We start from the raw sequence: 144179 nt of genomic DNA, 5'->3' as shown, positions 1-144179 counted from the left end.
TTCTGGTGTATTCTGTAAGCTTTATATTGTTGTGTGGTCATTATATCCTCAGGATGCTTATTCACTCTATTTTCTGAATGTTCCTCTTTACAATTGCCAGGTTAAGATAAACACTGTGTTTTGTGGTTTATATACACACAACCATAAATCAGCATATTTAGTAACTCACTTAGCCCACTTTGATCTTTCCCAATTAATACAGGGTGAAATTAAATCTGCCATTAAAATAATTTCTTGGTCTCGCACTTTATTTCTTAACATCACAAATATCTTCTTTTTTATGCATCTTAAAATCTTTCCTCATCTACTAGGATTAGTTTCGATCTTTTTTCCACATTAGAGATTTCTATCTTGAGCAATTAATTTTAATATTAAAAGCACTTGTTCCTCCTCACCTTTTTCTACAGCATAAAACCCATCGCTTTTCCACAGCTCTCATCAGTTCTGAGGAAGAATTATATTGAATTCAAACACTAATTCTGCTTCTCTCTCCACAGAAGCTGCTAGACCATCTAGGTTTCTGCAGCATTTTGGTTTTTATTTCAGATATCCACCATCCAGAGGTCTTTTGTAATTTACTTTCTCTCTCATTTATCTGTTTAAATTTATTAAATAATTAATTTCATTTACCTGTTAGTCGTCTCTGGTGTTATGGCTGCCTCATTTTTCCTTTCTGAATGCTCTAGGGCTTTGAATATTAAATTAACTCCTGATCTCTTGATTTAGCCAAGTCATTTCACCTACAAAATTAAAGATTTGGGTTTCAGTGTGCTCTGCAGGAATGACAATACTGCCTTTCTGTGATATATCCTGAGGCAATCTCAATATACTAGTCAACATTAATGATTCCAAAAGCGACATTATAAGAGTGCTTTCATGAAAACCATTAGGGAGCCAGAGAGGGGTACCATGTAAATCCTCATGCTGCACGAGTGCTCTTCCAAGTCTAAAATGTTATTACATGTGTTTTAACATGCATTATGGCTGACCTGGATGTTCCTGATGTTTCGATTGAGCATCTAAAGTGCAAGAATGTTTCATTCTCAGAACTAATAATTCCCACCACAAAGAGAATGAAAATGTACAGACTAAAGATTACAACTTACAAAACATATCCTAGTATATAGTTCTACTTACCCAGAGTACCTTCTGCTATGTAAGTAGAGAATGGCTGATTGGGAACAGATGATTTATATTGAACACAGAGAACTGTTTAACATCAATGCCAAATGCCAAAGGCAAACAGAGTAAAACTAACTCAATTTGCATCCCACATTATATAACCTTGGTCAGTTACTTTACTTGACATTTTACTTTGCTGAATTGACAATTCTAACCGTTGACTTTAAATTCGGTGACAAACTTTTTTGCCTCCCTCAATGTGTGATTTTCTGTAGTGCTACAACCTCCTGAACTATGTTCTGTCTCGTGTTTGACTCCATTCCCTTCACGTAAAAAATGAGGTCTGCAGATGCTGGAGATCACAGCTGCAAATGTGTTGCTGGTCAAAGCACAGCAGGTTAGGCAGCATCTCAGGAATAGAGAATTCGACGTTTCGAGCATAAGCCCTTCATCAGGAATAAGCTTATTCCTGATGAAGGGCTTATGCTCGAAACGTCGAATTCTCTATTCCTGAGATGTCCATTCCCTTCACCTCAGTACCAGTAACCATGCCTGTCTCCTGTACCTTTTAGCTTGGCATGCATTTGCTTTCTGATTTTGCGTCTATGAAATGTCTTGTGAGTTTGTCTCCTTTAAAAGTATTACATATGTAACATACGAAAACAAATTGTGTCACTGCAGCAGGCCCTTGCAACTGCCTTCCTCCACCGCAGTCGCAGCAAAGGTGAATTTTGATATGAAATGAAGAGAATTGAAGAAACAAAACGAAAACAAAGAAGAATGTGGCTGGCCATTTGAGCAGGAGCATACGGGTTTAGGAATATTTTTGGAATATTGCGTGCAATCCTGGTCTCCTTCCTATCAGAAGGATGTTGTGAAACTTGAGAGGGTTCAGTAAAGATTTACAAGGATGTTGCCATGGTTGGAGGATTTGAGCTTTAGGGAGAAGTTGAATAGGCTGGGGCTGTTTTTCGTGGAATGTCGGAGACTGAGGGTTGACCTTATAGAGGTTTTTAAAATCATGAGAAGCATGGATAGGACACATAGAAAAAGTCTTTTCCCTGGGCTGGGGGAGTCCAGAACTAGAGAGCATAGCTTTAGGGTGAGAGGGGAAAGGTATAAAAGAGACCTAAGGGGCAACGTTTTCATGCAGAGGGTGGTACGTGTATGGAATTAAGCTGCCATAGAAAGTAGTGGATGCAAGTACAATTGCAACATTTAAAAGGCAGCTGGGTGGGTATATAAATAGGAAGGGTTTGGAGGGATATAGGCCGGGTGCTGGCAGGTGGAACTAGGTTGGGTTGGGATATCTGGTCGGCATGGACAAGTTGGACGAAAGGGTCTGTTTCCGTACTCTACTACATTGTGACTCTATAACCTCTTTGTACTTAGACGGCATACCAGCTTTATCCAGCCTGTCATGATTGTTAAGGTCGTTCTTTAGAGCCATCTTGATGACAATGAGCATGATTCTGCTTATAATGCCTAATTAGCACAGCAGTGTGTCCTTGTTTTAATATCCTATATATCTTCCAGTGATGCCCAATATCCATTAGGTTTTTAAAATTGTTTTCAAAAACCTGATTAAATACCAAAGTTCATGTATTCCCTTAATTAATCCAAAATTGTCTACATCTGTGTCAATGGTGGACTGTTTGCCTCAGAGTCAGAATATGTTGGGCTCACTCTCAAGACTGGAGCACAACATCTAAACTGTGTTAAGATGAACTGTGGAGGAGGGATTGGCTCCCCCTTTTATTAACTTCCACCTCAGTCAATTGCAACAAATAGTTTTAATTTCTTGTTTAACATGCAGTTATCACATTTTAAATAAAATGTAATTATCTAGATCATAATGAAACAGACTAATTACAAGGTTTTCTTGAGTGAAACAAATAAGAATTTTACCTACTCACCTTGAAACATCATAAAAACTTGACATCAAATGCACACGCACACACAAATACAAGTATTATGCTTAAAAAGGATAGTATTTAGCATAGATGGAAAGGCAATTGCAGTTTCAAGTTTGTAGAACAACTGGATTGTGAGAATGACTTGAATCCTGAGTGTTTAGCTGTTGTCTTGATTCTTCATCAATGGCTAAGTTCACCGATATCCCTTTTATTTTCAGTAAATGATTATTTTTCAATTTGCTTTTTCACTAGGCAGTGACTTCCAGAGAGACACGGGGAGACTTCCAGCGTACTGTGGTTATCTGTTCATTTCTTCTCTCTCTACTTCGTTACACAAAACCTATTGTCTCATTCAGACGCATTTCCCTTTGTAAATTCAGGTGTCTGGTATCAGTTGTTTTCCCCAAGCTGGATGATCTGCAGGTAACGTATCAGGCTAAAATGAAAGTACAATACAAAAATTGGGATGGCGTCATATGCATTCTGCATTCACTCTCCTTATGGGTTCAAAACCTGCGTTGGGACTCACTGTTGGAGTTGTTCACAAGATTGGCCACATTCCCAAGTCTTAACCTATCACTATTTAATTCTATAATCCATGGAACAGATTCAGGCATTTTGACAGGTTTTAATTTCATTGGGTGTCTAGACTTGCATCCTTCACACACTCTCATTTAACAATGTGACCGACTGAGTCTTAAGACTCAATTCTGTCCTTTGGATCCACCAGTGGACAATTCTGTGTTTAATTTACTCTAATTTATATGCTCCTGATAGCTTTTACCAGTTGTATTTAGTGTGGATGAGTTCCTTTGACTATTCTCTTTATTTTTGGGAATGTTTTCCCCCCAACCTTCTTTTTTCCTGAAATATTTCTGCCATCAAATAGTCATTCAATTACTAATCCACTCCCCTGCAGCTCTTCCACTAAGTGAGGCTTTGCATTCAATTACCCCTGCCTGTTTGAGAACTCCATTACCTTCTTAGAATCTATGAAGACACCTCTTAACCAGATTGCAGACTCTAGCCTCTCATTTCTTGTCAAGCTCCCTGACTTTTTCTTGTTTTCTGTTATGGAGGTAAAAACAATGACTGCAGATGCTTAAAACCAGATTCTGGATCAGTGGTGCTGGAAGAGCACAGCAGTTCAGGCAGCATCCAACGAGCAGCGAAATCGACGTTTCAGGCAAAAGCCCTTCATCAGGAATAAAGGCAGTGAGCTGGAAGCATGGAGAGATAAGCTAGAGGAGGGTGGGGTGGGGAGAGAGTAGCACAGAGTACAATGGGTGAATGGGGGAGGGGATGAAGGTGACAGGTCAGGGAGGAGAGGGTGGAGTGGGTAGGTGGAAAAGGAGCTAGGCGGGTCGGACAAGTCCGGACAAGTCATGGGGACAGTGCTGAGCTGGAAGTTTGCAACTAGGATGAGGTGGGGGAAGGGGAAATGAGGAAGCTGTTGAAGTCTACATTGATGCCCTGGGGTTGAAGTGTTCCGAGGTGGAAGATGAGGCGTTCTTCCTCCAGGCGTCTGGTGGTGAGGGAGCGGCAGTGAAGGAGGCCCAGGTCCTCCATGTCCTTGGCAGAGTGGGAGGGGGAGTTGAAATGTTGGGCCACAGGGCGGTGTGGTTGATTGGTGTGGGTGTCTCAGAGATGTTCCCTTAATCGCTCTGCTAGGAGGCGCCCAATCTCCCCAATGTAGAGGAGACCGCATCGGGAGCAACGGATACAATAAATGATATTAGTGGATGTGCAGGTAAAACTTTGATGGATGTGGAAAGCTCCTTTAGGGCCTTGGATACAGATGAGGGAGGAGGTGTGGGCACAGGTTTTACAGTTCCTGCGGTGGCAGGGGAAAGTGCCAGGATGGAAGGGTGGGTCGTAGGGGGGGCGTGGACCTGACCAGGTATGGTCATTGGCACAACTTCAACTCTTTTGACTTCTTCAAGCTCTGACTTAATCCTTTCTAACACTTTTGACTGAATTTCAGCTATGTTTAAATTGAATGACCCATCCTGGCTACCCAAACCTTATGGGTTTTACACAGCGTTTCCTGAACTGTCTCAGTTTCTGGTCTCTTTGTGCTTCCTGATATAATTAGAATTATCCTCCTTTAGTCATTCCCTCCCAGGTTTTGTTGCCTTTGAACCTTTCAGTTCCCAGCTTTCTACTGCTTGGTGATGGCTTTCTCCAGCTTCCCAAAGCAATCCAAAGTGACTGATTAAGGGGTATGTTTTTCAATCAGTCAAGTTATTCTCCAATAAAATATCTATCCCTGGCCTTAACAAGTTTAAGCAAATCCCCACTGTTATCAGATTCATAGATAAACTTCGACAACCTCCACACTTCTCCCTGTGAACACTTTTATCAGCAAATTGGAATTTAATTTGCTTCCAGGTGGAACATTTTCCTCATTAGCAAGGTCTATATGCATCCAATGTCTTGGAGTATATGGCCTTTTCTTTCTGGCTGCTTGGAGAAGTGGACACTATTCATTTTTAAACAGATCCCTAACAGCTCTCCTCATTCATGGTCATAATTGAACACTGATCACTTTTAATGCTAGACACTTGCAACTTGGGTTTCTCGGCAAAGTCAGAACTAACAATTTTATTCTCTATCTCCAAGCTTCACAATATAGATACTTGGGCTGCCTCCCACCTGTCTCCCATCTCATTCCACCCTGTTAATGCTTAAGGTCAATTCTGATTTCTTTGCCTGGCTTCCCTTTTCTCTCTTGCTTGTCCTGGAGCATTTGCCTTACCTTTACCCCTCCCTGATCTTGACAGTTTCCACAACCTACTTTCCTAAGAGAACAGTGCATTAACTCAGTAGTCAGCCAGAACTGGCTTACTGGGCCCTGCTCTCCAATATTCCTCGATAGAAGTCTGAAATGGAAAGGATATAGAGTTTTTGATCTACTCAAAGTATCTCTTAGAGATTTTATTAGGTGGCCTGAACTTTAAGTGTCTATATTTATTGGGTGCAAGTGAGCAGCTTAAAGCCTTTATATTCTAGTTATGTAGGATAGGTAGGCTGTTTCTTGTGGGTACAAAATATTTGCCTGTGTGCCTCTGGCATGACTGATATGCAATAAATAGTCTCTTTTGTTGCCTCTTAGTAAGTATCATGCTCTAGGCAAGATGCAGGGAGCAACTGATCATTGTGAGCTTTTCCAGTCAGCTGCTCTGCAACAGAAATGCTCAACAGTAGATTAAGTTAAAAATCACACAACACCAGGTTATGGTTCAACATGTTTATGTGAAAATACTAGCTTTCAGAGTGCTGCTCCTAAGCTACCTGAAGGAGCAGCGCACTGAAAGCTAGTACTTACAAATAAACCTGTGTTGGACTATAAGCTGGTGTCATGTGATTGTTAACTTGGTCCACCCCAGTCCAACACCAGCACCTCCATATCACAACAGTCGACTGGCTACTTTAAATACAGTGCTAACTTTTCAAAACAGATTGTCCAGCTTTTATTCATCAAATTTAGGAATTAAAACAATAAACTTAAATAATTCAGCCATTATAAAAAAGCTTGGTTTTGCTCCCTTAGCAGAGCTGTTTGAACTGCAACTTCCTCACTCTTTCTTGGAATTCCTTTTCTTTCCTTCACCCCCTCTCTTTCCGGAGTGGACCATTCAGCACAGCCATTTTGGCGCAAGCAATTTGGCGCAGCCCCATTTAGGCGCAGAACTATTTTGACGCAGCTCATATTCAAAATTATGGGCAAACCCTCGTAAATACTCAACATCATTTCTCTCACTAAATCTTGTTACGAGTGTTTGTATTCTAGCGTCTGCTTCCCTGAATTTCTTTAATTTCAATGGAATTGGACGGAATCTGCTACGAGATGCTCAGAGTAAACGTCCCTTCCTCTCTGAACTTTTTGTAAACCGTCAATAAATTTCCAAATAACGGGATGTTCCACTCCAAGTTCGCACTGTAATCTCCTGTGGGCAGCTTCTGCATGATTGTTTGTTCTGTCCTCATTGTTTAAAGTTCTTTCATATAAATTCCACATTCCAACTGGGAAAAGCCTACCATTTCCTCTGCGTAATCTTCTACCTACATAGTTATCTTCGAACCAGTCCAGCAGCGGTTGCAGTTCATCTAGGAGCGCATCAGCCAAATGTTCAATAGCTTCATCAATGTTTTCAATCGGAATAAATGCAAGACCATTTATCATTTTAGCTCTCAAAGAAAACTCCGAGTCAATGTTATACTTACTCAAGTATCTTTTTAACATTTTTACTAAAGAGAATTAACATTATTTTTATTGCTTTCATTAATGCTTTTAACTAAGCCTGAAAAGGAATAAGTATGAGCTGCGCCAAAATAGTTCTGCACCTGAATGGGTCTGTGGCAAGCAGTCCGTGCCAAATCGCTCGTGCCAAAATGGCTGCGCCGAATGGTCTTACACTCTCTCTTTCTCATGGCGGCCTCCCAGTCGTTCCTATCCTCTATCACGGAGGTCTTAGATGACAGAACACGAGAGAGGCTGGACCAGCTGCTATCTCTGGACGAGCTGACCAAGGCCCTCGAGTCCTTCGAAAAGAATAAAACTCCCGGAAGCGATGACTTACCGGTCGAGCTCTATTCCGCTCTGTGGGATATGATTGGCCAGGACCTGCTGGAGGTGGATGTCAGTATGTTTCGGGCAGGTACCATGAGTGAATCCATGAGGAAAGGGATCATCACCCTCATCTACAAGCGGAAGGGGGAAGAGGGAAGAACTCAAAAATTGGAGACCAATCTCACTGTTGAATGCAGATTATAAAATTCTGTCAAAGGTAATCGCCAACCGGGTCAGGTCTGCTCTGGGGTCGGTGATTCACCCTGACCAAACCTGTGCTGTGCCAGGCAGGAAGATCGCTGAGAGTCTCGCACTCCTCAGGGATACAATCGCCTAAGTGCAGGACAGAGGGTTGGATGCCTGCCTGATCAGCTTGGACCAGGAGAAAGCCTTTGACAGGATATCACACGGGTATATGAGAGATGTTCTCTCCAAAATGGGCTTTGGGGAGGGAATCTGCAATTGGATCAGACTGCTCTACACCAACATTGTCAGTGCAGTCTCAATCAATGGGTGGGAATCAGATAGGGCTGCCCTCTCTCTCCTGCCTTGTTTGTGTGCTGCATGGAGCCATTTGCCGAGTCCATCAGGAAGGATGCGAGCCTGAGAGGGGTGACTATTCCTGGCAGCGGGGGCCTGCAGGTGAAGGCCTCCCTGTACATTGATGATGTCGCCGTCTTCTGCTCGGATCCGCTGTCCGTGTGCAGACTCATGTACATATTGACCAGTTCGAATGGGCCTCGGGGGCCAAGGTAAACCGAGGCAAGAGTGAGGCCATGCTCTTCGGGAACTGGGCTGACCAATCCTCGATCCCCTTCACTGTCAGAACCGACCACCTAAGGTGCTGGGTATTTGGTTCGGGGGGGGTGCTGGGGTGTGCGCCAAGTCTTGGGAGGAGTGTATTAGCAAAGTGAGGCAGAAACTGGGCAGATGGAAGCTACGGTCGCTCTCCATCGCGGGAAAAAACCTAGTCATCAGGTGTGAGGCACTGTCATTGCTATTTTATATGGCACAGGTCTGGCCTATTTCCAGATCCTGTGCCGCTGCAGTCACCCGAGCCATCTTCCAGTTTATATGGAGATCAAAGATGGACCGGGTCCGAAGGGACTCGCTGTACAAAGATCTGGGCAACGGGGAAAAAATACACCCAATGCCACCCTCACCCTGATGGCCACCTTTGTGTGTGGCTGCATCAAGCTATGCGTGGATCCCTGGTACGCAAACACCAAGTGTCACTATGTACTGAGGTTCTACCAGTCCCCGGTGTTGCGAAGGATGGGCCTGGCCTCGCTGCCACAGAACGCTCCGAATAGTTGGACCGTTCTGTATCACCTGTCCTTCGTGGAGAAGTTTATGAAGAAAAACACCTTTGATCACAAGTCCATTAGGAAGTGGTCAGCGCATAGTGTCCTCGAGACCCTTGGGGAAAAGTAGAGGGCGGATTCTTTCGAGCAGTTCCCTGACAGACTGTCAAAGCCATTTGGCAGAATGCCTCATTGCCAGAACTTTCCAACAAGCACCAAGACATGGCTTGTCTGGTGGTGAGAAGGGCTCTGCCTGTGAGATCCTTTATGCACGCCCGCACTCTCAGCCACACCGCACGCTGCCCTCGAAGCGGCTGCGGGGGGGGAACGAGACTGTCACACACCTCCTTTTGGAATGTGCCTATGCAGAGGAAGTCTGGAGAGGAATGCAGTGGTGTTTGTCGAGGTTCATCCCGAGCAGCGCCGTGACGCGGGACTCCTTGCTCTATGACCTGTTTCCGGACGCACACCGAGACGAAAATCAATTGCGCCTGGAGGATCACCAACTCTGCGAAGGACTCTCTCAGGGTGGTCTGAAACCTGTTGATCTTCCAGCTGAAGGAGTTGACCCCAGCTGAGTGTTGCAGACTGGCACATTCCAAGGTCCAGGACTATGTGTTGAGGGACGCGCTGAAGCTTGGGGCAGCTGCCGCCAAGGCGCGGTGGAGAAAGACCACGGTGTAACATCTGCCTGCCTAAAGAAGAACAGGGGGCCCATGCAGTCATTTGAGCTCTGCTGATGCCTCAGCTAAATATATGGGCTTATGATTGAAAAATGTACAGAAAAATGTACAAAATGATAAATTCTGATCTCTGTACGTAAATGTTTACATATGTATGGCATGACCAACTGTACAGACCATCAAATTATATTATGAATAAAGTATATTTTTGAAATAAAAAAACCCTCTCTTTCTCATGGCATTCTTTTCATCTGTTGGATTTCTATTTATCTATTTCATTATTCTGTTTCTGTCTTTGACATGCCACACATTTTACAATTTCTGTTTTCCTGGCTTTTGGGTGGAACTTCATGTCTACGTATCCCTTTTAATTTTTCTAAGGACAAGGCTTTTAATTTTTCATATGTTATTTCATCTTGCTCTAATAACAAATGTGGACATTTTAGCAATTTTTAATTTTAGACTTAAGAAATCGTTTTGCAGTTTTTTTTAAAAGCTTTTGAAACAATTTGTATCTCCACTCCAAATCTTTTATTAGTTCTTGGGTTCTAATGGTGCAATTTGTCTTCATATTTGTTGCTAACAGGTGAGGAAAGAAAAACACCTCCCATCTTTTAAATTCCCTCTCACAGCAAATACCTTCATTTAAAGCATATAGCTATCGCACTTCAAATAAAAAACAATTAACTAGATCAAAGGAAGATACATTTTCTTGAGTTAAAGAGGAATTTTATTACCTTCAAATCCCAAAAAATAAAAACACAATACACACACACAAGCATAAAAAACAATATATGTTCAAGAAACAGGAAGGTAAATGCAATCACCTTAAAGTTATTAGGGTCCTTGAAATTGAGAATCATGAGTTCCAACTGTTTAGCTGTTGTGTTGTTTACTCAGCTTTGCCAAAGTTTGCAGATTTCCTTGAGTTTTTGGTGAATGTTGCTTTTCCACCAGGCATTGACTTTGAGAAAGATGGCAAGAAAAAGACTTCCTGCTTCTTACTCTCAGTCCATTTTCCATCTGCTACTCCAAAGCTGTTGATTGAAATACAGTTCATTATGGAGTCAAATGTCTGGCATAATTATTTTGCCAAACTGGATGATCTGTAGGCCACTTTCATTCCAACATGTAACTTCCAGAAAGGTGTAAATCAACTGAGTGTACAGATCTAAGTTTGTGTCTTTCATGATGTGGTTAATTTTGGATCAGCATGTATTTTGACAGTTTCATGAGTTTTGATCAATATGGTCAGGTGATCACAGCAGCCATATTAACTCCGTATTTGTCATCTAAAAATTCACTTTATTCCAATGAAGGTCCCAGGTATTAAAATCAGATGATTAAAGTTAAATATCAACAGACCATGTTTACCATTATCATAACTGTAATTTCACAACGCCACTGAGGGAGCACTGCAGTACTGAAGGTGCATATCAGGTTAGTTACTAAATCAAGATTACATTATATCATTTTTAAGAAGAACAGGGATGTACTCCTGGTGCTGTGAATCTCTCAATTGCTTCACATTATTCTGAACATATGGTTAATAAATATTTTGACTGAATAATTATTCATGCAACATAGCTATACCAAAGCTATATGTCTCAATCTAGACATTTTACAGTAACCGTACTGGATCAGCATCTTGACCAACATCAAGGCAAGTTCTGTTAAACACAAAAAGTGCATTTACCTTCTTCATCCATTTAATTACATCATGGCCAATTTGAATTTTAAACCCATATTAACAATGAAAATGAATTAAAGGAATAATATTGACTTTAAAAGTTAAGATCCCAAATCTTCATACAAACTAAATAGGAAAAATATGTTGGGCAGTACATAGAGGAATAAAACAGGGGAGAAGGCATCTTTTGGATGAAACTTTAAACCATGGCACCTATCTAACCATATAAATGGATTTTGTAAAATATGGCATAGAACAGCAGGGGTTATCCTTGTTAGCCTGGGACCAGTTAATGTAGACATAAATACATCAGTAAAAAGTTTATACAGCTATTATTACATTGCTGTTTGTTGGATCTTCCTCTATGCAAATTGGCTGGCATGTTTACTTCACAGAGTTATAGAGATGTACAACATGGGAACAGACCCTTCAGTCCAACTTGTCCACGACGAGCAGATATCCCAACCCAATCTTGTCCCACGTGCCAACACCTGGCCCATATTCCCTCCAAACCCCTCCTATTCATATACACACTCAGATGCCTTTTAAATGTTGCAATTGTACTCACCTCCACCACTTCCTCTGGATGCTCATTCCATGTACTACCCTCTGCGTGAAAAAGTTGCCCCTTTTAATCTTTCCCCTCTCACTCTAAACCTGTTCCCTCTGGCTCTGGACTCCCCCACCCCACCCCAGGCAAGGGTTTACATGCAACAGTAAGCATGCTCCCCAAGTATCTCAGTAGCTGTAAAGGCCTCACGGTCCATTTTGAGGCGGTGAAAAGAGTAATGTTAGCATCAGTTATTTGTTTTTTCTTGGGAATAACACACAAGGTGGTCAAACATCCCATGATTTCTTGGACCGGTTGTATAAATTGGCTTTTTGCCCAGAGGTCCACTTCAGGCCTGGATGGGAAGTGTTTTATCCCAGACACCAGGTAGCTTTTTTCCTTTGTGCAAAATGTGGCATAGTGGGCAAATTTATAGGGCAGTCATGTAGGAGTCTGGGAGGAGCACAGATCTGGTATCATCAAAATTGGAGCAAATCACACAACTGCATAACTTCTTCCACATACATCTCCCATGGACACATGACGAGGCATATTAAAACCCTGCTGCCTCTCTCACTGGACACCCTGCAGTTTGTGTATTGTCCCAACTGCTCAACTGATGATGACATTTCCATCACCCTCCATCGGGCTCTTACCCATCTGGAGAAGGACACCTATGTCAGATTACTGTTCTTAATCTTTAGTTCTGCATTTAACACTATCATTCCTCAGCACCCGATTGCAAAGCTGAGACTATTAGGCCTAAATACCTTCCTTTGTATCTGGATCCTGGACTTCCTGACTGGGAGAGCTCAGTCAGTCCAAATTGGGAACAGCATCTCCAATAACATCACACTGAGCACAGGGGGCCCTCAGGGCTGTGCGCTCAGTCCACTACCGTTCACGCTACTGACACACGGCTGTGCAGCGATGCACAAGTCAAATCACATCATCAAATTCGCTGATGACACAACAATAGTAAGGTCTCATCAGCAGGAACTATGAGTCAACATACAGACAGGAATTTCAGCAACTAATGGGCTTGTGCCAACAAGCTGTCTGTGAACATGGACAAAACAAAAGAGATGGCTGTTGACTTCAGGAGGGCAAAGAGCAACCACTCTCAGCTGGAGATCGACAGCTCCCCATAGAGATCGTGAAGAACACCAAATTTCTCGGCACCCACGTGGAGGAGAATCACACTTCGTCTGTCAACACCAGCTCCACAGCCAGGAAAGCCCAGCAGTGTCTCTACTCCTCCCACCTCTCCACATTCTACAGAGGGTTCATTGAGAGTATTCTGAGATGCTGCATCACTGCTCGGTTTGGTAATTACACCGCCTCAGATTGTAAGACTCTACAACAGATAGTGAGGACAAGTGAAAAGATCATTGGGTTCTCTCTCCCTTTCATTCCAGACTTTTATGCTACATGCAGATTCCAAAAGGCTAAGAGCATTGTGGAAAACCCCACACACCCCTCACTTAAACTCTTCTGCCTCCTACCATCTGGCAGAAGATACCGTAGCATTTGGTCTCTCTCGGCCAGACTGTGCAACAGTTTCTTCCAGGTAAAAGAGAGTGCTGCAGATGCTAGAGATTAGAGTCAAGTATGGTGCTGGATAAGCACAGGAGGTCACGCAACAGAGGTTCAGGGGAAAAAAAAAGAAAAAAATAAAATCGACATTTCGGCCAAAAGCCCTTCATCAGGAAATTCCTTCTCCCAAGCCATCTGTACGATCAGACTTTTTTCCACTTGAAATTCTTTGCACAACTTAGAATTGATACTAGAATAGTGTCTGTTCATTATCATCTTTTTTACATTGTAATTTGCATGTTTTGCACTTCTTAGGCACTTTATGTCATCCATGGTACGATCATGTACTTTCTGCTGTCCATGTAGCATCCTTGGTCCTGGAGGAACGCTGTTTCATTTAAAAAATTGTATTTCTTGTATATGATAGAAGTGACAAATAAAATCTACTGTATACTCTATTTCTCAAACCCACCATCCCTGACTGATGTGAACATCTCACCAGCACCAGTCATGTTATAGCATCCATCTCCAAGTACCATGTCCACTACATCCCACGCTCAACCTTCTGCCAGCAAACTCCCACAGCTAAGCATCCCTTCAGTTTCTCTCAACCACATTTATAGAGTCGCATAGCACAGAAACAGACCCTTCAGTCCAAGCAGTCCATGCTAGCCACATTGCAAATGTAAACAACAGTTGGTCAACCTGCTAAAACAAGGTGGCAATTCTAAAGGGCCAGCACTACCCCCCTCTAATGGGCTGAATGGCCTCATTCTGTGCTGCACCACTCTGGGTGGAACGTTTACTCAAACCACAGAAGAATGGTCAATGTTGTGGGTAAGGGGAAGGCTTTTGATCCCTTTGCCCCCCCCACCATAAACTCTCCCGCGCAGCCTCCACCTTCTAGAAAGTTCTGCGAGTTGAACCAATGACGTCATCGAAGCGGCACCGCCATGTGGCGGCTTCTCGAACATTCTTCGGCGTTTCCCGTTTAAAACGGCCTTTTCTACCGGAGGCGGGATGAAGAGGGGGAAGGAGGATCGAAATAATAAATATTCACCTGCACTTAATAAAAAAAAATACACACCGTGAGAGAATCATGCAAGAAAATACCCAAGGAAACGCTCCGTAACGGTTTTTTTTCTAAACAGGACCGGAACAAACCGGTTCCAACCGGTTGGGGGCTCGATCTTTTAGGTGGCAAAAGACGCGCCTGATTTGATGTGTTTTTAATACTCCCTTATCATCAAAACTTCCTTTGTTCTTGAATCAAAGTTATGGGATTGAGGAATGATTATTAAAGACCCAGCGCTTTTCAACCGTTTCTACGTCTGACTTTTTTTGAACAACTGGCAGGCGATAGGGCTGGGGAAAGGGACCGGAAGTGGTTCCTTTTGATTTCTCCACAGTCCCCCCCCTTCCCTTCCCCTCCCCTCTTTGCAGGCACGTAGTCGTCCTGGTTGGGGTCCTGACGGGGTGGACGGGGTCCTGGTGCCGCCATATTGCAGTCAGATCCCTTGTTGTTCTGTGGATGTGAATGAGTCGCGGGAGAGACGGACGGTGGGAGAGGGAGAGAGAGGCATACACATTGCAATCGCTTCAGCTCCGTCACCTGAAGCACTTTCCCCTCCCCATCCCCCAACCCTCCCCTCCCCAAACCATCAGTCGCGCTGAAGGTAAGTAGTGCTTCGTTACTTTTTTTTTAAAAAAGCAACCTTTCCTTCACCACCACCACCCCCCCATTCCAATAATGGGGTGTGGTTCCTAACATGTTAATAAGTAGCATTTCCATTCTCTTTCCCCTTCCCTTCCTTTTTTCCATAACACCCTCCTGCATGCTGTTATGTAGTAGCCACAAACTGGGCAAGTCTGTGTGTATACACTCACTTTTCCTCCTTATTCTAGCTGTTGTAAATCTGATCGTTTTCTCAATACTTGGGTGTGCATCTCCCTGTTGCTGTTGAATTTGTTTAAGCTCCATATCGAAGTTCAGTTAGGATATTTCCGTCCTGGATAATTTTGAAAGGAACTTATTCTTTTTAACCATTCAGTGGGAACTTGTATTGGGGAGGTGGAGAGGAGAAGGGATTTTCATCTTAATTGTCTTTGTGCAAGTTCAATAAATGTTCGTTTTCATGTGTACTGCTTTCTGTAGGCTGTGTGACCACAATTGTGAAGCTTTTGGGGAATGTTTGGAGTTAAATATGAATTTAAAGTAGATATTGGTGAAGGTTTGATTTGTGTAATCAAATGATTCTTTAATGAAAAAAATTGTAAGCTTGTCAGAGGGAAGTAGAGGATAATCTTGTATTGATGTATCTTGTTGCTACTTTTTTGGAAGTTAGGCAAACTTTAATTTTTTTGAGCACAACTGATTGCGTCTCAATCTTTCTTCCCTGTGATGTCTTACTCTGTTTCAAATATAATACTGAATTTGCCCAGTTGTCTGCAAGAGCAAAGAGTCCTGTTATCATTCAGAGTAGGAAGTGTGCATGTGGGAGATGGTGTCTGGCAAAGTAGTGTTCTGCAAATGTTTATTGGCTTACTATTATAGGAAACATTTGCACTTGAATAGGATGTTTTTGTAGAAGTCTGATATCAAGTACTTGTTAAAGTTAACTTTTTAAATAATTTGTGTAGTTTATATTTAAGGAGAGAATTTCAGCACAGATATTGATTGTTATTTAAGTTAATCTTTGTGACTTTGTGCAGATTTTACAGTAGCAGTCCATTTGAACCAACTGCTCCAGCTATATTTATACTCCACGAACATTGTGTGTACTTCATCCTAATAAGTTCAATTTATTCATTTTCTCTTGTATTCTTCATTATCTTACCCACGAATCATCCATGTTAGCTGCTTGTATAATATTTTCAGCTTTCTGTGGCAAAATGTTTTAGACTTTCAGCAAGAAACAGAGACTCCAGTTTTATTGTTTGGGTGTGGGGGAAGAGGGAGGAAGAGCTTTTTTTAAATTGAACTTATGTTTTGTAATCACCCTGTTCAGAGATGGTATTAAACACCAATGGAGCTGATGGAACTTGAACCTAATAATAGGGACACTACCACTGTACCACATGAGGACCCTCATGAAGAGCTTGTTATTAGGTTGTATAGCTATGTTATCATGTCTGAGAAATGAACATGTACCTTTAATTGCTAAGGAAACTGAAACTAAATGAGATGATAAACAGGCTGTGAAATCCCATTTCAACTAGAGGTCAGAACCAGCAGGGTTCAAACAGTTCTTTCTTTTTCAATAGAAAGAATAGACTTAGATTCTAAAGTGAAATCACGTAGGATTCTGCTGAGAAAACTGAAATCTATAAAACCATAGAAAATCTTTGGCTATGCAGAAGATCTGGGTTTTTATAATAATTGATTGTACTGTACTCTGGTGTTATTGAGTGGCCAGATGAAGATGCCTCTGGGAGTGTTAGGATGTCAGGTCTGTAATGGCCAAATTGAAAGATGTATGCAGTTGTGATGGTAATTGAATCTGAATTTCTGATGGAGTGTGGTTATCGGAATAATTGAGGGTCATATCCTGCATGAAAGAGGGCAGTTGAACTCTAGTGTCGGAAGTTGAGAGACTGGCTGTGCTTAGTGCCACATGCTGGGAGTGCTGCCTTGGTAAGCTTTGAAATATGTTGCCAGTTATTTATAATGTAGTTTATGCTTTCTACTGAACAGAACTTGCATGTTGGTTCCTCTTTGTGTTGACTTTTAGTTTGAATGTTAAAGTAAAAGACTTAAAGTGAAATCTTGTCCATCAATTTCTTCTTGGTGCCATTTGGGAAGTTCACTTGCATCGCAAATGTAACCATGATTTTTCACGGCAAAGACTGAACCTGTTCTTGTGTGCATATGTTTAGATAGCAGTCTGTGGAGGATAGTGATTACTTCTTCTCTTCCTCATCCAGGCTTTAATAAGTTCAGGAATTTTGAGTCAACTATTCTCGTAAAGTTGGTAAATTATGGAAGGCCAGACTTTGTTATACTTTCCTACCAGCTCCTGTGGATTCCACCTTTTCCAAAACAGCCTGTCAGATAATGGAGGGAAGGTCATCTGGGTCTGACCCATTCTATATCTGTTTGTGCATATCCACTGGGTGTGGGTACTCTGGCATAGGTAGGCAGTTGTGCATTCCTGATAGATCTGGAGAGGTTTGTGGTGGACTGTTGGAGTTCCTGTGATCCTCAATGGTGTTACACAGGAAGTACCAGAATTATGGGTCAATAGTGAAGATAGTTTCTTGAAACAGATTGGTGTATTCCCCAGCGTGTGGTATCCTTGGACTCCTATGGTTGTAGAAGAAAGTGAGGACTGCAGATGCTGGAGATCAGAGCTGAAAATGTTTTGCTGGAACAGTGCAGCAGGTCAGGCAGTATCCTGACTTCTTCAAGGAAGGCATTCTTGCAAGAGGATTTGCAGTAGGTTAAAATCTTCTAGGAGAAAGTGAGGACTGCCTTGAACAAGCTCTCTTCCTCCCTCCTACAAGAGAGTAGTCCCCCTCTCACTGCACACCCCAGGTCATATGAACTCAAATTTCTCCAGTTTCCTCATTTCCCCTCCCCCCACTTGTCTTAGTCCCAACCCTCGAACTCAGCACCACCTTCCTAACCTGCAATCTTCTTCCTGACCTCTCCGTCCCCACCCCTACTCTGGCCTATCACCCTCGCCTTAACCTCCTTTCACCTGTTGCATCTCCAACGCCCTTCCCCCAAGTCCCTCCTCCTACCTTTTATTGTTGCCTGCTTGCCACACTTTCCTCATTCCTGAAGAAGAGCTCATGCCCGAAATGTCGATTCTCCTGCTCCTTGGACGCTGCCTGACCTGCGCTTTTTCAGCAATTCACTTTCAGCTCCTATGGTTGTAGCTTTGGAATTTAAAGAAACTGGGTATTGCAGTGTATCCTGTAGATAGGGTACACTGCTGTCATGATACGTTGGATGGAATTCCATTCAAATGGTCTACTTTTGTGGATTAGATTGCTTACAGTGTGGAAACAGGCCCTTCGGCCCAACAAGTCCACATCGACCCGCGACCCGCAACCCACACATACCCATTCCCCGACATTTACCCCTTCACCTAACACCGTGGGCAATTTAGCAGGGCCAATTCACCTATCCTGCACATTTTGGGATTGTGGGAGGAAACCCATGCAGACATGGGGAGAATGTAAACTCCACAGACAGTTGCCTGAGGTGGGAATTGAACCTGAGTCTCTGGCGTTGTGAGGCAGCAGGGCTAACCAGTGTGCTGTCCACGAATGATGTCCAGCTTGTGTTGGAGCTGCAATCATTCAAACAAGTGGGGCCTTTTTCCTAGCATCTGACCTGCTTTTGCAGCCATTGTATTTGTATGGCTGGCCCAAATTGCTGCTCGAGGATTCCAGGGATGGTGCAAGTGCAAATAGTTTGGGAGTACAGAACTTGAGTATTGCTGTAAAACACTTTGTCAAAGCTTTTTGTTTTGCAATCAGCAGGACAGTGTGGAAGAAATTTCATAGTCATATGGTATAGAAAGAGGTCTTTTGGCCTACCATGCCTATGCTGACCAACAGGAAAACCCTTTGACTTATGTGGATAGCTTGCAAGGGTAAGATGAAAAGCTTTGACAAAGCTGTATTCTTTTTAGCAATATTTATAATGCTAATGTTAAATTTTGGGAGTGGGCATTGTTGGAGATTGTCACCTGGCATGTGTAGCCAAATGATTTGTTGGTACTCGTCAGCCTAAGCCTGAGTATTGCCCAAAGTCATGCCACAAGTGGGCTTCATCTGAGGATTTGATAATGGAACGGGACATTGTGCAGTCATTTATGAGCATCCCCTGACCTGACCTTTATGATGAAGAGATAACTGAGGCAACTGAAGGTAGTTGGACCTCTGACATTGACCTCACTGCTTCCTCCAGTCATGTTTTGGACTGAGCAACCTTTTCCACTGTGATCTTCCTCTGAGTGAAGAGATTTTCCCCGGACTCTAGTGGACTCTGTCTTACTCCAGTTTCTTTAGGTTCCATTTACTCTAAGGCTGCCTCGATGTAGTCACTGTTGCTTCGCTTCTGGAATTCAGCTGCTTTTGTGCTTGGACAAAAAATTCAGTTAGATCTAGAGATCGCTAATGTTTAGCAGATTATTGGTGTGGGTGTACAATTTAACACTGTACCTCCTTTAACTTCTTGGCTGATACTGATTGGAGTCAAGATTAGAGTGGTGCTGGAAAAGCACAGCAGGTCAGACAGCATCCGAGGAGCAGGAAAATTGGCGTTTCGAGCAAAGGCCCTTCATCAGGAATTCCTGAAGGGCCTTTGCCTGAAACTTCGATTTTCCTGCTCCTCGGATGCTGCCTGACCTGCTGTGCTTTTCCAGCACCACTAATCTTGACTCTAATCTCCAGCATCTGCAGTACCCAATTCTGTCTGATACTGATTGGGGTTGGGTTTGCCCATGTTTTTGTGATCAAGGGATATCTGAACAGTTTTACTTTTTTCTGTTGGTTATCTATTGTAATTGTCCTGAAGCAGCTTTGATAGAGGCACAGCTATATTTGTAACAGGGGAATGCTTTGCCCAGTGATGTCCCAATTCCTTTTCCATTGTTTTTGTCTAATTCCAAGCAGCCAACTTGAACCCACTGCTTTCTGGCCCGTGTAACTCCTGCTCAGAAAAAGTGAAATTCTGCTTTTAAAGCTTTTCATTTTGAGGGGAAAAATATCCTTCATTATTAAATGCATTTGTGTATCCTCCTTCAGGAAGGAGCATGTAATTCCAAACTTTGAACAGGACTGAGATGCTGTGAAATGATCAGGCAGGTCTGTTGTTTGTAACATTTCTTGCATTGACCTACATGTGGTATCCTCAATGGAGTCTGTTTGGCTTATAATTGAGGGGGATGGTGTTCTCTTGTTACTGTGATCCAGAATTTGCCCATATGCTTAGGAATCTTGTGACTTTAATCTCTTTTTTTTTATGATCAACTTGTTCAGAGATATTATACAATTCGGAAACACGTAGGACTTGAACCTGGGCCTCCGATCCAGACATGCAGGCATTATCTTGATCCTGTAGCGTCTTTCACAGTTTGAATTGAATCTTATCATGTGCAAGCACTTTTGAGAGTCTAGTGTCAGGCTATCCAACTGAAAGTACCAGAACATCTGTTTTCATTTACGTGCATGTGCTGCAGATTGTGATCATAGTGATTCTTTCCTCTTCTGATTGGAGCCTGGGAACTTGACAGATCAACTGATGCCAAAAGTGTGGACCCCAATTATGGGCACCATTGCTGGAAATATTGCTTTGAAGTTGTTGGAAAACAAAACTAATAATAGGAATACACAAGGTCTAGATTGTCAGTGATTAAAGACTAGCTACCCCAGAAGAGTCCTACCATTGCTGAAAGCATTCTTGTGGACTGAGGTTGAGATTATTTCTGACTCTGCCTGTGCAGAACTTGTTTAATCCGAGTGCAGAAACCTGAGTTGAAAGCATCCTTAAGATGTCAGGTTGCAAAAGCTTGTCAAGTTAACCAATTCCCAAAAGTTTTTCAGATAGTGCAAGGTGATTGTACTGTAAAAAGCTAAATTAAGACTTCATAATTGAGGAAGGAAAAATGTAAGATGACTAACAATTAAGTCAACCTTTTCACTTTAAAGTGTGTACCAGGAGGATCCATGGTTCAGTTTTGGTCTTGGCTAGCTGGTTTCAGTTAGGGGTGCCATTGTAATCCAGTAGGGAGTGGAAAATGATTTAATCTTCGATCCCTGATGAAAGTGCATGTGGATCTTAAATGAGGCCAGATTAGGCCGTGTCCCATACTGAAATTACGTATCTAATGCTGCTTTTCTAGGCCTGTATGCAGAATGGCTGCAGGGCTGTTGTGGCACTGTGGTACTGTCCCAGTTTCTGCATGAGAAGGCCTGGGTTTTCAAGTCCCAACTGCTTCAGAGGTGTGTCATGACATATCTGAGAAAAAAGGAGAAAGTGAGGACTGCAGATGCTGGAGATCAGAGCTGAAAAATGTTTTGCTGGAAAAATGCAGCAGGTCAGGCAGCATCCAAGGAGTAGGAGAATCGACGTTTCGGGCATAAGCCCTTCTTCAGGATATCTGAGAATATTGATTACAAACCTACAGAATGCCTGTAAACTGCATTGGATGGGTGTCTCTTTTTCTATCTTCTAATTTGGCATTTACATATTGCCTTAATTTGAAAGGGAGGGGCATGTATTATAAAGTGGTGAGAATGTGTATAGGGAATGAGCAGGTAGGGAAAGACTTAAGTTCTGAGTTTTGTGAAACAAGAGGTTCAATTGAGTATGACGCAGATCAGATAAGAACCTCAATCACCTCACCCCCAGGACTCTGACCCCAGTAGTGCACAGAGGACTCTAATCTCCCTTGTCCCCACGCCCCCCCCCCCAATGCAGCACAGAGGACTCTAACCTCTGTCTGCAAAACTGTCTCTTGACTGAACTAATTACTGTTGAGGAATCCGTAGAATAGAGAGCGATCAAGCGAGGGAACAGTCTCTGGCATAGGGGAATACAGAGAGGGACCAAGGTTTAAAATCTCACCTTGTGGACCCATCCATCTTGACACCACTGTTCTGGACATCCGCTGACACCGTTCGATCTTAACTATCCGTTTGGATCCTGCCGACTATGCCAATATTGTCCTGTGTCGCGAAATGCTCCTTCTGTATTCCGGGCCCTGGATGGGGAGAAACCGATTGCCCATATGCACGGGCATAAGTTCATGGTCTTCTGGAGTCATAGTCATAAGAGACGTACAGCACGGAAACAGACCCTTCGGTTTTCTCGCTGAACTTTGGATGCTGCCTGAACTGCTGTGCTCTTCCAGCCCCACTAATCCAGAAGCTGGTTTCCAGCATCTGCAGTCATTGTTTTTACCTTCGGTTCAACCTGTCCATGCCAACTAGATTTCCCAATCCAATCTAGTCCCACCTGCCAGCACCTGGCCCATATCCCTTCAAACCCTTCCTATTCATATACCCATCCAGATGCCTTTTAAATGTTGCAACTGTACTAGCCGTCTCCACTTCCTCTGGAAGCTTATTCCATACACATACCACCCACTGCATGAAAAAGTTGCCCCTTGGGTCTCTTTTAGTTCTGGACTCCTCCATCCCAGGGAAAAGACTTTGTCTATTTATCCTATGCATGCCCTTCATAATTTTGTAAACCACTCTAAGGTCACCCCTAAGCCTTTGATGCTCCAAGGAAAACGGCCCTAGCCTATTCAGGCTCCCTGTACCTCAAGTTCTCCAACCCTGGCAACATCCTTGTAAATCTTTTCTAAACCCTTTCAAGTTTTACAGCATCTTTCTGATAGGAAGGAGGCCAGAATTGCACGCAATATTCCAACTTTGGCCTAATCAATGTCCTGTACAGCCGCAACATGACCTCCCAACTTCTGTGCTCCATACTCTGACCGATTTAAAGGAAAGATACCAAATATCGCCTTCACTATCCTATCTATCTGTGACTCCACTTTCAAGGAGCTATGTACTTGCACTCCAAGCTCTTTGTTCATCAACACTCCCTAGGACCTTACCACTAAGTGTATAAGTCCTGCTAAGATATGCTTTCCCAAAATGCAGCACCTTGCATTTAGCTGACTTGAACTCCATCTGCCACTTCTCATCTCATTGGCCCATCTGATCAAGATCCTGTTGTAATCTGAGGTAACCTTCACTGTCCATAACACTTCCAAACTTGGTGTCATCTGCAAACGTACTAACTGTACCGCTTATGCTCACATCCAAATCATTTATGTAAATGACGAAAAGTAGTGGACCCAGCACCAATCCTTGTGGCATTCCACTGGTCACAGGCCTCTAGTCTGAAAAGCAACCCTCCCACCACCACCATCTGTCTTCTACCTTTGAGCCAGGTCTGTATCCAAATGGCTAGTTCTCCCTGTATTCCGTGAGATCTAACCTTGCTCAACAGTCTCCCATGGGGAACCTTGTTGAACGCCTTACTGAATTCCATATGGATCGCATCTACCACTCTGCCCTCATCAATCCTCTTTAAATCTTTTTGAAGTAGTAATAATCAAGTTTGTGAGACATGATTTCCCATGCACAAAGCCATGTTGACTATCCCTAATCAGTCCTTGCCTTTCCAAATACATGTACATCCTGTCCCTCAGGATTCCCTCCAACAACTTGACTACTGCCGACATCAGGCTCACTGGTCTATAGTTCCCTGGCTTGTCCTTACCACCCTTCTTGAACAGTGGCATCATATTAGTCAACCTCTAGTCTTCTGGCACCTCACCTGTGGCTATCGATGATATAAATATCTGAGGCCCAGCAATCACTTCTTTAGCTTCCCACAGAGTTCTATGTTACACCTGATCAGGTCCTGGGGATTTATCTATTTAACAGTTTCAAGACATCTAGCACTTCCTCCTCTGTAATATGGACATTTTGTAAGGTGTCACTATCTATTTTGCTACTTTCTATATCTTCCATATCCTTCTCCACAGTAAGTACTGATGCAGAAATACTCGTCTAGTAGCTTCCCCGCCGCTGAAATTTTCTGTGGCTCCACACAAAAGTCGCCTTGTTGAACTTTGAAGGGCCCTATTCTCTCCCTCGTTACACATTTGTTCTTAATGTATTTGTAAAAACCCTTTGGATTCTCCCTACTTCTATTTGCCAAAGCTGTCTCATGTCTCCTCTTTGCCCTTCTGGTTTCCCTCTTTAGGTATACTCCTACTGCCTTCTCTGGAACAGCAGTTTCCCAATTAACTATATAGTTACTTTACAAGGAGGAGCATCCAGGTAACTGTCTTTTCAAACTCATTTTAGTACTGTACAAGCACGAAAGTGTTTTGATGTTATGATAATGGCCTTTTGCAAACAGCTCCTCCTGCTGAGCCACCAATGTCTGGCATTCTGGGCCCTAACCCTTTGTCTCCATATCCATTCTCTCTCCCTTTGAAGTCCTCTTTTACACTTATTCGTCGATCTAGAGTTTTTGATGTCCTATATATGGGTGTCCATTTAATTAATTACATGTATGGTATTTTCCTGGTAAAGACACTCTAATTCTATTTTGTAACTGTGTGTCAGTTGTTTCTAGACTGAGCCAGTGTGGTGTTGGAAGAATTATTCGCCGTAGCGTTGAGGTTGGGAGTCTAATTTCAGAAATTTTTCTAGTCACATTAAGATACCGTTAGAATTTTGCATCAATTCCTAATGGTAATTATAAGATTTTAAATGTTTCCCTTGTTCTTATCAGTTTGAATTGAAAACAGGCTTATTTAATTCCTTGTGGTGAAGATGTGTTCTAAGCAAATCTTTAACTAATGCCCTTTTATGCCACAATATTTGTGATTTCTGATTTCCAGCAGTGGCATTATGTAGCCAGTTTTTTGGTTTTGTCCAATACAAAATGCTTTCTCCCAACAAATACTATAAACAATACTGTTTTAGTGGACACAGTGTAAACACTTCACACACCCACAGTTATCCTTCAGTGACATTGTGTTAGCTTTGGTAAGGTTAAAATAATCTGCTGCTGTTTGTACCTTACCTGGAAAAGGGTATTGAAAATTAGCAGGCTCTTTTTAGGAGTGATATTGGGAAAGACTTATGTATAGGTTATGGAAGTTTGATTGGCATTTGTAGATGAAAATTCAATGTTGTATGAATTGTAATTTAATTTTGGCTGATCCAAGTTGTTATCCAAAGCTACTGTATTAAGGAGTATGAGGCAAAGGTGCATTGTGAAGATAATTTATAGGTCAGTTGTGATCTCCCTGACAAATGTGAGGTCATAATTATAGCCTACAGATATTCTTGTTCATTGTATAAACCATCTGTGATAGCTACAAAGCTCTGATCTGGATTCTTAATTTTTAAAACTGTCCTGAAAGCTCAAACATATTGATAGTCGACCACCATTTTAATTTATTAGATTAGAGCATGTTTCTCTGGTATTTATCAGGATTAAATATTGAAAATGTTGGGTGTAAATTGGAAATTAAAAACATATGAAAATGGTTGGAATGGCATTAACTATAAATGGATTACTGATCAGCTATGAACTAAATGAATGAAAAAGAAACAGGTTTGAGCTGAATGTTCTTTTCTGACAGGTTGCACCCAGTTTAGGGGCTTGGAAAACCACATTCGGACAAATTATTAATTAACATATTGGTGTCAACTGAGAGGCATAAATGAGTCTTTTATACCTCAGACAGTGAAGCACTTTCCTCAGCTGGACTGTTGTCTGAAATCTCTGGGAGAAATAAATTGGCTTAAATTTTCTATTTCAGTTTAAGAAAACAACTCGAATTAAACTGTTGAACTGAATTTATTCCTGGTTTCTTGCTATTGAGGTAATTTTGTAACCTGTAGAACTATAAGAAACAATGCATTTCATGAATGCGAATTAACATTTGTCTCCTGTTTGATCTACTGAGTAGCTTTCTTTTACAAAGGGCATGCAGTGCTTCAATTTGTACACACAAATTGTTTTGCTTGTAAATCTCCAAAATGCAATAAAAATGGTGCCATGTATGATCAATGCATTTTTTTGGTTTATCTAAATCTGATTTTTTTTTCCCTTCATGAAAATGTTGGCTCATGGGATAATACATCATTGGTAAGATGTACTATTTGCACAGCTGGATTCAAGCCAGCCATTCTTTAACATATCGTACAATTTCCAGAAGAGGTCACTAAACAACAGCCAGGAAGTAAAATATTTGATACTTGCCCTTCTCTCCCTTCCTTCCTCTATTTGACTTGGGAGCATGGAAATTGTGGTTTGTTTAGCTCAGTCACTAATTTGCAGTCAAAGACTTGAATTGCAGACCTTCTGTTTGGGGCATTAACCCATCAAATTAGCACAATGTGTTTTAAAATCTGTACTAAGATTATTTGAAAGTAATTGGAAGTAAAATGACAAATTATTTATAGTTTAAGCCAAAAACTAATGGGACAATACATTTTTGCTTTTTGAATGTTAGATTTACCAGTGTCCTGCTTTTAGTTGTGTTTTGCTGAGATACCTGAGAAAATAGTTCTTGCATATCTGAACCTTGTTTAAAGTTTATTCGGACAGTTGAAAAAGTGTGCAATCTTAAATAATAGATGTCATGTGAAAGGAAGGCATATTGTCAATGTTCTGCAAATTTAGTGCTACGTGGTTAATTATTTGTATTTTATTGATTTAGCAATTATCAATTAATTTTTAAGCAAAGGACTCCTTTGTAGTTTAACCCATAGATAAGAATTGCAATGATCTCTACCATAAACAATTCCTATGGCAAAAAAAATGGTGCTCCTGTAGCCCTCTGTGTAAGGATATTTCTCTAACCACACTCCTCATTATTTTGAATGTGGCTTTACCTTGATTTAAATAACTCTGCCAAAGCCAGAGCCACAGTTTTGAAAGATACTCTTACATTAAGAGCAAGTTGCATTTAGGATTGCGCAACCAATGTCAGGCATTCACATTCCCGTTTCCATCTTTCATTTGATCTGTATGCTCAGGATTGAGGCATTGTGGTGACAAGAAAACATTGAAAGTGCCCACATCAAACTGAAAGGTACAAATCTTTTCTGTTTAATTGGTTTATATTTGTGAATATTTGGACTGTTCTAATGTTGATCTAGTAACTTTATCCAAAATATTATCTTGCCTTTACAGATGCTGATTGACTTGGTGCATATTTCCACAAATCATAGTTTTGCTTCCATCTGTACTTTCAGTAAACATGTTTTTCAAGCAAGCTACCAAAGCCCACTTATCCACGTATAGCATAAACAATCCTGTATTCTTCTCGATCTATTTCTGAAACCTCTTGGCTTTATCACAGATTCAAATAAGCTATTAAGTTTCTGTTAATTACATTATGGCTGGTGTGCATGTTACTTCTGTTTCCCAATATTTGAATACCCCTAATGTTACCCAACAATTCAATCTGCAGTACCTTAATTTCCAATATTAAATATTCAAATAACGAGGAGCCTGTTTTAGATCCTTCAAGAAAACTAGTGGAACATGTGTGCAAGTTTTGCTAGTTATAAGCCACTTCATGTTGATGGTTAATATTGTAGTTTTAATTTGCTAACTCAGTAACCAAATTATAGGAAATATGTTTTGACGCTGCTGAAGTGCATTACATCCTGACTCACTTTCTTACCCTTTTGCTGTGGGGTAAGGAGGAATGTGGGGGTGGTCAGAATAGGGTTTGCTCCCTCAGTTTGCTATGTAGCTGGCTTATCCACTTTCTGCTGCAATGGAACCATGATTATTCTCCTGTAGAATTGTAGAGTTTATGTGGTCAAATGCCTTTCGGTTTATGATGTCTACTAAATCACCAACTAGCTCCCTTCTATAGGGAGAGGCTGAACAGGCTGGGACTGTTTTCCCTGGAGCGTCGGAGGCTAAGGGGATGAACTTTAGAGATTTACAAAATTGAGGGGGATGGATAGAATAAATAGTCTTTTCCCTGGGGTCGGGGAGTTCAGAACTAGAGGGCATAGGTTTAGGGTGAGAGGGGAAAGATATGAGAGACCTAAGGGGCAACTTTTTCATGCCGAGAGTGGTACGGGTATGGAATGAGCTGCCAGAGGAAGTGGTGGATGCTGTACAATTGCAACATTTAAAAGGCATCTGGATGGGTATTTGAATATGAAGGGTTTGGAGGGATGTAGGTCGGTGCTGGCAGGTGGGACCAGATTGGGTTGGGATATCTGGTCGGCATGGGCGAGTTGGACCAAAGGGTCGGTTTCCATGCTGTATATCTCTGACTCTATAGCAGAACTTTATAGTTTTGTAGTTTTTGGAGATATATTTCAAGGATAGACAAAAAGAAAAGTAATACTCAGTTAATTTAAATATTTTCCAGTGGTTTTTGCAAAAAGTCCCTTCAGATTAACCCCTTTATTTGGATACACTTAAACTTAATGTAACAAAACTTGGCCATTTCCACTGCTCTGAGGTGTTTCATTATTTGTACGTTGAGTTCTACCTATTGTTTAACTAATGTATGTTATCTAACCAGTTTCTCTAGAGTTGCTAACATTGTGTGACTATGGATCTTGATCTGCATGGTGCTGTTCAGATTTAAACATGAATGATTGCTTGTCGCTAATCGTCCATCAAATCACTGTGGATGCTGTCGAAACAGTTTTGAAAGTTGGATGTCGTCCCTCAATTTGTCCATAGGGTGAAAGTGGGCAAAAAAGGGATTTTGAGTGCCCAAAGAAAGCAAAATAAAACTTAGCTAGCAATTGGGTGGGGAATGTAGTAAGTCATGCAGTCATAGATGTGCAACATGGAAACAGACCTGTTGTTCCAAATGCTTACCAGATACCCTAAATTAATCTGGTCCCATTTGTCAACACTTAGCCCATATCTCCCTCAACCATTCCCAATCATATATCTGTCCAGATGCCTTTTAAATGGTGTAATTGTACCAACTGTCTCCACTTTTGTTCCATACATGCACCACCCCTTGCGTGAAAAAGGTTGCCCCTTGGGTCCCTTTTATATCTTCCACCCTAAACCTATGCTCTCTAATTCTGGGCTTCCCCCAACCCAGGGAAAAGACCTATTCTATTTAGTCTATCCATGCCCCTCATGATTTTATGAACCTTTTATAAGGTCATCCCTCAGCCCCTCTCTCCATAGGGGAGACAGCCCCAGCCTATTCAGCCTCTTCTATATCTCAAACCCTCCAACCCTGGCAACATCCTTAAATCTTTTCTGGAACCCTTTTGAGTTTCACAACATCATTCCTGTAGAAGGGAGACCAGAATTGTGCATATATTCCAAAAGTAGCCTAACTGCTATCTTGTATAGTTGCCACATGACATTCCAATGCCTATATGCAATGCTCTAACCAATAAAGGCAAGCATACCAAATGCCAGCTTCACTATCCTAACTACCTGTGACTCCACTTTCAAGGAGTAAAATTTTCTGGAACAGTATTCATGTATAGTTCATGTGGCTGGAGGAAAGGAATGGGGCAGTGTATGAGAAATTTGCAAGTGTGTAAATTTTTGGTGCAAAGAACATCAGTTGCTTGAAATTTGTAGTTAATGATAAACCCTAAAAGTACTCAAATCTGGCAGCATCTAATGTGACATGGATTCGATGTTTCAGGTTGATGATCTTTCGTCAAAATGGTCAGCAAATTGAAATAAATTCTGCTGTTTTCTCCCTCCCATACTTCTCCATTGATGCCATTGGACCTATTGAGTTTTTCCAGCATTATTGGTTTTTAGTTATGGAAATTGTAGAATTTGTTTTTCTGGGGCTCAGGGATCAGAGGGATTCTACAGGATGGAAAGATAGGAGTCCAGAATATTCAGGAGCTCTGATTCTCAATAGTTTCTGGTGGAGGCCGTCAGGAAGAGGACACCAGAGAACTTGAGAGCCTGGTTGATTAACTTTAATGGTTTCAACAATGCCTTGTTGAAAAGCATGGATTTGGGTTGGTGGAAAGTTGGTAAATTTAGATCAAAATTGGATAAAGCATGGTCAGCTTGAGGTGGAAGACAACATCTTGCACCTCTCAGGTTTAACACTTATACAGACTTGCAGCGTGGAGATTAGGGAATTCAATGGTTTCCTGAACTTTGTATTTTAAAGTAACTTATGTTAATCTTCAAAAGAGATGCTGTCCGTGATCTTGGTATAGGTAACATGGACAGCTGTTCAACCCGACTACAGTAAGCTCATTCATCATTATTTGAGAAGTTTCTATAGTATGTAGAAAGTATTGGACAGATGTAAGAAGATGTATTTGGCCTGTTGCTCTTAATTACTACTTTCTGTTCAAGATGATCAATCCTAATTTCTAATAAGATGGCATAATCATTAAACAATTTCTTAAGCACTAGCACTCTGTTGCTAGTAATGACAATTCTAGGGAATAAGGGAAGTTTGCCTTCAATTTCAAAGTGGCCTGAGAATATTTCAGGTTCCAAGATGTGATTTATCCAAACGTCAATTTAAAAAATATAGAATGGCTTCTCACTTTGTGTTGTCACTTACACTACCTTGCATTGACAGTTTGAGCTTACATGAATGTGCAGATTGTGTTGTGAGCTCTGTTTTTAGTGAAGTGTGAATTGTTCTGTTGAACCTTACTGTTCTAGGGAAGTTGCATTGAGTGGGCATTTATATTAGAGCAGCCATATAGATATGAATTGCTTGTTGTGCTTGGCATAGTGGGGACAGGATTAGAACATGTTTTTTTTAATATATTCAGTGTAGGGTAGAGTCATAAATATATAGCATGGAAACAGGCCCCTTAATCCAACATGTCGATGCTAACCAGATATCCTAAATTAATCTAGTCCCATTTGGCCCATCTTCCCTTCAACCCTTCCTATTCATATCCCCATCCAGATGTCTTTTTACTTGTAATTGTACCAGCCTCCTCTGCTTTCTTTAGCAGCTCATACCATACTTGCACCACACTCTGCGTGAAAAAGGTTGCCCCTTAGGTCCCTTTTAAGTCTTTCCCCTCTCATTGTAAAGCTATGTCGTCTAATCTTGGACGCCCCTACTCTGGGGCAAAGACTTGTCTATTTAACGTATCCATGTACCTCATGATTTTATAAACCTCTAAGGTCACCCAACTGCCTCCATTTCTCCAGGGAAAATAGCCCCAATCTATTCAGCTTCTCCCTATATCTCAAACCCTCCAAACCTGGGAGCATCCTTGTAAATCTTTTCTGAACCTGTGCAAGTTTCACAACAACCTTCCTATAACCAGGAGACTAGAATTGAGCACAATATGCCAAAAGTGGCCTAACCAATGTCCTGTACAGCCGTAATATGACCTTCCAACTTGTATGCTCAATGCACTATCAATAAAAGCAAGTATCCCAAATGCCTTCACTATTCTTTCCTTAAGTGTCCAGAGGCCAGTTAAGTCAGTCACATGTAAGAGTAGCGAATTTCCTTCCCTGAAGAATATTGGTGAGTCATGTGTTTTAATGAAAATCAACAGTTATGTAATCAATAATAGACTAGTTTTTTCTAGATTTATTTGGTGAAATTTGAATTTAACATCTGCCCTGGTGGGATTTAAACCCATGTCCCACAAGCATTAGCCTGGGGTTTTTGATCATCAGTCCAATGACGTTACTGGCCTCCTGTTATTGATAGTCGGTGCTACTTTCCTGTTCTCCTTGAGTGATAGAGCTGTACAGTGTGGAAACCAACCCTTTGGTCCAAACTGTCCATGCTGACCCGATTGTCCTCTACATCTAGTCCCATTTGTCAGCATTTGGCCCTTATCCCCTAAACCCTTCCTTATTCATATACCCATCCTGATGCCTTTTAAATGTTGTAATTGTACTGGCTACCTCCACTTTCTCTGGCATTTCATACACACACCATTCTGTGGAAATGTTGCCTCTTGGGTCCATTTTAAATCTTTCCCTGCGCGCCCTAAACCTATGCTGTCTAGTTCTGGACTTATCCACCCCAGGGAAAAAGACCTTGTCTATTCATCTTCATGCACCCCCATGATTTTATAGGTCTCTAAGATCACACCTCAGCCTCTGAAAAGAGCCCCAGTCTATTCAGCCTCCCTATAGCTTAATTCTCCAACCCTGGCACCATCCTTGTAAATCTTTTCTGAACCCTTTCAAGTTTTGCAACATCCTTCTGATAGGAAGGAGACTAGAATTGCATGCAATATTTTCAAAAGTGGCCTAACTAATGTCTTGTGCAGCTGCAATATGAACTCCAACGCTTATACTCAATGCACTGACCAATAAAGGCATGCATGCCAAGCACTGCCTTCATTGTTCTGTCTACCTGTGACTCCACTTTCAAGGAACTATGAATCTGCATTCCAAGATCTTTGTTCAGCGACACTCCCCAGAACCTTACCATTAAGTGTAGAGGTCCTGTCCTGATTTGTCTTTCCAAAATGCAGCACTTCACATTTATCTAAATTAAACTCAATCTGCCACTCCTGGGCCCATCTGATCAGGATCCCATTGTTCTGAAATAACCTTTGATGTCTACTACACCTCCAATTTTGGTGTCATCTGCAAACTTACTATACCTCCTATGTTCACATTCAAATTATTTATACAAATGACAAAATTGTGGCACACTGCTGGTCACAGGCCTCCAACCGGAAATGCAACCTTTCACACCACCCTGTGTCTTCTGCCTTTGAGCCAGCTCTGAATCCCAATGGCTAGTTCTCCCTGTATTCCATGAGCTCCAACCTTACTAACCTGTTTATTATGAGGAACCTTGTTTGAAAGCCTCATTGAAATCCATGTAAATCACGTCCACAGCTTTGCCCTCATCAAACCTCTGTTACATCATCAACAAAAACTCCATTCTAGTTTGGGACTTGATTTTTCCAGGCACAAAGCCATGTTGACTGTCTCTAATCATCCTTGCCATTCTAAATATGTGTAAATCCTGTCCCTCGGGTTCCCTCCAACAACCTGCCCACCACTGATGTCATGCTTCCCTGGTTTTTCCTTACCACCTTAAATATTTGCACCATGTTAGCCAACCTCCAGTCTTCCGGCACTTCACCTGTGGCTATTGATAGAAGTATCTCAGCAAGGGGCCAAGAAATCATTTTCTTAGCTTCCCACAGTTTTAGGGTGCAACCGATTATCATCTACTGTGACATCATTGTTGTGTTAAATCTCATGCTCAATGATTGAGCTTTCACAGTTCTCTGGGGGAGAAACTTCTGCAAAATTCAACACACTCCTTGCATGAAAAAATAATTTCCACTGCTACCTTTTTATGACCTACCTGTTACCTGAAGATTATTGCCCTGGTTTGGACTGACCAGCCAAGGAAGCACTTGCCTAAATCCTCCTTTTACATCCTGCAATAATTTGTTTTAAGGTCACTACTATGAGAAATGCAAGCCCAGTCTCGCCAATCTCCATGAAATAGTCCTGCCACTCAAAGGATTAATTTGGTGAACCTCCATTGCACTCTTATGGAAAATGTTCTCCCTGTTTTGATAAGGGAACTAAAACAATAAATAGTATTCCAAGAGAAGTCTCACTGAGGCTCTATACAATCTTACTGTAGTCAAATTTCCTTGTGATCAAGGCCAGTATACCATTTATCTTCTAATTGCTGTTCCATCAGTATGATTATTTTGAGTCATGACTATGGACACTACAATTCTTCTGTGAATCAATTTTCAATCTATTCTAATAAATTCAATGCACTCTGACTTTATTCGCTAACCTGTTCAGGACCTTACTAAAAGCCGCCTTGAAATTCAAATGCAGTATGTCTACTGGTTCTCCTTTGTACACTAAGCATTATCATCAAAAAGCTTGTCAAATGTAATTTCCCTTGTAAATCCATGTTGACAATCCAATTTTACCACTTTCTAACTGTTCAGCTACTGTGTCCCTTTTAATAGATTCTAACATTATCCTTACGAGTGTCATATGAATAATTCTGTAGTTCTCCATTCTCTCTCGCTTTCCTACATTCCACTACCCAAAATCCTTGGTGCTGCCTGAACTGCTGTGCTCTTTCAGCATCACTAATCCAGATATCTGGTTTCCAGTCATTGTTTTTACCTCGTTGATTTTAACCCTACTGTGAATCCTCTTGAAAGGATGCCTGCCTTGAAGAAGTTTTCCTCCTCCTCTCTACAAGAATCTCGGGGAGTCCCTCTCCCACTGCAACTCCCAGGTCATTTTTATGCTACTATCTCCCCACCCCACCCTCCTCTAGCTTATCTCTCCACACTTCAGGCTCACTGCCTTTATTCCTGATGAAGGGCTTTTGCCCGATACGTCGATTTCGCTGCACTTTTGGATGCTGCCTGAACCGCTATGCTCTTCCAGCACCACTAATCCAGATATCTGGTTTCCAGCATCCTCAGTCATTGTTTTTATCCCAAATCCTTGCCAGATCCATTGAACTCTGTATGATAACCATCAGTAGATCCCCTATCTCTCTAGCTACTTTTAATGTTCAGGGATGAAGCTTACCTGGCTTATATCAACTTTCAATTCAGTTATTACTTCCTTACTAAATTTTTTTTAGTTCCTTAGTTTCACAAATCAATTAGTTGGAGAGAGAGAGAGAGAGACATCCTGCATCATTCCTTAAGAAGTTTGAAGTAACTGTTAAGTTTCTCAACAGTTGCTGGTTCTGCACTATAAATTCTCCAGTCCTACTTGTGATGGCCCCATGTTGTACTATCTAATGGTTTCCTTCTCAATCCCCAAAAAAGTTCTTAAAAGTCTACCTTTGTTCCTTGCTAATTAGCATTTATATTCTCTTGGTCAGTTTTCTATTCCTCCTTTTGGGCTCTAAATTGCTCCCTAAATCTCCATTCATTGTGGTATCCTGCCATTCTTGATCTAATGCAATCCTTAAAACATTCCAATAATCACACTTGTTTTATCTTTCCCATTGGGCGTTTGTGCTTTAAGTGTATACACGTCTGTTATAGACTGTATAGTATTTCTTTTTCTTTATTGCCTATCTAGTTTTGAATCTTTGGTTGTATCTGCCAAATCCATTATAGTCAACATGCCCCTTTATTTCTTAATTTAATTGCCACGATTCTAGTTTTATAATGCACTGACTTATTTAAACTTAATGCAAGAATCTATTATTGTTACTGTTTCCCAAAGGCTCCTTCATAGTAAGGTTATTGCTTAGTCCTTTATAATTATGCAACACCAAATCCAAAATAGTTTGGTTCCTAGTTGGCTCCCCAAAAATCCATTTATTTATTCCAAATTCACCCTTATAGCATATGTGCTGATGTGTTTAACCTGGTGTATGTAAATTGAATTGCCCATTATTATTGTCTCCCAAGTAGTATGCATCCTTAGTTTTCTGATATGTACCATATCCGTTATTGCCACTACAGTTTGTTTTATAAACAACTGCTGTCATTGTTTGCTGCTACTCACTGTTTCTTAGCTGCCCTCAAACTGTCTTGATCTAAGATCATCTGGTTACCAATTTGCTGAACTAGTTCTTAAGATTTTATATTTTTCATAAACTGATTAGCCATAATCTAATTGAATGATAACCAGCTGATGAACTAACCAGTTTTAAAACCTTTTATTTGAAGGTTGTATTCTGACCTCACACTTAGCCGGACAAAGCAGATTGTTGGTCTGGTTTATCTGTGTATGCCATTGTTCTGCCTTGTATTTCAACAAGGCATTTCTTTTTTGTAAGTAAATATTTCAGAACATTAATTCAAATCAGACAGACAATTTCATGTGCATAAACACTACCATAAGATTGCAAAATAAAATTTAGTCAGTGAAGGACCTAAACATTTTGCAGAGCTAGGCTGAGGCAGTGAATGAATTGCAGTTGAGACACTACGATTTGAATACGATTTGAATAATTAGAAAATGAGAAAGTAAGTTTTCATTAAGATAGTCCTAGAGTTTGTTAATCGTTCATGTAGAACAAAATTCACATCTAAATGCATGCTTAATCCAAATAGATATAAATAAAGTTCCAGTTTTGATGGTCATTTCTTAGTGAATGCCTTACCTTTGAGCTATAACATGTAGCTAGCTGCATTTTCCTATCCCTAAATTGAATAGGACGAGTTTAAATTTCTAACAGTTTCCATCCAATTTACATAGCTTCCTCTTTTTCGTCTCTGCATTAGTACCTGTTCTGATACTTAGAAATCTAATTTATGAAGTCTGAAAGATGTCTTGGATTTGTGAACTCCTTTTGCTCTGCAGATTGACATTTGTCCTGAGTGTTTAAAAATGTTTTGCTGGAAAAGCGCATCAGGTCAGGCAGCATCAAAGGAGGAGAATCGACATTTCGGGCATAAGCCCTTCAGGAATGAGGAGGGTGTGCCAAGCAGGCTAAGATAAATGGGAGGGAGGAGGGACTTGAGGGAGGGGCATTGGGAATGCGATAGGTGGAAGGAGGTTAAGGTGAGGGTGATAGTCTAGAGTGGGGGTGGAGACGGAGAGGTCAGGAAGAAGATTGCAGGTCAAGAAGGCGGTGCCGAGTCTGAGCATTGGGACTGAAAAGGTGGGGGGAAGGGAAATGAGGAAGCTGGAGAAATCGGCATTCACACCATGTGGTTGGAGGGGTCCTAGGCGGAAGATGAGTCGCTCTTCCTCCAGGCGTCGTGTTGCCATGGCCTGGCGATGGAGGTGGCCAAGGACCTGCATGTCCTTGGCAGAGTGGGAGGGGGAGTTAGTGTTCAGCCATGGGCGGTTGGGTTGGTTGGTGCGGGTGTCCCAGAGGTGTTCTCTGAAACGTTCCGCAAGTAGGCGGCCTGTCTCCCTAATGTATAGGAGGCCACAGCGGGTGCAGTAAATGATGTGTGTGGAGGTGCAGGTGAATTTCTGATGGATACTGAAGGATCCCTTGGGGGGGAGGTGAGGGTGCAAGTTTTTTTGCGGTTGCAGGGGAAGGTGCCGGGAGTGGAGGTTAGGTTGGTGGGGGGTGTGTGGATTTGACAAGGGAATTGCGGAGGGAGTGGTCTTTCCGGAACGCTGATAGGGGTGGGGAGGGAAACATATCCTTGGTGGTGGGGTCTGTTTGGAGGTGGCGGAAATGACGAAGGATGATCCGATGTTTCTGGAGGTTAGTGGGGTTCTGTCCTGGTGGCGATTGGAGGAGCGGGAAGTGGAGGAAATGCGGTGGAAAGCATCGTCAACCACGTCTGAGGATAAATTGCAGTCTTTCCCCTTCCTAGACATCTCCATCTCTATCTCGGGCGACCGACTCAACACGGACATATACTATAAACCGACTGACTCCCACAGCTACCTAGATTACATCTCTTCCCACCCTGCCCCCTGTAAAAACGCTATCCCATATTCCCAATTCCTTCGCCTTCGCCGCATCTGCTTCCAGATGGCCTCCTTCTTCAAAGATCGCAATTTCCTGTAAAGGTGGAAGATGAGGTGTTCTTCCTCCAGTTGTTGGGTGACTTGGATTTGGCAGTGGTGGCGGCCCAGGACTTGCATGCCCTTGGCGGAGTTGGGGGGGCGGGGGAGGAGGAGGAGGAGGAGAGAGAGGAGTTGAAGTGGTTGGCCACAGGGCGATGGAGTGCTTTGGTGTGTCCCAGATATGTTCCCTGAAACATTCCCTGAGTTGGCCTGTCTCTCCGTTGTTGAAGGGACCACAGCAAGAGCAACAGACACAATAGATGAGATGCTTTGGATGTGCAAGAAAATCTGTCAGATGTGGAAGGATCCTTTGGTGCCTTCCACCTCCAACAGTGATTTCCCTGCCCAACTCTCACCTCATCTGCTGTGTCCGTTGGGGATGTTACGCTTTTTTTTCCCCCTGAGGTTCTTTACGCCTTAAAGCAACTGCAAATGCCAACTTCTGTGAACAACAACCAAATTTATTGAACGTAGTAAGTGCAAGCTTTCTGGACGAATCTTTAACACGTCGCAAGGCATACGGGGTTGTGGCAAAAGCTCTCTGAACAAAGGAAACAGTCCGTCCTATATACTAAGCCTTTACATCATGGTTAGCGATGCCCACAAGACAACCCCCAGTCGCATGCCATTCAAGACACAATGCAGTGACTACTCCTTCATCCTCAGAAACAATGATTTTGGAGGTGCTGGTGTTGGACTGGTGTATACAAAGTTAAAAATCATGCAACATCAGGTTTTAATTCAGGTTTATCTGGAAGCACCAGCTTACAGAGCAATCTAATGCAACTCCTCCCTTAATCAAATCTGTTGCAAATCGTTTTTTTGTAACTATATAAGGAGTAGTCACATTCCAACTGTAATGTTCTTATTGATTTCTGAATTGGGGACGAAAATGTAAATAGGAGATGGCAATGTAAATGGCTTTTGAAAAACTAGGAAATGGCCATGCAAAATGGCTTTGAATGCCAAGAGATGGTAATGTGATTTCCTTATAATCTACCTGCAAATTAGGCATCCCACCCTAGCCTTGGGACATCCAATTTCCTCAAGGTCAGCAGAGCAAATTAGCTCATTAATATCAGAGAAAGAATGGCAACTTGCAGTATGTTTTGGAACAGTTCTGGGGCACTCACCATACTTTTATGCCTGAAATGTTGACTCTCCCTGCTCCTCAGATGCTGCCTGACCTGTGCTTTTCCAGTGCCACATTTTTTTTAACTTTGGATAATGAGGCAGGAGATACATGGGTAAGTGTTACATCCTATGCAATTGCATGGGAAAGTATTGAGATGGTGTTGGGTCTGGAAGAGGAGTGGACCGAGGTGTCTGGATGGAGCGTTCTCTGAATGCTGCCGAAAAAAGGGTGGGGGATATGTCTGAATGTGGTGGAAGTGATTGAAATAGTGACCTGCGATCCTTTGGATGTGGAGGTTGTTGGGGTATTGAATGATGACTGGGCAACCCTATTGTGGGAGAGAAGAGGAGGAAGGCAAAAGGCATGTTATGGAATGGATACAGCCAATGGCCTTGTTAACACCAGATGCGGAAAATCCTGTATTCAGTGAAGGTAAACCTTTGACCCCACTGGAAGGTGGCATCATCAGAACAGGTTTGATGGAAAAACTGAGTAGAATGGAGTATTTCCAGGCAACAGGGTGTATAGTCCAGTTAACGCAGTTCGTGGGTTTGTAATGGATGTTAGTGGAAAACCAATCTCTAGAAGTAGAAACCGATGTCAAGCCAAGGAGGAGTCTGGACCAGGTGAAAGTGAGAGCAGTGTGAAAGTTGATTCTCTTCCTCTTCTCTCCACCACCACCACCATCCCCCCCACCAAATTCTGCATGAGAAAAAGTAGACCCAATGATGTCATTGTGCCAGAGAGAGAATGGAGGGTAGGAGTAGATTTGGGGCAAGGAATGTTCAGCACACCTCACAAAGACTGATGTAGCTGTGCCACACCTTTGTGAAGGGAGTTAACGGATCAGTGAATATGAGCCCAGTTGGGCAAATGAAAGTGGTGGTGGATGGGGGCAGTTCAGGCAGCCTTTCCAGGAAAAAGCAAAGAGCTCGAAGGCTGTGGTAATGGGGGATGGGTGTACAAAGGGATTGTACATCTATGATGAACAAAAGGTGGTTGCCTGTGAACTGCAAATTTTGAATCTTGGTGTAAAGAGTCAGAAGAATCATGAAAGTAAGTGTAATGGAACTATACAAAGAGAGGGGAAAAATCAAGTCCAGGTAGGAGAAAATAAATTCCATGGGACAGAAACAATTGATCTGCCTGGCCAGGATCATTATTTTACAGTTTGGTTTCTTCCAATTTTTGAAATCCCCAGAGGCTCCTTGTTTTCTTCACACTATGGAAGATGTCATGCCTTTCTCAGAATGATGAGTTGGTATTGACTGCTGTCGTGACACTAAGCCACTGGTCATTTCTGTACAGGATTGACTGAACTGGTGCGCCCTCCATGTGGAGCTCTGCTTGACTACTTCTCATCATTGACTTAAAATAGTGTTTTTTTAAGCATGTTATTCACCATTACCTTTTCAACACTTGTGTCTTCATGCTAGGATTTGTTTTAGTTGAAATAATGTAAGTTACTTTGTTTATGCATTATAACTCATGTCTTTTAGTCATGCAATTTAGATTTTGATACTTTTCTATGCTTTTTAACTTCATTCCTTAGTTGGTCCAATCACTTATCAATGCTATTAGCAGTGGGGACTTAGAACCACTATCTTCCTGAACAGTGGTGTGATGCATGTTTGAGTAAACAATGCCGAATTGTTTTTGGTTTTCTGGAACACTTCAGGGCAGTAGCTACATTTCATGTGGACTGTACTTTGAGCAATGAGTGTATAAGAAATAGGAGCAGAACATTGCGGGGAGAATTTCCAAATCCAAGGAATATCATTTCTACAATTCTTTGAAGACATTTCTCATCTCAGTTAAGTGTCTCAAACTTGATTGAGTTTTTTGGAGAAGTAACGGGATTGATGAGGGCAGAGTGGTAGATGTGATCTATATGGACAAGGTTCCCCATGGGAGACTGATTAGCAAGGTTAGTTCTCATAGAATACAGGGAGAACTAGCCATTTGGATACAGAACTGGCTCAAAGGTAGAAGACAGCGGGTGGTGGTGGAGAGTTGTTTTTCAGACTGGAGGCCTGTGACCAGTGGAGTGCCACAAGGATCGGTGCTGGGCCCTCTACTTTTTGTCATAAATGACTTGGATGAAAGCTTAAGAGGTACAGTTAGTAAGTTTGCAGATGACACCAAAATTGGAGGTGTAAAGGATGGCAAAGAAGGTTACCTCAGATTACAGTGGCTCATCTGATCAAGATACCAATGGGCTGAGAAGTGGCAGATGGAATTTAATACAGATAAATGTGAGGTGCTGCATTTTGGGAAAGCAAATCTTAACAGGACTTATACACTTAATGGTCAGGTCCTAGGGAGTGTTGCTGAACAAAGAGACCTTGGGCTGCAGGTTCTTAGCTCCTTGAAGGTGGAGATAGGATAGTGAAGATGGTGTTTGGTATACTTTCCTTTATTGGTCAGAGTAATGAGTAACGGAGTTGGGAGGTCATGTTGCGGCTGTACAGGACACTGGCTAGGCCGCTGTTGGAATATTGTGTGCAGTTTTGGTCTCCTTCCTATCGGAAAGATGTTGTGAAACTTGAGAGGGTTCAGAAAGGATTTACAAGGATGTTGCCAGGGTTGGAGGATTTGAGCTACAGGGAGAGGCTGAACAGGCTGGGGCAGTTTTCCTTGGAGCGTCGGAGGCTGAGGAGTGACCCTATAGAGGTTTACAAAATTGAGGGGCATGGATAGGATAAATAGTCTTTTCCCTGGGGTCGGGGAGTCCAGAACTAGAGGGCATAGGTTTAGGGTGAGAGGGGAAAACTAGAAAAGAGACCTACGGGGCAACTTTTTCACAGAGGGTGGCATGTGTATGGAATGAGCTGCCAGAGGAAGTGGTGGAGGCTGGTACAATTACAACATTTAAGAGGCATTTGGATGGGTATATGAATAGGAAAGGTTTGGAGGGATATGGGCTGGGTCCTGGCAGGTGGGACTACATTAGGTTGGGATATCTGGTCGGCGTGGACTGATTGGACCAAAGGGTCCATTTCCACGCTGTATATCTCTGACTCTGACTCTAATCAGTCTTGATCCTGAGACCTTGCCACTGTTTGTATATTAATGAACATCGAACAGAACAGACGCAGGCACTTCAGCCAGCTTTGCCTGATCATAATGCCATACTAAGTTAATCCCTTCTGCCTGCATATGGTCGATTTTTCTCTCTATTCCCTACTAGTCACGTTTCTGTAAATGCCTCTTAAACTTTCCTATTATATGTTACTACCACCTACTCTTGCAGCATGTTCCAGCTAGCTACCATCCTGGGTTGTTTTAATTTTAAAAACTTGCCTAGCACATCTCCTTAAATGGATGCCCTGTACTATCTGATATTTCTACACTGGGGAGAAAGACTGACCATCCACCCTATCTGTGGCTATCAGACCACCCCTCGCTCCAGTTTTCTCTTGTGAAAACATTCCAAGTTTGTCCAACTCCGTGTTATGACTAATCCACTCCAATTCAGGCAAGCTTTGAACTTTTTTGCACTTTTTATTTACTTATTTTGCAGGGGACAGTTGAAGTAAAAGTATGTCTGGAATTGCATTGAGTCGACTTGCACAAGAAAGAAAAGCCTGGAGAAAGGATCATCCTTTTGTAAGTATTTTTTTCTTAGTGGGAATGTTAGCTATTACTTCCATAATGTTTGCATTAGGAATCCTGTTTGATCTATTGGGATTTTTTAGGAGAATTGAATTTTGATACCAAACTTGACATCTGATTTTGTCCAAACTTTGTTTTCCTTGAAGGGTTAGTGTTGACTGCATAGCACAGGCTGTGGTGGAAAGTGCAAATCTGATAATAGGACAGAAGGAAGCTCCGACTACTTGGCCAATGTAGTAAATTTTGCTCCTTGCCTGTGTCCCTGCAGTATTTTCTCAAGTATTTTCTCAAATATTTATCCACTTCTTTTCTGAAAGCAAGGATTGTAGAGTGTACACAGGCCATTGTTTCATTAAGACTTAAGTGTTGATGATTTGCAGCACAATTGAATTAATAATCTAAAGTTTTGGTCCTGACAAATGTAAGTGTTTTATCATGTCAGAGAGGTAGGTAGTGTGACTGCTTCCTTCTCTGCTACGTTGATTTTATTTTAATTGGTATGACTTTGTTTGCTGTGGTTAATTTTCTTCACGAAATTGCTATGCTACTAGTACAATATCAAAGTAATATTTCCCTTCAGTTCTCAGCTTGAGGAATGGAGTATAGTGATGCCGTGAAGGGATTTAAAGCAAAAGGTTTAACTTTGAAGTGTTGTTGGGCTGGGTGCCAATATACATCAGCTAACACAGAAGCGATGACTGTACGGGCTTTAGTGTGACCTGGCGTATATGTAGTAGATGTTTAGATGAGCTGAAGTCGATGGAGAATGAGGGACCAGTCAGGAGAGCATTGAATAATTTGATTACGGAATGTAGATGCAGGATCACGTTTTAAGGAACCTGATGGGATGTTTAAAAGAATAGGTTGAATGTGCCAGTGTTTGTCTCCTTACAAAATGTTTGAAACAAATCTTGGTATGTCTCCAAATAAAAACATTCATCTGAGTTGGCCAGGTTAGGATCTGAAATTTGGCCTTCCTACCCATCCACGAATTGTCATAATAAAGTGAGTTCTAAACTTTGTTCAAATGCATCCGAAATTAGAATCATAGAATCCCTACAGTGCAGTAAGAAGCATTTAGCCCATTGAGTTGCACTCACCCATGAAAGGGCATGCCACCTTCGAGTAGAATACTGCAATTCTTTATAGGCAGAGAAATGAAGAAAAATATTTGGCTCTGTGGACCCTTGTCAACAAGCTTTCAGGTATCGGTTTGGACCCCAATAATAACCAAAATGTAATTCGAAACAGAAATGCCTGCCTGACTGGGTGCTGTGTGTTCTACCCTACCCAAATAAAACTTGGCCTTGTAAGAAGTAGGAATATGAAATCCTAAAATCTTGCTTTGGAGTAGTGTTCTATCAAAGTCTTACAGTTGTCAACATGCTCACTTAGGTAAAGGTAAATCATACTTTGTTTAAGTCTGTCTGTTCTATTCTTGTTTTCTGTTTTGCTGACAGGGCTTTGTTGCAGTACCAACAAAGAATCCAGATGGTACTCTAAACTTAATGAACTGGGAATGTGCTATTCCGGGTAAAAAGGCAGTAAGTATAATATCAGCACAGCAACAGATTACGGTTGCTTTGTATTTCTCTTGTGAGGAGGAAAAAGTTCAAAAATTGTTTAAATTGGTGTCATACCTCATTTAAATTTTTAAATGAGATTAAATGTTACTAAGGTAGTACCAGCGTCCCAAGCACATGCCCTGGGGCACGGGCTCTAACCCAACCATGGTAGCTGGTGGAATTTAAATTCCATGAATAAATCTAGGTATCATTGCATGATATCCAAGGGCATTTGCGTGCGTCCCTGTTTACTACCCTAGTGACATTTAATTTCATTTGCAAATTTTAAATGAACTATGACACCAATATTATAAACTGATTTAAAGGAAAACCCAACTAGTTCGTTCATGGCCTTCAGGGGATGAAAGTTGCTATATTTGCCCAGAATCTCTTGACCTACAGCAATAGTGTTGACTTTTAAGTGCCCCTGAAATGGCTGAGCCAGCCACTCGATGAAGAGCAATAACAGGCAGCAGGTGCTGGTCTTGCCAGCAAATGTCCATGTCCCATGAAAGCATAAAGAAAATGTTTCTAAACTTTTGGTGCACCTTTTAGTCTTGTGGAGTTGCTTGTTGTTAGTGTTTTGTTTAAAACTCTTTGGTACGTGACCAAGGAGGTACCCTACTTGCATTGAGGTGTTCTTTCTGGTTGTTCAGATCGGTCCAACGAGTCTCATTGTGTACTTCAGGAAGAGCAGTTTCTTTGTTGTAATCAAGCTTTCTCCAAGTTGACCTGTTCATTCTCAACTGCTGAAAATGTGTTGCTGGAAAAGTGCAGCAGGTCAGGCAGCATCCAAAGAGCAGGAGAATCGAAGAAGGGCTCATGCCTGAAACATCGATTCTCCTGCTCTTTGGATGCTGCCTGACCTGCTGTGCTTTTCCAGCAACACATTTTCAGCTCTGATCTCCAGCATCTGCAGTCCTCACTTTCTCCTGTTCATTCTCAAGTACTGTTCTTTGAGACCTTATGCAGACCTGTTTCCCTGTAATATTTAACATCAAAGTAATTTGCCTTTTTTAAAATATAAAACACTTTGAGACCTTTCTAAAACTATATGGTAAGACGCTACACTTATCTCAAGCCTAGTAGTAATCAAATTGAGTCATTGTTTATCACTTGGTGTGCAATTAGCCAAGCTAACCTAACTTCAATCATTGCACTCAGTAGAACTTAAACTTTTCCTTCTTGAAATATGCTAAATGTCACTATTTTGATTAGGGATTACATTTGTTGAAAAATGTGATGTTGCAGCATTATCAAGACAGGTATTTGGTACCAGGTCTTTGAAAGACAGATGGTCCCCCACACCCTTGTTTTTTTTTTTCACCTAGCTCTCAAACTTTGCTTCCAGTATTTGTCCACATTTTTTTAAGTGTACAATTGAATCAGGTTCCATAATCTTTTAGGCATTTAATTCCAGGTCATGACTTGGTTGTGTATTGTTTCAACAGCTCTCATCTGCCATCTAGTTCTTTTGCCAGTTACCATAATTCTGTGACGTTCAATCCAAATTGTTTGTGTTCAGTTAAGATTTTGCATGTAGCTGATGTTCACTGCAGCTTAACAGGTTAACCCAATAGTTTGTATTTTGCAAATGCAATGTATAAGATTGAGTGAAATGTTAAATTTTTGATTTTGCTATTTTGGTACTTCCCTTCCTAAATTTAATTATTGGTTCTATACTCAAAATGCTGCTTTCTTCCCTCCAACATGGCATGCTGCTGTTTTATAACAGTGAGGAGTGAGCACGTAGAGATTTCCTCCCAAACTTCAGTTCGCAGTGGAAACTGAGGGCCAAATTCATACTGTGCCAAGCACCTCCTTTGCCAGTGATTATTTAAATTTAAGAGTCTGAAAAAAAAGCTGTTTAGTTGGAATCCAGGGATAGTGTTTCTATGGTAATGGTTGTTCAGTTATCTCCAGGCATTTTTTAGTTTCAACTTCTGGCAATATAAAATGACGCTGGATATTTTTCTAGCATTGCATTTATTCATAAGTCACTTTAATAGCAACAACATGATTTCATACAGATAAAAACAAAGTACTGCAGATATTGGAGATCTGAAGTAAAATCAATCGCTGAAGAAATGTAGGTCTGGCAGCATCTGCGGAGGGAGAGACAGTTAACAATTCAATAAGATACTAACTGAGTATCTTGCATCAGTGTTTACTGTGGCAAAGGACATGGAAAGTATAGAATGTAGGGAAAGAGATGGTGACATCTTGAAACATGTATGTATTACAGAGGTGGTGGTGCTGGATGTCTTAAAACGTGTTAAGGTGAAATAATCCCCAGGGCATGTTGAGGTGTATCCCCAAACTCTGTTGGAAGCTTGGAAAATAATTGCTGTGCTACTTGCTGAGGTATTTGTATCGTTAGACGCAGGAGGTTTTGGAAGGCTAAGTTGGTTAATGTGGTGCCACTATTTTAAGAAAGGTGGTAAGAAAAAGTTAAGGAATCAAAGACCTGTGAGCCTAATATTGATGGTGGGCAAGGTGTTTGAGAGATCCTGAAGGACAGCATTTATATGTATTTGGAAAGATAAGGACTGATTAGGGATTGTCAGCATGGCTTTGTGTGTGCGAAATGTATCTCCACCTTGAGTTTTTTTTGTAAAGAAATGAAGCGGATTGATGAGGGCAGAGGAATGGACATGATCTATGAGCTTCAGTAAGGTGTTCAACAAACTCGTAGACTTGTTAGCAAGGTTAGATCTCATGGAATACAGAGAAATAGCCATTTGGATACAGGTGACTCGAATGTAGAAGACAAGGTGATGGTGGAAGGTTGCCTTTCAGACTAGAGCCCTGTGACCAGTGGTGTGCCACATGGAGTGGTGCTGGGTTCACTGCTTTTCGTCATTTTATATGAATGATTTAGATGTGAACAAGAAATGTAGTTAGTAAGTTTTCAGGTGGCAGCAAAATTGGAGGTGTAATGGGCAGTACAATGGGTTCTTGATCAGATGACCCACTGGGCTGAGGAATGGCAGATGGAGTTTAAATGTGAAGTGCTGCATTTTGTGAAGACAAGTCCGGGCAGGACTTATGTACTTAATAGGAATGTTCTGGGGAGTGTTGCTGAATGAAGAGACCTTGGAGTGCAGGTTCATAGTTCCTTGAAAGTGGAGTTGCAGGTAGAAAGGATAGTGAGGGCAGCGCCTGGTATGCTTTCCTTTATTGGTCAGAGTATTGAGTATAGGAGTTGGGAGGTCATGTTGTGGTTATGCAGGACATTGGTTAGGCTACTCCTGGAATATTGTATGCAAATTTTATCTCCCTCCTATGGGAAGAGTGTTGTGAAATTTGAAAGGGTTCAGAAAAGATTTAAAAGGATGTTGACAGGTTTGGAGACTTAGCTGTCGAGGCTAAATAAGTTGGCACTGTTTTCCATAGAGCATCGGAGGCTGAGGAGTGACCTTAGAGGTTTATAAAATCATGAGGGGTGTTAGTAGGTAAGTAGACAAGGTCTTTTCCTTGGAGTGGGTGAGTCCAGAACTAGAGGATATAGTTTTAGGGTGAGTGGAAAGATATGAGACCGGAGAGGTCTCTTAGGTCATTCAATAAGATTTCTGAGGAATTAGAGTTGATGAATACTGGCCCAACATGCTCAATCTTTTCTTATAACCTGTTAATCTTGGAGATAAGTTGAGTGAGCTGTCTTTGAACTGCAATTAAGTGGCTTCTCAAACAAGACCAATGTTGCACAAGACATTCCCCATGTGGTCTCACCAATGTCCCATACAACTATAACAAAACTTTCTTTTGCATTCCATTTACCTTACAATAAAAATGAACATCCCACTGCCTTCCTAATGTGCTGCAATAAAATGAAAACTGGATGCTAGAGATCTGAAACAAAAAGAAATTATAGAGAAACACATCTGGCAGCATCTATGGAGAGAAGAACCGTTTACATTGAATCATACTTGTACAGCATGTAAACAGACCCTTCCATCCAACCAGTCCATGCTTACCATAATCCCAAGATAAACTAGTCCTGCCTGCCGGGTGTTTTGCCTATACCCTTCCAAACATTTCTTATTCGTGTACTTAACCAAGTGTCTTTTTAAGTGTTGTAACTGTATCTGCATCCACCAATTTCTCTGGAAGTTCAATCCATACACGAGCCACTCTTGTCCAAAAAATTGTCCTTCATGCTTTTTAAACCTTCTCTTGCCTATTTTTTTGAAAAAAAATGCCCTCAGTCTTGAAATCCTCCACCCTAAGGAAAAGGCACCTGCCATTCACCTATTTATACCCCTCATTACCTTATAAACCTCAATAAGGTCACCCTTCAACTTCATCTGCTCCAGAAGGAGCAACAGTCCCAGCTTCCTCCTCTTCAGAGAAGGTAACAGTACTCAACATTAACTGTTTTTCTATCTTCACAGATGCAGCAAACCACCTGAGTTTCTAAGCAATTTTTGTTTGCAACTATCTGCTGTATCTACATAGCAACTGATTTATAATCTGTGTTGCCCGAAACCCTTTGTACTGCAGTTCTATAACTCCCCAGGAATAATTTGTATAGCTTACCAAAATGGGCATGTTCACATTTTTCCGCATTTCACTGCATCTTCCAGATTTTTGTGCGTTTATTAGCCTTTTGCACCTCTTTGCAAACTCCCTAGTCCTTTCCTTGAAGATCCAATGAATAAAAGCTCACCAGTGATAGTTTTATTAAATAACCCTGACCTTCATGACAAGTTATTGATCGGACTCTATTATTATTTTATTATTATACTGTTTTGTGCCTTTTTTAACATCAATCCCAGTCTCTCAATTTGGTTGTCTTTTAATTGCTTTGAAGTAGTTTAGTAAACCCTCAACTGCATTAAGAAAGGAAGTGTCAACATTGGGGAGGTATCAAGATCACCTCCACTTTGATGAGATGTAGATAATGTATTGGCATGGTTTTCTGTGTACTTAACAATTTCAGTTATGGTATTCTGGCAGTAATTTAGGTTGTGTCTGATATAATGTTTTGAGTTCCTAATTTGTGTTGCTCTGGGCTGTCAGCTCCTCCTCCCCCACCCCAAAAAAAACCCACATACTTTTGGAAAATACTTTTTATAATGTATTTATTTTCTTGTAATGAAGGGCTCAAGTAGCATTTTAGAATAAAAACTCCGTGCAACTGGATTTTTCAAACTTTCTTCTGTTAATATTGAAAGTTACTTCTGATTGAGCTTTGTTTCTGTACACTTTTTTTTCTTGACTCTGTTATATAACAATTCTGAATTGGTATTTGACTCCAGTCATTAGAATAGTCTTGATTAGTAACCTGGGTAGATGTATTCCATTAACTTCAAGGCATTTTTCTTTTCTAGACGCCGTGGGAAGGTGGGCAGTATAAGCTTCGAATGCTGTTTAAGGATGACTACCCTTCATCGCCACCAAAGTGTAAGCATGTGCAGGCATTTCTGCCTTCGACCCGGAAGGAAATTGAATAACTGACCACTGTATCTGTGTTTCAGCATCAAACACTCTGGACTACATGAGAGAAGCTTGGTGGCACTTAAACTTAATAGTCACTCTGGGTTTTGACTTTTTTACATTATCCAATTGAAAAATCATCTGGGGTTTTTGGTTTTTTTTTCTTGGGAGTTCCTCAGTTTTGACATTTCAGAACAGGCTAAAATTTGCTTGGGGACAAATCTAACTCTGGATATCAATTAACTTCATAGTATTGTTTGTGTATAATGTGCAGAATAATTTGCCTACTTGTTAAAATGACAGTAAGGATTGAGCTAGCATTGGTTGAAATTGAATCCTGTTCTTGGAAGATGAAGTACTGCCATCTATGATCAAGTACAGCAGCTGTCAAGATTATAAATCATTTTCTGGAAAAATATTCCTTGGTCGTCTCTGCTGTCCTTTTAGACTTAACATTGTAGTTCAGCGATTCCATAAATCTTAGACTACTCTTGGTAGGAAGCATTCACTGGTTGCAATTAAGTTGTATTTTGTGGGAAAACCCTTCATGTAAAGGCAGTTTATCTTATATATGAGTAAATGTGGATATTTCTGGCTGAAATAAGCAATACATGAGGCATTTTTGTTGAGTTGGTATTTATTAAAGAAACGCATTTGCAGCTCAATCTGTCTGGATTGTATAAGTAACTGTTTGTTTTAAGTAGTGGAAGCTGTAACCATATTCTAGTTTGACAGTTGACCTGGCCTTCTGCACAAATGCTTATTACTAGCATGTTACTATATTGAATGGATGTATGCATTCACTTATGACCTAACTCTTTCGTGCAAAGTAAATTTGTTATATGCTGAAGTTTCTTTGCTTCAGGTGCTACCTGCTCATATGTTTGTTTTAAACCCTAAATCTTTTAAAAAAAAAGTATTAATGCTTCAGATGCAATTGATCAAGCCTCCTTCAGTAAGGTTATTGCCTTCTCTGAAGAGGAAATGAAATGGGAAAAGGGTGGCTGAAGAAACTTGGTGTTAAACAAACGAAAGCTGAAAACCTTGTAACAGTTGTGTATTTTCTGTTTTGAGCAACCAGAACAGGAGGAGCATGATGCAAATACAGATTTGCTCATTCTGACTGTCCCTGGGCGATCTTGTGCATATACTTTAATTCTACCTGCATGATTCAAGATGAAGTTTTTTAACTAATCAACAGGTAAATTTGAGCCTCCAATATTCCACCCGAATGTGTATCCCTCTGGTACTGTGTGTCTATCCATTCTAGAGGAAGATAAGGATTGGAGACCTGCTATTACTATTAAGCAGGTTTGAAATAATTTTCACTTTTTTCCAAAAAATATTTTGCAGAGTCTGCTCCACAGTACTTGTTTCATTTTCACCACTGACTTGTCTTTTTTTTAAAAATAGATATTACTAGGAATTCAAGAACTTCTAAACGAACCAAACATTCAAGACCCAGCACAAGCAGAAGCATACACAATCTACTGGTACGTAGGGTTTGTTAACAGAAATGCTTGGCTTTAGTAAGTCCTGTGCTGCAACTATACTTCCCATATAGTGACCAGTTGGCTTAATTCTACTAGCGGAAAAGTTCATTGAATCATTGACACTTCTTTTTTTTTTCACGAATATTGATTTCATTAAGCAATCCATTTCAAAGTTAATAACAATTGTCTAGTATTTCTGGAGATAACAGTCCTGTTATCCTGTCCTATTAGGATTGGATGGTGCAGTGTTAAGTCTGATGGGAAATTAAGCCAAAGCTTAATTTCCTGGTTCTAACATTGGGATTATCGACTGAATGAACATGAAACCATACTGCCTGCTCTTTACTGGTGCTTCACCTTACTCAGCGATTTACTTATTTCAGCTTATGAAATAATATTTGGCTAAATATTCATTACTAATGTTTAGACCTTTGCAAGTATGTGTCTTGGATGGAAGCTTTATAGCTACTAATGAAATGCTGGTAAATGTAATTGCAAGCTGAATTTGAATCATTATGTTCAGATGAGAAAGATTTCGAGGCTTACATCATGGCATGTGGTTTCTGCCTGAAAATGCAAATTGCAGAATGTTTCTTAAATTCTCATGCCAAAACAATATTTCGATTTAATGCAGTTCAGAGGGGAATGAAAAAGGTAAATGGACTCTGTATAAGAATCTGACAGCTGACCTAAAAATCTTCTCTAGGTATATATTACTTGATCTCCTAATCATCTAGGCTTGGGTGTGCTGGCTATATTCCAAGTGGGTAGGTCAGTAGGGTTAAATGAGATGCATCTAAGGATACTAGGGGAAATAAGGAAAATTGTGGATGTATGAGCCATAATCTTCAAATCATTCTCCCATATAGGAATGGGGTAAGAGGACAGGTGGATTATGAGTTTATGGATAATCTCCAAATCTTTGACTAGTAAATCAATTTTAGATGTGAGAGGTATCCAGAATGATATTTTGGGATCTAATATCTGTCAAAGTGATAGTTAAATAATGGGTATCAGCATGGATTTATTAATGGCAGATCGTGTTTAACTTTTTTTGTTGAGGTACTGGAGTTGGAGGGTGGTGTTTGATTAAAGTACCACATCACAGACTTGTCAGCAAAGCACATGGATGTAAAAGGAAGATGGCAGCATGAATACAAAATAGCTCAGTTTCAGAAATTGGTAATAGTAAACAATTTTTTTGGACTAGAGGAAGATTACATTCTAATTTCCTAGGAATTGTAATAAAAGCCCTGCTTTTCACAGTCTACATTAATGACCTAGACATGACTGTTCAGGAGCAGCTTCAAATTTGCAGGTGGTAATCTTTACCAGTACTGTCAAATATGGAGAAGACAATGATAAACGTCAAGAGGACAGAAGCTGATCGAATGGGTGAGCATGTAGCTGACTTAATGCAGCGAGTGTGTAGAACAACAAAACAAAATGTAATACTAAAGAAACTGCTGGAAAGAAGTATCTGGGAACTTATGGATGTAAATCTATCTTGGTGGTGTGAAGCAAGTTGAGAAGCTTGTGAACAAAAAAAAACTTTAAAAAACTACTTTTGTTCAAACTTTTTATCTTGCAGTCACTAGGACAAATGCAAGAATGTCAAAATGTAAATAATCGCAACAGTTCATATTAAAGGAACGATGGGTGCTGATTGAGTTCATTCAAGGCAAAACATTGCCATTGAGAAAGCAACAAGGTTCCCCAAGTTTCCTGATAATTGAACAGGTACAAGGCTTGATCATATTCTGTTGATTAGTTTATCTATTAGTGCACTCAATTGTTTAGTAGAAATCACTTTTCCTGCAGGAGGTGTGTCTGAACAGATAACTATACATTTTGTGTATTACCCATACTGTTAAATGGGCAAGAAGCTGCTACTTTCAGACCCATCAAGTCCCAGGTCTGTCTTGTGACCCGAGAATACAGTATACCAAATTTGAACAGTTTAGAAAACTGTTTTGTACTGTTGCTGCACATGAGGTGTTTTCCACTTTATGATGCTGCTGTCAATCTCGGTGTGTTGCTTTTCACGTGCTTTAATCATGTTTTGATCAGTGCAAGTGCAGTATTAGGTAAGTAAACTTTGTATTCCTGTGAATGGATGATTTCAATCAAGTAGTGATTGGCTATTTGTAATAGGTGTAGTACAAATCCTACTCAACCAACTGTGCTTGTAAAAATTAATGCTGACTGTTACATGGGGCAGCACTTCTTGAACCATCCTGAGCTAATAGTTACATTAATATGATTAGCTAAACTATAAAGATGACTCATTACTAGAAGGCTCACTAGAAGCAAGACCCATTCTTATGAACTATTCTCAAACGGAACAGATTCAAGCCTTGAACATTTGTTTGAAGATTTGGGACCCTATAGTTCACAGTTGCTTTGTCAATGGCAATGACTTGGGCAATTACACAACATCCCTTTGTCTTTTGAGTATAAAGTGTAGGCAGCAGATCATGTGAATTGTTTTAAAACTTGCTTCTGCTGTCACTCCTTTTCATTAAATGAATGAGTAGAACGTAGAACATGGAAAACTACAGCACAGAGCAGGCCCTTTGGCCCGCGAGGTTGTGCTGAGGTTTAATCCTAATATAAAATAACTTAACCTACGCACCCCTCAACTCGTTGTTCTCCATGTGCTTGTCCAGCAGTCGCTTGAATATCCCTAATAACTCTGCTTCTACAACCACAGCTGGCAATGTATTCTCAACTCTTTGTGTAAACAACTTACCTCTGACGTCTCCTCTATGCCTTTCCCTTAATATCTTAAAACTATGACCCCTTGTATCTGTCAGTCCTGCCCTGGGGAAAGGTCTCTGGCTATTGACTCTATCTATTCCTCTCATTATCTTGTATACCTCGATCAGGTCTCCTTTCTTCCTTTTTCTCTCCAGAGAGAAAAGGCTGAGCTTTTTCAACCTTCCTTCATAAGGCAAGCCCTCCAGTCCAGGCAGTATCCCGGTAAACCTTCTTTGCACCCTCTCCAAAGCCTTTGTATCTTTCCTATAGTAGGGTGACCAGAACTGGACACAATATTCCAAGTGTGGTCTCACCAGTACAGATGATAAGGGTGCATGTATGTTTTAAGTTCCAAGCTGAAATTGGATATATACTGCAATGAGGATTCCCCTCTAATATTAGACCTTGAATGAATAAATTAAGTTCAGCTTGAACAGTTTCTGCATGCACTTCCCAACAATTGAGGCATGGACCACCTGGAAACACCGTTTATGAGTTGGGAAATAATGGAGGAGCCATTTAATGGGATATAATGGATAGATTTTTAATCTCCAATTAGGTAACAAACTATTTAAGATAAATGTTTTGGGAGAGTCAAGATGGCAGCAGTCTGTACAGGCTGCTGCGTTGGACTCTGTGCCATACCTCAGGCAAAGTGGGTTCCTCCAACCCCCCACCATCACCACCACCAAAGTTAGCCATCCTTGAGGGCAGTTTGTAATGTAAAGTAGGTAGAATACCTAGAGCTCTTTTAAATTAAGGTTTGACAGATCTGGGGCTGAAATGAAGGCAGCCCAGGGAAGGGGAGCACAGCAGGCAGGGCACTTCCCTACTAAGTCGGGCACTCCCGCAGGCGTTACCCTAGTGTAATATAAATTTTGTTAATCTTTGTTTTTCTCCCTTTTGGGATGTCTGGCCTTTACAGGCTTGGTATTGCTTTGGTGTTAAATCTGATATGCTTTATATTATGTCAGTTTTGGTGGTTATTCTAGTCTGTTTTGCTGGGTGTGGGGTGGTTGCTCCTTTTGATGTAAAGATGTGGAGTGGGAGGGGGAGGGGTGGGCATCCACTGTTAATTTGTAGTAGGCCTAGTAAGTATGGGTATAATAACTTGCTCCCATGGACAGGAGCCTTGATGGAGGTGCGGTGAGTAGAGTAATATAATACAATGTGGATTGTAATTAATTTAATGTTTATTTAATTTTAGTTTATGCTAATTTGGTTTAAGTAAATAAGACGACTATCTTGAAGAATAATTGACAGTTTATTGTCCATGTTACTGTAGTGCAATGTTTCTACTTGTACTTTTGTAACTTTTTCACTTAATATATACATAAAAAACTTATGAAAAATACTCTAATCTTGTCTCCCAAATCTGTAACAACAAATTTTTCATGTTTTTTCCATTCACAGCCAGAACAGAGTAGAGTATGAAAAACGAGTGCGAGCACAGGCCAAGAAATTCGCTCCAACATAAAACCAAGCAACTAAAGGATGTGGATTTCTGACTGTCGGCTGAGAAAGAAGGCACGCTTTTCACATTTAGCAAGTTCCTGTTACAAGCAATTGGCAGTCTTTGGGGGAAAAAAATTACATCGTTACTCGGACAGTTCTAGTTCACAAAAAATGGCAAATCATCTCGGCACGAAACTTGCTGTGTTTCCGTGGCGGCTGTAGTAAATTTTTTATTTTTAAAAAAAAAGCCCTAGTGTTCAATGGTTCAATTGACCTTTCTTCAATGTAGCCAGAATTTGGGGCCCCTGTTTAGTGCTGGCTGACATGTAAAATGTGGTTGGATTTTTCTTTCTCCCCAGTTTATGTCCATGAATGGTTTTTCAGGCCTATCTTTAATCATCCTGGCATAGTTGGCAACTCTTTGGACCATTCTTCGGGAGGAAGATTTTACATGAAGAAAGTGAGAACAGTTACAGATCCATTTGCATACCATGATCTGCATTTTGCTCTAATGCCAAGGCTTTCTTAAATCCACTTTGGCCCTTCAAGAGACTTGGAAGACCTGTAATAAATGATGTATTTTAAAAAAAAAACCATTAATAAAATGTTCTTTCTATCCACCTATTCTGCCCCACCCCTAGTACTTGCGAGCAATGTGTGATGTTCCCTATCTGAGGTTGCTGTCATAGTTGAAAGAACTTGCAGCTCTCTGAGCAGTTTGAGACACAGAAGCTGAGTGGATATTCTCAGCCTGCAGTGTGGCGCAATAGCTTTTAACTTTTTAAATCGGTAACTTCATTTCAAATGCAGTGGCATGGCGCGTGTGACTTGTCTGATTGCAGCTGTCTGCACGTGTATTCTCTTGTCTCCTGCTCTCACTTTGTTTTGCTCTGGACTTCCTCCCTTCGTTGCTGTTGTTTTGGGTGAAGTGACACTCGCCTTACTTTCTCTCTGGAATGTTAAGTAAACCATTAAAAATGTTTTCAAAGTTTAGGAATCTTTTTTAAAAAGTGGTATGAAGGTATCTTGTGACATCTTCGGCAGGGTTTCTAGGTTTGCAAAAGTAATCAAATTAACGTGAAGTTGGTTTGCATAAAAAGTGAAATGCATGTTTAAGGTTGGACCGCAGATACTTGTTCATCACTTGCAAGTAAAGATTGCTCATGAATGTTTTCCAGTATGTCACAATTGATATTTTTGATAAAGCAATTGCTCAAAAATACTAAAGTTTGTGCTGCTATGAATAGTACAGCCTTTTCTTAAAAACTCTAATTGGGTGCTGTTGTTCACTTGACTCCTTGAACTAGTTTCAGGGTGAGCTAGGTCAAATCCTTTCAATCAGTTCTGAAGCTCAGTTGAGATCTTACTTCGATTAAGGTATGCACTGTTGACATGTTGCCTTGAGGCCAGTTGTTCGTACGAAGTGGAGAAAAGTTGCTTCTGATTGTGGGAAGAACGAGTAGAACACACCAGAAAGTACATTATTTTGTGGTCCTCTAGTTTTAGCAGATTGTAAAAACTGAACCTGTTGCTGGATTAGCTTTCAGTTAATCTTTTGTTAAACTGTTTTGGTTTTCTAAGTAGTTAGAATCTGTACTACTTGTCTTTTCAGGCTTGAGTCTAAAACCTGCTGGACAGTTTGATTTATAATTATGCAAATCCCTCTAATTTACTAGATTCAATCAGAGCAGACAGTAGTACAGTAATAAACTCGCAATTTTTATTACTGAAACTTTAGAAATCCAATTGATTTGCTTTTTGGGATGTGCAACTTTAAGTTGTCAGTGTAGTCACATTTTAGAATTGCAACCCTAATTACATTGGCATGTAATGGATTTGGAGGATGACATGGCACTTGTTCTTGTTTTGGCATTATGACTCCTGTCAGTGTACATGAAGGATGCTTTGAACTGGTTAAAAACCTGAACGTCAGTGCTATAGACCACTTGGCAGGTTTAATGCAACTGTTTATCTCTGAAAGATTCTTCCACAATACCAAGAATCCACATCCTTGCTGATTAACTTGTGTTTATACTTGAAATTAGTATTTTCTAACTTGTATGTTTTGGTGGTGATGCCATGCATTTAAACTGTGGGAGACCTGAACCAAAAAGAGTGGATTCCAATGCACTTGAAATGAGTCCTGGTTTTCACCTAGCTTTGTGCTTCTGATTTCTGAATTTGTGTAATAAGCAACAAGACTCTCCTGTAGCATTTAGGTCACAAAACTGCTGGGATCAGTCTCCATGATCCATAATAGATTAGCTTTGCTTTGTGTAAATTATGAGCTTCTTGAACTGCTTTACTGAATCACATTTTCTCGGTCAAATTTATTTGAAAAATCGTTCTGTGTTGCTGGCAAGGCTAGTATTTTTTTTCTTGCCTATTTGTGTTTGAGCCCTGAATCCCTGAAAAATAATCCTTGGTTTTGGAAAGATTTGCCTACTGTGCAAGGCAGCATTTGCCTTTTTTATTCGCTGAAGTCTTAGCAATCACACTACCAGTTCTACATCTAGCACTTCGTGCTGACTGTCATTTGGTTTGTTACTGCTAATAATAGATACTCCTTAGCTAATCAATACTTTGGCATTTAGTTGAAAAAAAGAGAATGTAGAGATGAGCCTTATTGATCCCTGTCTCTTCCCTGTTCTCATCCCTCTTTCTTTTGTCTTTCAGTTATCACTCCCTCTCCCTCCTCCCCTCTCCGCAATCACAATTTCACATTGCTGTATTTACCTCCTGATCTATATTCAATCCAAATGGTCTTGGCTGCTATTGTGCAGTCATGTGCCTCATGTATCCTTACTAAAATTGTTGAGGCTGTCTCTGCACAGCATGGGTGAATTGGCTTCATCTGGTTGAGATAAACCTATTATTATACTCCTCTCCCTCCCTCGCTTCTCTCTGACCCCATCTCTCAACTCTTTTTTTTTTCCCTCTCTCTCGCTCTCTCTGCCTAGGAAGATTTTTGGTTATGTTGGAACAAGGCTCCAAAGTATGCATTCATGTCATGGATTTGTTGATACTTTTATTTTGCTATACTTTTAATACCCTCTGTGTGGTAAAAGTAGAATGTACTGAACCATAGAATGTAATTTAAATCCCATTTTTAAGCTATAATGGTTGCTTTTATGCTTCTAAATCATATTCCATAACTCCTTGCACATCCTTTATGTACATTCCATTGAAGGCATTGGTTGCTGATATTGGTCATGTGAAAGAAGTGGGACTACACAAGTGGTGCTAAAATTCAATCTGTCTTGTCATATCTTGTTTAAAATTTTTAATTATTGCCATTCACATTTATTAAATAGAAGAATTGGACCACAATAGCAGCAGCGTGGCTGAATCCTATGGTGTCCTTGAGATTTGGTAGGAAGCAGGAGAAACATCATGTTCTCATGCATGAAGCAAGACTTGCCCATGCCTAAATTTTGTTAGTCATCAGTGTTATATCCTTCATGTAAATGTCTACGTTGTAAGTGTACAGTGTTAAACATCTAATGTATGTAAACTGTAATTTTAAGATTCTGCTGTCTCCATAGATTTCAACTAGCAACAACCCTTTATGCAGTCCAGTTTGAACAGTGGTTGTCTCAGGAAACTGTGGAATCATGAGTTCAGGATGTGCTTTCCAAGTTTATTCCTGCCCAGATAATTCTTTGGGGCAGTGCATTCTCACTCTTCAATGTACATGTGACTCTGTAGTAACAGTTGAATATACTGATTCCAGGGAAGAATTTTTTTTTAAAAGTTAATGGTAGCTTTTTTCCAATTGGGAAGTGACTTATCTCTGTCATATTGTAGCAGAAAATTATGGCCAATTCTTATTAGAAGTTTTGAGCAATGAGAGCTAATAACCAATTTTCTCCACCTCCAGCCGCCTCCTCCCCCTCCCCCAATGATGTGAAGTATAACGAATCCAATTTCCTTAATTGTGTATCAATTCCAATTGACCCAAAACAGGGAACTTGCTAAAGGAATAATAAAGAAAACACCCTTGGAACACTGGGTACATCCATTTCTTTGTTTATATTTTTTGATGGATAAAATGACAAAATTTAAAAAAAGTAAGCCAGTGTTCCAGGGTGCCACTGTAAACTTGTACAATACTTTTATATCTTTTTTTCATAGTCCATTGGGTTTTGAAAATGGAATTGGCATGTCTTTAGAAAACATGCTAATTTTAATGTCTGCCCTGACCCATCAACCTGTCCCTTTTTCCCCACCCTTCTTTTTCCTTCCCCTGCAAAAGAGACAAAAAAACAAAAAAAAATTGATGGTTGTAATGGTTGCTATTGCATGGCCTTGTGCAGTTGGGACTATGTAGTGTTTTTGTGTCTTGAGTGTGTCACCTTGCTCACCATGTTGTTAAAGTTGGATGACATTAACTGTGGTTATTGTGTGATTGAATCACTCTGGACCCCAATGGTTACAATCTTGATGCTGCTTGAGTCTCCATGATCTTGGGTCAAGCCAGCTTTTGACTAAAACAGAAAAAGTGCCCTTGCATTCACAAGCCTCCATACTTCTGTGTTATTTTTCTATCTCTCAGATTGAAAGTTGTGCTCTTGTAGAACTGTGGTGTTTGAATTCTCTCTCTTTTCAAAGTAGTCAGTGTTGCACCAAGCATAAACCTTTTGGTAAAATTATTTATTTTTTTAGAAACAGTTAAATATAAAAGGTGTTCTCAACATGTACAACATGTTTTTTGGCTAGTCTGAAATTTGCTTCTAGATTTTGATCAGAATGTGGGCAAGGTAAGCTTTCTCTTTGCAGTTTGTTGCTTATTCAGAACTGCATGGCTTGTTTATCCCTAACATATCTATCATCCCCAAACATGTGATTTTTTTTTAACACTGAGAATAGTTTACTAAGCAGTTTTAATTTACCAGAGTACTACATTCTCTCAGTTGCAAGAGTTGCTAATACTTTTGTCATTAACTTCTGTTTTCCAACTGGACACAGAACTGATGGAGCATGCTTGGCAGTGTCCTTGAACATTTGATGTTCTGAAGTTTGACTGAAGCTTTGCTTGCCCTTTTTTTTAAAATAACCATGCTTAATGAAGTGCAGTTGGAAGATTTTGTCAGGGCTCAATTTTAACTGGTGGTTGACCAGCTGGCCTATTGTATTTGCTCACTTGGCCTGCCAGTTTTATGGGCTTAAATGATTACAACTTCTGCTTTCGTGTATAATAGTATTTTGGAATATGAAGAAATGGTGGAAGTTTATTGCATCAGTACATAAGCCTCTTGTGTACTCTTGTTCTATAGCTTCCATCAAATGTGGGAGACAAACCCACTTTTCACTGGTCCAAGGTTAGGTTGTGTTTTTTTCCAGGCCATTGTTCATTTTGAAGCCCCTTGGTGTGAACTGTATGTCATTCTGTAACCTTAATACAATATGGTGGAATGTGAGACATTATTGACATGGAATCTGCTGCCTTCCCAAGCACAAGTTTCCAAAGGCCATGTTTGCTCTCCTTATCTCTTGCCTGCCCGAAAAGTGAAATTGTAATATTGAAAAAGCAGCTCGGACAGCAAGAAAAATGCGCTTGTTTAAAATAAATTTATAATGAATGAAAAGTTTAAACGTGAAGAAATCATTCCATTGTTGAGGCTCAATCTGCCTCTGAGCACCATGTACTATTGCAGCTCATGCACCATTTCAATCACTGATACCTCTGTTTGTATGCTGTTTGTTAATGTATTTGTGTTTAGAAAAAGAAATTAAAAAGCAAAAAGTAAGTAGTGGTTTCCTTGTCTTTTATAAAAAGTGCTCCTAAATCAACACCTGCATATTCAGCACCATTCTATAGCACTTTGTAGAAAAAGACTGTGCTGACTGAAGTGATATCTTTATTAAACAATTTATGGTTTGGACCACATGAAACAGAAATGATGGCGTTGGCACTGACATGATTTGACTATAATAAAACTTGAGCAACATAGCCCTCACCCTGTAACTATTAAAATACATTTTGCCTTAATGTTCGGTGTTGTTTTCCTTGGAATAATCCTTTTGTCAACTAATAGTCTTGGCTACTGCGGATTAAAGGTGAGCGATTCTCTTTTCCAATGATAGGAATGTTAAATGAATGTTATGGACGTTAACTGACTTTCTTTGTAATTAAGGAGAATTAACTCAGTTGAAATCTTCAGGATTGAGAGAAGTTGGTAAAATTAACCCTGCCACTACTTCATTGGTCATTAACAGTAAATGCATTTTTAGTATGCTGCTCATTTTGTGCTTCATCTCTATGCTTTGGACCCAGGGTGAATTATGAGGACAGATTACCACTCCAGTTTATGCATTCCTTTGAATTTGAAAGATTAAGAAGTTGTGCATTTGAAATGTTTAAAATGATGGAAGAATTTAATCAGTTGAAAAAGTTGCTTGTTTCAAGTGGGGAATCTAGAAAACTATAGAGGCGTTATTTTAAAGTTGGAGCTGGGCGATTCAAGAATGAACTCTTCACTACTTCAAGGTAGTGGAATTCAGTACTTCTTTGCCTACAAAGGCTATGTATATTTTGGGAGTAGGGGGGTGTCCAGAACTAGAGGGCATAGAGTCGAGGAAAGATTTAAAAGGGACCTAAAGGGCAACTTTTTCAGAGGGTGGTGCAAGTATGGAATGAGCTGCTGAAGTAAGTGGTGGAGGCTTGTACAATTACAGCATTTATAAAGGTATCTGGATGGGTATCCGAATAGGAAGGGTTTAGAAGAATATGGGCCATGTGCTCGCAAATGGAATTAGATTAGTTTAGGATATCTGGTCGGCATGGATGAGTTGGACCAAAGGGTCTTTCCTGTGTTGTACATCCAAGTGTACCTTTGGGAAAAGTAATACGAATCTGTCACCTGAAATGCAAGCACAACTTGCATATTTTAACCAAAAGAAGCAACTGTGATCATGTTGGTTAGTGATACCGTTCTTGGATGTTGTCTGAGGCTACATTATAGTCCTATAAAGCCTATTTGGTGACTTGCGTAATATAAAACTTGGCATTCCCAGCTATAATATTTCTGAAGTGAAGGTTTCTGTCTCAGGCATTGTTCACTTAGTAAAGTTAGAGGTTAAGATCAAGGACGTAGAACTCTTCCATACGTGTGCAATATTTTTGGAATGAAAAAATTCCATCCAACAAACTCTGTCAGCTTCCAGCTCTCGGCTGCCTTTTACAAACTTCTTCCTACTTGTGTGTCAACTCTGTCCTCTGCTCCCATGCCTTTTTAAAACGTAACTTCCTGCTCATGTTTAAACACCTTTGTTGCCTTGCTCCTTTAATCTTCTCCACTCCTTTTAAACACCTGAGCTCTTCCTATTGTTACTGTGCATCCCCCAATTTGTTTTGCCGTTCTGGTGGTTGGACTTTAAATGATAGGTAAAAGGTGTGAGATATCCTCATTATTTTTCTTTAATATCTCCCTTTTTAATACCCATGCTGAAATACTCCCCAGTCTTTGCTTTTGTTTGACCTTTTTCTCTACCTCTGAAGTGCATTGATACTTTAAAGACCCTATGTAAATGCTCAGTTGCATGTTAGAGGGATATCATTTTAAAATGCTTTCCATTTGAACAGGTTATTTTGAGTTGAAGTTTGGGGGGATAATGAATAGCTGATCCATGGATCAAATGGATCCATCAGCTGTTTGGTACAGAAGCCCACTACAATAGTTAAACTAATGGAGTGTATGTTTGGCAATGATTTTGGTTTCCAGTTAACTTCACCTGCACGTAGTATGGGGTACCTGTTGGATGTTGGTTCTGAGTTGGATTCAGCAATGACCCCAAGGCTGGTGTGGGTAAAAGCCACTAATGAAATTCCATATTGTTCTAAAGAAATGTTGCCCATTTAAGGGAGTCTCTGCCTTCAGGAGAGGGAAACTTGAATCAAGTGTGGGGAGATGAGTTTTTGTTTTGAGGTACAAAATGACTGACATGCCTGTGTCATGTATATAAGAAGTCCGTGTGACTTAGGAACATAAGGCCATTCTTTTCCACTGTTTCCCTCTGGGCAGCCTTTCTTAATGATACAAAATTTCGTTAGTGACCTTTACCCATACTAGCCTTGAAGACATTGCAGAATCAGCTCATTTGGAATCAACATCCAATTACCACATGTAGGTGGAAACAAATCATAGCCCTCTGGAGTAGTTCAAGTTTGACAGTCAAATAGCTTATGTTAGGCATTCATTGCTGATTTTGATTTGTTTCCATGGTGATTCTGTAACTGTAAACGTAGGTTGTATTTGAGGGAAACTCAAAGGCTCTACAGCTTTTTTCATTGGATTCCGGGTTCCTTTAGCATAGTAGTAAAGTGCTTCCTGGCCTGGCTTCAATTTTAAGGAAATGATCTGTTCTGGATGTGCCCTACTAGAGAAATTGCTTTTGATATATCTTGGTGATGCCTTTTTGTTAACATTAAAAGTTACACTGTACGCAAAAGCATTCAGGCCTAGTCTCTGTAAGCTGTCTGAAGTGAGCCCTAATAACATTCTGATCTATCTCCAAGCTCCGTCCTTTTTTTTTGTTGAGATGGCTTTGCTGTTGATGCCCTCTGCTATGATTTGCCCCATTTTGCAGATTGTTGAACTTAATAGATCCTAAATTGAGTTTCAATATTAATTCATTGCTGCAGTTCAGTCATTTGTGTTGTAGCCTCTGGCTGATACGTTCTTGGTTGCAATTTGGTAAAATGGTGTTTATTTTTCTGAAATGGTTAAGCTGAAAGCCACCGCACAATTAAGTGGAAGTGTACCTGAAATTTACTCTAGTTTTTTTTGAAATTGAGACAACCCACTGCAACCCTGTATTACTAATATGATGGCCCCCTAATACATCCAAAAGAGAATTGTGAGAAATTGCTTTACCCAGAAATGAGATTTAAGAAAAGAATCTCAAACTTCCAAAATACATGCACCCGAGAAATCGGGGGAATGCAGGGCAGGTGTTGTCTGTCTGAGCCTTACTTTTGTGATCTTTGGGTTGTGTAATAAGAAGGGTTGAGTCTGACTAAAATGGTAATAAGTCAGTATATTGTATATCAAATAACGTATGGTCCTTTTTCTTGTAGCTTTGTGGCAAAATAAGGCCAGAGGAAGGCATTTCTTTAACTGTGATGTTTTCTTTACCTCAACAGACTCAGTTTCCTAGCACAATGAGACTAAGAGTCTTATGGTGGTAATGAGAGGAAAAAAATAGTGTGCCATAGTCTTTACCTTTGTCAAAATGAGCAAATCCTAGGTCCCAATCAAACAGCAGCATGACTGAATTGGTACTAAAGGTGTTAACATCTGACTTTGATAATGCCACTTTAAGGTATAGAATCAATTATTCAGCGTGGAAGCAGACGCTTAGTCCAACTCATCCTTGCCGACCAGATATCCTAAATTAATCTAGTCCCATTTGTCAGCACACGACCCATATTCCTCTCAACCCTTCCTATTCATATACCCATCCAGATGTCTTTTTTAAATGTTGTAATTGTACCCTCCTCCACCACTTCCCCAAGCAGCTCATTCCATATATGCACCACCCCCTTCAGGTCCTTTTTAAAATTGTTCCCCCCCCCCTCACCGTCAACCTATGCCCTCTAGTTTGGGACTCCCCAATCCTTTTCTATTGATTCTATTGAGGTTTTGGTTAAGAAAAAGGAGTCAGTAGAGTATAAAGGCAGTAGGTGTATACTTAAGAGGGAATTCAGGAAGGCATAAAGGGGACACGAGAAAACTTTTGGCAAATAGGGTTAAGGAGAATCCAAAGGATTTTTATAAATTAAGGACTAAAGGATTTTGGATGTCGGTTTGCTCGCTGAGCTGCAAGGTTCATTTCCAGACACTTCATTACCCTACTAGGTAATACCTTCAGTGGGTCTCAGGCGAGCAGGAATTTTCAGCATTGCTTTCTATTTATATGTTTGGGTTTCTTTGGGTTGGTGGTGGTGTTTCCTGTGGTGAAGTCACTTCCTGCCCCTTTTCTCAGGGGGTGGTAGATGGGGTCTAACTCGGTGTTTGTTGATAGGGTTCCTGTTGGAATGCCATGCTTGCGCGTGTCTTTGTTTGGCTTGTCCTAGGATGGATGTGTTGTCCCAGTCAAAGTGATGCCCTTCCTTTTTTCTGTATGTAAGGATACTAGTAAGAGAGGGTCATGTCTTTTTTTAGATTCCCGACCGTGTGGAAACAGGCCCTTTGGTCCAACAAGTCCATACCGACCTTCCGAAGAGCAACCCACCCAGACCCATTCCCCTAATTCACCCCTGACTAATGCATCTAACACTATGGGCAATTTAGCATGGCCAATTCACCTAACCTGTACATCTTTGGACTGTGGGAAGAAATCTGAGCACCTGGAGGAAACCCATGCAGACACAGGGAGAATGTGTGAAGGCGGGAAATGAACCCAGGTCCCTGGTGCTGTGAGGCAGCAATGCTAAACACTGAGCCACTGTGCTGCCCCTAAAAATAGTCTGCCGCTCCGTTGCGTGGGCAGAGGGGTGATGTGAGCAGCCACTGCTGGCGGAAAAAGTCTACTGCACCTGGTATTCCCAGACCTGAGTCTGCTTTGCCTCCGAGATCAGATGAGATCTGGTGTTTTCAGGCTAGTATGGCTAGTTGGTGTTCATGTATCCTGGTGGCTAGTTTGCTGCCTATTTGTCCAGTGTAGTGTTTGTTACTGTCTTTGCAGTGTTTTGCTCGTTGTCTGTATAGGGTCTTTCAAGTTCATTAGCTGCTGTTTTAGTGTGTTGGTGGGTTTGTGGGCTACCATGATGCCAAGGGATCTGAGTAGTCTGGCAGTCATTTCTGAAATGTCTTTGATGCAGGAGAGAGTGGCTAAGGTTTCTGGACTTGTTTTGTCTGCTTGTTTGGGTTTGTTGCTGCAAAACTGGTGGACTGTCGAACATCAATACCATGCAAGGACACCACTTCTTCGACTGGGACAACACATCCATCCTAGGACCAGCCCAACAAAGGCATGCACAAGAATTCTTAGAATTCTGGTTAGAATGCCATGCTATCAACAAACACATTGAGTTAGACCTCATCTACCACCCATGAGAAAAGGAACAAGAAGTGACCACCACAGGAAATGACATCAACCCAAAGAAACCCAAACATATAAATAGAAAGCAGGCATTTTCAGCATTGCTTCGCCTGAGGCCCACTGAAGATATTGCCGAGTAGGGTAATGAAACATCTGGAAATGAACCTTGCAACTCAGCTAACAAACCTACATCCAATACTTCAACCTGAGCTCTCAAATCTTAAAACTCAGGGCAAAAGGATAACTAGGGAGAGAATAGAGTCCCTCAAAGATCAGCAAGGCAGCCTGTGTGGAGCTGCAGGTGGAGGTGATACTAAATGAGTATTTTGCATCACTATTTACTGTGGAGAAGGACATGGAAGATGTAGAATGTGGGGAAGTAGCTGGTGACATCTTAAATGTCCATATTACAGTGGTGGTCTTAAACGCATAAAGGTGGGTAAATTCCCAGGACCTGATCATGTGTATCCTCAAACACTCAAGCTTGGGAAGTGATTGCTGGGTCCCTTCTTGAGTTAATTGTATCATCGATAGTCACAGCTGCTGGAAGACTGGACGTTGATCAATGTGGTACACTGTTTAAGAAAGGTAGTAAGGAAAAGCCAGGGAACTGTAGACCGGCGAACCTGATGTCAGTGGTGGACAAGTTGTAGGAAGGAATCGTGGGGTACAAGATGACATTGATTTGGAAAAGCAAGGACTGACTAGAGATAGTCAGCCTGGCTTTGTGTGTGGGAAGTCATGTCTCATGAACTTGAGTTTTGTTGAAGTAACAAAAGATTGAGGCCAGAGCAGTGGCTGTGATCTATATGGACTTCAGTAAGGCGTTTGACAAGGTTCCCGATAGGAAACTGTTTAGCAAGTTTAGACCTCATGGAATATAGGGAGAACTAGCCGTTTGGATACAGAACCTCCTCAAAGGTAGGCTGGGTGGTAGAGGGTTGCTTTTCAGACTGGAGGCCTGTGATCAGTGGAGTGCCGCGAGTATTGGTGCTGGGTTTAATTTGCAGATGACACCAAAATTAGAGGTATAGTGGACAGCAAAGAAGGTACCTCAGTTCAACGGGATCTTTATCAAATGGGCCAATGGGCTGTGCAGTGACAGATTGAGTTTAATTTACATAACATGAGGTGCTGCATTTTGGAAAAGCAAATCTTAGCAGGACTTATACACTCACTGGTAAGGTCCTAGGGAGTGTTGCTGAACAAAGACACCTTGGAGTGTAGGTTCATAGTTCGTTGAAAGTAGCGTCACAGATAAATAGGATAGTGAAGAAAGCATTTGGTGTGCTTTCTGGTGGCTCAGTGGTTAGCACTGCTGGCTCACAACATCAGGGTGCCAGGTTTGATTCCAGCCTTTGTTGACTGTGTGGAGTTTGTACGTTCTCCCCGTGTCTGCGTGGGTTTCCCCACTCGGTCCAAAGATGTGCAGGTCAGGTGAATTGGCCATGCTAAATTGCCCATAGTATTGGGTGCGTTAGTCAGAGGGAAATGGGTCTGAGTGGACTTGTTGGGACAAAGGGCCTGTTTCCACACTGTAGGGAATCTAATCTTATTAGTCAGAATATTGAGTATATGAGTTTGGGAGGACATTGTTTAGGACACTTTAAAATATTGCGTGCAATTCTGGTTTCCTTCCTTTGGAAGATGGGTTCAGAGAGTATTGACAAGGATGTTGCCAGGGTTAGAGGATTTGAGCTATAGGGAGATGCTGAATAGGCTGGGGCTGTTTTCCCTAGAGCGTCGGAGGATGAGGAGTGATCTTAAGAGATTTATAAAGTGATAAATGGCATGGATAAGATAAGTAGATGAGATCTTTCCCCTTAGTCCAGAACTAGAGAGTGTAGGTTTAGGGTGAGGGGAAAAATGTGAAAGGGACCTAAGGGGCAACTTTTTCACGTAGAGGGTTTGGTGTATATGGAATGAGCTGCCAGAAGTTGTGAAGTTTGGTACAATTGCTGTGTTTAAAAGACATCTGGGTGGGTATTTGAATAGGAAGGATTTAGATGTATATGGACCAAGTGCTGGCAACGGGATGAGGTTAGGATATCTAGTTGGTGTGGCCAAATTGGACCGAAGGGTCTATTTTCATGATGCTGTATCCCTCTGATTCTAGTTATACTATCAATGCCCCAATGATTTTATAAACCTCCTAAGGTCACCCCCTCAGCTGCCTCCAGGGAAAATAAGGACTGAGTGTGATGATGGAAGAGCACAGTAAGTCAGGCAGCATCTAAGGAGCTGGAGAATAGATGTTTTGGGCATCAGGCCTTCAGCACGAATCAATGCCTGAAACGTCGATTCTCCTGCTCCTCAGATGCTGCCTGACCTGCTATGCATTTCCAGCACTCTGCTCTTGATTCTGATCTCCAGTATCTGCAATCCTCACTTTCTCCAGGGAATATAGCCCCAGCCTATTCAGCCTCTTCCTATAGCTCAAGCCCTCCAACCCCAGCAATATCCAAGTGAATCATTTCTGAACCCTTTCAAGGTTAACAAGATCTTTCCTATAGCAGGGAGGCCAGAATTGTATGCAGTATTCTAAAAGTGATCTCTCCAATGTCCTGTACAGCTGCAACCTGACATCCCAACAGCTATACACAATGTAGTGACATTGATTCTAGAACACTTACCTTTAATCATGGGATCTGTGTGCCACTTGTTAGGCCAACACTTATTGCCTATCCCTGGTTACCCTTTAAAGTAATGGTAAGCTCCACCTTGAACTACTCCTGAGGATTTAGTCTAGTATCCTCAATGCTGCTAAGGAAGGGAGTTCAATGAATTGGACCCAGTGACACTGAAGGAGCGGTGATGTTTCCAAGTCAGGATAGCAAATGGCTACATAGGAACTTTCAGGTCTTGGTAGTCCCATGTATTTCTCATCTTTTGTCCTTCAGGTTAGTACTGGTCATGAGTTTGAGAGCACTGTCTAAGGAGTCTTGAAGTTCCGTAGTGCATCTTTTCACGTACTGCTGTTGTTGAGTTGATAATGGAGGAAGTGAATGTTTATGGATGTGGTACCAAACAAGTGGCTGCCTTGTCCTGGGTTGTGCCCAGCTGCTTGATTGGTGTTGGAGCTACAGTCATCCAGGTAAGTGGGAAGTATTATGTCTCACTTCTAACTTGTTGATCTGGACAGGCTTTGAAGAGTCAGGAGGTGAGGTACTTGCAGGATTTCTAGCATGTGACCTGCAGTTGTAACTAGATGTCAATATGGCTGGTCTAATTCAGTTTCTGGTCAGTGTTTTTTAAAATATTTCAAAAATATACTTTATTCAGAAATCTTTGCATATATATTGTCACGAAAGTAGTTCAGGTCTTTGCATTTGGAAAACAAAAACATCGGCGTTTATCTTTTCTTACAGTTCCAGCAAACCCAAAGGTGGTTCCAACAATGTGAGATACTATTTACATATTTTTCACCTGCACTTCTACACATCATTTACTATATATACTCTCACACTCGCACTCACACACTCCCTGATGCAGTCCCCTCTCCATTGGGGACACAGGATGCCTACTCGCAGTGCGCTTCAGAGAATGTCTCTGGGACACCCGCGTCAACGAACCCTACCGTTCCAATGTCCCCTCCCACTCTGCTGAGGCCCAGGACCTGCACCACCTCTATTGCCACTTCCTTACCACCCAAAACCTGGAGGAAGAACACCTCGTATTCCACTTCGGGACACTCCAACCCAAATGCATCAATGTGGATTTCACCAGTTTCCCCATTCCTCTCCCCCTACCTTACCCTAGTTCCAACCTTCCAGCTCAGCACTATCTGTCCATCTTCCTTCCCATCTATCACTTTTACCCCTACCTCCATCCACCTATTGCATTCAACTACCTTCCTCCCAGTCTCTTTCCCCTCCCCCCATTTATCTCTCCACCCCAAAGGCTCCAAGCCTCATTCCTGATGAAGGGCTTTTGCATGAAACGCCAATTTTCCTGCTCCTTGGATGCTGTCTGACCTGTGATTTTCCAGTGCCACACTCTTGACTCGAATCTGCAGTATTTAATGAGTTTCTGGTCAATGGTGACCTTTAATGTTGATTAGTGAGGAATTCAGTGATGGTAATACCATTGGAATATGAAGGGGCAGACGTTAGATTCACCCTTTTTGAGATGGTTACTGCCCCGCCTTTTTGGGGTACAACTATTACCTGCAATGTGTTAACCCAAACCTGATAATACCCAGTTCTCCTGTTTGGATGTGGACTAATTCAGGATTGGCATAGTCTTAGGGTACTGAAACAGAACGTTTAGTCCAACTCGTCCAGGCTGACCAAGTTTCCCAAACTAAATTTGTCCCATTAGCTTGTGTTTGGCCCTATCGCTCAACCTTTCCTATTTGTGTACCTGTTCAAATGTTGTTTAAATGTTGAAACTGTACCTGCATCAACCACTTCCCCGACAGTTCATTCCACGTATAAGCCATTCTCGGGCGGTGGGGGGAGAATAGAGAGGAATTGCCCCACGGTTTTATGTTTAAACTCTTTCCTCTCACCCTGATTATGCTGTATAGGTTTTGCCTGCAGTGAGAGTTCAAAACTTTTTGTTTATTCGCCTTGTGTGTGCCCTGCCTGATTTTATAAACCTCCTAAGGTTACCATTTAACCTCCTACATTGAAGGGGAAACAGTCCTAGACTATCCAGCCTCCCCCTATAGCTCATCTCCTCCCGTCTTGGTAGTATCCCTGTAAATCTTGTCTGCATCAGCATCGTTTCCCCCCCACCCCCAATTTAATAATCTTCCTACAGTAGTACTGTACATTGTGGTGTTAACGGAGGGCTTTGGATCTGATAATTACGCAGGACTTGGTTCAGTAAAGCAAAACTAGTTACATGATGTGAAGGAGTAGGTTGTGTTATTGACAACGATATAGCAAAGTGTCATTGATAGCTTTATAAATAGATGCATCAAATTGGAAAAAAAATTGCTAAGCTTCTCTGAAACAAATTGGACCCCGCTAACTACGGTTCCCAGTTCTGGGTATCTAAAGGATGGGAGAAGGTTTAAAACATTGGGAGGGGGGCAGAATCGGGGCGGGCTGGAAATGTCTAAAGAACTGGGCCCGTGATTTTTTTCCATGCCTGTTTAGCAGCACACTAATTTAATAATTGCTACTATGCTCAGGTCTGAAAGGTATTTTTTTTCGCAGGCGATCCGAAATGTGGAAGTTTTTATTAATTCATTACACCTCTGCAGTCCCCGGGGGTTCCTCAGCAGCCCGCCTTGTGGAAGAATGCAGAATCATTGATGACAACTTCCACTTTTTCTCGATATTCTGCGTATATATGCAGTATCCCGAAGTCGCTGTCCGTCTGATTGTTACGCCTAACACCATATCACCACAAAAAAGAACGCTGTCAATCTATCCCATTGGCAATTTGCTAAAGTATAAAAATTCGGCCCCTCTGTGTGCCATAAATCCTTAATTATATTTGAGATTCCCTGCTCTTTGATACGAAAAGTTCTCCAAAGAGAGTCTAGTCATAGAGCACGGAAACAGACCCTTTGGTGGAACGAGTCCATACCGACCACATATCCTAAATCCAGTCCGATTTACTAGCACTTGGCCCATATCCCTTTTACACCCTTTCCCTTCACATACCAGATGTCTTTTCAATGTGATTGTACCTAAAACACACACAATTGCTGGAGAAGCTCAGCAGCGTCTGTAGCAAGACAAATCGAGTTCGGGTTTCGAGTCTGGTATGCAGTGGAAAAGTGAACTGTTCCGCACGCCACCGATGCTGCAGTTTTTTTTCATTTTCTGTGTTTGTTTCAGATTTCCAGACCTGCACTATGCTACACTCATTCTAGTTGGAAGATTTAGTGATCTATCTTTTGCCCGCAGCAGTTCAAGATTACTTGTTTAAGACTTGGCGTTAAAATGCTAGAGGGAGATTTGAAAAACGGAAAGTGCCGGAGAATCTCAGGAGGGATTGACAAATCTGTTCCCGGTATTAACAATAACTCTAGTTCCAACAGTCTTCCTGAGAAGGGAGTCCTGTTTCCATTCTGGAAACACCCCAGTCCAACACCGGCATCTCCAAATCATTTCCATTCTGTTAGTTGCTACACTTCAATCGAATATTCACTATTGTTGCCTTGGCAACCTCCGATACATTCGAGCTGCACGTGATGAGTACGACGCTTGTTGGTTGGTGGAGCTCTTGGACAGACAGTCCTGATTGGTAACTTGAAGACCTTTGTAACTGCAGCCGCATTGGACCAGCCGCAGCCATCACTGGGAGCTACGATGGATCCTGAGTGTCCTCAGTTTCAAGGTTGGTAACTACTACGACCTGAAAACCTAAAATCGCGAAATGTTTTGCAAAGTTGTTAATGATACAAAAATTAAACAATTGATGCTTTTTATTTTTTTCCCAGTTTCGGAAACGGCTGCAATTACAGGTAATACCCTTTCCCATTATCTCCGATTCTACTTGGATGGATTTAAACTCTCGGTTTCACAGTAGAACTGGCTCCAGCAATGTCAGAAATCCGAAGGGGCTAAGTTTTTAACTTTTTTAAAAAAAAACAGCTTGCAACATGTCACCAAGCTATTGCAAAATATTTTTGTAATCAGAAGTATGGGAAGGAGTGAGGCACATTGTAGTTTGAGATCAGGGAAGCTTAGAGACGGCGCACTGAAAGTAGGGACGGCACAGTAGCACAGTGGTTAGTACTGTTGCCTCTCAACGCCACAGGACTTGGGTTCAGTTCCTGTCTCGGGCGACTGTGTGGCGTTTGCACATTCTCCCCGTGTCTGTGTGGGTTTCTTCCATGCAATCCAAAGACCTGCAGCTCAGGTGAATTGCCCACAGTTAGGTGCATTAATCAGGGATAAATATAGGGAATGGGTCTGGGTGGGTTACCCTTCAGTGGGTTGGTGTGGACTTGTTGGGCCGAAGGGCATGTTTCCACACTATAGGGAATCTAATCTAAAAGACAAATTTTAATCCAGAATCAAAATTTCTGGAACAGGCAGAGGACAGCTCCATAACTGGAGAGAGGCAACAGACTCGTTATGTTTCATCATAATCCAATTCCTAAGGGAGGTGTTTGGGGAATGAACTATGTTGTTAATACTGTAGCTGAAAAATGTGTTGCTGGAAAAGCGCAGCAGGTCAGGCAGCATCCAAGGAACAGGAGATTCGACGTTTCGGGCATAAGCCGCCCTTCTTCCTGAAGAAGAGCTTATGCCCGAAACGTCGAATCTCCTGTTCCTTGGATGCTGAGTGACCTGCTGCGCTTTTCCAGCTACACATTTTTCAGCTCTGATCTCCAGCATCTGCAGACGTCACTTTCTCCTTGTTAATACTGTATAAAGGAAAGAAGCAAATGACCACCAATGGGAGTGGGAGCTTAAGCCACACTGCAATACAAGCACTTCATCAACTGAGATTTCCCAGACAAACCTAGCACTGGCTTATTTTGGTGATCTCTCTCGTTCTGCTTAAAAATGGTCAACAAAGATCATGAAGATAAATAAGCCTGGCCTTAACCTGCAGCCATCTCTACCAGGAACAAGGGAAAAACAAATAATGTTACCAGTTATGATCTTACTGAATAGTAGAATGCACATTCCTACTGCTAGTTCTTTTATAGGATCATGGAATTCCTACAATATGGAAGCAGGCCATTCAACCCATCAAGTCCACACCAACCCTCCATTAAGCATCCTACAGGAATGCACCCTGTCCTTTGTAATCCTGCATTTCCCATGGTTAACACATCTAAACTGTACACAATGGACAATTTAGCATGGCCAAACTACCTAACCAGCACATCGTTAGACTGGGAGGAAACCAGTTTACCAGAAGAAACCCACACTGACACAGAATGTGAAACCTCCACAGTCATCCGAGGCTGGAATCAAACCTGGGTCCCTGCTAACCACTGAGCCATCATACTGCCCTCAGAGTTTTTCCAATTCCAGTGGTGTCCCTCTGAATTATTTCTATTACATAAGGTGGGGAAGCTCATTACAGTTTTGGAGAAGTAAAAATGAAATCTGGCTATTAAGTATGCTTTGTGAGAACTTAGATTAGATTCCCAGAGTGTGGAAACAGACCGTTCGGCCCAACCAGTCCACACCGACCCTCTGAAGAGTAACCCACCCAGACCCATTTCCCTCTGACTAATGCACCTAACACTATGGGCAATTTAGCAAGACCAATTCACCTAACCTGCACATCTTTGGACTGTGGGAGGAAACCGGGGCACCCAGAGGAAACCCACGCAGACACGGGGAGAATGTGCAAACTCTACACAGATGGTCACCCGAGGCTGGAATCGAATCTGGGTCACTGATGCTGTGAGGTAGCAGTGTTAACCACAGCCACTGTGCTTACCTAACTGTGTGTGAATTGAAATGCATGTCTTATGCAGATGAGGCCTTCATTTTAAGAGTTACGCATAATGGGAGGCCTTTATTAAAGCTGGAAAGTGCACAAAGACATCTTTCCAAGCATAGCTTTTAAAGTTCCTTTGCAAAATAAAATTAACTTTTTTCTAGATCAGCTGACAAAATCCGAAACTCTAAATGCTGGAGGCCAGAGGTACCCTGGTCGATCCCTCTTTGGTACAACGTTGGATAGCAAAGGTTTCTACAAAGGTAAAACAACTATATGGACTAGAATGATTCATGTTTGGATTTGTACAGTGGCTGCACTCTTAACCATGTTGTAAATTTAAGGCAAGTGGGATTCTATCATTTGTTTACTATTTTTTATTTCAAAAATATCTTTTATTCGTAAATATTTTGATGATCTGTACAATTGGTCATGTCATACATACATAAACGTTCCGTTTCTTTGCATACAGAGATCAAGTAATCATTCGTATAGAGTGCCTGTACATTTACTATCCATATATTTAGCTGAGGCGTCAGCGGAGCCCCCTTAGTGCGTGGGCCCCCTGTTCTTTGGCAGGCGGACGTTACACCGTGGTCTTTTCCCACGGCTCCTTGGCGGCAGCTGCCCCAAGCTTCAGCGCGTCCCTCTGCACGTAGTCCTGGACCTTGGAATGTGCCAGTCCACAGCACTCAATCGGGGTCAGCTCCTTCAGCTGTAAGATCAACAGGTTTTGGACAGACCAAAGAGCGTCTTTCACCGAGTTGATGATCCTCCAGGCACAGTTGATGTTCGTCTCGGTGTGCATCTCGGGGAACAGACCGTAGACCATGGAGTCCTGCGTCACGGTGCTGCTCGGGACGAACCTCGACAAACATCACTGCATTCCTCGCCAGACTTCCTCTGCATAGGCACATTCCAGAAGGAGGTGTGTGACAGTCTCGTCCCCCGCGCAGCCGCTTCGAGGGCAGCGTGTGGTGCGGCAGAGAGTCCGGGTGTGCACAAAGGATCTCACAGGCAGAGCCCTTCTCACCACCAGCCAAGCCATGTCTTGGTGCTTGTTGGAAAGTTCTGGCGATGAGGCATTCTGCCAAATGGCTTTGACAGTCAACTCAGGGAATCGCTCAACACGATCCGCCCTCTCCTCTTCCTGAAGGGTCTTGAGGACACTATGTGCTGACCACTTCCTGATGGACTTGTGGTCAAAGGTGTTTTTCTTCATAAATTTCTCCACGGAGGACAGGTGATACGGAATGGTCCAACTGCTTGGAGCGTTCCGCGGCAGCGAGGCCAGGCCCATCCTTCGCAACACCGGGGACAGGTAGAACCTCAGTACGTAGTGACACTTGGTGTTTGCGTACCGGGGATCCACGCACAGCTTGATGCAGCCACACACAAAGGTGGCCATCAGGGTGAGGGTGGCATTGGGTGTGTTTGTTTCCCCCGTTGCCCAGATCTTTATACATTTGAGTCATTTCAGAGCCTGACCACCTTTGATCTCCATATAAAATGGAAGATGGCCTGGGTGACTGTGACTGCACAGGTCCGGGGAATAGGCCAGACCTGTGCCACATATAACAGTGCCTCAAACCTGATGACCAGGTTTTTTCCCTCAATGGAGAGCGACTGTAGCTTCCATCTGCCCAGTTTCTGCCTCACTTTCTTGATATGCTCCCGCCCAGACTTGGCGCAAGCCCCAGCCCCCCCCGAACCAAATACCCAGCACCTTCAGGTGGTCAGTCCTGACAGTGAACGGGATGAAGGATTGGTCAGCCCAGTTCCCGAAGAGCATGACCTTGCTCTTGCCTCGGTTGACCTTGGCCCCCAAGGCCCGTTCGAACTGGTCACACATGCACATGATTCTGCGCACAGACAGCAGATCCGAGCAGAAAGCAGTGACATCATCCGTGTACAGCAAGGCCTTAACCTGCAGGCTCCCGCTGCCAGGAATAGTCACCCCTCTCAGGCTCGCATCCTTTCTGATGGACTCGGCAAATGGCTCTATGCAGCACACAAACAAGGCAGGAGAGAGAGAGGGCAGCCCTGCCTGACTCCGGATCGGACTGGGAAGCTATCTGATTCCCACCCATTGATTGAGACTGCACTGACGATGTTGGTGTAGAGCAGTCTGATCCAATTACAGATTCCCTCCCCAAAGCCCACTTTTGGAGAGAACATCTCTCATATACCCGTGTGATATCCTGTCAAAGGCTTTCTCCTGGTCCAGGCTGATGAGGCAGGTGTCCAACACCCTGTCCTGCATGTAGGTGATTGTATCCCTGAGGAGTGCTATTGTGCTGGATAATGGAGTATTTAGATGGCTTCACTCACCACACATTTTTGCTAACACTTACGCCTACCCCTCCTTTCTCTCATTCCTCACACATATGGTGACTACAAGGAAAAAGGTCAGAGGATGACAATTCTGCAAAAGTAACTTGCTTCCTGATTTATCCAAAATTTTCCCAACATATGAGGCACAAGTCAGGAATGTGATGGATTACTGTGTACGTGGCGGGATGAGTGTGGCCATGACCACATTCGAGTTTGACATCGGGGCAAAGCAGCATGCTTGATTGGCACCCCATCCACTAAGTTTGTTCACTCCTTTTTGCCGCCACCGCTGCTCTGTGGAGTAATATGCCATGTACAAGATAAACTGCAGCAATTGTCAAATCTCCTTTAACAGGGCACTACCGCCACCACCACCTCCCCACCCCCAAAATAAAGCCTGTGATCACTACTACTGCTAAGAAGGATAAGCTTAGCAGACACCTAAGAATGCCACCATTTGCAAGTTCCCTTCCAAGTCTCTCCTTCCTGAATTGGAACTATACTATAGTGCTTTCATTGTCACTGCATCAAAATCTGGAACTCTATACAGAACAGGACTATGTAGATTGCTGTGGTTCAAGAAGATGACTCACTTCTGCTTTCTCAGGAACAACAAGGATGGGGCAATAAGTTCTGGTCTAATCAATAACACCTTCTTCCTATGGTATTTGTCTGTAGAAGTTTGGTTTAATGTTCATTAAAAGCTCTGTGGAGCTTTTCATGTCCCAGTCAAGTTGAGTTGAAGCATAAGCAGGACTATACAAAATTTTAGCACTGTGTTGGGTTGAGATCTCTCGCACAAAAGTTATTCTGTGGAACAATTTTGAAGAGTACATGAGGTCTTCCTAATGTCGTCTTAACCAATAAAGCAAGATCAATCAAGGTGTTTACGGTTCACACGGTACGTTATTGCACAAAATATGGAGTTTCGGAATTGAAGGTGATTTAGCGAATTGGATCAGAAATTGGCTAACTGAAAGTCGACAGTGGTGGCTGATGGGAAATGTTCACCCTGGAGCTCAGTTACCAATGGTGTCCTGCAAGGATCTGTTATGGGGCCACTGCTGTTTGTCTTTTTTTTGTAAATGGTCTGGATGTGGATGTAGAAGGATGGGTTAGTAAATTTGCAGGTGACACTAAGGTAGGCAGAGTTCTGGATAGTGCTGAAGGATGCTGTGGGTTACAGAGGAACATAGATAAGATGCAGAGCTGAGGATCTGCAACCTGAATGCAGATGCTCTTAATAACTTGGGTGGTAATAAAATGGCTTCTCAATGCAAATAACATGACAAAATTGCTTCTAGTTTGCAAATTGACAATTCTGCTAAAGCTGGATAAAATGACTTTTACGTTATTAACTGCTAATTCTGCTGTAGCTGCATAATTGACTAACCACCGTCTGCTTCAATAACGATTAGCAGACAATGCTGTCTTTACAGCATAGAAATAACTAAACAAGACAAAACATTATTGGCCATCCTAACTGATCTTCAGATGCTGGTGCATTGGCTCAGTTAGTGAAATAAGGGTGGTCTAAGTGTTGGAAAACAAAGTTGGTTCCCAGGAAATATCATTGGACTAAATTAACGGTCAAACAAGTGGTATCGTATATTGATTGGTAATTGTTTGAATGTACTGTGCGATCATGGCCTGCACCCTCCTTTAAGAAAGGTATAAAGATGCTTTTGGTTTTAAACCATGTGCACAGCTCTTGTGAGGAACACAAAGGTGTATAAACTGTTTCTGGGCGCTCTGTGTCCAGCCGTATGAAAAATAGTGAAGTCTTAAAAGCCAAACCAATTGTGAGTGTTTGTTGACCAGTTGTGAAACCGAGACACCCCATTGGGGGTCCAGATCTTCAGCGCTGGGCAGAGAAGTGGCAAATGGAGTTTAATGTGGGAAAGTGAGGTAGTTCACTTTGGGAGAAATAACAGGAATGCAGAGTACTTGGCTAATGGCTAAATACTTGGCAGTGTAGATGAACAAAGAGATTTGTGTCCAGGTGAATAAATCCCTGAAAGTTGCCACCCAAATTGATAGGGTTGTTAAGAAATCGTATGGTGTGTTGGCGTTTATTTGTAGGGGATTGCTTTTCTGAGCCACAAAGTCATGCTTCAGCTGTACAAGACACTGGTAAGGCTGTACCTGGAGTAGTGCGTTCTGTTCTGGTCACTGCATCAGAAAGGATGTGGAAGCTTTGGAAAGGGTTCAGAGGAGATTTACTAGGATGTTGCTTGGAATGGAAGGAAGCTCTTATGAGGAAAGGCTGAGGGAACTGAGGCTGTTTTCATTGGAGAGAAGAAAAGTTGAGAGGTGACTTAATCGAGACCTAAAAGATAATCAGAGGGTTAGATAGGGTGAAGAGTGAGAGGCGTTTTCCTCTGGTGAAGGCTAACACGCAGGGGCATAACTTTAAATTGAGGGGTTGATAGATTTAAGGCAGATATCAGGGGTAGTTTCTTTATTCAGAGTAGTAGGGGTGTGGAATGGCTTACTTGCAATGGTAGTGGACTCGCTGAAGTTAAGGGCATTTAAATGGACATTAGGCAACCATATGCATAGTAATGAACGACATAGGTTAGATGGCGCCAGATTAATTCTACATGTCGATGCAACATTGAGGACAGAAGGGCCTGTACTGCGCTGTAACGTTGTGTCCTATGTTCCAAATACATTAGGTGAAGTGAGGACTGCAGATGCTGGAGATCAGAGTCGAGAGTGTGGTGCTGGAAAAATAGAGCAGGTCAGGCAGCATCTGAGGAGCAGAAGAATCCACATTTCGGTCATAAGCCCTTCATCAGGAATGTTTCAACAAATGCACAAGTGGATGTTGAGTGCAAAGTAGCCTTGTACCTGTGGTACCTCCCCAATAGTTAGCCTAGTAATTTTTAATGTCAAACATATGTGTCTTGCATCAGTTAGTTACGGCAAACCTCAACTTAGTATCTCCTGTTGAATAACATGAGATTGAGATTCCCTTTCCAATCTAACATCCAAGTGGTTAAGTGCAAATGGAAAAACTGTAAATACTGGTCATACTCTAGGGCAAGAGTTTCACGATAGGCAAAAGCGAATTGGGCAGTCAATAATTCAGACGAAATTCAAACTCTCCTTCCACCACTGAAATGAAATTATGTAGCCCAGCATACCTTCCAGTTCTTACGTTGCCAGTCTTTTGGTCTTGTCATGTTGTAAAATTATTGTAAATGGGGGAGGCAATGGGCTAGTGGTATTATTGCTGGATTGTTAATCCAGAGACCCAGCTAATGTTCTGGAACCCAGGTTTGAATTTGCCATGGCGGATGGTAGAATTTGAATTCAAGTTTTTTTTTAAAAAATCTGGAAAAGTCTGATCATGACCATGAATCCATTGCCAATTGTCAGTAAAACCCATCTGGTTCGGTCATGTCCTTTTTAGGGAAGGAAACTGTTATCCTTATCTCGTGTGGTCTCCATGTAACTCCAGGCCCTCAGCAACGTGGTTGACTCTTAACTGCTCTATGGGCAATTAGGGATGGGCATTAAGTGCTGCCTTGCCCGCAATACCCACAATAAAGGACAAAAATGTTATGGAGCAGATCAAACCCCTCAATATTCACTAGGTAGTCTAGACCCAAACTTATTATTCTTAAAGGTAAATTTAAAGTGTTGTATTTCAGATGCAGTTCAATTGGTCAAACTACTGGATTTAAAGCAAAACACACTTTATTCATCTACAATAGTTAAAATACAACAAAAATAATTGGAACAACTCCATTCTATTGGAAAACCTATCAGAATAGTCGTCTGTTCTGATATATTGCAATATTTCTGTTCCTGTGCAATAAGAAAATTGGTTTAAATTGTGCTGCTATTACACAATGGGACCAGAGTCGCATTATAGCTAATACATGTAAGGAAAGTTCGCTTTCTACAAATGGTTTAAATGCTTCAATCACATTATGGCCAACTTGCATTGAAGAAAAACATGTTATAGCAGAACAGACTGCACAATAACTGTTGCAATATAGTAATATCCTATAATCACACCCTTTGAAAAAGACAACTTCAGAAAACAGATTGCCTGCTACAGGAGTTGCATGCGAGACAGACCCCCCAGCTTCTTGGCTGTACATGGCTTGGAAAGGGTGGACACTAGGAAATTGTTTCTGTTAGGTGAGGAGACTAGGACCCGTGGACACAGCCTTAGAATTAGAGGGGGAAAATTCAGAACAGAAATGCGGAGACGTTTCTTCAGCGAGAGAGTGGTGGGCCTGTGGAATTCATTGCCGCAGAGTGAAGTGGAGCCTGGGATGCTAAATGTCGTCAAGGCAGAGATTGATAACTTCTTGATGTCACAAGGAATTAAGGGCTACGGGGAGAATGCGGGTAAGTGGAGTTTAAATGCCCATCAGCCATAATTGAATGGCGGAGTGGACTCGATGGACTGAATGGCCTTACTTCCCCTCCTATGTCTTATGGTAACCAAGATAGGGGCAAAAAAGACTTTCCACTTCAAGACCCCAACAGCAATTGCTGAAAGCCAAAAGTAAAATCCTTGTTCTGTGGGAGTTCAGCTGCACCATTCAGGCTGCTTCTATTATTCCAACTTTTAAAAAGAAGAGCCAAGGTGTCTCAAGCTGCTCACTTTAGTGATGCTGGTAGAGCTCAGCACCTCTGCCGTTCTTAAAAAAAACACAACCAGGTTAAATTAACTTAAAACTGCATCACCGTGAATCATCAGAAATCTTGTCTGTGAGCCATAAGTTGTGGGTTCAAATTGGGCTTCGTGGATGATTACAAAGATCAAAGACCAACACTTAAGTGTAATCCTGAAGGAATGTTGTACTGCTGGAGGTGCTATGGGCGGCACGGTGGCACAGTGGTTAGCACTGCTGCCTCACAGCGCCTGGAGACCTGGGTTCAATTCCCGACTCAGGCGACTGACTGTGTGGAGTTTGCACGTTCTCCCCGTGTCTGCGTGGGTTTCCTCCGGGTGCTCCGGTTTCCTCCCACAGTCCAAAGATGTGCGGGTTAGGTGAATTGGCCATTCTAAATTGCCCATAGTGGTAAGGGGTAAATGTAGGGGTATGGGTGGGTTGCGCTTCGGCGGGTCGGTGTGGACTTGTTGGGCCGAAGGGCCTGTTTCCACACTGTAAGTAATCTAATCTAATCTATCTTTCTGAAGAGATGTTGAACCTCAGCCCATTTTGAACAGATGTAAAAGATCCTGTGATGTGAATTTTGAAAAAGCAGGATTATTCTCTGACCTGGCCCATGTTTCTCTTGATCAAAAAGCAGATTATCTGTTCACTGTTTCTGGGTGCGGATCAGCTGCCATGTTTCTACATTGCAGCAGTGAATAAACTTCAAAAGCTGAAGTGCTTTGAGATGCAAAATTGCAGTTTAAAGATACTGTGTAAATGCAAATCTTTTCCTTCTCTCTTAATTACAGGGTTATCAGAAGAAGAACAAAAAGTTGCCACTGTGCCAAGCGATGCAAAACCAGATAATCTGTTGGAACAGCACAAGTGCAAGCCTGAATCTGTAAATATTACTAAATCTGGGAATTGCCTTGATTTATTGAGAACGACGAGCCCAAAATCCAGAAATACCAATGGCACCAAACGGGATGTTAGGGACGACAGCTCTGAACCAAAGAGATCTCTTAAAACATCTCTTGATGGAAGAATCACTGGGCGGCAAATTGACAGAGAAAGATCTGTGCCTTGCACACCTAGTGCGATGACCGATGGCACACAGTCACCATTGTGTGAGGCTCTGCAGCAGCCCCCCAGTCAAGAAGTCGAATGTATAATTCCCCAAAATATTAAGCACAAGTTTAGAACCCATGTTGTGGATGAGCTGCTAACGGATGATGAGGTGAGTGTGGAAAGAGTACTTGTGTAGTTGGTTTTTGCACCTAACTTGGTGAACGATGGGGATGGTAACTTCGCAGTAATGTTACTGGATATTTCAGTCATGGCTCAATGGGTAGCACCCTCAGCTCAGCACCATTAGGTGGACTCTCTTAAGCTGCACTCCAAAGATGCGAGTGTATAATCAAGTAGACCACCCTTTTGCAGTACGGAGGGAGTGCTACAGTTTTGGAAAGGCCATCTTTCAGGTTCATTTTAAATTTGAGGTCCTATCTAACATTGATGACACAGTCTTCTAAGATCCTGTTACATTTCTCAAAGAAGAGTAAGGGGGCTATGCCAGATACTCTGGAGCGATTTTATCTCCGCTTCAAAAGATTATCTCTTAATGATATAGTCTATGGAATCTTGCTGTGCATTAATTTATTGCTGTTGCCTAAATTGTTAAGTGAATACTCTTTTTCTCCTCCTTTAACTTCTGCCTATTTTTCCCACTCTGCCTTTTTAAATTTTTACAATAAGTACCCCTGCTACAATATGAGGTTAACTGTCATAATTCTGATATTTATGATTAGATTAGATTCCCCACAATGTGGAAACAGGCCCTTCGGCCCAACAAGTCCACACCGATCCTCCGAAGAGTAACCCACCCAGACCGATTTTCCCTCTGTCCATAGTGTTAGGTGCATTAGTCAATGTAGCATGGCCAATTTGCCTAACCTGACATCTTTGGACTGTGGGAGGAAACTGGAGCACCTGGAGGAAACCCACGCAGAAGCTGGGAGATTGTGTGCAAACTCCACACAGACAGTTGCCAGAGGCGGGAATCGAACCTGGGACCCTGGTGCTGTGAGGCAGCAGTGCTAACCAGTTTTTCAGGGGTTGAAACTGTAATAATGACAAGGGATGAAAAGATACATAAGCTTTTGAATTTTATAGTACAAGACCCAGGCCAGTAACCATGAGCTGTGACTGTATGATTGGGTCTTCAGTAAATTGCATTGCTGCAGGTCTACACTGAGGTTAGCTGGTATTGCTGGGTCAAGATTAGAGTGGTGCTGGAAAAGCCCAGCAGATCAGGCAGCATCAGAGGAGCAAGAAAATCTACGTTTCAGGCAAAAAGAATTTCGTCAGGAATGAATGTCTTTTTGCCTGAAATGTCGATTTTCCTGCTCCTCGGATGCTGCCTGACCTCATGTGCTTTTCCAGCACTGCTCCAATCTTGACTCTAATCTGCAGTACCCACTTCTGCCTGGTATTGCTGGGTGCCTGTCTATTACAGGAGAATGTAGATTAACGGTGTTGCCATCCATGAGGAAATCATCTCCAACATTGTGGGTTAATGTGAATATTGGTCATTTTTGCATGAAATGATTAAGGTGGCTGGTAACCTGTGTTGCAATTCCGCACCTGTGAAGGTCTATCCTGCTGGCAAGAGGAAATTGGAGCGAGAAAGAGAGCTTATGTGATTTATCTGTTCATTCAGCCATCCTGTTTCTTGTTTCTGTGAAGGTTAGGGAGTTCTTGAGGGAAAAAGAGGTGCCAGCAAAGAGGTCGGATTCGGAGGTTCCCTCAGTACAACCACAGGAGCAACCTACTGATGAAATAAGTTGGTATGAAAAGATAGGCTATCCTCTCCGATGCAACATCTTTCCAGGTACTGCCAATTCATTCCACACGTCTACATAAAGTATTCACTTTATTATCACTGGAACATTCATTCTTTTAGAGATCCTGTACTTTCATAAAGTATTTCATTAGATTGTGGAGCACTTTAGGGAATGGTGAGGCCACAAAAGGTGTTATTCTAATACATGTCCGTTCTTTTGTAATTTTAAACTCAAGTTACATGTTGTCAGCTGATGCTATAAATAATTTTTTTCAAGTGTTGGATGGGTACATGAGGACAAAGAGCTTACAGGGTTATGGGTATATTAAATTGGTGTGGCTGGATTAAATGCAACTGCTTGCCTTTTTTGTGGAGATCCAGAATAGGCATTGCTAGCAGAGAATGGCCCCCTTCTGCGCTCTATGAAAACAAGAACGTTTTATAGGTGCGATTCCCACTTTGTTTATTTTAGATTTTGACCAGACTAAGAATAGGGCTATCCTACATGAGTTGCTGTGGCATTGATTAGAATGGATATTGGGTAATGGGAATTTTTTCAGCCCTTTGGCGCTGTAATATTCATCTAACCCAACTATGTCTGTCCTTGATGCAAATGCCTGCCTGACTCTGTCAGAAGACAGATCTGTCACTCTGGTCAGTTTAAAAACCATCACCACCATTTGCAAACTCCACTCTGATATAGCTAACTTGTGATTGCGAATCCTTGATGTTTGTTGCAATTATTCAGATCATGAATGCAGATGCTTTCATTTTTCCCGTGACTTGACTTCTAGAATAAGGCGACAGTACAAGTTTGGTAACTATGTAGAGCTTTTATTCAAAACAAATTGATCAAGGATCATTTCCTATATTTCTGTCTTAAAACATGATTTTTCTGAGGAAGAGGGGTGGGGGGAGAGAAGAGAGAGCGAGAGAGAAATGGTGATTAGTATAACAGAGCAAAAATACCTGGTTCTGAAAGCAAGTGCCTGAGTATAATCTGAATAGCAGGGAGATGATGATGGAGTAGTAATGGAGACCGTTACGCTGAGATATGGATTCCAATCCTGCAATGGTAATTGGATGTTGTTTTTCAATTATATAGGGAATGTTGAGACCATATAACAAATAATGTGTAACGATTTGGTTTCAAGGGTGTAAATATGGTTAGGAGGGTAACCAGATTGATGTTTTTAAAATGAGAGGGTTGTTTAATGAGAATTTGTTGGACAGGCTGATCTTGTTTCCACTGGTGTTTAGTGAGGGCTGACTTTATTGTAGTGTAGAAGATCCTGTGAATGGTCTTAATAAGGTGAATATAGAAAGGACTTTTCCTCTTGTGGGTCAGTCCAGAACTTGAAGAACTGAAAACAATGAGAATTCTTTCTGGAAGGTTGTGCAACTTGGGAGCTTGCCTCCGCTTCCTTCCAAGGTGGAAAGGACACAAAATGTTTTTGGGACAGAAATGGATAGATTCTTGTCGGGCCGGAGGATGGAGGGTTATCGGAGATAGATGAGAGTGTGTAGCTCAAAACACATACGTAAACCATCTTTTTGGAGGAACAGACTTGAGGGGCCAAAGGTTTGCTTTAGTTTTGTACGTTTGCACGTCCAACCCATTCTGAGCTCAAGCTTGGGATTACAGTCGATTAATGTGAACATTCCCTGGGTCACTTCTCCATATCGGGATTTCCTCTTCTGTGTCAAGTCTGTCAGTTTGAGTGGAAGATGAATTTCTGATGACTGAAGTTTTTCCAAGTTGGGTGGAATGTACGAATGGTGCTGAGTGAAATTCTTCTTTTGTATGTGGCAGACTTATTGTTATTTTGTGATGCCAGGTTTCTCGGGTAAATGGCAGAGCGAGGTACAATCTACCTACACGAAGGAGGTACATCACCGTTTCAAACGCAGCCCAGACCACTGGCATGGTAGAACGACTGATCATTTGGGTACAGTATAATTTACTTGTCCATGTGCCATTCTGCTGCAGACATTAGTTCTTTTGTTCCAGCATCAAGTCACACCAAAGCCTGATCGAGTAAAGCTGATGGGGTGTGAGTTAGACTGTTGTTCTACCTCTTTCTCTGCCTCTGTCATCCTGAAGGCAATTAACCCACAGATGCGCTTGGTCAAGACGATCAGTCCCATACCACCCAACCATAGACCCTCCCCATCAACCTCTTTTGCCTGTGACTGATGCTCAAATGCCCAGCCTTCCCACAGAATGGGAGTCCTTTTTATGCATGTATCCAGGCCCTATTTAAGCAGGAGGAGTGGCACAGTGATTAGCACTGCTGCCTCACAGCACTAGAGACCCTGTTCAATTCCAGCCTTCATGCAAACTCCACATGGACAGTTGCCCATCTCCCTGTGTCTGTGTGGGTTTCCTTTGGATCCTCCAGTTTCCTCCCACAGTCCAAAGCTGTGCCGGTTAGGTGGATTAGCCATGGGAAATGTGAGTCGAGAGTGTGGTGCTGGAAAAGCACAGCCCGTCAGACGGCAGCTGAGGAGCAGGAAAACCAACCATCTCTCAGCCCTGACACAAGCCTTATTCCTGATGAAGGGCTTATGCCTGAAACTTACATTTTAAGTTTAATCAAAAGACTTATCTCCAATAACACACAATCAAGAAAGAATCTACTATATTCACTACTGCAGCCTTTTTCTTGGAGAGACTTAAAACAACAATTAACTTATCTGATTCTGTGCTGTGAACTTCGCCCAACAGTTCCTCCAAGATTAGTTGTGAATTTCACTGTTTAATTTTCCCAGATGCACTCCGAATTCATGTATCACTGAACATCGGAGTGCATCTGTGAAAATTAGCAAACAGTAAATTTCACAACTAATCTTGGAGGAACTGTTGGGCGAAGTTCACAGCACAGAATCAGATAAATTAATTGTTGTTTTAAGTCTGTCCAAGAGAAAGGCTGCAGTAGTGAGTATAGTGGATTCTTTTTTGATTATATGTTTTTGGAGTTAAGTCTCTTGATTAAACTTAAAATATAAACCATAGCTATTAATTTAACCTGGTGCAGTGTTTTGTAGAGGAATAAGACGGTGTTATGTTCTGGGTCTGTGAAGGAGCAAAAATGGCCTTTGCAGTGATATGTACTTCTTGTCAGATGTGGGAGTTTAAAGAGAGTTTAAGGGTTACTGCAGATTACATCTGTAATAAATGCTGTTGGATGCGAATCTTATCAGATCGAGTGGATCGGTTGGAGAGACAGATAGAAGCGATGAGGAATTTGAAACAGCAACAGTATGTGATGGATGGCAGTTATAGGAAGGGGGGAAAGTCTCAGATACAGTCACATAGATGGGTTAACTCCAGGAAGGGTGAGAGAGGTTGGCAGCTAGTGCAGGAGTCTTTTGTGGATATACCCATTTCAAACAGGCATGCTGGTTTGGAAAATGTAGGGGGTAATGGATTCTCAGGGGAACGTAGCACAAGCAGCCAAGTTTCTGGTATTGAGACTGGCTCTAATGCAACGAGGGATATGTCGGCTTCCAAGAGATCAATTGTGTTAGGAGATTCTGTAGTCAGAGGTACAGACAGACGTTTCTGTGGCCAGCAGAGAAAAAGCAGAATGGTGTGTTTCCCTGATGCCAGGATCAAGGATGTCTCAGAGAGGGTGCAGAATGTTCTCACAGGGGAGAGGGGCCAGCAGGAGGAGATTGTTCACATTGGAACCAACGACATTGGAAGGGGGATCCAGGGAGATAGTGAGGAAAGAGATCAGTCTGAGATGGGTACAGCTGAGAACAGAAGTGAGTCAAACAGTCAGGGCAGGTAGGGACAAGGTAGGACTAATAAATTAAACTGCATTTATTTCAATGCAAGGGGCCTAACGGGGAAGGCAGATGAACTCAGGGCATGGTTAGGAACATGGGACTGGGATATCATAGGAATTACAGAAACATGGCTTAGGGATGGGCAGGACTGGCAGCTTAATGTTCCAGGCTACAAATGCTACAGGAAGGATAGAAAGGGAGGCAAGAGAGGAGGTGGAGTTTTTGATGAGGGATAGCATTACAGCTGTGCTGAGGGAGGATATTTCTGGAAATACATCCAGGAAAGTTATTTGGGTGGAACTGCGAAATAAGAAAGGGATGATCACCTTATTGGGATTGTATTATAGATCCCCCAATAGTCAGAGGAAAATTGAGAAACGAACTTGTAAGGAGACCTCAGCTGTCTGTAAGAATAATAGGGTGGTTATGGTAGGGGATTTTAATGTTCCAAACGTAGACTGGGACTGCCATAGCGTTAAAGGTTTAGATGGAGAGGAATTTCTTAAGTAAGTTGTACAAGACAACTTTCTGATTCAGTATGTGGATGTACCTACTAGAGAAGGTGCAAAACCTGACCTACTCTTGGGAAATAAGGCAGGGCAGGTGACTGAGGTGTCATTGGGGGAGCACTTTGGCGCCAGCGACCATAATTCTATTTATTTTAAAATAGTGATGGAAAAGGATAGACCAGATCTAAAAGTTGAAGTTCTAAATTGGAGAAAGGCCAATTTTGAAGAAGTAACAAAGAAGGTTGATGTGGGCAAAGCAGTAGATGTGATCTATATGGACTTCAGTAAGTCATTCGACAAGGTTTCCCATGGGAGACTGATTAGCAAAGTTAGATCTCATGGAATACAGGAAGAACTAGCCATTTGGATACAGAACTGGCTCAAAGGTAGAAGACAGAAGGTGGTGGTGGAGGGTTGTTTCTCAGATTGGAGGCCTGTGACCAGTGGAGTGCCACAAGGATCGCTGCTGGGCCCTCTACTTTCTGTCATTTACATAAATGATTTGGAGCATAAGAGGTACAGTTAGTAAGTTTTCAAATGACACCAAAATTGGAGGCATAGTGGACAGTGAAGAGGGTTACCTCAGATTACAAAAGGATCTGGAGCAGATGGGCCAATGGGCTGAGAAGTGGCAGATGGAGTTTAATTCAGATAAATGCGAGGTGCTGCATTTTGGGAAAGCAAATCTTAGCAGGACTTATACACTTAATGGTAAGGTCCTAGGAAATGTTGCTGAACAAAGAGACCTTGGAGTGCATGTTCATCGCTCCTTGAAAGTGGAGACGCAGGTAGATAGGATAGTGAAGAAGGCATTTGGTATGCTTTCCTTTATTGGTCAGAGTATTGAGTACAGGAATTGGGAGGTCATGTTGCGGCTTTTCAGGACATTGGTTAGGCCACTGTTGGAATATTGCGTGCAATTCTGGTCTCCTTCCTGTCGGAAAGATGTTATGAAGCTTGAAAGGGTTCAGAAAAGATTTACAAGGATATTGCCAGAGTTGGACAATCTGAGCTACAGGGAGAGGCTGAACAGGCTGGGGCTGTCTTCCCTGGAGCGTCAGAGGCTGAGGGGTGACCTTGTAGAGGTTTACAAAATTGAGGGGCATGGATAGGATAAATAGACAAAGTATTTTCCTTAGGGTCGGGGAGTCCAGAACTAGAGGGCATAGGTTTAGGGTGAGAGGGGAAAGATATACAAGAGACCTAAGGGGCAACTTTTTCACGCAGAGGGTGGTATGTATATGGAATGAGCTGCCAGAGGATGTGGTGGAGGCTGGTACAATTGCAACATTTTAAGAGTCATTTGGATGTGGACATGAATAGGAAGGGTTTGGAGGGATATGGGCCGGGTGCTGGCAGGTGGGACTAGATTGGGTTGGGATATCTGGTTGGCATGGACGGGTTGGACCGAAGGGTCTGTTCCCATGCTGTATGACTCTATGACACTATATCGACTCTCCTGCTCCTCGGATGCTGCCTGTCCGGCTGTGCTTTTCCAGCACCACCATTCTCTAATCTGATCGCCAGCATCTGCAGTCCTCACTTTCTCCTTAGGAAATGTGAGGTTTCTTAAATAGGGTTGTGGTCTGGTGGGATGCTCTTTGGAGGGGCTGTGCAGATTTGTTGGGCTGATTGGCCTCCTTTCCACCATGTTGGAATTCTATGATTCTTTGATTCTGCCATGTGCTGTCGCCAGGCCCTATTGACCATTTAAGCTCAGCTGATCAATTTTGATGGTTGACTGGAAATATGTTGAGCGAAGCCTTCGACAGTTTTCCTCCCATAAATAGTTCGTGTAGCCCCCAGGCTTGATCCAGATCTTGGCTGCTAGGAAATAGAACGATAGAATTTTGAATACTGGGAAACTCCTTATTCTTCAATGAATCATGCTGGGCAAAACAGTGATACCTTTTCCATTCTAGTTCAGAGAAGAGGGTTTTGGAAGGGTGTGAACAAGGACAAGATCTTGGGTGCTTTACATTCAAAGCTTGGCGATAAGTCGGAGATCATTGGTAGCCAATTCTTCCCTCTGTCCTGCTCTCCCCCACTCTGCCCCTGAACACTGCACATGCACGCCTTAAAACTGATCATGAAGGAAAATGATTTGTCTTGCAAATTTGCATTGTGACTCTAGCAAGGCTGTCTCATTTTTATAGGTCACTGGGTTGAGATGAATATTATCCATCAGAAATTGAAGAAAGCATTAGGGGAGCTGGAGAAACATTCGGAGAATTGAAACTACCAAGGACCGAAAACAAAGAAAACGCAACCACACCTTATTTGTTTTTGTGCAATTGAAAATAATTTGGTTTTAGTCTTAATTTGCCCTAATTGAAAATAATTGTGAAAGTTCACTCCAGCAGACATTGGTCTTTGAGTGGAGAAGAGCTGTTAGAGTAACCCTGAATCCAATGACTCCATTCCTATATCCATTGGACCACCAGGATATACATTGCTTGTTCCTTGGAGCCTATGAAGTCCCTATTATCCTTTCCATCTACTTTAGAAAGGCAGAAATCTGACTTGATCCATCCCAAGATCTTTTGGCTCCAGAATTTAAATGAGCCATCAACGTAAAATAAGATATGGCAACCTGATCTTAAATAAAAGGCTATTTTACCAATTTACTTTCGTCTTATTTAGTGAGTTCTACCCGGTATGAGTGACATAAAACATGAGCAAAATGAGCAGAATTGTCCTTTGAGCCTGATCTGCCTTTTTATTAAGATTGACCGTCTGTCTGAGTTGTCTACTCAATTTTGCCAACCAATCAGTAGCTTTTTTTCTCCATGAGATATTAATTGTTGCTCCCTTTGTGATTTGCTGCTCTTCTGTCTTGATGACTAAGAAGGCGGTGAGGTCGTGACACTGTCGATGGCTAGTAATCCAGAACTCTTGACTAATGTTCTGAGGGAGTGGGTTAAAATCACACTATAGCAGATGATGAAATTTGAATTGAATAAAAATCTGGAATAGAACCTAGCCTGAAGGCAACCACAGATAATTGTTGTGAAAACCCTTAATGTCCTTCAGAAAATTTGCCAACCTTTTCTGGTCTGTCCTCTTCTGTGGACATCAGACTCTCAATGTGATTGACTCTTTAACTGTCCTCCTGAGCCATTCGGAATGGGCAGTAAATACTAACCTTGCTAGTGATGCCTAATGAACTAATGGAAAATTCAAGGTGAATAGCTTTAGTGTATCTCTTTTTAACAATACTGAAAATGGAATTCCTCATCAATAATTAACAGCTATCTGGAGATGGCCACCCCTTTTCTATCCAGAGGAAACATGCTCTTGTATTCACCCCCATCAAGGTCATAAAGAATTTTGTTTCAATGAAATTATTTCATTTCTAAATCCAAGGGAATGTAAATGCAGCCTACTCTATCGTCTCATAGGACAATCCTTTCACCCCAGGAATCAGTCTTATTTTGAGTTACTGTAGTTTTATCTTTGGGTGGGGGGGGCCTTTCTTGCCAACCAGTAGCACACGTGCTGTTGAGTGAAAAGGAAATTACTCCTCTTGCATTAGGCCACGTGGTAGCGTACTGGTTATGTCACTGGACTGGCAATCCAGAATCCCAGGCCAATATTCTGAGTTCACATCCCAGCATGGCAAATGGTGAAATTTGAAGTCAGTGAAGTCTGGAATAAAGAGCTGACCATGTAGCAGTTGTTGATTTGCTATAAATTGGTTCTCGATAATCTGTGATATGACTAGACCAAACACCCTCAAAATATATTATGATGGTCTAGACCCTACAGTTTTCTCATGGCAACTGTGCTCCAGTTGCAGTTTGGTCAAACTGACAGGATTGAAGCAGAACACGATTCATACACTGTATTTTAAGATACACCAGGTGAAAGAAGAAATTGGAATAACAACTCTATCTAAACTTAACAGAATAATAGATACAGTAGCTATTACTAATTAACTGTTCCAATGTAGTAACATTCCATAAACACACCCTTGGCAAAAGGCAAGTTTAGAAAAATAGATTGTCTGACAAGCAATTCTCCAGTCTAGGAAGAAAAGCATAAAGATAAAACTCAGAACAGGGGGAGATGTACTGCAACTTCCACCCAGCATCAACTGCTGAAAGCTTTAAAAACAAACCTAAAAGTTCTGGACCTTTGGAAGCCTGACCCACCTGTTCAACCTGCTTCTATTGTTCCAATTTTTTTAAAAAAACATTCCAATGTCCTTCAAGTTGTTCATTTTATTGAATCCAAATAGACAGCTCACCTCTGTCTTAAAACCTCTCTTCCAAAAAAAAAATGCCAGAACAAAGTGCACCTCTTAAAGCCACAGTGTCATCACACCTGGTTGGTTCAAGTTCTTTGGGGAAGGAAATCTGTTAGTTACCTGGTCTGGCCTACATGTGACCCTGGACCCACAGCAATATGATTCCCTCTTCTTGCCCCAGTTAAGAATGGGCAATACACACTGGCTTGCCAGCAACGCCTACACAACAAATTCACTCATTAATGAACTTTTAACAAAAAACTGATTGAAGATTTGTAGCTCGGGTATCCGTTGTTGTGGTTCTGCTCGCCGAGCTGGAAGTTTTGGCTGCAAACGTTTCGTTCCCTGGCTAGGGAATATCAGTGTTGTTGGAGCCTCGTGTGAAGCGCTGCTTTGATGTTTCTTCCGGTATTTATAGTGGTTTATTTATACCACTATAAATACCGGAAGAAACATCAAAGCAGCGCTTCACACGAGGCTCCAACAGCACTGATGATGTTCCCTAGCCAGGGAACGAAACGTTTGCAGCAAAAACTTCCAGCTCGGCGAGCAGAACCACAAGAACTTTTAACAATCCCACAACAACAGAATGGGGATTCAGAGTATACTACATAGTGGAGGAAGGTGGTAGTGTGTGATAAGTGACCCTCTAACCTGAAGTGCCATGTGCTAAAACCATGATGAAAGTGGACTATGGGTACGACCTTAACTGGGATGTGGCCTAGTGAATCACTTGGAATAAATAGAGTTTGAGCTCTTATATCTTTGCTATAAAATCATTGTTTAATTAGTCCAGGTTTGAATGCAGGACATGGATAAAAGCAAATTGTTCAAAACTACTGTGGATCCCTACTTTATAAACTTACAGGTTTGGAATGAGGAAATTGTTGTACAGTGTTTGCTTTGCAAGCAGCTAAATCACTGTTAACAGTGGATGCCTTGCTGTGAAATTTGGCAGCCAATTTTCCAATGTAAACAGCTTAGCTAGCATAAACAGTGACAAGTTGAATAGAAGAGTAGGAAGCATGTGGGTTAATCTGAATGTGTATCATGGTGTTTGAGGTTAAATTTTAAATGGTTCTGATGTATTCAAATGCAGTAATGTTAAATGCTACAGTTAAACATTTAAAAATTTTGTTTAAGATTTTGGTGTGACCATACTTAGAATAGGGGAGGGGCGAAGGTCTTTGCCCTCAGGATACATAGAACATTACCGCACAGTACAGGCCCTTCGGCCCTCGATGTTGCGCCGACCTGTCATACCAATCTGAAGCCCATCTAACCTATACTATTCCACGTATGTCCATATGCTTGTCCGATGACGACTTAAAAGTACTTAAAGTTGGCGAATCTACTACTGTTCTAGGCAAAGTATGAACTTTTAAAAATCCCACAACAATAGAATGGGGATTCAGAGTATACTGTATACTGAACTAAGACCCTTACTGCTCTCTAAGTAAAGAAACTACCTCTGACATCTATCCTATATCTATCACCCCTCAATTTAAAGCTATGCCCCCTTGTGCTCGCCTTCACCATTCTTGGAAAAAGACTCTCTCTGTCCAACCTATCTTAACCCTCTGATTATCTTATGTCTCTATTAAGTCACCTCTCAACCACCTTCTCTTGAACAAAAACAGCCTCCAGTCCCTCAGCCTTTCCTCATAAGACCTCCCCTCTATACCAGGCACCATCCTAGTAAATCTCCTCTGCACCCTTTCCAAAGCTTCCACATCCTTCTAAGGCGGTGACCAGAACTGTACACAATACTCCAAGTGTGGCTGTACCAGAGTTTGTACAGCTGTAGCATATCCTCATGGTTCCAGAACTCAATTCCTCTATTAATAAAAGCTAAAACACTGTATGCCGCCTTAACCCTGTCAACCTGGGTGGCAACTTTCAAGGATCTGTGTACCTGGACACGGATCTCTCTGCTCATCTACATTACCAAGAATCTTACCATTAGCCCAGTACTTTGCATTCCGGTTACTCCGACCAAAGTAAATCACCTCACACTTGTCCGCATTAAACTCCATTTGCCACCCCTCAGCCCAGCTCTGCATCTTATCTATGTCTCTCTGTAACCTACAACATCCTTCGTCTCTATCCAGAACTCCACCGACCTTAGTGTTGTCAGCAAATTTACTAACTCTCCCTTCTACGCCCTCATCCAGGTCATATATAAAAATGACGAACAGCAGTGGACCCAGCACCGACCCTTGCGGTACACCACTGGTAACTGGACTCCAGGATGAACATTTCCCATCAACCACCACCCTCTGTCTTCTTTCAGCAAGCCAATTACTGATCCAAACTGCTATATCTCCCACAATCCCATTCCTCCGCATTTTGTACAATAGCCTACTGTGGGGAACCTTATTGAACGCCTTGCTGAAATCCATTTACACCACATCAACCGGTTTACTCTCATTTACCTGTTTGGTCACCTTCTCAAAGAACTCAAGGTTTGTGAGGCACGACCTACCTTTCACAAAACGGTGCTGACTATCCCTAATCAAATTATTCTTTTTCTAGATGATTATAAATCCTATCTCTTATAACCTTTTGCAATATTTTATCAACAACTAAAGTAAGGCTCACTGGTCTATAATTACCAGGATTGTCTCTACTCCCCTTCTTGAACAGGGGAACCACACTTGCTATCCTCCAGTCTTCTGGCACTATTCCTGTAGACAATGACGATTTAAAGATCAATGCCAAAGGCTCGGCATTCTCCTCCCTGACTTCCCAGAGGATCCTAGGATAAATCCCATCCAGTCCAGGGGACCTATCTATTTTCACACTCTGCAGGATTTCTAATACCTCTTCCTTGTGAACCTCAATCACACCTAGTCTAGTAGCCTGTATCTCAGTATTCTCCTCGACAACATTGTCATTTTCTAGAGTGAATACTGTTGGAAAATATTCATATAGTGCTTCCCCTATCTCCTCTGACTCCACACACAACTTCCCACTACTATCCTTGATTGGCCCTGATCTTACTGTCCTCATTCTCTTCTTCTTTATATATGTATAGGATCAGGGTAAACCCTAAGGCTTTCTATCTGCCAACAACTTTTCATGTCTCCTCCTGGCTCTTCTGAGCTCTCTGTTTAGGTCTTTCCTGGCTACCTTGTAACCCACAAGCGCCCTAAATGAGCCTTCACATCACATCCTAACATAAGCCGCTGCCTTCCTTTTGATCAGAGATTCCACTTCCTTCGTAAACCATGGGTCGTGTGCTCCACAGCTTCCTTCCTGCCTGACAGATACATACTTATCTAGGGGACACAGCTTTTCCTTGAATAAGCTCCACATTTCTAATGTGCCTATACCCCGCAGTTTCCTTCCCCATCCTATGCTTCCTAAATCTTGTCTAATTGCATCATAATTGCCTTTCCCCCAGCTGTAACTCTTGCCCGGTGGTATACACCTATCCTTTTCTATCACTCAAGTAAACATAACAGAATTGTGATCGCTATCACCAAAGTGCTCACCTACTTCCAAGTCGAACACCTGGCCGGGCTCGTTACCCTTACCAAATCTAATGTGGTTTCACCCCTTGTTGGCCTGTCTACATACTGCATCAGGAAGCCCTTCTGCACACATTGGACAAAAACTGACTCATCTATAGTACTTGTAGTATTGCGTTCCCAGTCAATATTTGGAAAGTTGAAGTTGCCCATGACAACTACTCTGTCTCTCTCACCCCTATTGAGAATCATCTTTGCTATCATTTCCTCTACATCTCTGGAACTATTCGGAGGCCTATGGAAAACTCCCAACAAGTTGACCTCTCCTTTCCTGTTTCTAACCTCAGCCCATACTACCTCAGTTGACGAGAGCCCAAACATCCTTTCTGCAACTGCAATACTGTCCTTGACCAACAATGCCACACCTCTCACTTTTTTACCATCTTCTCTGTTCTTATTGAAATGTCTAAATCCTGGAACCTGCAACAATCATTCCTGTCCCTGCTCTATCCATGTCTCCGAAATGACCACAACCCATGCTGCAAGTTCATCCACCTTATTCCAGATGCTCCTGGTGTTGAAGTAGATACACTTCAAATCAACATCTTGCTTGCTGGTGCCATCTTGCGTCCCTGAAACTTAATTTCGGACCTCTGTACTCTCAACCTTTTCTATACTTGAACTACAATTTTGGCTCCCATCCCCCCGCTGGATTAGTTTAAACCCACCCCAATAGCCTTAGCGAATTCCTCCCCCACCCTCCCAGATTGTTGGTACCCCTCTGGTTCAGATGAAGACCATCCTGCTTGTAGGGGTCCCACCTACCCCAGAAAGAGCCCCCAATTATCCAAGAATCCAAAGCTCTCCCTCCCTGCACTATGCCTGTAGCCACGTGTTCAACTCCTCTCTCTCCCTATTCCTCGCCTCACTAGCACATGGCACGGGCAACAAACCAGAGACAACAACTCTGTTCGTTCTAGCTCTAAGCTTCCATCCTAGCTCCCTGAATTTCTGCCTTAAATCCCCATCTCTTTTCCTATGTTATTGGTGCCTATGTGGACCACGACTTGGGACTGCTCTATCAGAGACATCACAAACCCTGGCACTTGGGAGGCAACACACCAACCATGAGTCTCTCTCGTCCCCACAAAACCTCCTATCTATCCCCCTAACTATGGCGTCCCCAATGACTACTGCTCTGCTCCTCTTCCCCTTCTGAGCAGCAGGGACAGACTCTGTGCCAGATCCCTGTACCCCACTGCTTTCCCCTGGTAAATCTCTTTTCCCCCCACCCCCAAACAGTATCCACAACAGTATACTTATTGTTGAGGGAATGGCCACAGGGGATCCCTTTCCGTCCCCTGACTGTAACCTACAATGCAACTACACAAATATACGACTTCCCAGAAGTCCTCGCTCCTTCCTCGTATCTTTTGGCAAATGGAGGCCCAACTCGCGAGGTAAGTCCCTTTTTAATGTGGGAAAACTCAGCCTTCCCAGAAGCCCTAGCTTCACCTCTCCTCCTCCTTTCCTCGCCGCTCTGGCAAAATGGATGCCAAGTGCTAGAAAGTGGGATTAGAATAGTTGATTATGATCAGTGCAGACTTGATGTACTAAAGGGTCCTTTTCTCTGCTGTAGACATCTGACTGAATGATAACAATGTACGCAGTTAGTCATATTAGCTAAGGAAGCAATGCATCGAAGCTTAAGTAGATTGAATCCTGGATTGAGATGGTTGTCCTTTCAGAAGCGATATAGCAGAATGGCTCTATATTGCCTGGAGGTCAGATGAACAAGAGTTTGTGCAAAATGTACAATAATTACTCTCTCACTCTTCACAGTTTCTCACTTTGGTTACTCAACGAATTGCCCACTCTGCCACTTTCTCAGCATTCCCTTTAAATTTCCTTTGATTCTCCATTTTTATTCTTGTTTAGTGTTGGTTAAAGAACAAATGTTAAAGAAGACATCAAGATACTTATTCATCGAATTGTTTGGGGCACATTTATATCCATGCGTGGGGTCTGTTGGAACCTTTAATGACTCACCTGAAATATGGCATCTCCAACCAGGCAGCACTCTTAGAGAGGGTCAGCCTTGGATCTTTGTGCTCCATTCTCTGGAGTGGGATGTGAATCCATCTTCTGATTACAACTGGGCCACCTCTGACATTTGCGTGTCACTGCAGGGAGAATCGTGATTGAGAAATTGTCAGTAATTGTCTGGGGTAGGGACAGAAATTGGTTGACTGTTTTGGGTCACTTTCCTCATTCTGCTGTTTAAAGGTGTCTGGACTGCGGAGCTCCTTGCCTGTGAGAGACTGTCGAGGGACCTCCAGCAGCGTATTGAAGAACAGCCGAAGTTAACCAGGAACTGGCCTAAGGTTATCTCTGTGCTGGAAGTGGGCAAACCTGCTGTCTTACCACAGCCTAAGCCACCCAAATCACTGAAGAGGGTTATACCCAAGCCAAAGCGAGTTAATGCAAAGCCAGAAATGGTGGTTACAAAGCCTGAGATTGCAGTGCCGTTGGAATCCCAGAGAGAAATTGTAACACCAGCTGGGACAAATGTTAAAAGGGATGAGGCGTTCTGGCAATTTTATAACCAACCCTTGCCTCTGTGATGAACTTGACTAATGGGTTCATTTGCTCCAAAACGGTAGGCAGCTCACAAGTGCAGCCTGGCTTCACATTCAATTATGTACCTTTTTGAAGTGCAGATTTGAAGCAGGAAGTTAAGGGAAGAGGGTCAGACAGTGGTAATGTCACTAGCCTAGTAATCTAGGCTAATAATAGGGGATGCAAATCCTACCATGGCAGCTGGTGGAATTTAAATTTAATGAATAAATTATAAACTGAAAGCTAGTCTTGAAGGTGACCATGATCATTGATTGTTGGAAAAACCCATCTGGCAACGCTATTGTCCTTCTGGAAGGATATCTAGTCCTTCAGATGTGACTTCAGACCCATGTCAATGCTTTAACTCTTCTAAAATAACCAAATATGCCGCTCCATTCAGGCATAATTAGTGATGGGCAACAAATACACACCAGACTTGCAGGTGGTGCTCATATCTGTACGTGAAGTGGGCAAACTTGCTGTGTTACTACAACCTATGCCACCCAAATCACTGAAGAGGGTTCTATCCAAGCTCAAGAGAGTTGACAAAAAACCAGAAATGGTTACAAAGCCGGAGATTACAGTGCCAATGGAATCTGAGGAATAACAAAACTAGGCTTGATTAGAAAGACTGTTAACCAACATCATAAAAAACAGTGATTAGGTTATGGCGAAGATATGCCTTCATATCATTGAACAGGTGGTTCTCCCTGGAGTGTCAGCTGCTGAGGGGTGATATTGCAGAGGTTTATAAAATTGAATGGCATAGGGTGAATAGCCAAGGCCTTTCTCTCAGGGTCGGAGGAGTCCAAAACTAGAGGGCATAGGTTCAGGGTGAGTGGAGAAGATTTACAAGGGACTTAAGGGGCAACTTTTTCATGGAGAGTGGTGTATAAATGGAATGAGCTACCGGAGGATGTGCTGGAGGCTGTTACAATTACATCATTTAAAAGGCATCTGGGTGGTACATGTTTAGGAAGGTATTAAAGGGATATGGTTCAAATGCTGGCAAAATAGAATCGATTAGTTTAGGATATTTGACCAGTATGGACAAGTTGGACTGAAGGGTCAGTTTCCATGCTGTATACCTCTAGTGTTGTGGGATCTTAAGCCCAATGGAGGAAGCCAAATGGGTCTCCATAGCTAAAGCCTTCAGAGATTAAAAAATGTTGTGAAGTAGGAGCGAGAAGTTGACACAGGACCTTGTCCATTTATCCTATCCATGCCCTCATGACTTTATAACCTCTATAGCATCTCTCCTCAGCCTCTATTCCAGGCAAAACAGTCCATTCAGCCTCTCCCTTGCCTCACAAACCTTGCAACATTCTTGTAAATCTTTTCTGAACTCGGGTTTCACAACATCCTTCCCATAGCAGGGAGCTCAGAATTGCGCACACTATTCCAAAAGTGGCCTAATGAATGTCATGTATAGCCGCAATATGACCTCCCAACTCCTATACTCAATGCTTTGTCCAACAAACACAATCGTACCAAATGCCACCTTCACTATCCTATCTACCTGCAACTCCACTTTCAAGGAAATATGAATCTGCACTCCAAGGTCACTTTGTTCAAAAACACTCCCCTGGCCTTTACCATTAGGTGTATAAGTCCTGCCCTGATCTGCCTTTCCAAAATGCAGCACCTCACGTTTACCTAAACTAAATTTCATCTGCCACTCCTCAACCTGTTGGCCAATCTAATCAAGATCCCATTGTACTCTGAGGTAGCCTTCTTTGCTGTCCGATTTTGGTGTCATCTGCAAGCTTACTAATAATATTTCCTATGTTCACGTTCAAATCATTTATATGAATGATGATTTTGGATACTGTAATTAGCAAAAATAAATGCATGTGGGCCATGTAAGAGCTGTTTTTAATTTGCTGAATGACTTGGACGAAAGAGTCTGTTTCTGTGCTGTGTGGCTTCATCTGGAATACACTTCCTGTAAAATGGGTGGAATTAGACTCATGAAAATTTGAAATGTGGTGGTGAGTGACATAGCCTGATTATACCTGTTCCAGTTCATAGAAACTCTACTGTCTGAGAACAGGACCTATGGCCCAACAAGTCCACACTGACTCTCCAAAGAGTAACCCACCAGACCCATTCCCATACCCTATTATCCTATATTTACCCCTGACCAATGCAACTAGTCTACACATCCCTGAACACAATGGCCAATTTAGCATAGCCAATTCACCTAACCTGCACATCTTCAGCACCTCCCCCTCCCTTCCACTGCTCCCTATCACCAAAAGAATCCATTCCTCCCATTGACCAACCAGGTTATACCCGCCACCTGTCTTCACCTATCTCCAGTTCACCACCCTGCTCCTGCCACCTACTTCCCCACCCCCAATCTGCAGCTCTCCCTACACCCACCCCCAGTCCTGAACAAGGCTTACATCTGAAATATTGATGTCTGCACAACCTGATGCTGCCTGGCTTGCTGTGTTCTTCCAGCCGCCTGCCTGTCTACTTTGGGTCCCAGCATCTGCAGTTTTTTTTTGTCTCTAACCATCTTTGGAGGAAACCAAAGCACCTGGAAGAAACCCCTGCAGACATGGGGAGAATATGCAAACTCTACATAAACGGTTACCCGAGGCTAGAATCGAACCCAGGTTCCCTGGCGCTGTGAGGCAGTAGTGGTAACCACTGAGACTCTGTGCTGCCCCTCATTGAAAGATTAATTGGCTGATTTATGCTTTTGAGTCTATACTTTTTGTTAATGTTTTACTATTACATTTTTTAACTATTTCCGAAGTGGGGAAATAAACATCTCTGGACGTTCACCAGCTTTAATCATTTTAGCTTGTGCATTGTGATACTGAGGCAACTAAAAATTATTGTAACAATTCTGCTTAGGTGTTAGGGGAACATGTTATTAATAACATTTAAGGTGCAAATATAAATCTTTATCCTTCTTTACATTTGATGAATTAGTTTTGACTTATAGCCAACTTGCATTGCACTCTTTTGTAACATAGCTTGAGTAAAAATATCTTATCGATTAATTAGGGAAGCTAGATTAAAAACCTTGGGCAGAAAGCATATGTGCTTGCATTCTTGATAGATCAAAGCAGCGTTACGCCATAAAGGAGGCTATTTTACCCATCCATTTTCCACTTGTTCTTCGTGAAAATCATTACCTGGCACCACTCTCCTGCTGTTTTTCTATATCTTTTGTACATTATGTCAATCCAAATAATTGGCCAGTGCTCTCTTGAATGTCTCAATGAAACCTGCCTCCACCACATGTCGACTAAAAAAGCGTGTCTCCAAGGGTTCAAGGATAAAAGCCATTTGGCTACAGCTAAGGAACAAAATCCTCCGAATGCAAATGTTTATTTTTACTCCTCTTGCAAACACTTTAAATCTATGTCCTCTCATCCTTGATCCTATTATGAGTGGGAACAGATTCCTCTTGTACATTCTATCCCATCCACTCCTCGTTTTTGAAATCTCTATCTGATCTCTTCGCTGCCTTCTCTTCAAACTTCTTCAATCTGTTCTCTTTTAAATCACTTCTGTATTCTCTTCGATGTGTTCTAAATGTGGCGTGCAGAACTGTACACAATAATCCAGTTGATGCCTTGTCCTAGCATGTGTCCTATAAATGTTCAATATCTTCTTGCCCTTGTAGTTTTTGCATCTATTAATAAAGCTGAGGGCACTATGCTTTATTTACTAATCTCCATCTATCCTGCCACCTTTAATCTGTGCGTGTATACACCCAGGTTCCTCTGCTCCTGTAGCCCCAAAACTGCATCATCTTTCTGCAATGAACTCACCTGCTACCTATTTGCTTACTGCACCAAATTGTCCATACCCTTTTGAAGTTCTACACTGTCATTTTTTAGTTACAGCTCTCCCAAATGTTGTCATCTGCAAACTTTGCAATTACCTTTTGCATGCTAAGATCTAGATCATTAATCTATATCGAGAATAGCAAGGGTCCTAATACTGCTAATCAGGGGACATTATTATCAACATTCTTCCACACTACCAGTATCCTAATCTATAATTTGGGCAATCAAAATCCCCCTTTATCACTACTGTGTAATTTGGCAGCCTAGAGACTGCATGGAGCAAGGACGTTATACGCATTTTGTTTTGTTCCCCAGCTCTAGCCAAGTTGAACCCTTTGAGGTATCTTTCCTCTAACACTGCAATGCAATCCTTCACCACCACCACCTGTTATCCTTTCCTTTTGTTTTCTGCTGTTTCTTAAATATTTCTGCGTCAAAATTTCTGTCCTAGTCAGACCTTTCCTTAAGTTTAGATCAGAGTGGTGTAGGAAAAGCACAGCAGTTCAGGCAGCATCCGAGGAGCAGGAAAATCAATGTTTCGGGCAAAAGTCCTTCATCAGGACTCGTGAAGGACTTTTGCCCGAAACGTCTATTTTCCTGCTCCTCGGATGCTGCCTGACCTGCTGTGCTTTTCCAGCACCACTCTGATCTAAACTCTGGTTTCCAGCATCTGCAGTCCTCACTTTTGCCTTGACCTTTCCTTGAGCTAACTCTGTTATTACTGTAATATCATGTTTCCTTCTCATTCCCTAATCTTATTGACTGTACACTAACTATTGACAATTATTCACCTTAAGCTGAAAATGTGTTGCTGGAAAAGTGCAGCAGGTCAGGCAGCATCCAAGAAGCTGGAGATTTGAAGTTTCGGGCATGAGCCCTTCTTCAGGAAAGCCTTTCCTGAAAAAGGGCTCATGCCCGAAACGTCGAATCTCCTGCTCCTTGGATGCTGCCTGACCTGCTGCACTTTTCCAGCAACACATTTTCAGCTCTGATCTCCAGCATCTGCAGTCTTTACTTTCTCCTAGAAGAATTATCTATCTTAACCCTGGTTTAAATTTCATCACTTTCTTTCTTGCTCTTTTTTTTTTTACAGTCCATTCCTGAGAAAGGCTTTTAAATGTTACGCCTAAAGCTTGCTCCATTACTAGCACAAAGCCCCCATTCTCCTAAGAGCCTGAACCTATCCTCCTTTTAGACTACAACTCCCAGCTCGCTTTTCGGCGGCTGACTACGACTGCCCAATTCAGTCAAGTAAGGGCGGGGCCGAGCCGGGTGCGCGCTTGCGCAGTACTGTCGAGTGGCGCGCCTGCGCGTTGTGGTGGGCCGGGTTCGGTTCACGCCTGCGCGTCGTGGTGGTGGGCTGGGTTCGGTTCACGCCTGCGCGTCGTGGTGGTGGGCTGGGTTCGGTTCACGCCTGCGCGTCGTGGTGGTGGGCTGGGTTCGGTTCACGCCTGCGCGTTGCCGGGGTAGTGGGGAGGAGGTGGAGGCTGATGGCAGCTGAAGATGGCGGAGGGGAAAGAGCCGAATAATAAGTGGGTTCGGCTCAATGTCGGGGGCACTCACTTTCTGACCACTCGGCAGACCTTGTGCCGTGAGGAGAAGTCGTTCCTGTACCGCCTGTGCCAGGAGGAGGGGGAGCTGCTGTCGGACCGAGTGAGTGACCTGGGTTCAGGAGGCGGGGTGTGTAGGCCCCGGGGTAACTTGGCCAGCTCGAGAGAGGGGGGAGAATTCCTCACCCTCGTACAGATGGCCCGCAGGCTCTCAGTGAACAAAAGGGCCCTCAAAGCAGAAATCCTGACGTTGGTTCAGTGTTGAAACCTGGAAGTCAAAGTAAAAACAACTGGCATAATTGCATTTACATAGCACCTTTCACGATAGGGGCTTGCCAAAGCGTTTCAGTCAGTTGAGCACTTTCTTGAAGTTCAGCCACTCTTGTTTATGAATGCAATGCACTTTTTTGCACAACCGGCTCCCACAAATAGCAGTGGGATAATGAACGGCGGTCTTGTTTCTGTTTTGAAGAAGTCACGTTGGGCTCAAGCTTATTTGTTGTTTTTGTCTCCCCAGATGCTGCTAGATCTGCTGAGTTTCTTCCAGCACTGGATCTTTATTTTGAATTTCTAGTATCCAGCGTTCCTTGCTTTATCTATTTCAATTATATTAGTTATCGACCAGGATTCTACAGAGACTTTATCTGCCCTTTGAAATGCTACTCGTGATTATTTTGTGTCATATCCAGAGCTTTGGTTTAATTTCTTATCCAACAGATGGCAATTGACAGCATAGTGTAGATCATGCAGTAGATGAGAAGCTTTGATTTCTGATTCTTAAGGCCAGGACTTGAACCTATAAGCTTCTGACTCAGATCTGAGAGCTTAAGTTGACATTATAAGTGAAGAGTACATTAGGATTAAGAGCAAATACTGAAAATGAAACACTCTGCGAGTAGGTAGCATGTGTGGAATGAGCAACCATTAATATCTCAGGTTGATGACTTTGCCAGAACCTGAAAATGTTCAAGATATAATCATTAAGTAGAAAGGCAGTGGTAGGTGGATGATAGTGGCTGGTAATGGGTTTTAAGGTGGGGGAAGTTGAGTGATGAAAGGGAGAATGGTGCAAGGCGATACTGGTGACAATGAAACAAGTAAGGAAATAAACACCAAGTCCAGTGGAGGTATGGATTTTTACTGAAGGAATTGAGAGTGGGGATGAAAGTGTGTAGGGTGAAAGTGGGTGAGGTAGAATGGAAAATCTGGCCCTAATGTATCTGAGAATGTGATGGGGCACAGGATAATCCCCAGGACAATGTATAGATAACTGTTTATTTATCCACTGATGCTGTCTGTCCTCGGTTATAAACCACTGTCCTTTATTTCACATACTAATTGACCAATAGTAACACAGAATAGGGAGTTAGAAGTGACTGAGGCAGGGTAAGATCATTTAATTTGGTCAGTGTAATCACAAAGTCCGCTTACTGAGTTGGGCTCCCTCAGCAGCAGTGACTGTATTGCAGGACCAGTATAATAACAATTGAACATTGTCAATGTTGCTAATGGAGTCAGATCTTTGAAGCAGTCAATGAACAAAAGAATCAATACAAACATAGTAGATAAATACTCTTCTAGTCCGTCAGGAAAGGCTGCACCCATTAGATCAAAGCAATTTGCAATGTCATCCTGAAGGTAAATTAGAAGATGATAATGAAATACAATCCATGTCAAAAGGAAATAAAACCAAGTTACTGTAAGCACGCACCTGTTCCGTCACTATTTGTAAAGAGAGAAAAATAGGTTGTGGCATTTTGCGTGTAGTCTTTCTTTAGAACGGGTGTAGGACCAAAGTTTAAAGTCCCATTCAGGGGTCCCTTAGCATGCATAATGCAGCACCTTAAAATAGCCACCGAGATTTTGATCTCAATTTTTGGTAGGACTTGTGAACATGCAACTTTGATCTTAATCTGAACCTCAGTCTCTCATGTTTAAATTAGGCAGTTCCTGAGAAAGTTATTGTAACTGAGTTCCTGGTGTGGGCTATTTGCCTGAAATATTCTATGATTTGTAAGAGGAAATATAGGAGATGGTGGTGGTATGGCAGTCATATCTCTGGACTGTTCATCCAGAATCCCAGCTCTGTGTTCTGGGGGGCATGAGTTCGAATCATACTGCGGTGGATGGTGAATTTGACTCTAAAAAAAATTAGTCTAATGTTGGTCCCAAACCTTTACCTATTGTCATAAAAAAATTAGGTTCCTTAATATCCTTTAGGGAAGGAAATCTGCCAACTTACCTGATCTAGCCTACATGTGACTTCAAAAACTTGTGTTTGACTCTTAACTGCCCTGTGGACGATTAGGGATGGATAATTAGGAATAGGGGCTTAGCCAGCGATGCCCCCATCTCATGAATAGGAAAAGTAGTTTGATTTGAATGTGTCCAACAAGTTTTGGATCCTTGTGTAATTGAGGTGAACCAGGACTTGGCTGCACGTTTGTTGAAGAGGTAGCTGAGAAGTCATACATTTAAGTCAATGAAACTGGAAATGACCTTTTGCAAGAGCTGACAAAATCTGAGGCCAGCAACTGAGCACAGCAGGTCAGGCAGCACCCGAGGAGTAGGAAAATCGACATTTCGGGTAAAAGATCTTCATCTGGCTTTTGCCCGAAACGTTGATTCTCCTGCTTTTCGGATGCCGCCTGACCTGCTGTGCTTTTCCAGCACCGCACTCTCAACTCTAATCTCCAGCATCTGCAATCCTCACTAATCCTAGTCAATTAGCTTAGTTGGCTGGATGGCCATTTTGTGATACAGAGTGGTGTCAATGGCACGGGTTCAATTCCTCCACCTTGTGAGACTACCATGAAGGACTCTCATTCTGAATCTGTCCCCTCGCCTGAGGTTAAACCACCATCAGTTACCCCTCCCTGATGAGTGACCAGCCCTTTGGTGTAGTAAAACAACGACAATGTTACCTATACAAAGGCTTTTAAATGGAATTAAGATTACTCAAAAAATTAATGCTATGGAAGCTAGAAATTGAAAATTTTCAGATCTGGCAGCAGCTGAGGAAAAGGAAAAACTCAGTTTAGTGTTTCAGGTCTGTTACCTTCACGAATCAAGATTTTTATTATGGTGTGGATGAACAACTGTGACTTAAAGGGATCCTGCAAAGCTAAGGCAGCTGGAAAATGCTGTAATCTTGAAGATGTTTGTTGACAGCCTGGAACTCATAGATTCTTCTTTGTGGGCATTTTAGATTGTGGATACCAATCGGTTGGTAAGGAATTGCACCATTTGCCCAGGTTGAGATTTTCTAAAACTGAAGTTGACAGATTTCTGTTAGCCAAGGGTATTCAGAGTTATGGAACACAGTCAATGGACCTAAGGTACAAATCAGTCATGATCTCATTGAATAGTGCAGCCGACTTAAGAGCTTGTTCTGTTTACCTGACACCACCTCTTACACTGGCTTAACTTGTTGGAGAGCGACTAGGCTCAGGGACTCTGGGGTTATTTTCTTCATCTTTCCATTCCTAGCTTGGGAATATGCAGTCTCTCCTGCTGCCCAGCCAATTAAAATATTTATTTGCCAGTGAAAGAACCATGATTCTAAGAATCCATTGTCATCTTATAATTTGACCTATCTCTCCACGTATCAAATTTTGCTTTCTTTACCTGGTTTCCTTGATCGTGATATTTTTGAAAAGTTTACTTTTCTTTACTACTATCTCTTTTTGTTGCTTTGTATGCCTCTGTGGATGGCTGAAAAAATGCCTCATTGCTAACGTGTTGAAAAGTGTCAGTGATCGAAGCTATATTTAGATTTGTAATAAGGGCAATTTGCTTGCGATGCCAGTGTGATGATCAGTACCTCAGCCCATCTGCGGTTGAATCTCTCTTCCATGTCTTTGCTAGCTCCAGACACAATTCCATTCCTCTACTGCTGGCCTCCTACCTCCGAATCTCCATAAATTTCACTTAATCTGGAGCTCTGCTATCTGCATCAAGCCTTGTTAAGCCATCACCCTGTGCTGTAAAACCAGTGTTTGCTGTTTTGGGTGGGGAGTGAGGCATGGTGGTGAGGTTTGGGATCGGTGAACACAGGTAGAGGGTACGACCTGGTTGGTCAATAGAGGACTGAATCCGGTTGTCAGTTGGAAGGGAAGGTCAGTCAGAGGATTGAAAGGGAGGGGGAGGGGTTGGAAAAGGAGTTGGGGTTGGGGAGGGAGATTATTTGAAATTGGAGAAATCATTGATGAGTCCTCCGGCTGTAGGATGCCCAGGCAGAAGATGAAGTGTTGTTCCTCCAATTTGTGGTGTGATTTGCTGTGGCAACGGAGTCGTCCGAAGATGGTCATGTCATGGAACTGAAATGGGTGGTGATTGGGAGGTCAGGATGGTCCCTCCAGGCCTGGCTGAGATGCTTGGTGAAATGTGCCTTGAGTTTATGTTTGGTTTCGCCGATGTAGTGAAGACCACATTGGGAGCACCGGATACAGTAGGCGGGTTTGGAAGAGAGGCAGGTGAACCTCTGTCTCACCTGGAAAGACTGTTTGGAGCCTTGGATGGGGGTAAGGGGATGGGGGTGGCGTGCCGGCAGGTTTTGCATCTTTTACGGTTGCAGGGGAAGGTACCTGCGGATTGGGGTGGGGGGAGGTATTGGTGTGGGGACAGTTGTGCAAACCAAGAATTAGCAAACGAGCGGTTCTTGCCGGAGGGTGGGGAGGGGAAGATGTTCTTGGTCATGGGGTCTAATTGGTGTTGGCAGAAGTGTTTAAGGATGATTGAATGCAGAGACTGGTGGGGTGGTAGCTGAGAGGAGGACCCTATTTTATTACTTTAGGAGGGGGGTGGTCTAGAGCAGTGGAGTGGGGAATGGAGGTGTTGCAGTGGAGGGCTGTCTGGATGACAAAGAAGGGAGAAAGCACATCCAAAATAGGTGGACGTCTGGGATGCTTGGGAGTGGAATGTCTCCTCGTTTGAGCAGATGTGACAGAGGCAGAGGAATTGGGAAAACAGGATGGAGTTCTTGCAGGATACTGGGTGGGACATGGTGTCATCTGTGCATTTATTGTAAATGTCTGCCTGGATATTGTCACCAGAGATGAAAATGGAGAGGTCAAGAAAGGGGAGGGAGATGTCTGAGAATAGACCAAGTGAATTTAAGGGCAGGATGGAAATGTGGGCGAATTTATTATTGATTAGGCCAGACACACTCAACATTCTTAAGCCAGCAGCCCAGACCATAACTTTGCTGTTTGTTTCAGTGAGTGTTCAATGAAATTTACCTGGAGTAAGTTAGCGAGGTTGACTACCAGGTTTTAAAACAGACAAAAAAATTATTCAAATTTTGAATGAAACATAAACACCAGAATATCCATAGAACTCAGTCTATCCAAACCAGACTTAATTATGCTGTTCTGAAAATACACAACAGTCCCAATAAACAATCCCTATTAAATCGAGTAAAAATGAAACCGGGGCTTACAGAATGAAGTTAGAAGGGCAGAATGAGAGAGAGAGAGACGTTCCAGTCTTTTCTTCACACACCACTGCTGAACTGAATTAAGGTTTTGAACTGCACAGTTGGAGAGCTGGCTACGCCCCTTGACAATACAGGTTACTTCTAAAACATAAAAGCTTTGGCCAGAAGACCCAGTTGGGAAGGCAATAGATGGATGCAGGTGGGGAGTAATTGCAATAGGTTGGTGGAAAGGGTGGAGTGGACAGGTGGGAAGGATGATGGGCGGGTAGGACAGGACACGGGAGTGGTGTCAAGCTGAAGGGTTGGATGTGGGGAGAGGGGAGATTTAGAAATTGGTGAAGTCGGTATTGATTCTGTGTGGTGGAAGGGTCCCAAGTCGGAAGATGAGATGTTCTCTGGTTGTCAGGTGGCTTTGATTTGGTGGTGGAGGAAGCCTAGGACTTGCATATCCTTGCAGGAGTGGGAGGGGGAATGGCAGCAGGGCGGTGGGGTTGTTTGGTGCATGTGTCCCAAAGATGTTCCCTGGAAATCTCCGCAAGTTGGCATCCTGTCATCCCAGTGTAGAGGAGACCCCATCAAGAGCAATGGGCACAGTAGGTGAGGTGGGTGGATCTGCAGGCAAATCTCTGCTGGATGTGAAACGATCCTTTGGGGCCTTGGATGGAGGTGAAGGGGAACAGTGTGGCACAGGTTTTACACCTTTTGTGGCAGCAAGGTAAGGTGTTGGGTGTGAAGGGTGGGTTAGTGGGCGGCGTGGACCTAACAAGGGAGTCACAGAGGGAATGGTCTCTGCAGAACACAGATAGGGTTTGGAAGGGAAATATATCTCTATTGGTGGAGTCTGATTGTGAGTGGTGGAAGTGGCAGAGGATAATGCACTGTATCCAGAAATTAGTGGGATGGAAGGTGAAGGCTGGAGAGTTCTGTTCTTGTTGCAGTTGGAGGGGTGGGTCCAGAGATTAGTAGGTCCTGGTCCTCCTCCACTGCCGAATCAAAGCCACCTGACAACTGAAGGAAGAACCCCTCTTTTTCCGCCTTGGGACCCTTCAACCACACGGCATCAACGTTGACTTCACTAGTTTCCAGATCTCCCTTCTCAACACATTATCCCAGATCCAAGCCTCCAACTCTGCAACGCCCTCTAAACCTGTTCTACCTATCTTCCTTCTCTCATATACACTCTACCCTCCCAATCAACCTATCACTATTACCCTCCACCTGCAGCCACCTATCACTTTCCCAGCTACTTTCCCCCAGCATCACTCCTATTTATCTCTCAGCACCCTTCCTTCTCTTCATTCCTGATGAAAGCCTTATGCCCAAAACGACACTCCTGCTCCTTGGATAGTGCCTGACCTGCTGTGCTTTTCCCGTGCCATGCTTTTCCACTCTGACTCTCCAGCATCTGCAGTCTTCCCTTTCTCCGAGTTCCTCAGACCAGTGGTGATACTTACAAAGCAACCTGTCCTGAAACAGTCATTCCCAGAGGAAGCATTTGGACCATATTCAGTATAAAGGATGGATGGATGGATGAAAGTAGCCTAAAAAAATACAGCTGAGGAAAGTTTGGATCTTCTAACCAGGAGAACTGGAAAAAAAAATGAAATTGTATGAATTTGTATAAATGGATTTTTTTGAATTCAGTAAATTTTAATTTAGTGTGCTTAAATCAATATCAGACTCTGTGGAGGTAATTTTTTCTGCCACCTTCTGAACTAGTTTTGAAGGTGGGATGGTGAGAACAGTCTCTGACTTGGTAGCTCTACAACAGCGAGATGAAGGGAGAGTATAGTTTTCAACCTCTTAAATGTTATTCGTGTAAAAATTCGATCCTTTGTGAAAAAGAATTCAACTTTCGAAACCTGACTTCTTCACAAGTATAGGCTGTCATTATTTCTTTCTGTATAATATTATCTCAATAGGACTGTTGAGAAATTAATTCCTTGAAGGATTTCTCAGATTGATCCCATATTTATCTCAGGGTAAAAATAATGATTGCAGATGCTAGAAACCAGATTCTGGATTAGAGTGGTGCTGGAAAAGCACAGCAGTTCAGGCAGCATCTGAGGAGCAGGAAAATCGACGTTTCGAGCAAAAGCCCTCGGATGCTGCCTTTCCAGTACCACTCTAATCCAGAACCCATATTTATCTAAGCCATGTCTCCATATAACGTTGAGGCATGGGCTGAACAGTAAAATCTTGCTGGTTGTATTGTTATATTTTTATATTCAGATAAAACCTTACAGTGCAGAAGTACCCATCCGCTTGTTCTGGCTTTTTTGCGAGAGCAGTCCAATTTTTTGTACTACTTTCTGCTTTTTCTAGATTATAGAATTTTATATAGCTATTTACAGAAGAGTGAATGTACCGCGTTACAAAAAATCAGCTGTATTATGGAATTTAAGAGGTTTTCAGAGTCTTTGGGTTTTTTTTATTCATTGCTACATCTGTATCATGCAAGGCATAATACACAATGTTATGTGCTTCCTTATCTTTTTTAGTTATTGATATCAGTAAATATGTTTAATAGCAGCACTGCTCTTTGTTGGGGGGACCATCTGCTACACAAGCTTTTGTGCTTATGCAGACAAGATAACATCAGTTCAAGGAATTGTGCAAGATCATGCCCTTACTTCCTGCCAAGGCAGGTTGATGTGCTTCCCCATCCCAGGTGAACAGTGTCTTCAAAGAATAGTAAATCAGTGACTTTGCCTCCTCAGGATGAGACAGGAGCGTACCTGATTGATCGGGATCCCACATACTTCGGGCCAATACTGAACTATCTCCGACATGGCAAACTTGTCATCAACAAGGAACTAGCAGAAGAAGGTAAGGTGGTTTGTCAATCTTGAATACTCAAGAACAAGAAAGGACTCTTTAAGTCTGTATTTATTGCAATCATTCAGTATTCTAACCCTGGGTACCCACTTTGACTCCATACCATTTTATGTCTGGCTGGCAATGGTCTATTGTTCTTAGAATAAAATTGTTAATTGAGATTGCTCTCACTGCTGGTATATTCTGCACGTTGTGTCAAGAGCCGTTTCTTAACTTCTATCTAGAGTGCCACCTGTTTCTCACCTTTTAAGATTATTTCGCTTGTCTTGTATTTCCCCACCAGCAGAATAAAGTTGTCATCTCCCTATTTTTCAATTCCTTTCCAAATCCTAAAAATAACAAACTACCCAGGTATATTTCTATTTCAGCAAACTAAAGCTTAGATTATGTCATCTCCCCTCTTGAGTAGTCTTTGGAGTCTTGATAATATTCTGGTGAATTTGAGCTGTATTGTTTTTAAGGCTTGTGTATCCTTTCTAAGATACAGTGCCCAAAACTGGTCTAACAGCGGAATTGTAAAGCTTCAGCAGAACTTCCTCTTTGTTATATTCTGACCTGTTTTGACCTAAAAGCCATGCACCATAGGCCGCTTTTTTTTAAACAGAAATTTGTATATGTGTTCCTATATCACTCTTTGGGTCTCTGCTGTTTTCCCTTTTCACAGTTTTAAAATTATCCTTGGATCTATCCCTTTTTTTGATTCCAAGTGAAAGATTTCATAATTTTCAGTACTAAAGTCCTTCTGCAGATGTTTTTTTATTTGCCCCACTGGGACAAATAGTAAAGCAAATAACTTTGAAGATTTACTTGGTTACAGGTCCTGGTTCTTCTACACAAACTCATGGTTAATTTACCAGCACCTTTAAGGTGGGTCAGTTACATATGACATAAAGCAATTTTAGATCTTTTAATCATGATGAAGGAATGCACTTGTATTAAAGAGTGACTCTTATTAAATCTCAAATTATTGATGAGAAGGGTTCATGAACCTCTACCTCAACGTGTCCTTGCACCTCTTGGTAAAAGGTACAACATTAGCATAAGATTAATACTCAACAGCAAGAGAAGTTTGCTTAAATGTTTTGCCGCATTGTTCTTAAGTGGAAAAGCATTTGAGTGTAAAAATTTCACCCAGAGAATATGATTTTGAGGAGTTCATTCCAGGTTAGAACAGAATTGAAGAAACAATTACTTATCTTTCCAGGAACAATATGGATATGACCAGAAAATGGAATGGTGGATTTGATTTAAAAGCTTACTGGATCAGGTGTTTTTTCTCCAGGGGTGAAATATTTTGAGTCTGTTTGTGAAATATTTCCCTGGACATCATTCATTTGTGGCTTTCTTCAACAGCAAATCAAGAAAATGAAAAATTATGACAATGTAAAAAGGAATAAACACTTGAGGGATCATTTATTGTCTGAGATTAAAAATATTCTTCGTGTTTGCTCAAATAATTTGATATCCTGTTGTTACTGAGAGCCAGGAGAAGCCATCTTGAATACTTAGTGATTTCTCCCAGGCTCCTTCCATTCTGCCAGATTGGATAAAGAGTAATTCAATACTTTTGAATATTGCCGGTTTCTTAGTTTATTTTCTGGATAAGATTGACGTCATTCAAAACTCTGCTGCCAGGTCCTGGACTGTTTACTAACTGACATTAGCTTCTTTCTCTAGTAATGGCGTAACTTTAAAATTTTTAATGTCCATTTCAAATCCCTCTGTGGTCTTTCGCCTATGTCTGCTATGTTCTGCAGTCTTCAAGCCAATGGGACCAATGTGTTTCAGAAATTCTAGCCTTGTGTGCATCCCCAACTTTCATCACTTTTCTGTTGAGGAGTTGCATTCTGCTGCCTTGACCCTCAGGCTTAGGGATTCCAAAGCCTTCTCTTTATCCCTACATTCTTTTGAAACTAACTCCTTTAAAATATACCTCCTTTACTCGCCTTTTGGCCATCTAATCCGATTTGTTTCTTTATTCATTCATGGAATAAGAATATTACCCCCAAGGCACATATATGTTGTCCATCTCTAGTTGGCTTGAGAGTGAGATGATGAGCCACCTTCTTGGATCACTGTAGTCCATCTGGTGTAGGTACATTGGAAATACGACAGGACAAGTGACTAAGGTGTCAGTGGGTCGCTACTTTCGGACTTTAAGCTCCCACTAACAATGACAGAGCACCACAGATATCTCAAGGGCAGTTTCACAACCCAGCAATACCAAAGCCACAAAGAGCAGGTCAGACAGAAAGGCACCTGCAAGGACATGCTGAATGGAACAGGACAATGGAAGCACCTCACCACTTCCGAGGAGACATTAACACCTTCCTGTGAAGAGGAATGGAACCATCGACACTGTCAGGATGTTGCATTGTGTGAAGGAACAGAGCATTCATCCGATATTTGTTTTCTCTTAGCATCCTTACAACTAGATTACTCCATTTCCAGGTACATTGTAGTCTCCTATTTCTTAATTAGTGTCATTGTGCAAAATTATTATAAAACTGGTCTCATCCTCAGCTCTGGGAAGAGAAATCTGTACAGACTGTCAGTTCTGTGTCAGCCTAGTCTGGTTCTCTTCCAGCAATATCACTTGTAATAAACTATTTGTCAGTTTCACTTCAAGCTGTGTTTTGTGATCTCTAAAATATTGGGCAAATTTCTCTGACAGTTTATAAATATGTTAAGGACAAAAAGGTAACTAGGGAGAGATTAAGACCCCTCAAAATATCAACAAAGCAGCTTATGTGTGGAACCGCAGGAGGTGGTGGAGATACTAAATGGGTATTTTGCATCAGTATTAACTGTGGAGATGGAGATTGAAGGTATAGAAAGTGGGGAAATAGATGACAGCTTGAAAAATGTCTGTTATAGAGGAGGTGGTGCTGGGTGCCACTCTTTAAGAAAGATAGTAGGGAAAAGGCAGGGAGTTATGGGTCAGTGAGCCTGATATTGGTAGTGGGCAGGTTGTTGGAGGAATCCTGAGGGACATGATTTACATGTATTTGGATAGGCAAGGACTGATTAGTGATAGTCAGCATGACTTTGTGTAGGAACTCATGTCACATGAACTTGAATTGAGGTTTTTGAAGAAGTAACAAAAGAGCAATAATGAGGGCAGAGCGGTAGATGTGATGTATATGGACTCCAGTAAGGCATACAACAAGGTTTTTCATGGTAGACTGGTTAGAAAGGTTAAATCACATGGCATATAGGGAGAATGAGCCATTTGGATACAGAACTGGCTCAAAGGTAGAAGACAGAGGGTGGTGGTGGAGGGTTGCTTTTCAGACTGGAGGCCTGTGACCAGTGCAGTGCCACAAGGATCCACTGCTTTTCATCATTTATATAAATGAGTTGAATGTGAACATAGGAGGTGCCGTTAGTAAGTTTGGAGATGTCACCAAAATTGGAGGTGTAATGGATAATAAAGAAGATTATCTCAGACTACAACAGGATCTTGATCAGATGGGCTGAGGAATGGCAGATGGAGTTTAATTTAAATAAATGTGAGATGCTGCATTTTGGAAAGGCAAATCAGGGCAAGGCTTATACACTTAATGGTAAGGTCCTGAGGAGTGTTGATGAATAAAGAGACCTTGGAGTGCAGGTTCATAGCTCCTTGAAACTGCAGTCGCAGGTAGATAGGATAGTGAAGAAGGCGTTTGGTGCACTTTATTGGTCGGTGCATTGAATGTAGAAGTTGGGAGATCATGTTGTGGCTGTACAAGACAATTTTGGAATATTGTCTGCAATTCTGGTCTCTCTGCTATAGGATGGATGTTGTAAAACTTGAAAGGATTCAGAAAAGACTTACAAGGAGGTTGCTAGGTTTGGAGGGTTTGATCTATCAGGAGAGGCTGAATAGGCTGGGGCTGTTTACCTTGGAGCATTGGAGGCTGAGTGACCTTTTTGAGGTTTATAAAATCATGAGGGGCATGGATAGGGTAAATACACAAAGTCTTTTCCCTGGCATGGGGGAATCCAGAACTAGAGGGCATAAGTTTAGGTTGAGAAGGGAAAGACATAAAAGGGACCTACGGGGAAACGTTTTCAAGCAGTGGATGGTGTGTGAATGAAACGAGCTGCCAGAGGAAGTGGTGGAGGCCTGTACAGTTACACCATGTAAAAGGCATCTGAATGGATGTATGAATAGGAAGACTTTGGAGGGATATGCGCCAAGTGCTGGCAAATGAGACTAGATTAATTTAGGATATCTGGTTGGTACGGGCGAGTTGAACCGAAGGGTCTGTTTTATTAGGAAGGGAGTCCGTGTTCTTGACCCAGTGACAGTTAAGGAATGCAATTATGGAATTAAATCAGGATATTGTGAGACAGTGAGGTGCTGGTCTACCCAGTTTCTCCTACCCTTGTCCTCCTTGTGGTAGAGGTCGCAGATTTGGAAAAAGCTGTCAAGAAGCCTTTGCATATTGCTTCATTGAATCTTATCGATGCTGCATGCTGCTGCCAGTAGATGAAAATTGGTTTGTTTATGATGGTGAATGGACTGGCTTTCAGTTGTTTTGTTATAGAAGTTGAGCCTCTGAAGTTTTGTTGGAGATGCACTCATTTGGGCATATGGGGGAAGTATTTAATTACACTCCAGACTTGAGCCCTGTAAATAAATGGTGGACAGACCTTGGGGATTCAGAAGATGAGTTACTTGGAGATTTCCCAGCCTCTAACCTGCTTTATAGCAACACTATTTATGTTTCTGGTCACTTGCATTCTCCAGGATGTTGGTGCATTCTTTTGTCGCCTGTGCCAAATGTTGTTTGATAACATTGCTGTGAAGTTTCTTGGGAAATGTTACTGTTAATTATTGGTAGAGATTTGGGGAAAAAGTCTGGGACTTTCTCCAAGTTCTCATTTAACAAAGGCACTGCAATCAAGTTTTTTGGGATGTAAAATACAATAAATAATGATTCTGGGTATTGAGGGTTTAAAGTTGTGAAGACAGATTGTTGAGATTGGCCTTGTTCATCCATATGCTATTACAACACAAGGAGTTTGTTGGTGGCTGCCCCCCTTTTTTTTTTGGAACAATCCAAAGCTTGTCCCAGTGCTTTATTCTCTTGCTATGGCCTTGTATCATCATCGTTTACAAGTATTCATCACATTTACCCTTTAAAGTTGCAACAGTCTCTAATTCAAAATGACTTATGGCAAATTATCCTACATTCCAAGAACTCTCTGAAAATAAATCTCTTGCACCTTACTGCTTGGTATTATTATGATGACACATGAAGTTTTATCGTTTGAGAACTTAAGTTCTAAGCTGGAGAAAATTTTTTAGTTTTGTGAAGATCTGGCCCATTTTTGAAGTTGTTTTCAATAGCGAGTTGAAAACACATTTACAAGATGTCATGACATTTCAGCTAAATGACCAGTAAGCCACTTGAGATCATTGCTCATTTGTTTGCTGACTGAAGTCTAATGACTTCCAGAGAGAGAGAGGGGGGAGAGGGCTTATCAGAAGCAGTTTCATACAGAGAGATGAGGTCCGTAATATCAGAGTTACTGAAATTAGGTGTCTACGAGCAGTCAGATTAGAGGAAAGTCCCAAATGATTTAGAGGTTAGTGAGAAGAAAGCAACAGATATCTTACCCTGGAGCATTGGAGGCTGAGGAGTGACCTTATAGAGGTTTATAAAATCATGAGGGGCATGGATAGGGTAAATAGACAAGGTCTTTTCCCTGGGGTGGGGGAGTCCAGCACTAGAGGTCATAGGTTTAGTTTGAGAAGGAAAAGATATAAAAGGGACTTAAGGGGCAACGTTTTCATGTAGTGGATGGGGTGTGAATGAAATGAGCTGCCAGAGGAGACTGGAGATATAAGTTTAGGGAACCAGTATTAAGTAGTAATTGAGTTGAGTTAGCATAGTCTCTCCCCTGAGACAATTACAACATTAATAACATGAACTGAATGTGTAAGAATTTTTTTGAAAAAAAAAACTGATTATAGCTTCCCAGCTGAGCAAGATGCTTTAACATGGAGTTAAGAGTTATTCTTCATTGAGTTTTTCTGCAGATTATTTTTCTTTCTAATGTTTGTAATAGGATATTTGTTAACAATGTTTTGTTAGAAGTACATTGGTAGCCTCTTGTGAATTTTTTTTAAAAAATCAACTTGTTTGGACTTGTGGCAAACCTGTGGAACAGTTGAAACTTGAACCCAGACTTCTGGCTCAGAGATAGATATTAGACTACAGAGGTTAAAAGTTAGTTATACAGAGCCTGACCGTATACTTTTCCGGTCAGTGTTTCATTTCACCTTGCTCTTAACAAAACGCCCAGCACAGTGATTCCCCATATTTATAACTCATTCTCACTCCACTATTCCTTAATCAACATAACTGTCACCTGTTCTTTTGTTCCATTTAATCTTGGGTATCATGCCAGACCTTACTAGATCATAACAGTAAACAAAATCAAAGAGCTGCATATGTTGGAAACCTGAAACAAAAACAAATAGCTGGAGAAGCACAGTCAACATTTCAGATCCAGTTCTGAAGAAAAGTCACTAGACACAAAACATTGGCTCTGCTTTTTCTCAACAAATCCCATCAGATCTGCTGAGTTCCTCCAATGATTTCTGTTTTTGTTGTGGATGATAGTAAGGTCCTAGGGAGTGTTGCTGAACAAAGAGACCTTGGACTGCAGGTTCATAGCTCCTTGAAAGTGGAGTCACAGGTAGTGAGGATAGTGAAGAAGGCGTTTGGTATACTTTCCTTTATTGGTCAGAGTATTGAGTACAGGAGTTGGGAGGTCATGTTGCGGCTGTACAGGACATTGGTTAGGCCACTGTTAGAATATTGCGTGCAATTCTGGTCTCGCTATTGGAAAGATGTTGTGGAACTTGAAAGGGTTCAGAAAAGATTTACAAGGATGTTGCCAGGGTTGGAGGATTGGAGCTATATGGAGAGGCTGAACAGGCTGGGGTTGTTTTCCCTGGAGCATCGAGGCTGATGGGTGACCTTATAGAAGTTTATAAAAACATGAGGGGCATGGATAGGATAAATAGAGAAAGCCTTTTCCCTGGGATGGGTGAGTCCAGAACTAGAGGGTGTAGGTTTAAGGTGAGAGGGGAAAGATATAAAAGAGAGGTAAGGGACAACTTTTTCACACAGAGGGTGGTGCGTGTATGGAATGAGCTGCCAGAGGAAGTGGTGGAGGCTGGTACAATTGTAACATTTAAAAGGCATCTGGGTGGGTATATGAATAGGAAGGGTTTGGAGGGATAGGGGCCGGTTGCTGGCAGGTGGGACTAGATTAGGTTGGGATATCTGGTCAGTATGGACAGGTTGGACCGAAAGGTCTATTTCTGTGCTGTACATCTCTGACTCTATGTTCAGTGATTGACCTTCACTGTAAATAAAAATTAAACATTTACGCTATCAAGATAGTTTCCACTCTGAAATCTGAATTGTCCAGTTTTACTATCAGCTGTGATGATAACTTTAAGTATTGATCTTTCTGACACTCATTTCAGAGGAAATAGTCTTTCCTTCAAAATTGCATCAAAACCCTGCATAATTTAAAAAAAAAATTATTAAATCTTTTCTCTCCACCATCTCCACATCCTGTATTGGTAGTTCATACCTCTCATCTGTTCTCCCAATTCTGGCTCTTTATTCTGGGTGAATGTACATCATGGTATTTAATCACTTTTCTTCAAGAGAAGGACAGATCCAGCTGAGGTTTTCAAGATTGAGGCAACTGATTGCAGCAAATGGTTAACTATGGGGCAGGAGTTAATTGCTAAAGTAGAAAGTCATGAACAGCATTATGGATTAAGAGTACTGAAGTACTCATCAGGTCAGGCTTCATCCATGCAGCAAGAACCTCAGTGGCAGAATGGTCATTGACTAAAACTTTGGCTCTTTTTCTGTTTCTATGGGATTAGCTATTTTCAGCACTTGCTCTTCTTCAATTTCAGATTTCCACCATCAACTTTCACTTTTGTAATTGAGTTTTGGAACAAATACCAGGAAAAACCAATGAAAATAGGAGACTAATTAGTTTCAAGGGTGTCTTCCTAGAGGCAGGAAGAGAGAAAAAATTGAGTTTTTCTTTTCTCTCCCCATTCTGGTTGTATTTCTTCCTCAAACAATTCTCTTGTCTTAATTCCTGGTGTTGCATATAAAGTTAGTAGATGGGCTAAATGTGGTTTTTATTTGTATTTATGCAGAGTAGGGGACCAGTTTGATTGAATCTTTCATACTATGTACCCACTTACCTGTCTGTTATGTCTTTGGATTTACAAAGTTGACCCACCTCAGCATCTAGACAGGAACCATTTTGCATCTGCAAAGAGAGTCATGATTGCTTGTAAATGTGGAACCAGAATTAGAAACAGTTATGGGGAATTGGATAATATTCATTTGAGCTTGGCACTGTGTTTTACACTTTCTGTGCAACAGAAAGCCCAAAGATTTTAATTCTCTAACAGCGAGTTCAGTAGAACCATTGCTAAGAGTGGCTAGATACAAATCACTTCTATGTGGAATAATCAAATTAGTGTGGGAAGAAGGTATAATAGGTTACGGAGGTAGGAGTGAATGAAACCGAATGGGAGGAATATCTTGCAGAGCATAAGTCATAACATTAACCAGTCAGACTGAATGGTCTGTTTCTATAATTTCAATGTAATTTTACTGTACTTTTTGCTATTCTGTTATTATCCTATAACCCAGTTGCAGAAACCAATGCTTTTCATTACTCTTTTTACTGGCACGGTCAGATGGCCATCCATCATATGTAAGCTCAACCTGAAGGTTATTTAACTGTGGGGAGTGCCCTCAATGACTTCAGTTGTCCATTCTTAATGTGCAAACATATACTTTTGAGCAGGGCTGTCTGTGGTTAGATTCTGGTGGTTTTGTATATCATTTATAACCCTGCCAGGGTGACAATGAATGCTGGCACTTGTGCAATGTCATAGTGATTGTAATATTTCTCTGTTGCAGGGGTTCTAGAAGAAGCAGAGTTTTACAACATAGCACCTCTCATTAAGTTAGTGAAAGAGAAGATCAAGGAGCGAGACTGTAAACCCACACAGGTAAGGATAGGTGCACTGTATGGTGGGGTTGAAAGCAAAAAAATGAAATATTTCATTCTATTTCCATCAATTAATTTTTAATTCTCTCCCACGTTAGTATTTTTTAATTCATTCGTGCGGTGGGCGTTGCCAACTTGGCAGTATTTGCCTATCCCTAGTTGTCCTCAATGTGGTAGTGAGTTGCTACCTTGTACCACTGCAGCCTATTTGGTGTAGTCTCTCAGTGCTATTGGGGAGGAGGTTCCAGGATTTTGACACAGTGAAACTGAAGGAACAGTAATATAATTCCAAGTCAGAATGGTGGTTGGCATAAAAGGGAATTTTCTGGTGGTAGTTTTCCCATGTATCTGCTGCCCTTGTCCTTTGAGATGACAGTGGGAGTAGGTTTGGAAAGTGCTGTTGGAGGAGTCTTGGTGAATTTCTGCGTTGCATTTTGCACCTGGGACACACTTTTGCTACCACGTGTCAGTGATGGAAAGAGTGAATGTGTGAGGATGTTTTTTTCAACCAAATGGGCTACTTTGTCTTGGATGGTTTAAAACCTCTTGAGTGTTGTTGGAGCTGAAGAAGAGCTTATGCCCGAAATGTCGATTCTCCTGCTCCTCGGGTGCTGCCTGACCTGCTGCGCTTTTCCAGCACCACACTTTTCAACTCTGTTGTTGGAGCTGCCTATATCCAGGAAAGTGGTCAGGTTTCTGTCACAATTCTGATTTGTGCCTTTTAGATGGTGGATAGGCTTTGGGGAGTCAGGAGATGAGTTATTCACTGCAGGATTCCTAGCCTCTGACCTGCTGTTATTGCCATGATATTTATATTGTCATGGAGAAAATGTAGAGAATCACCAGGAGATGCTCCGAATTCTTCAAGAAGTCGGTCTTTTATTTGCAAACAAAAAACTGTGACACTGGGAAAGCAAATTCTCGAATGCCCCCGAACCTCTGGGTCCGTGGATTTTTATTTATCTGTTTTTTCAATCATGTTTCTGTTAGCTTATCAGCATGTCCAACTATATTAGTCAAAGTACCTCACTCTATCTACACAATAAACCAGTGATGTTAGTTCCCATTATCTCTTTAGTTGTATATTCCATTTAATGTTATTCTAATGTCATGGTTAGATGTTTATTATCACCCTCTGTTACAGTGATCTTCCATTCCAGACTAGCCTGTCATGATAGATATTTAACTATTCAATCTATTACAATGGTCTCCTGTCTCAAAATGACTCTATTAACTGTTGATTAGATATCTTAATGTCATGTCCCAAATATTTATGGTCTCAATCCTGTCGTAATGATACTTAACAGAAAAACTAGTTCTACCAATTGTTATTTCATCATGCCATAGTGACCTTTCAGCCATAACCTTACTCTGCTAATTGGTGTAAGAGCATTCCACTGTTCTTATCCCATCCTGCCTTCCACAGAGCACAGACTGCCAGTGGTCTTCATTCTTTAACCCTTCCTATGCTTTTATGCTGTTTATTTGCGATAATATTCTCTTTATTAGCTAGTTCAGTTAAGTTTGTGGTCAGTGGTAACCCCCAGGATGTGGATAGTGGGGGTAGTTCAATGATGGTGATGCCTGAATATAAAGGGGACGATCAGTGGTTAGATATTTTCTCATTGGAAATGATCATTTGCTGGCAGTTGTCTTGTGTGAATGTTACCTGCTATTTATCAGCCCAGACCTGGATATTGTTCAAATCTTGCTACTTTTGGATATAGACTGCTTTATAGAATCCTTACAGTGTGGAAAAAGGCCATTGGGTCCACAGTGATCCTCTGAAGAACATCCCACCCAGACCTCCTACTCTATCCCATAACCCTGCATTTCCCACGCTAATTTACCTGATCTGTGTATCTTTGCACAGTGGGTGGCAACTGGAGCACTGGAGGAAGTCCATGTAGACTCGGGGAGAATGTGCAAACTCCACACAGTGGCCCAAGGGTGGAATCAAATTGAGGCAGCAGGGCTAACCAATGAGCCGATGTGCTGCCCTTATGTCCAACAGAGTTGCCTGCTGCCTTCTCAAAAGGCCATTCCTCAAATGTGAGCCTTTGAGCTGAATGTCCTATGATGCATTCCAGAGGGTAGTTAAGGATCACTTGCATTACTGTAGGGCTGCAGTCACATGTAGGTCAAATCAAGTATGGATAGCATATTTCTTCATTAGTGAACCAGATGGGTTTCCACAACAATTGGTAATGGCTCTCATGGGTGTTATTAATGCACTAAATTTATTAATTATGTTTAAATTCTGCTAGTTGCTAAAGTTGGGATTTGATCCCATGGAGAAAGTGAGGACTGCAAATGCTGGAGATCAGAGCTGAAAATGTGTTGCTGGAAAAGCGCAGCAGGTCAGGCAGCATCCAAGGAGCAGGAGAGTCGACGTTTCGGGCATGAGCCCTTCTTCAGGATCCCATGCCCCAGAGCATGAGCCTGGGCCTTTGGATTCCTAGGCCAGTGTCATTGCCACCATGCCAATATTCCCCAGTCCTTTTGCCAGTAGCAGGAACTCTTCTACCTTTCATTGTTCCTCCCTATTTCCCAAGTGGTGCTACCATTGATTACAACTGTGGCATGGCTTGGAAAACCTGGCGGGGATTGGGATTATACTTTGAAATTTCTTATATCCTCACCGTAATTGCCAACCTAGTCATCAGGGTAGCTCAGATTCTGGACACTTAAACTAGTAATGTGACAGGCAGTTGATGGTGGTAACATCAAGGGTTAAAGTAGACACACCGACATTTGATTTTTTAAAAATAAAACTGTGGTGAGTCAGCAGGATTTACATGCTTAATCTGTTGTTATTAAATTCCTCCGCCTGCTATTTTAAAGGAGTTGAAAGTTTGAATAAAATTTTTAATAAACCTATGCCATTCATCGAGTGCATGTTGTAATGTTTGGCTTCTGATGTCAACCCACAGCTGACATGAGCGCTCTAAATAAACTCATTTACAAATGTTATACTTCTGACAGCAGTCATTAGCTATTTGACCACATCTTAAATTTTTAATAAATGGCTATATCTTTTTCACTTATCACATATCGAATGTGAAAATGAGACGTATCAGCTAGAGCTAATCCTCCAAAGGTAAGCGTTCACATTGCCCAGTGCAGCTGGTGGGACTTAAATTCAGCTAATAAATCTGGTATTGAGAAACAGTCTTGATAACGGTGACCATTAAACTATCAACAATTGTTATAAAAACCCATCCAGTTCACTGCTGCCCTTTAGGAAAGAAAATATGCCATCCTTGCCACGTCTGACCTGTGTTTCACTCCCGATCCATAGTGATGTGGTTGACTCTTGACTACCCTATTAAATGGCCTAGCAAGCCACTCAGTTAAAGGACAGACAGGCGCATGTGACAAAAGCTGAGAAATTTCAGGTAAATTTAGCATTTAAAAACTTCTATCCAATTGAAACATGGATTCATTATGGTAGCAGAAAGAGTTACATTTCTTGATTGTTGTGAAAACTCGTTTGTTGGGATGTGGTATTTTACATATCGTTAGTGCAGCTTAACTCTGAATTAGAAAGTGAAGTTGACAGAGCATTAATTGAGATTTCCTCGAACTTCCGATTTACACCATAGCTCCCTCAGTACCAGTCCTTATCTAGCTATCTGATAAGTCTGTGTCCCATGTGATTATTCATCAATAATCTGAGAATTTATTTTTTAATTCCAAGGTTGCCTTCTCCTTTAAAATGTGTGTAAAATTGAACTGTGGATAGTGACTAAAATCTGGTTACTTGGATTTAAATTATATATTTCTTCAGCACTTTGCACTGCAAGCTGGTTTCATCTCTTGAAATTGAATAAACGTACTTATGAGAAATGAGTGATATAAATAAATTACTGAGATACTGGGGAATTCCTGGTGGGATACATATTCTATGAAAAGGATGCTTTTTTCAATTAAGTCAGTCGTTTAATTGCTTTGTTAATAGCTCATCTCCCTGTAAGTGCTGTCTTACAAGAATGATTTCCTATTAAACAGAGGGAAACTACTCCTTTAGAGCCCACACAGGAGTTTAGACACTTGATCAGCAAATTCATTGTGCTCTTTTGTAAAACAGGCAACTGAGGCAGCAGTGTTATAACGTGGGTTTATTATAATTGTAAAATGACCATGTTATTGTGAACCAGATAAGGTATATTGCTGCATGTGAGGTTTGAATGGAAGGCTAATTACAATGTGATCTCCATTTCTGCAGCTTCCTACAAAACATGTTTACCGGGTACTTCAGTGTCAGGAGGAAGAGCTGACCCAGATGGTTTCCACTATGTCTGATGGCTGGAAGTTTGAACAGGTAAGGCTGTTCTGCAGCTTTGTCATGCATGCTTGATAATAGGTTGTAATAACTTAAAAGTGCTGTACTTCAGTATCCCCTCCTCCTGTTCCTGCCCAAAGCAGAGGTAGTACTGTGAAAGTATGGTGGCTGGGTGGTTGGTGCAATTCACTTCTAATGGTTAATGCCATAAGGATTACCATTAATGATCAGAGTAGAGTGGATAGGAGAAAAGGGATCAAAGAGATTTTGCATCAAGTCTGGTAACTAGTGTTAACTCCAGTTGTTTGAGTTCAGGGTATGCGTGGAAGCATAGTTAGGCCAATAACCCAGTATATACTCCAGCTATATCATGGAGGTGTAGCACCTTTATCTTTCCATGTGTGATCCTCTTTAGCTGCATTGCCTTCAGTGTGCTATGTGTGTATCTTCCCTTTGCTGTACATTCCTGCTGTCTGAAATTTCTTTCTCTAACCTCCTCTTCAGTACCTACCCTTAAACTTGGTCAGTTCATCCACTTCTCTGTGGAAATGCTCCTTGAAACCCAGCTCTTTGACCAAAACTTTTAACTATGTCTTGTTACCTGCATCTCTTTGGTTCAGTGTCCATTTTCTTGAAGCCCCTCTTTGAGTAGTACAGGATTTCCTATACATCAAGGATTTCAGCTTAAATGTCCATTGTTGTTCTTACAGTTGGTCAGCATTGGATCATCGTACAACTACGGGAATGAAGACCAGGCAGAGTTTCTGTGTGTTGTTTCCAAGGAGCTGCATAATACCACCAATGGAATAAGCTGTGAACCGAGCAGGAAAGCTAAGGTGAGGAGATAGGCTAGGGAGAAATTCAGGCAAGGCAGCTAGCCAATGTATGGTGAGCTGCAACCATTTTAAACTGGTTGGTGTGCAGTTAATTCGCTGCACCTGACATGTAGCTGTAGTCTAATATAATGATGGTCTGGACCATCTTTTATACATGGTGATGATTTATGATCTGATTTTGAAGTTGCTTAGTTGCTTTCTGAGGGCTGCTTAGTGCTACTGGGTGGAGACCCATGCGTGAGTGTCAAAGAGAAAAATATTGCAAGGCATTTTTGTCTGTCTGCCAGTGACGCTCTGAGTTAGTGCCGACTGACGGTGTCAAGTCCTGGATTCCAGGGACTGCTAGTTCACTTTTTGATCTTGACACACTGTCCCAAGTTGTCACCACAGGGCTGCATGCTATTATAGAGTATGAGACAAATCTAATAAACTTAGTAAATATTCAATTTTAAGGAGTATTTTAAGGTAATAAAACCTTTCTTCCAAAATGCAGTATAAGTATAGGAATGGAACATGGAGTTGATGTAGGAGCTCAGCCACAATCTTACTGATTTGGTGGAACAGGCTCGCAGGTTGTATGGGCTAATCCTGCTCCTGTTTCTAACGTTCCTCCTTGTGAATGAAGGGTATATCTTCAAGCCTGTTCCCAGTAGCTGGAGCTGCTTTAGCCCATATAATTTCCAGTGCTGCATGTGAAATCATGGCAGCTGTCTGTTGCGTCTGGCCTCCAGTGCATCATTCATTTAATCCGACAGAGTGTCTGTGAACTGCTGAGCTATTTGGTAAATTGTGCATGTTCTGATTTAAAACTGCAGAATGTTTTACAAGTATCAAAATGATTGTTTCTTAATCTTCAGCTACTTTTCTTTTCTGTTTAACATTTGACCCCTTGTGCATGCTGCATGCTGGATAAAGGGCGAGGACGAGGAAGCTGATTGTGATTTGAATGACGGGGAATAAAATGTAACTCACGTACATGGTGGTGAGAACTGGTAGTGACTTAGAATGAGTTGGTGGTGGGCCCGTTTCAGCATTCATTCTTGTGTTGTAAATTATTATAGAAATAAGTAATCTTGAAAAAGAAACCTGGTCTAACCTGAGTGAGCAAGTAATCCTTTACTGGTGTGTGTGCGCCACTTAATGAGTCCTGTGTGAGAGTTATGTTACTTGTCGGTGTGTGTCATATGCATGGTGCTTCTGTGTATGTATGTATGCAAGTGAACCCTTGGACAGCTCCAATGCTTTTTTCTCGTTGTGCAGTTCAATGGAATATCTGTGCTTAATTTCACTTTTACCTCTACAGCTGTGTTTGTGGTCACCTTCACATGCTGCACTTTGATATTAACTGTTTCCAAATGAGCAATACTTCTTCATCACTTGTGACCTCTGTTTCATCTGTGTTATCCTTCAGTTGAAATTGGGCTGTGGGCATCACTGCCAAGTCTAGTATTTATTGATATCCATAATTGCTTTTCAGTTCTGTGGTTCACTTGGCCATTTCAGCAGATAAGTAAGAGTCAACCACATTGCATGGATCTGGAGTAGGCTAAATAGGGTAAAGACAGCAGATTTCATTCCCTAAGGGACATTGCTGATGCAGATGAGTTTTTACAACAAATGACGATTCCTTCGTGGTCACCATTGCTGAGACTAGCTTTCAATTCCAGATGTAATAATTAACTTTAAACTTCTTCAGCTACCAGAATGTAATTTAGACTTTTACCCCCACAGCATTAGCCGGAACCTCTGGATTGCTATTCTAGTGACATTGCCATTGTGCGATCAATTCCCTTCAAAAAAAAGCTAGTTCTCTAGTTAAACATTGGGAAGTTTTCAGTTATCTCCCTCATCCCCTATCACAAGCTCTGTGCTTCCTGTTACCAGTTCTATCTGACCATTGTGTCATTTGGAAATAGACTGTTCACAATTTTTCTAATCCCAAATGGAGCTTCCAATCCAATATATGCCTGTTAGAAAGACCATTAACTTAGCAAGTTTTGAGCTTCATTCGGAGGCTTATTGAAGATGTTGGTTGAAAATGCGTTGCTGGTTAAAGCACAGCAGGTCGGGCAGCATCCAAGGAATAGGAAATTCGACGTTTCGGGCATAAGCCCTTCATCAGGAATGAGGAGAGGGTGGCAGGCAGGTTAAGATAAAAGGTAGGGAGGAGGGACTTGGGGGAGGGGCGATGGAGATGTGATAGGTGGAAGGAGGTCAAGGTGAGGGTGATAGGTCGGAGTGGGGTGGGGGCGGAGAGGTTAGGAAGAAGATTTCAGGTTAGGAGGGCGGTGCTGAGTTGAGGGAACCGACTGAGACAAGGTGGGGGGAGGGGAAATTAGGAAACTGGAGAAATCGGAGTTCATCCCTTGTGGTTGGAGGATTCCCAGGCGGAAGATGAGGCGTTCTTCCTCCAACCATCGTGTTGTTATGTTTTGCCAGTGGAGGAGTCCAAGGACCTGCATGTCCTCGGTGGAGTGGGAGGGAGAGTTAAAGTGTTGAGCCACGGGGTGGTTGGGTTGGTTGGAAGATGTTACCTAGTATGGTGACGCAACATCTGAAAACGAACCTTCCAGCTCAGCGAGCAAACCTTCATCCAAGACCATTAATTTTGTTGTTCCTGTCTCAGCCACTTATCACTGAAATCCTTGTCAAATATTATTACCTGCAGACTCAACCATTCAAATGTGTTGCAGATCAGCCTTCCATTCTTTATCCTTCATCAGCTTCAGTTTATCACAAACACAACTGTTTGCATTCTGTCCTGTAATAAGCTCTGCTGATTCGTGAGGCTTGTCCTTTATCCTTGTCCATAGTGCCTCCAATTTAAACACTGTCATCCTCGTGTTTGTCATTATGTGGCCTCACCTTTTCCTAAATTTGTAGCTTTTGCCAGTTCTCCCTTGTTTGGAGAAAGTGAAGACTGCAGATGCTGCAGATCAGAGCTGAAAAATGTGTTGCTGGCAAAGCACAGCAGGTCAGGCAGCATCCAAGGAGCAGGAGAATCGTTGTTTCCTGAAGAAGGGCTGATGCTCGAAACATCGATTCCCTTGTTTGGAGGTTTGCATGAACACTCACTTTCAAACCTTCTCCTATTGGCTTGGCAGTAGGAGACAATGAGTGCTGATAGAGGGTTGTTTTTCAGACTGGAGGCCTAGGACCATTGGTATTCTGCAGGCATTGATGCTAGATCCACTGTTACTCGTTTATATAAATGATTTGGATGAGAATTTAGGGGATACAGTTATTAAGTTTGTGGATGACACCAGAATTGATGGTATATACAATAGTGGAGGAGGTGATGTAAGATTATGAAGGGATCTTGATCAGTTGGGTCAAGGGCCTGAGGAGAGGCAGATCGTGTTTAATTTGGATAAAGGGGAGGTATTGAATTTTGGTAAGACAAAGGAGGGTTGGATTTATACAGTCAATGGTAGGGCTCTGAGTAGTGTTGTCAAGCAGAGTCACCAAGGGTTTCAGATATATAGTTCTCTGAAAGTTGCATCACACATAGACAGAGTGGTTAAGAGGTGTTTAGCATGCTTGCCTTCATTACTCAGACCATTGAGTATGGGAATTGGGACGTCATGCTGAGGTTGTCTAGAATGTTGATGAGACCACTCTTGGAGTTCTGGTCACCTTGCTATAGGAAGGATATTGGAGAGGGTTCAGAAATGATATCCCACGATGTTGCTGGGACTGGAGGGTTTGCATTATAAGGAGAAGCTGTAGACGCTGAGACTTTTTTTTTCCCCTGGAGTATAGGAGGTTGAGAGGTGACTTTATGGAGGTTGATAAAATCATGAGGGGCATTGATAAGGTGAATAGCAGAGGTCTTTTTCGTAGGATGTGAGATTTCAATACTAGAGGGCATATTTTTAAGGTAAGAGAAGAAAGATTTAAAAGGAACATGATTAGATTAGATTAGATTACTTACAGTGTGGAAAAAGGCCCTTCGGCCCAACAAGTCCACACCGACCCGCCGAAGCGCAACCCACCCATACCCCTACCCCTACATTTACCCCTTACCTAACACTACAGGCAATTTAGCATGGCCAATTCACCTGACCTGCACAGGTGAAGGGCAGCTTTTTCACAAAGGGTGGTACGCGTGTGAATGAATTGCCAGATTAAGATTACAGTATTTAAAAAACATTTGGATAGGTACACGATTGGGAAAGATTTGGAGGGATCTGGGCCAAATGCAGACCATTAGGACAAGTTCAGTTTGGGAAACAGTCAGCATGGCCGAATTGGACTGAAGGGTCTGTTTCCATGCTATATGACTCTAAGTGCTCGCCAATACTACTTGCTACTTATCACATGCTTGCTTATGCTGTTGTGGTGCATTTGGATATAGTAGTATCTGATTCTCATATGAACCTTAGTTATATTCTTCTGTATAATGATGCTGCCCACACATGGCTCCTGTGTGTATTGTGTGCATGCAGTGCTCTCTGTGTGTGCACAGCTCACTTCCTTGCTTGTTTTTGTGCTCCTCCCATGGACACTTGTGCACATGTACCTTTCTTGTAAACGTTGAACTATATATGTGTGTGTGCCTCTGCTTGAACATGGGTGCTGTCTTGCATTTGTGCTTGTGTCACTTGTGTGTACATTTGCCTCGTGTGAGTTTATTTTTAGAGTGGTATGTCTCTTACATCTCACCCCTTCAAGCAGTCTTTTTATCTTTTACTTTCTTCATTGCCATCTATTTTCTTCACTCCTTTCTATGTAGTCTCTAGTTTTCAATGTTTCTGTAGTTGTCCTTGGTACAGTTACAATGTAGAATGAATGACTGATGAATTCATGTAGGTTTGGATTAGTCTAGTTGTACAGTTGGGGTGGGTGATCTGCAATTGATGGGTATTTTTAATGCATGTCTAACATATATTTAAACAGAAACTTATCTGTGTGATATTTCTATTTACCTTCTTAGAGATTAGTTTAACATAATAGAGTTTGGTTTTCTGCTAATAATGGATGAGCAACCTGGTATGGGTCTCTTGAAAGTGCCTATGACAGGTCAACAGCTCTTCAGGCATTTCGAGGTGAGAGGGAAAAGAGCTAAATTGTAGTTTCTTTGGCCTTTAGTTATGGGGATTATTTGAGCACAAACTGTTAGTATTTCGCTTCAGCAACAATTTGCTTTTAAGCATTGAACTCATCGAACCCACGTTGGATTCTAAATCCACATAACCAAATGGGAAGTTAGTGAAATTAGAGAAACCTATATGGGATCACAGTCAGCCTTCAGTTCCTTGTGTTCCAGCTGGCAGTGAAAGAGCTAATCAGCCTAATCCCACCTTATAGCTATTGGTCCATGAATGCTGTAAGTTACAACATTTCAGTTGCCTACACAAGTATTTTTTAAGTGTGGATGAGGGCTTTTTCTTTCACCACAATTTCAGCGAGTTTCAGCAAGATATAAACATTTCTCCTGAACTCATTGTTCCTCGCAATTTCATAACTGATCACCTGATTTAAAAGCAAAGGGTATGAGCCAAATTCTGTTTGAAAGCCTTTTCTTGGTGTCTGTGTTTATAAACCTCTTTCTGACTTTCCTCCCACAGCTTTTACAAGCAAAAGGCTCAACAATGTGAGAGGAAGTGTTCCACCCGCCTTTTCTTCCCTTTTTATATAAACGATGCGTATCCCACTCTATGGACGATGTGGAACTCTACAGCATATCACAACACCAAAAAAGCCATAGCAGGACACACAACCGTTTCTGCAGTTTTATTTCTTTTTAAATTCTCCTGTTGATGTTAGATATGGACTCTCATTCCTCTTTGAGTTGAAGAGGATAGATGCGGGCTCAGACCTCGCAATCTCAGTACTGCAGCCTTCCTTGGGAATACGTATGTTTCGGTGTTGTTGGTTGCAGATGGCTGGGAATTCCTCACAAAAGAAAAGGACATCACGGTACTTTTGTACCCAAGGCGACTCTGATGCTGGCAGGATAACGGCAGCTAATTTATTTTTTTAAAGGGGGACTGATTTGTGGCGGTAACACTATTGGACTTTGCTGCTGCATCGGGCAAAACTTTGGACACCTCATTTTGAGGTCTGCAATGCATGTTATCAATGTAGACACCGTAGAGCAAGTGAATATTAACAAGAAGCCGTTGTGTTCTCCCCGGGTTTTGTGTTTTTTTTTGTTTACAGATGGTCGGGGCCAAAGCTTTGAGTAGTTGTGGTGCTGGGACTGGGGAGTGTACTTGAAAACGTTAACTTTTTAAACATGAATTTTTGGTACATTTTAGCTTTAGCTATAATAAAGGGTAAGATTAATCTATAGTGAACACTTTTTTAAAAAAAAAATATAGTTTTGAGGTGGCTGGCTGACTGTCTAAGGTTTTAGATTGAGCTACCAACTATTTAAATGTGGCGATAGCATTGATAATACACCAGTTGTTGATAAATATTGTGTGGAAATTCATTAATATTGGTCCTGTACTTTATTTAATGGAAATTCAGAGTATGATTTTAATGAAATGAGGCTGTTGAAGCCAGCATGTGTCTTGCACATTGGAAAGTTTCAAAAGAAAAATCTGTGATACTCCTTCCTCAATCCAGAGTCCTTGTTCACACCACCATGATTTAAAATGGGGTTAGATAAGCTCAGTTTCAGCCTCTATGTTTGGTGAGGCAGAATATTTGGAATGTTTCCTTTGGCAAGATGCCACTTGACGCATGCTACAAGTAACATTGGAAAAATGCTATGCTGTATATCCTCAACGAAGAAAGAAAATACATAGACTCATCAGGGTTAATAGATCAATAGGCTAAAGCCCTGGGGCATTGAGATTTTCACCTTTAGTTGCAGATTTCATGATGTGCCACCCTCTTGCCCTTCCTAAAACAACCTTTTCCTCCAAACTCTAATGTGCTTTATTATTAATGAACAGAAGTGATTAATTGAAAATGGAAAAAGGCCCATTTAACAGACCCATTAGTTTTCTTCTCTTGGGTGTTACTTGGAAAAATGGAGACCAATCCTTAATTCCTGGAAATTCTGGGACAATTCTGGAGGGTTGGCAACCTTTTTGGAGTGGAATCTTTTTTCCAAATATTGAGTGTAACCCCCCTCTCTTCCAGTTCACTATATTAACCCATTTTACCATTGAGGATGACCACTCTATGTTGAGTCTATGAAGAGGTGAGTCGGGCATGAAAACAGAAACGTTACTAGGAAAGCATCCAGCCTCTTTGCAAATGTCATGGAAGTGATGTCCATTTAACCACAATTTTGTAAATAAATTGGAAATCACACAAAGGATGCGATAGCACCCTAGCTAATAAAAAAAAAGCTTTTGAACAGAGCATAATACTAAACATTTTTCAGCAGTGCATAAGCAAGAGGAATGTGAGAGGTGGTGAAAGCATTTGTGATGCAAATAAATTTGAAATTGCGAAGCATAAGGTTGATATTCTGTTGATGTCTTCAAATAAGCAGAACATTAATGAGATTTCAGTCACCCCAATCCCTGAAAATTATAATTTAAGATTTTAATGTAAATCAGACGGAAGTCTTTAAGTTAGAATACATTTCATGGCACCTATGGGGGATATATTGAAGTGCTGAGAAAGATATGGGAGGAGATTTTATAAGGCACGGACTGTAATGAAGGGGTTTGTGGAATCTGATTCTGGAGCATGCTGGGATAGTAGAAACAGGCTACTATGGTGCCAGAATTCAAAGAAGGTGATAAAACAGATCCAGACAAGTAGATAGATTAGTGTTACATGAGTGCAAAATGAAATTAACTTTAAGAAATAAATTTGTGGATTAGCTGCATGACAACTTGGTAAATAGCAATTAATAGAGCTTTCGGGGGAACCCCATCTCTCAACAATCTCAGTTTCCTCAAGGAAATGGCACAAGGTGGCATGGTATTGTATTCTTAAGAGTATGAAAGACGTGAGGACCTTTTTAAAGCTCAAAGCTATGAATATTCGGGAAGTTAACTTTGAAAAATGGTGTTTTAGCGGAAGTCTGATGGAGGTATTTATGCAAACTATGATAGGGAAAGGATAGTCTGGAATAGTATGTCCAAGTAGGGCAGCCTCAAACTTTAAAAATACTGACTTTAGGAGTTCTTCACACACAATGTCAGCACTTAGAACGGACTCCCAGTGGAGTGGTGGAAGAGAAGACCCTGGTACCATGGATGCATTGTAATGGGGTGGATGCCTTTTCCCCCCTTGTAAGTATCTTGTGATCAATCTCTTTCAGCAGCAGCCATATATTTCTGGCATTTTTGAAAAAAATTCCTGATGGCCGATTCAAAAGCTAAGTGGACGGTCAGTATCAAAAGTAGCTGGCTCTGATTCTCTGAAGGTGAGCAGTTTGAAGTGCACAGCAGGAATCTGCTTGAAGAAATTACCTGAAGAGGCAAGTGTTGGCTCTGTCCAAACCTTCTAGGGTTGGCTGCTTTGAGTTGTCTGTTGATGGGGTGGGGGGGAGCATTTTTGGTGAGCTGTTTGATCAAACCGGTCATCATCAACATATCTGAGGGAATATACATTGCTGTTTTGTTCATAACTGAGTTGAATAAAGCTACTGGTATCTCAAACTGTTGTCTGGATCAACATTTCTTCATGTGAACATACGAATTAGGAGTAAGGTTGGTCCACTTTGCCTACCCCATCATTCATTATGATCATGACTGATCAAATTACACCACACTTCTGTCTGTTCATTATAACCTTTCATCCACTTAATTATTCACACACTAGTTGTGCTGTTAAAATAAAGGATTCTACTTCCACCACAGTTTGAGAAAGAGAATTTCAAAGACTCAGCCTGATGTGAGAAACATGACCTCTTTATCTCTGTCTTAAAAGGAAGAACCCCTTGGTTTAAAAGTAAGTCCCAGTTCTAGATTTTCCCATGCGAAGCAACATCCTTTCCACATGCACCCCAACGAGATACCTCAGGATCCCAATTCCGAGGAAGGGTCACTGGACCTAAAACATTAGTTCTGATTTCTCTCTACAGATGCTACCAGACCTGCTGGGCTTTTCCAACAATTGTTTTGTATGTTTTAATCAAGTTGCCTCGTACTGTGTTTAAATTTCAGATGCAAGACTAGCCTTTTGTGATAAGGGCCAATATTCCAGAGGCTCGTTATGTTTCGTGCATCTGGTTTTAGTGATTTGAATTTGAGCACCCTAATCTCTGCTGCTGCTGCTCCTCTGTTTCTAGTTTCCTGTCATTAAGAAAATATTCTCATCTACAATCCTTACAGTGAAAGATTTTTTTTCAAATGCATTCATGGGATGTGGGTGATGCTAGTTGTTGCTCGCCTGTAACTGCCTTTGGAATGGTGATGGTGAACTTGCGGCCTTGCTCTGGGGAGTATGAGTGGCTAGTGTTAGAAATAAATTGCAGAATTTTCACCCAGTGTCAGTGAAGGAAAGAACAGCAATGTAACTTCAGATCAGGATGATGTGTGGCTTGGAGGAGAAATTCCAGATGTTGGTGTAACCATGGGGTTTGAGGTCATTTGGAAAATTTTAGATTTACAGTGTGGAAACAGGCCCTTCGGCCCAACAAGTCCATACTGACTCTTCTAAATTCTTGGAAGAGCAGAGTCTGATTAGAACAAGCCAACATGGATTTAGTAAGGGGATGTCGTGTCTGACAGACCTGTTGGAATTCTTTGAAGAGGTGACAAGCAGGTTAGACCAGGGAAACCCAGTGGATGTGGTCTATCTAGACTTCCAAAAGGCCTTTGACAAGGTGCCACACGGGAGGCTGCTGAGCAAGGTGAGGGCCCATGGTGTTCAAGGTGAGCTACTGGTATGGATTGAGGATTGGCTGTCTGACAGAAGGCAGAGTGTTGGGATAAAAGATTCTTTTTCGGGATGGCAGCCGGTGACGAGCGGTGTCGCACAGGGCTCAGTGTTGGGGCCGCAGCTGTTCACATTATATATTAATGATCCGGATGAAGGGACTGGGGGCATTCTAGCGAAGTTTGCCGATGATACGAAGTTAGGTGGACAGGCAGGTAGTACTGAGGAAGTGGGGAGGCTGCAGAAGGATCTAGACAGTTTGGGAGAGTGGTCCAGGAAATGGCTGATGGAATTCAACGTGAGCAAATGCAAGGTCTTGCACTTTGGCAAAAAGAATAAAAGCACAGATTACTTTGTAAATGGTGAGAAAATTCGTAAAGCCAAAGTACAAAGGGATCTGGGAGTGCTAGTCGAGGATTCTCTGAAGGTAAACATGCAGGTTGAGTCCATGATTAAGAAAGTGAATGCAATGTTGTCATTTATCTCAAGAGGGTTGGAATATAAAAGCACCGTTGTGCTACTGAGACTTTATAAAGCTCTGGTTAGGCCCCATTTGGAGTACTGTGTCCAGTTTTGGTCCCCACACCTCAGGAAGGACATACTGGCAAGAGAACGTGTCCAGCGGACATTCACACAGATGATCCCTGGAATGGTTGGTCTAACATACAAGGAACAGCTGAGGATCCTGGGATTATATTCATTGGATTTTAGAAGATTGAGGGGAGACTTAATAGAAACTTACAAGATAATACATGGCTTGGAAAGTGTGGACACTAGGAAATTGTTTCCGTTAGGCGAGGAGACTAGGACCCGTGGACACAGCCTTAGAATTAGAGGGGGTCAATTCAGAACAGAAATGCGGAGACATTACTTCAGCCAGAGAGTGGTGGGCCTGTGGAATTCATTGCCGCAGAGTGCAGTGGAGGCCAGGACGCTAAATGTCTTCAAGGCCAAGATTGATAGATTCTTGATGTCTCGAGGAATTAAGGGCTATGGGGAGAATGCGGGTAAGTGGAGTTGAAATGCCCATCAACCATGATTGAATGGTGGAGTGGACTCGATGGGCCGAATGGCCTTACTTCCACTCTTATGTCTTATGGACCCTCTGAAGAGCAACCCACCCAGACCCATTTTGCTACATTTACCCCATTCACCTAACACTATGGGCAATTTAGCATAGCCACTTTCACCTAATCTGCACGTTTTTGAACTATGAGAGGAAACCAGAGCACCTGCAGGAAACCCACGCAGACACAGGGAGAATGTGCAAACTCCACACAGACAGTTGCCTGAGATGGGAACTGAACCCGGGTCTCTGACACTGTGAGGCAGCAGGGCTAACCACTGTGCTGCCCACAGTATAATGTAAATCTCCACCAAGGAATATCATGGGCCTCCTCTTTAGATTAGATTACTTATAGTGCGGAAACAGGCCCTTTGGCCTAACACCGACCCTCCAAAAAGCAACCCACCCATATCCATAACACTTCAGCCAATTTAGCATAACCAATTCACCTAACCTGCACGTCTTTGGACTGTGGGAGGAAGCCCACGCAGACACAGGGAGAATGTGCAAACTCCACACAGACAGTTGCCTGAGGCGGGAATTGAACCCTGGTCTCTGGCGCTGTGAGGAAGCAGTGCCAGCCACTGTGCTGCTCCACATTGATCCTACACTTCTCATTGCCTAAAATTTATTAGATGGAATTCAATCTGTCCATCTTGCTGCTTATGCGATTATAAACTGGAGCGGAAATTGGATGGCTATTTGATTAGATTACTTACAGTGTGGAAACAGGCCCTTTGGCCCAACAAGTCCACACCGACCCGCCGAAGCGCAACCCACCCATACCCCTACATTTTACCCCTACCTAACACTACAGGCAATTTAGCATAGCCAATTCACCTGACCCGCACATCTTTGGACTGTGGGAGGAAACCGGAGCACCCGAAGGAAACCCACGCAGACACGGGGAGAGCGTGCAAACTCCACACGGTCAGTCGCCTGAGGTGGGAATTGAACCCAGGTCCCTGGCACTGTGAGGCAGCAGTGCTAACCACTGTGCCACTGTGGCTATGTAACTGAAAAAACAGGAATGTCTTGCAACTCCCAATAATCAAGTGGTGCACATTTTTAGCTGTGCAAGACCACCTTGCTTTTCAAAGCACTGAGGTTGATATTTTGAGATTGGGCCGCTGGGAGTCTTTGCATTAAGGGAATTCTGCCGGATAAAATGGGCGGTGACCAGGAGGTCAGGTTGGCCCCTGTGGGCCAGCCTGAGATGCTCGGTGAAATGTTCCCTTGGTTTACGTTTGGTCTCACCGATGTAGAGAAGACCACTACGTGATGTCAGGATGTAAACGATGTTGGAGGCGAACCTTTGTCTCGCCTGGAAGGACTGATTGGGGCCCTGTATGTGAGGGGGGTGGTGTGCTGAAGATCCCTGGTTCACGTCACTCTCCCCACCAACACTGCCCTCCCCCCACCCAGGCTACTCATGCTTATTTCCCTGCAACTGTAAAAGATGCAAAACCTGCCAGCACAACCACCATCACCATCCCCCCCAACCCACCTCCATTCAGAGCCTCAGACTGTCCTTCCAGGTGAGATAGAGGTTCATCTGCCTCTCCTCCAACCTAGTTCGCTGTATCCAGTGCTCCCAATGTGGTCTTCCCTACATCAGTGAGACCAAACATAAACTAAGGGCATGTTTCACCGAGCATCTCAGCCAGGCCTGCAGGGGCCGACCTGATCTCCCAATCACTTCCCCTTTTAATTCCCCTCCTAATTCCCTCTCTGACATGACCATTCTTGGCCTCCACTGCGCATCAGACTGCAAATTGGAGGAACAATACCTCATCTTCTACCTGGGCACCGGAGGACCCAACATTGAGTTCTCCAATTTCAAATAACCTGCCTTCCCGTCCCCTACTCCCTTCCCAGCCCCTTCCCCTCCCTCCCGTTCCTCTGACTGACCCTTCCTTCCAGCTACCAACTGGATTCATTCCTTCCATCGACCAACAAGGTCATACCCTCTTCCCTGTGTTCACCTATCCCTACCTCGCCACCCTGCCCCCTCCCCCACACCCTCTTTATCTGCAGCTCTCGTTACACCCACCCCCACTCCTAAAGAAGGATTACACCTGAAACATTGACTTCTCTGCCTCTTGATGCTGCGTGGCTTGCTGTGTTCTTCCACTGTGTAGTGATGAAGGGCTTTTGCCCAATACGTCGATTTTACTGCTCCTCGGATGTTGCCTAAACTGCTGTGCTTTTCCAGCACTACTCTACTCCAGAATCTGGTTTCCAGCATCTGCAGTCATTGTTTTTACCCAGTGTTCTTCCAGACACCCGCTTGGCTACCTTGGATTCCAGCATCTGCAGTTTTTATTGTCTTTAATTTGCAAAGGAGTTTTTGTTAAATTCATTCATGGGATGTGATAGTTATCTGGCATTTATGTGGCACACATTACTTATGTGTGTATTTAGGGTTCAAAAGGTATATAATTTAAGTTGAGCCACCATTCATTTCCCATCCCTAGTTGGCCTTCAGAAGGTGGTGGTGAGGTGCCTCCTTGAACATACAGTCCATTTGGTGTAGATACACCCACAGTACTATTAGAGAGGGAGTCCCAGCGACAACGAAGGAACAGCAATGTATTTCCAGGTCTGGATGGTGAGTGGCTTGGAGGAGAACTTGCAGGAAACTCATGTTCCCTTGTCCTTTTAGAGGTGGTCATGGGTTTGAAAAGTGCTGTGTGAGGAGTCTTGGTGAATCTCTATGCTGCATATTATAGGTGGCATACACTGCTGCTACTTGGTGTAGGTGTTGGAGGGAATGGGTGTTTGTAAACAGGTTGCTTTATCTTGGATGGCATTGAGCCTCTTGAGTGTTATTAGAACTGCTACATATCCAGGCATATGGGAGTATTTCATCATACTCTTAGTTGTGTCTTGTAGATGGTAGACAGGCTTTGGGGTGTCGGGAGTTGTGTTACTCTGCAGGATTTCTCACCCCTGACCTGGTCTTCTACTACAGTCTTTATGAGTAGTCCAGTTCAACTTTTCATCAATGCTTACTGTCAGGATGTTGAGAGAGTAGGAGGGTGGATGTATTGATGGTGATACCATTGAATATCAAGATGCAGAGGTTTGATGCTGTCATTGGGAATGGATAGTTGTCTGGCATTTATGTGGCACATATTACTTATGTGTGTATTTAGGGTTCCAAAAGTGTATAATTTAAATTGCACAGGGAGTAACTTAGTAATTATTCTTTTTTCTGACGGTTGTTAAAGTGTGTTACAGTAAATAGTTATTTCTGTAAATGAGAAAAGTACTGAGCATTTCTTTTTTTCTTGAATAGTAGTCCGATAAATTGATCATCCTGGCTGTGTAATTTGGCTTGTGAACACTTTGTGACGGATTGTGGAATAGTGGCACATGGCTGTCAGCATACGCTTCCCTGATGAGCCATGACGCCATGTGTACAACCTCCTCAGTTTCTTTTGAAAAATTGGATTTAGAACTGTCTCTTTGTCCAAGCTATGAACATGCACAGTGAAAAGCTGTAACTCTAGCACACAGTAAGTTCTGGATTTAGATTGTTTTGTCACCATAGCCTACCCAGACCATAGGGGCTGCTCTCATTTGAGAGAGAAGCAATTGGTGGTGGTTTAACTTGAGGCTTACCAGACCTCAGGCGAGGGAAGAGGTTGAGAAGGAGATGGGAATTAAACCCATGCTGTTGGCATCACACTGCTCTGCAAACTAACCATCCAGCCAACTGAACTAAACTGATCATGTTGGACTAATAATCAAATGGCCTTAATAAATGGTTCTGAAGATATGAGAGGCAACAGGCAAGCTGGGAATTTAACCTCAACTAATTAAATCATAGAGTCACAGTCATGGAATCATACAGCATGGGAACAGTACCTTTGGTCCAACCAGTCCATGCCAACCATAATCCCAAACACAACCAGTTGCACCTCACTGCTCTTGGCCTATATCCGTCCAATCATTTCTTACTCATGTACTTATCTAAGTGTCTTTTAAATGTTGAAACTGTGTCTGCATCCACCACTTCCACAGGAAGTTCATTCCACGTGAACCAACCGCTGTGTATAAAAAAAGCTGCTTCTCGTGTAATTTTAAGAAATCTTTCCCCTCTCACCTTAAAAGAAATGCCCCATTAACCCTATCCCCTTCTGATTTTATAAATCTCTATAAGGTCACCTCTCAGCCTCCTGCACGCCAGTGAAAATAAAGTCCATTCTCTCCTTGTAACTCAAACCAAAGCCGCCGTCAATGGAAGCAATGAGACTTCCCAATTGTCACGAAAGCCTCTCCGATTCACCATTTTCCCTTAGGACTGGTCCTTGCCTGGTCATGCCAGATTCTGGGTACACTGTATTGTGATTCGTAACCACCCTCTGAATGGCCTTGTAAGCAACTCAAGTTGCAAAGGCATATACAGTAAATGCCAGAGGATGTGGGTGTTTGTTGCTCATCCTTATTTTCCTTGAGAAGATGGTAATGAAAAAGGAAGTGATGTTCTGCAGGTTTTATATGCAATGGATAAATATCTTGGGTTCAGTGGCATTGTGTAAGAGCCCTCAATGAAGTATTCAGATTCTTACAAGTTAAAAATTCTTATGAATGCATCAAATGTTTTCATCATCTGAGATATCTTGAGGCAGTACTTTCCAAACCCACCCCGAGTAATTCCAGGGTGAATGTGTTTGCAAGATCCTTCCACAGTTCAAACCTGCAATCTTTGAATCAAATAATGCAATCACCATAATCCACGGTTACAATAAGAAGTTGGAAACTGGCTATTCCATAACCCCTTTTATATGAAATATACATCAGAAGCCTGCTTTAAGCACAGCAGCCTCAGAACAGCATCATTTATTTATGTCAAGTCTCAGCACTAGGAGAACTTCAAAACTGTTAGCAAAGCTATCCCATTTAGGTGCTTTCAAAGGCTGTCCAGAAATTTGCTGGACTTATCTCTTTTATGTTACTCCAAGGTGTTTATATCAGCCCATGGGAATGGAATGATGCTGAATATCACCTTCAGAATCCCACCTCGGATTAAATTAGCAGTTTGAGTTCAGAGCAGAACTCCCTTTTCTCTCCTCTCATGTTCTTTTGAAGTTCAATCTCAAAACCGCGCTCCCTTGGTGCAATGGATCCAACAGGTCCACTTGCCCCCTCTAGCAGTTTGGTGGTTTTTGGCCCAGTGGCTCATTGGTTAGCACTGCTGCCTCACAGCGTCGGGGATCTGGGTTCGATTCCACCCTCTGCCAACTGTGTGGCGTTCGCATATTCTCCCCATGTCTCTATGGACTTGCTCTGGTTTCCCTGCAGAGTCCAAAGATGTGCAGATTAGGCTGGATTGGCCATGCTAAATTGCCTCATAGTGTCCAGGGATGGGTAGGTTAGGGTGGATTAGCCATAGGAAATGCAGGGTTAGGGTAAACTGGGGGTAGTGGGGGAGAGGTTGGTGGGGGGGAAGGTGGAATGCTGTTTGGAAGGTCAGCATGGACTCAATAGGTCAAATGGCCTCTTTCTGTAGGAATTCTCTGATTCTATGAAAACGACACACTGCAACTCAAACTTACTGGGAGCTACTTGGAGACTAACCTCAATCCTAGATAATGGACAGCCTTGAACCGACTTAAACTCAGGGCAGAATTTCTCAGGGTGGGTTTCTATCCTGTTACAAACATGTGGAAGATAGATGTAAATTTTGGGCAAAGCCATGGCAGATGATGTGGAAAAGCCCCACAGAAATCCTCATTTCAGTCTCCGAAATGTTCCACAGTATGTCTGCGGTTCCCAGAGTGAGGTAGCTGCTGCTGTTCAGTAAGCAATTCTAGAGAGGATATTTGTCCTTCTATCTGAGATTGACATAATCTCAGGTTCTAGTGGTCCTCACATTCTGCCAGCCATCAACTTTGGAAATAAAAGTCTAAATAATTTCACCTTCCTAATCCTGTGACAGGTGCCAATGAAGCTCAGAAAGAGAGGAATCCTCTCAGGTTCCCACTGGATCTTTGTAATTTTCATTTCTATTGCACTGTGAAAGCGAGCCATGGAGTTGGTCCATTTGATCGATTAACATCCTCATTGTTCACAATATTAAGTTAAAAATCACACAACACCAGGTTATAGTCCAACAGGTTTAATTGGAAGCACTAGTTTTTGGAACGCTGTTCCTTCATCAGGTGATTGTGATCACAACCACCTGATGAAGGAGCATTGCGCCGAAAGCTAGTGCTTCCAATTAAACCTGTTGGACTATAACCTGGTGTTGTGATTTGTTAACTTTGTGCACCCCAGTCCAACACCGGTATCTCCAAATCATATTCAAAATATTTCAGCTAAAAATAAAGAGGAATCTAATTCATTGGATGAACCAACTTGGAATTAAGAGTGGGCTTTAGATCCAGAGAGATCCTTGATTAGTGACTTCAACTGAACTATTTCAAGTTAGTCTCCATGTTCCTGAGTCAGAAAGGGAATAACCTCCTTCCCTGAGATTTCCAGACCAGGTCACCCTTACTGATAAGTGCTAGTGGTCATGTGGATTGCAGACAAAATAAATCTACAAATATACAGACAACCATTAATGTGCCACTGGATTATATGAGATAGTTTTCTGTGGAATGCCAACTATTTGTGTCATCCAGCAGGTTAGGAAATACAAACAAAATAATCAGATTTAACATCCAAATTGGTTGGTAAAGCAGTACAATACTAATAACCCAATGTCAATAGTGATCAGACTCTATCTCATGTCCACCATCATTTTTAAGTCATTGAACCTGTCAGGTTCTCCTGGAAGGTATTGGCAGGGATTTGCCTGCTGATCTGTCCCACATTTTCAGCACCATTTGTGCAAATTCATTGCACCTAAACTGGGTATTTGAA

At 42.1% G+C, this 144179-nt stretch overlaps 3 protein-coding genes across 3 annotated transcripts; all 3 read left to right on the top strand.

The window, feature by feature from the left end:
* The first annotated feature begins 14825 nt into the window (after positions 1-14825).
* Positions 14826-60509, top strand: LOC132831150 (SUMO-conjugating enzyme UBC9). Its single transcript, XM_060849148.1, has 7 exons — positions 14826-15050; positions 41956-42041; positions 43508-43591; positions 48946-49018; positions 50253-50362; positions 50465-50544; positions 54718-60509. The coding sequence occupies exons 2-7, from the start codon at positions 41976-41978 to the stop codon at positions 54779-54781; spliced, it is 477 nt and encodes a 158-aa protein (XP_060705131.1). The 5' UTR covers positions 14826-15050; positions 41956-41975; the 3' UTR covers positions 54782-60509.
* An 11540-nt stretch (positions 60510-72049) lies between these two features.
* LOC132831461 (ciliary microtubule inner protein 4) lies at positions 72050-90865 on the top strand. Its single transcript, XM_060849621.1, has 7 exons — positions 72050-72102; positions 72206-72229; positions 74337-74435; positions 81941-82368; positions 83877-84021; positions 85812-85922; positions 90434-90865. The coding sequence occupies exons 1-7, from the start codon at positions 72075-72077 to the stop codon at positions 90511-90513; spliced, it is 915 nt and encodes a 304-aa protein (XP_060705604.1). The 5' UTR covers positions 72050-72074; the 3' UTR covers positions 90514-90865.
* A 13028-nt stretch (positions 90866-103893) lies between these two features.
* Positions 103894-132878, top strand: LOC132831392 (BTB/POZ domain-containing protein KCTD5-like). Its single transcript, XM_060849513.1, has 6 exons — positions 103894-104083; positions 112138-112246; positions 121228-121319; positions 125547-125642; positions 126314-126439; positions 132010-132878. The coding sequence occupies exons 1-6, from the start codon at positions 103934-103936 to the stop codon at positions 132037-132039; spliced, it is 603 nt and encodes a 200-aa protein (XP_060705496.1). The 5' UTR covers positions 103894-103933; the 3' UTR covers positions 132040-132878.
* The last annotated feature ends 11301 nt before the right edge of the window (positions 132879-144179 follow it).

Source organism: Hemiscyllium ocellatum, chromosome 33, assembly GCF_020745735.1.
Source record: "Hemiscyllium ocellatum isolate sHemOce1 chromosome 33, sHemOce1.pat.X.cur, whole genome shotgun sequence".
Lineage (NCBI taxonomy): Eukaryota > Metazoa > Chordata > Chondrichthyes > Orectolobiformes > Hemiscylliidae > Hemiscyllium > Hemiscyllium ocellatum.
This window is presented reverse-complemented; position numbering and strand designations above follow the sequence as displayed.

What these genes read in the sequence shown, in the direction of transcription:
- LOC132831392 (XM_060849513.1), top strand. Translation starts at nt 103,934, where the DNA reads ATGGCGGAGGGGAAAGAGCCGAATAATAAGTGGGTTCGGCTCAATGTC. An exon ending in CAAGGAACTAGCAGAAGAAG is followed by an intron (nt 112,247 to 121,227) that starts GTAAGGTGGTTT and finishes TCTCTGTTGCAG; the next exon opens with GGGTTCTAGAAGAAGCAGAG. An exon ending in AACCGAGCAGGAAAGCTAAG is followed by an intron (nt 126,440 to 132,009) that starts GTGAGGAGATAG and finishes TTCCTCCCACAG; the next exon opens with CTTTTACAAGCAAAAGGCTC.
- LOC132831461 (XM_060849621.1), top strand. Translation starts at nt 72,075, where the DNA reads ATGGATCCTGAGTGTCCTCAGTTTCAAG. An exon ending in TGAGTGTCCTCAGTTTCAAG is followed by an intron (nt 72,103 to 72,205) that starts GTTGGTAACTAC and finishes TTTTTTTCCCAG; the next exon opens with TTTCGGAAACGGCTGCAATT. An exon ending in TAGAACGACTGATCATTTGG is followed by an intron (nt 85,923 to 90,433) that starts GTACAGTATAAT and finishes TCATTTTTATAG; the next exon opens with GTCACTGGGTTGAGATGAAT.
- LOC132831150 (XM_060849148.1), top strand. Translation starts at nt 41,976, where the DNA reads ATGTCTGGAATTGCATTGAGTCGACTTGCACAAGAAAGAAAAGCCTGG. An exon ending in CTATTCCGGGTAAAAAGGCA is followed by an intron (nt 43,592 to 48,945) that starts GTAAGTATAATA and finishes TTTCTTTTCTAG; the next exon opens with ACGCCGTGGGAAGGTGGGCA. An exon ending in CTGCTATTACTATTAAGCAG is followed by an intron (nt 50,363 to 50,464) that starts GTTTGAAATAAT and finishes TTTTAAAAATAG; the next exon opens with ATATTACTAGGAATTCAAGA.